Here is a 134,744-nt window from a genome sequence, read left to right as displayed (position 1 = left end):
GCAGTATTGTGATCTCCACTCACTGCAAACTCTACCTCCCAGGTTCAAGCCATTCTCCTACCTCAGCCTCCCAAGTAGCTGGGATTACAGGCATGCACCACCACGCCTGGCTAATTTTGTATTTTGTATTTTTAGTAGAGACAGGGTTTCACCATGTTGGTCAGGCTGGTCTCGAACTCCTGATCTCAAGTGATCCCCCCGCCTCGGCCTCCCAAGGTGCTGGGATTACAGGCGTGAGCCACTGCAACCGGCCTGAGCCTGACTTTCATCAGCTCCTTCGCCTTTGTACCTTCTCTGACTATTCCGATTGCCTGGGACACAAGTTTCCTACCTTTATCCTCAGCTCTCCATCCATTTCTTTTTTTTTTTTTTTGAGACAGAGTCTCGCTCTGTCGCCCAGGCTGGAGTGCAGTGGCCGGATCTCAGCTCACTGCAAGCTCCGCCTCCCGGGTTTACGCCATTCTCCTGCCTCAGCCTCCCAAGTAGCTGGGACTACAGGCGCCCACCAACTCACCCGGCTAGTTTTTTTTTTTTGTATTTTTTTTAGTAGAGACGGGGTTTCACCATGTTAGCCAGGATGGTCTCGATCTCCTGACCTCGTGATCCACCCATCTCGGCCTCCCAAAGTGCTTGGATTACAGGCTTGAGCCACCGCACCCGGCTCATCCATTTCTTTTTGTTTGTTTATTTTTTGGAGATGGAGTATTGCTCTGTCACCTAGGCTGGACGACAGAGTGATCTCGGCTCACTGCAACCTCCGCCTCCCACATTTAAGCGATTCTCGTGCCTCAGCCTCCCTAGTGGCTGGGATTACAGGCATGCGCCATTACGCCCGGCTAATTTTTCTATTTTTAGTAGAGACGGGGTTTTGCCATGTTGGCCAGGTTGGTCTCAAACACCTGACCTCATATGATCCACCCACCTCGGCCTCCCAAAGTGCTGGGATTACAGGCGTGAGCCACCACGCCCGGCCTCTCCATCCATTTCATATCTGCCTCCAGGTAAGATTCAGCCCAGAGCCGGGGCTGAGTATCAGAAGGGGCCATATTCTGGGGACTGGGAGGGGGGTGTGCCCTGAACACTCTCTGCTTGACCTGGCTCTTGGGCCTGTAGCTCACACCTGGCCGTGGTGGTGACTTGGTGCTTGGCCTGATGGCAAATGTGATCGATCTGGTTTGGCCCCTGGCTCTTGGTGCCTCCCTTGGCTTCGGCCCTGGGCTGCAGCTTGACTCCATTCTAGCTTGGCTGTGTTGGCTTGGACTGTCTGGCTTCCCTCCAAGCAGGAGGGAGTGTGGTGAAAGCAAATACAAGTCCTGATAGCTCAATGGCAGTTGCCTCAGACCCTTTTGGGAAGTCAAATGTAAACACACAAATCAATAAAAAACAAAAACATTGGTCTGCTAACAGCCATTAACCCTTTGTCCAGTGGTGGGTGAGAAATGGGTAATCTGGGTTCTGGTCCGCACTGGCTTCTGGCTTTTGGCAAGGCCTTGAGTGGGCACCCCAGCTCTCTGGGTCTCACATGGAAAAACGGGCTAAAAAGAAATCCAAGGCCAGGCACAGTAACTCACGCCTATAATCACAACACGTTGGGGCCGGACGCCGTGGCTCACGCCTAAAATCCCAGCACTTTAAGAGGCTGAGGCGGGCAGATCACGAGGTCAGGAGATCAAGACCATTCTGGCTAACACGGTGAAACCCCGTCTCTATTACAAAAAATTAGCCAGGTGTGGTGGCAGGTGTCTGTAGTCCCAGCTAATCAGGAGGCTGAGGCAGGAGAATGGCGTGAGCCCGGGAGGCGGAGCTTGCAGTGAGCCAAGATAGGGCCACTGCACTCCAGTTGGGGTGAGAGAGCGAGACTCCGCCTCAAAAACAAAACAAGGCCGGGCGCGGTGGCTCAAGCCTGTAATCCCAGCACTTTGGGAGGCTGAGACAGGCGGATCACGAGGTCAGGAGATCGAGACCATCCTGGCTAACACGGTGAAACCCCGTCTCTACTAAAAAAATACAAAAAACTAGCCGAGCGAGGTGGCGGGCGCCTGTAGTCCCAGCTACTCGGGAGGCTGAGGCAGGAGAATGACGTAACCCGGGAGGCAGAGCTTGCAGTGAGCTGAGATCCGGCCACTGCACTCCAGCCTGGGCGACAGAGCGAGACTCCGTCTCAAAAAAAAAAAAAAAGCAAAAACAAAACAAAACAAAACAAAACAAAATAAAAACAACATGTTGGGAGGCCGAGGCAGGAAGATTGCTTAAAGCCCAGGCATTCAAGACCAGCTATCTGGGCAACATAGCCAGAACATGTTTCTACAAACAATTTAAAAATTAGCCCGACGCAGTGGCCTGACCCTGTAGTCCCAGCTACTTAGCAGGCTGAGGTGGGAGGATCCTGTGATCTCATGACTGCACTCTAGTCCCAGCAACAGAGCAAGACTTTGTCTCAAAAAAAAAGAAAAAGAAATGAAGGAAGGAAGGAAGGAGAGAGAAAGGAAGGAAGGACGAAAGGGAGAGGCTGGGTGCGGTGGCTCACACCTGTAATCCCAGCACTGGGAGGCCAAGGTGGGTAGATCACCTGAGGTCAGGAGTTTGAGATGAACATGACCAACATGGAGAAACCCCATCTCTACTAAATATACAAAAATTAGCTGGGCATGGTCACGCATGCCTGTAATCCCAGCTACTCAGGAGGCTGAGGTAGGAGGATCGCTGGAACCTGGGAGGCAGAGGTTGCAGTGAGCCGAGATCTAGCCATTGCACTCCAGCCTAGGCGACAGAGGGAGATTCTAAAATATATATATATAAAATATATCATATGTATGTCACATATACAATATGTCACATATATGTCATATAAAACATATTATATGACATATATACTATATAACATATAGTATATGATATATATGTCATATATCTGTCATATATTATATATTTATGTCATATATACAATATATATGACAAAACCAAATGCATACATGCAGCTATGAAAGAAACAAGCTCTGAGATATATTGTTAAGCAAATAAAGCAAGAATACAAAGATACATGTAAACATACACTCACAGAGCTCGTATTTGCACGGCCTATGTTTCCGGAAGAAGACAGAAACTGGCCTCTGTGGAAGGGAAATTGGGTATGTGGGGTCTGGTGAGAGAGAATTTTCACCAGACACTCTTATTCCCATATGTATGTCTCATCCATTGTAAATAAACAAATAATTAATGTTTTGCAAAGAAGAAGGGAATTATCAACAATTTTCAAAATGTGTGTTTTCAAAACTAACTTCAATCTAAATCTAATTGAAACCTAGGCTGGGCATGGTGGCTTACGCCTATAGTCCCAGCACTTTAGGAGGCAGAGGTGGGAGGATCACTTGAGCCCAGGAGTTCAAAACCAGGCTGGACAACACAGCGAGACCTTATTCTCCACAAAAATCATTTTTGGAACCTGGGAGGCAGAGGTTGCAGTGAGCCGAGATCGTGCCACAGCACTTCAGCCTGGGCAACAGAGCAAGACTCTGTCTCAAAAAAAATAAAAAAGAAAAGAAATCTGGCTGGGCCTAGGCCAAGCTAACTGTGGGAGGAATTTAGTTTATAGTTTAACGTTGAACAAGGATGACAGCAGTCCCTTCCCAGAACTGACCCCTCTGGGGACTAAAGCCACCTTTGTAAGACTAATGAAAGGCCACAATGATAGGATTATGGGAGAGGCATGAATTCTGCTAAATGTAGGCATAGTTAAATGATAACCAGCCATTCTTCTATAATTCCTTGATGTTCAGGAGTCATGTAGCCAGAGGTCACAAGATTTGTAACTTCCCTAGTTGTTTCTATAGATAACATCACTATTATCAAAACCTAAGATTGGTCTTTTTCAGATATTTTTCAGACATTTGCATGTGGACAGACCAACGGAAGCCACCTGGATTGTGACTTATACCAAGGAGCCAACTCAGCCCATCCAGATGAGATGGGATAGTTTCCTTGACCCACCTCATAGGCAGGAACTGGAGTGGCTCCTTTAACTCAGGCTGCCGCTGGTCACTCCTCGTGGGAGGGGAGCACGTGAGCAAGTGAGTGCGGTAACTGGAACGAACAAATGCTGGAACCAGCCAGTCACTCCTTTCTGGTGGGAGCAGGCTCTGTACAGCCCCACAGCAGCATCCAAGAGTTGTTACAACCAATGCTTTTTCAGCTCTGCCATCCAGGGACAGCCAAATACCAACCAGCTTGGTGGAGGGTCAAGGTGGCAGCCGCTGCCCGCTCAGCACTCAGGTTCTGTCCATCCAGCAGCCAGGAAGAATCAGGCCACTTCCTGAAGTTAGCCGCATCTATCTGTAGTCTCCGGTGCTCGGATGCCGCTCTGCTCGCCACTCAGCTGCTTGTATCCTCAATACTTAGTTGTTTGTGTTGCTCTGCCAGCTGAAGTCTCTTATGGGCACAGGATAGGGGCGGAGCAGGCCAAAAAGGCAACATTTGGGTGGGAAAATAGGGTCAGCTGTTTTCACTTAGGGCTAGAGTTCCAGGCTTAAGGGTGGGGTTTATCTGGGAGCCCAGCCCTTCTGTATCACTGTGACCCCCACCCAAAAACTGACTCAATGTGAAGACAGTTTGGATACTTTTATTATTTCATACCCAACCAGCAGCGCCCATTCCCTAGCTCCCAACACCACATTATTCTTAAAAACCCTAACTGCCAACTTCTTGGGGAGGTGGATTTGAGAAAAATCTCCTGCCCTTCCACTTGGCTGCCTCATGATAAACTCTCTACTGCAACACCACTGTCTCAGTGAATTGACTTAATCTGTGCAGCAAACAAGAAGAATCTGTTAGGCTGTAACACTGAGACAAGTAGGACTGAAGCCTCCACGTCTGGCCTTGTCTGTGGCTGAATTGTTAGGCTTTTCAGTTGAAATCAACAAAAAGCATCCCTAGACTTAAACAGAAAAGGAGGTTATTGAAAGGCCACAGGTGCCTCCCAGAACTATCAGGAAGGCAGGATAACCAGGCTCAGGAAACAAGCTGGGTTAAGGCAACTGCAGCATGAACAGGGGCCAAAGCTCACTGTAGAGCTGGTCTGGTGAGGACATAGCCCCTTCAGGCCCTGCAGGACAAACACTCATGCCAGGACAGCCAGCACCACTGGCCCTGCATGCTGGAGTCCGCTGCCACCCCTAGGATTGAGGATCTTCTTGTTATTTCCTTGTTGGCCTCACTTGTCCCCAAATCGAAGTCTGAGGGGGCTTGGTTCCCCAGTTTATCCTTGGTCACAGGCTCCCCATCAGCTGCAAGGAATGCTGGGAAAGTACAGTTCTGGCTTTGGGGCCCCTGCAGAGAGTGGAAGCCTCTACCTTCTGGAAACATGCATATGACAGTCTAGGGACCAAAGGAAACTTCCCCTTTGCCCTCTGAAGGTTTACTGAAAAATCAACTCACAAAAGGTAGATTAATTGGAGAAAAGGCATATAAATGTTATTAAAGTGTACATGGGGAAGGACCACAGAGTGATTGCCCACCTCCCAGGGTGGTTGTGAAGCTTACATACCGTACTGGCAAAACAGGTTATGGGAGGGGGGAGAAGAGGAGTTCTGTTGAGGGGACTACTAGGAAGAATGAATGGATCGGGGAACAGAGATGAACTTGTACATTATTTTGTGAAAGAGTTTGTTCCCGTTAGGTTACATTCTTGGTTTACAGAGAAGGGAAGAAAAAAACAATTGTTCCTTCTGGTGGGTCTGGATTTTAGGCAGATAAAGGAACTCCACTTTGGGAGAGATGGTGGCGAGCGGGGAAAGTCAGAGAGAGCTTGAGTTCTGTGTGTCAAAGCACCATATGTTGGTCTGAGTGCACTGGTGTTTATAACTAATCGATCACAACCAGTTACAGATTCATTTGTACCTTCTCCACTCCCACTGCTTCACTGACCAGCCTTAAAAAATAAAAAATAGGCCGGGCGCTGTGGCTCATGCCTGTAATCCCAGCACTTTGTGGGGCCGAGGCGGGTGGATCACCCAAGGTCAGGAGTTCGAGAGACCAGCCTGACCAACCTGGAGAGACCCCGTCTCTACTAAAATTACAAAATTAGCCGGGCGTGGTGGCACATGCCTGTAATCCCAACACTTTGAGAGGCCAAGGAGGTTGGATCGCTTGAGCTCAGGAGTTCAAGACCAGCCTCAGCAACATGGCGAAATCCAGTCTCTACAACAAATACAAAAATTAGCTGGGCATGGTGACACATGCCTGTGATCCCAGCTACTTAGGAGCTTGGGAGGTAGAGGTTGCAGTGAGGCAAGATCGCACCACTGCAGTCTAGCCTGGGCGACAGAGCGAGACCTTGTCTCAAAAAAAGAAATTTAAAAAGCCATTTAAAGTAATTGTCCTAAGAGGATACTGCAAATTAAGAAACATTTATTCAAGAAGACTGAATAAAGGCCAGGTGTGGTGGCTCACGCCTGTAATCCCAGCACTTTGGGAGGCCGAGGTGGGTGGATCACCTGAAGTCAGGAGTTCGAGACCAGCCTGGTCAATATGGTGAAACCCCGTCTCTCCAAACACACAAAAAGTAGCCGGGCATAATGGTGGACGATGCCTGTAATCATAGCTACTCAGGAAGCTGAGGCAGGAGAATTGCTTGAACTCAGGAGGCAGAGGTTGCAGTGAGCAGAGATTGCACCATTGCTCTCTAGCCTGGGTGACAAAGTAAGACTCCGTCTAAAAAATTAATTAATTAATTAAGAATAAAAATAAATTTTAAATACATTTTAAAAAATTTAAAAAGCACCACATGCTGGGGTGTTGGCATCAACAATAGGAAACTCCCTAGATATTTGGATCAGATTCAGGGCAGCCAGATGACACCGGTACCCACACTAGTGGCAGCTTTGTATTTGGGCTTCTGGTGGATGCCAAGGCTTGTTTGCACTTTGTATGTTTGTTTGTTTGTTTTTTGAGACAGAGTTTTATTCTGTTGCCCAGGCTGGAGTGTAGTGGTATGATCACAGCTCACTGCAGCCTTAGACACTCAGGCTAAGCAATCCTCCGACCTCAGCCTCCCGAATAGCTGAGATTATAGGCATGCACCACCATGCCTAGCTAACTTCACTTTTTTTTTTTTTTTTTTTCCTGAGATGGAGTCTGGCTCTGTCACCTAGGCTGGAGTGCAGTGGTGCCATCTTGGCTCACTGCAACCTCTGCCTCTTGGGTTCAGGCCATTCTCCTGCCTCAGCCTCCCGAGTAGCTGGGATTACAGGTGCATGTCACCACACCCAGCTATTTTTTTTTTTTTTTTTTTGAGACAGAGTTTCACTTTTGTTGCCCAGGCTGGAGTGCAATGGCGTGATCTTGTCTCACTGCAACCTCTGCCTCCTGGGTTCAAGTGATTCTCCTGCCTCAGCCTCTTGAGTAGCTGGGATTACAGGCGCCCACCACCACGCCTGGCTAATTTATGTATTTTTAGTAGAGACAGGGTTTTGCCATGTTGGCCAGGCTAGTCTCGAACTACTGACCTTAGGTTATCTGCCTGCCTCAGCCTCCAAAGTGCTGGGATTACAGGTGTCAGCCATTGCATGCGGCCTGATTTTTGTATTTTTAGTAAAGACAGGGTTTAGCCATGTTGGCCAGGCTGGTCTCAAACTCCTGACCTCAAGTGATCTGCCCACCTTGGCCTCCCAAACTGCTGGGACTATAGGCGTGAGCCACCGAGCCGGCCCTAGGCCATCTTAATTACAATAGTTTGAAAATAAATCTTGGCCGGGTGTGGTGGTTCACGCCTGTAATCCCAGCAGTTTGGCAGGCCGAGGTGGGCGGATCACCTCAGGTCAGGAGTTCAAGACCAGCCTGTCCAACATGGTGAAACCCTGTCTCTACTAAAAATACAAAAAATTAGCCGGGCGGGGTGGCAGGCGCCTGTATTCCCCGATACTCGGGAGGCTGAGGTAGGAGAATCGCTTGAACCCAGGAGGCGGAGGTTTCAGTGAGCCGAGATCACGCCACTGCACTCCAGCCTGGGCAACAAGAGCGAAACTCTGTCTCAAAAAAAAAAAAAAAATATATATATATATATATATATGAAAATAAATCTTGAGGCCGGGAATGGTAGCTCACTCCTGTAATCCCAGCACTTCGGGAGGTTGAGGAAGGAGGATGACTGAGTCCAGGAGTTTGAGACCAAACTGGGCAACATAACAAAATATCAGTCTACCAAAAAAAAAAAAAAAATTGCCGGATATAGTGGTGCCAGCTACTCAGGGACTGAAGCAGGAGGAATGCTTGAGCCCAGGGGGTTGAAGCTGCAGTGAGCTATGATTGTGCCAGTGAACTCTAGCCTGGGCAACAGAGCAAGACCCACTCAATAAATAAATAAATAAATAAATAAATAAAATAAAGCGACATTTGATAGGGCAGTTTTCCCTTTTCCCTTTCTCACTCCCCTCTGCCTCTGCAGAAGTGTCTTGGCTATTCATGGCCCTTTACTCCTCATTACAAATTTCAGAGTTGGCATATCAAGGTCTTGGTGAAAACACCCAGATTATAGAGACAGAAAGAAAATTGGTGGTTGTTGGGGGCTGGGAAAAGGGAAATGGGAAGTGACTGCTTTGGGGTACAGGGTTTTCTTTTGAGGCATGAAAATGATTGGAACTAGAGGTGATGATTGCACAGCATTGTGAATATACTAGATGCCACCAAACTCTTCACTTTAAAACGGTTGATTTTGGCCGAACACGGTGGCTCATGCCTGTAATCCCAGCACTTTGGGAGGCCGAGGAGGGTGGATCACCTGAGGTCAGAAGTTTGAGACCAGGCCTGGCTAACATGGCGAAAACTCATCTCTACTAAAAATGCAAAAATTAGCCGGGTGTGGTGGCAGGCGCCTGTAGTCCCAGCTACGCGGGAGGCTGAGGCAGGAGAATCTCTTGAACCCGGGAGGCAGAGGTTGCAGTGAGCCGAGATCACGCCATTGCACTTCAGCCTGGGCAACAGAGCGAGACTCCATCTCAAAATAAATAAATAAATAAATAAATAAATAAATAAATAAATAACGTCAGGCTACGAAGGCATCACCAATAAGGCAATAGTTAGGCCAGGCGCGGTGGCTCACGCCTGTAATCCCAGCACTTTGGGAGGCTGAGGCGGATGAATCATGAGGTCAGGAGATTGAGACCATCCTGGCTAACACGTTGAAACCCCGTCTCTACTAAAAAAAACATACAAAAGGCCGGGCGCGGTGGCTCAAGCCTGTAATCCCAGCACTTTGGGAGGCCGAGACGGGCGGATCACGAGGTCAGGAGATCGAGACCATCCTGGCTAACACGGTGAAACCCCGTCTCTACTAAAAATACAAAAAAACTAGCCGGGCGAGGTGGCGGGCGTCTGTAGTCCCAGCTACTTGGGAGGCTGAGGCAGGAGAATGGCGTGAACCCGGGAGGTGGAGCTTGCAGTGAGCTGAGATCCGGCCACTGCACTCCAGCCTGGGTGACAGCCTGGGAGACTCCGTCTCAAAAACAAAACAAAACAAAACAAAAAAAACAAAAAAAAACCATACAAAAAATTAGACAGGCGTGGTGGCACGCGCCTATAGTCCCAGCTACTCGGGAGGCTGAGGCAAGAGAATTGCTTGAACCTGGGACGGGGAGGTTACAGTGAGCCGAGATCACGCCACTGCACTCCAGCCTAGGTGACAGAGCGAGACTCTGTATCAAAAAAAACAAAAGGCTGGGCGCGATGGCTCACGCTTGTAATTCCAGTACTTTGTGAGGCTGAGGCGGGGGGATCACGAGGTCAGGAGATCGAGACCATCTTGGCTAACACAGTAAAACCCCATCTCTACTAAAAATACAAAACATTAGCCGGGTGTGGTGGCGGGCGTCTGTAGTCCCAGCTACTCGGGAGGCTGAGGCAGGAGAATGGCGTGGACCCTGGAGGCGGAGCTTGCACTGAGCCAGATCGCACCACTGCACTTCAGCCTGGGTGACAGAGTGAGACTCCGTCTAAAAAAGAAAGAAAGAAAGAAAAAAATAAAGAAAGAAAGAAAAACTGAATAAAATTTGTTAAGAACAATGAGAGGCTGAAACTTGCTCCATAAGTTACTCTCTATCCACACCCCACACTCCCACTAAGCTCTGTCTGATGGAAGTGCCAGTCTGCACAGGTATAAGCAAAAAGATAGGGCTGCCTCTCCCCTCAACTCCCAATCAGGGGATACAGTGGACAGAGGCTTCACCCCACCTATGGTGGGCCAAGAATACTGGAACCCTGATTGTCCTTGCCCTAGCTCACTCACTGGGCAGAGGCTCTATGCCAAGGAAGGCAAGCTGAGAAGATTGGTTACCACCCCGCCCAACATCCAGAGTAGTGGCTCAGAAATTTTGCCTAGGGGGAGAGGCAGTCCATAAGAACGTGAAGATCTGACAGTGTCTACAAACAAACTGACTTTATTTGAAATAGAGTGGACGGAAGATCAAGTCTATGGATGCATGCTAAAATAATGGAGATTTTGGTGATAAGCAGATAAGAGAAGGCTGGTACAATTGACCCTTGAACAACATGGATTTGAACTGCACAAGTCCACTTATATGTGGATTTTTTTAATTTTTGAGACAGAGTCTCACTGTGTCGCCCAGGCTAGAGTGCAGTGGCACAATCTTGGCTCACTGCAACCTCCACCTCCTGAGTTCAAGCGATTCTCCTGCCTCAGCCTCCTGAGTAGCTGGGATTACAGGTGCGCACCACCATGCCCAGCTAATTTTTTTTTTTTGTACTTTTAGTAGAGACGGGGCTTCACCGTGTTGGCCATGGTGGTCTCGATGTTCTGACCTCATGATCTGCCCATCTTGGCCTCCCAAAGTGCTGGGATTACAGGTGTAAACCACTGCGCCCAGCTATATGTGGATTTTCTTCTGCCTCTGCCACCCTAAGACAGCAAGATCAACCCTTCTTCTTCCTCCTCTTCCTCCTCAGCCTACTCAACGTGAATATATGGATGAAGACCTTTGTGATGATCCACTTCCACTTGATGAATGGTAAATATATTTTCACTTTCTTATGATACCAGAAGGCTGGAGGAGATCCCCAAATGCTGGTGGGACCTTGACCCCAGCCAGTGCCCAGGCTTTTGACATCATTGAATTCAAGGATGAGCTGGAAAATAGTGAAAGTGCGGAGATGTACATGCTCAAGAAAGGGGAATACAGGTGTACTCACACAGTCTTGAGTAAACGAGTTGGGGACTGCTACCTTTATGGATTTCTTTAATCAAGGGGTACAATATTCATGAATTTTCAAAAAAAGGTGGAGATTTCTCAGAAATGTGATGCTACCCATTTTTACACCAAATATGGGTGTTCTCAAAACTGTTCCAGCGCTGGTGGGTGTGTGTTTAGTACGTTAATGAGCATATAATGAGGTCCTAGGTGAAACCTAGGTTGAACCCAGCACCATGTTGGGTCCAGTCTGTCTTAGCCAGCTTGGCCCACACCCTGTTTTTTAGGTTCTTATCAGCCCATAGCCCCTAGTCATCTGAAAATGCTGCCTAGAATTTTTTTTTTTTTTTTTTTTTTGAGATGGAGTCTCACTCTGTTGCTCAGGCTGGAGTGCAGTGGCGCAATCTCAGCTCACTGCAACCTCCACCTCCCAGGTTCAAGCAATTCCCTGCCTCAGCCTCCCAAGTAGCTGGGATTACAGGCTCCCACCACCGCATCTGGCAATTTTTTTTTTTTTTTTTTTAAAGTAGAGACAGGGTTTCAACATCTTGGCCAGGCTGGTCTTGAACTCCTGACCCCGTGATCCATCCACCTTGGACTCCCAAAGTGCTGGGATTACAGTGTGAGCCACCATGCCCAGCCTGCCTGAAATTTTTGTTCTCCTGTGACCACCTTGTATTATTCCTGTCTCTTATATTTTTCTTGTTTTATTTATACACACACACATACACACACACGCACCTGCACACACACGTATATATGTTTCTGTTTATTTGTTTCAAGAGACAGGGTCTCACTATGTTACCAAAGCTGGTCTCAAACTTCTGGGCTCAAGCAATCCTCCTGCCTTAGCCTCTTGAGTAGCTGGGATTATAAGCACATACTATTGTTCCCAGACCAAACTGAGGGTTGGGCTGCTATTTCTCGCGGCCCAGTAATGAGATGCAGATGAACTGGGGAGGAAGACAGTTTTTATTTGTGCAACCTGTTACAGGGAGAAGGCCTGGAAATGATCACCAGACAAACTCAAAATTACAAAATTTTCCAGAGCTTATATACCTTCTGACCTATATGTCTACGCGTAAGTGTGCATTCATCTAAAGACATACGTGATTAACTTCCTTATGTATATATTTTTGAGACAGAGTTTCACTGTGTTGCCCAGGCTGGAGTGCAGTGGCATGATCTCAGCTCACTGCAACCTTCACCTCCTGGGTTCAAGTGATTCTCCTGCCTCAGCCTCCTGAGTAGCTGGGACTGCAGGCATGCGCCACCATGCCCGGCTAAATTTTTTTTTTTTTTTTGTATTTTTAATAGAGACAGGGTTTCGCCATGTTAGTCAGGCTGGTCTCAAACTCCTGACCTCAAATGATTCGCCCATCTCGGCCTCCCAAAGTGCTGGGATTACACGCATGAGCCACCGTGCCGAGCCGGTTAACTTCTTTGAATCTGTAACTAAGGTCTGAGTCCTGAAGACACGCCTCTGGAGCCTCAGTAGATTTACTTAATCTAAATGGGTCCAGGTGCTGGGGCGATTACCCTTATCTTGTTTCCTGCTAAATCACGGAGGTTTGGGGTGTTCCTTCAGACCCCCTGTAAACTTTTTTGTGGAGGCCTGGAGAGTTTCTTCAGATCCACAATAAAATTTATTGAATCCTAAATGGGTCCTATTAAGAATTCCTTCGTGATTTTGTCATGCTTTAAGACCCAGGAAAGGCCTGGGCAAAACTCTTGGTGGGCTTTTGTTACATTCCAGCCTTTGTATAAAGGCACTGGCTTTTAATATTTAACTTAACCACTCAATCAGTACTGAACCAGTTGTTATGGAGGCCCGCATTAGTGAGACCTGGCCTGCCACAGTACCACCACGCCCAGCCCTTATGATTTTATCTGTCACACAGGCTGCAGCTTAGTGGCACCAACATATCCTACTGCAGCCTTGAACTCCTGGACTCAAGTGGTCCTCCTGCTTCAGCCTCCAGAGTAGCTGGGACTACAGGCACATGACGCCATGCCTGGCAAATTTTTAAATTATTTGTAGAGATGGGGTCTTGCTATGTTGCCTAGGCTGGTCTCTAACTCCTGGGCTTGACCGATCCTCGAACCTTGACTTCCCAGTGTTGGGATTACAGGCATGAACCGCCATGTCCACCCCATGATTTTCTTAATAGCATTTTCTTTTCTCTAGCTTAATTTTAAGAATATAGCATATATATAAAACATAAAAAATACATGTTAGTCTGCAATGTGATTGGTAAGGCTTCCAGTCAATAGGAAGCTATTAGTAGTTAAGTTTTTGGGGAGTCAAAAAACTTTTTTCTCTTTCTTTCTTTCTTTCTTTCTTTCTTTCTTTCTTTCTTTCTTTCTTTCTTTCTTTCTTTCTTTTCTTTCTTTCTTTCTTTTTTTTTTATTGAGACAGGGTCTCATCGGGCACGGTGGCTCACACCTGTAATCCCAGTACTTTGGGAGGCCAAGGCAGGTGGATCACCTGAAGTCAGGAGTTTGAGACCAGTCTGACCAACATGGAGAAACCCCACCTCTATTAAAAGTACGAAATTAGCCGGGCATGGTGGTGCATGCCTGTAATTCCAGCTACTCGGGAGGCTGAGGCAGGAGAATCACTTGAACCCAGGAGGCCGAGGTTGCCGTGAGCCGAGATCGTGCCATTGCACTCCAGCCTGGGCAATAAGAGTGAAACTCCATCTCAAAGAAAAAAAAAAAAAAGAAGACAAGGACTCTCTCTGTCACCCAGGCTGGAGTGCAGCAATGTGAACATGGCTCACTGCAGCCTTGACCACCTTGGCTCAAGCAATCTTCCTGCCTCAGCCTCCTGAGTAGTTGGGACCACAGGTGCATGCCACCATGCTGAGCTAATTTTGTATTTTTATAGAGACGGAGTCATGCCTTGTTGCCCAGGCTAGACTCAAACTCCTGAGATCAGGCAATACGCCTGCCTCAACCTCCCAAAGTGCTAGGATTATAGGCACAGGCCACTACGCACACCGTTTTTCTTTCTTTCTTTGTTTTTTGTTTGCTTTTTTTTTTTTTTTTGAGAAGGGGTCTTGCTCTGTTGCCCAGGCTGGAGTGCAGTGGTGCAATCTTGGCTCACTATAACCTCCACCTCCCGGGTTCGAGCAGTTCTCCTGCTTTAGCCTCCCGAGTAAGTGGGACTACAGGCACACACCACCATGCCTGGCTAATTTTTGTATTTTTAGTAGAGACAGGGTTTCACTATGTTGGCCAGGCTGGTCTCGAACTCCTAACCTCATGATCCACCCACCTCGGCCCCCCAAAGTGCTGGGATTACAAGCATGAGCCCAGTTCTTTGTTTTTTCATTCTGTTTTTGTTTTGTTTTGTTTTGTTTGCAGGTGGGGAGAGGGAGTCAAAAAGTATACATGGGCTTTGATTGTGCAGAGGGGTCAGTGTCTGTAACGTTTAGAGACACTGGTTCTTCAAGGGTCAACTCTAGTTTGTCTTAAGAGCAACAAGTTAAGCCATAAGCCAGCTAGTTCACCAGAGAGAACCAAGGGGGAAAGATCCTAAGAAGAGCAGTCTTGGGGTCAGAACAAACCTCAAAGATTGGCCTCAGAAACCATCCCTGCCAGAATTTAATTGAATCAGACTATGGAGGAATTTATGCCCCAGGATATTGTCAAAAATAACAGAGCAATCAGCTTGCAATTAGTGGAGCTTAACAGCTGGGTGTGGGGAAAGAGACGAAGAGAGCCCTGCTAAAACCACTATTCTCTTACTGTGACTATAGGTACACTCAAGGCTACATCCTCTGAAGAATGACACCAAAGACTTCACAATATGGGGGAAATAGACTTCACTTATATAATCTAGCCAAGTCACTAAACAAACAAGCAAATAACAACAGAAACAAGCCCTACCCAGAGGAAAGAGAATTAGAGTTGCTAATATAATATTATTATTGTTATTATTTTGAGACAAAGTCTCACTCTGTTACCCAAGCTGGAGTGCAGTGATGTGATCTCAGCTCACTGCAACCTCCACCTCCCAGGTTTCAGTGATTCTCCTGCCTCAGCCTCCCAAGTAGCTGGGATTACAGGTGCGCACCACCACGCCCGGATAATTTTTGTGTTTTTAGTAGCGATGAGGTTTCCCCATGTTGGCCAGGCTGGTCTTTAACTCCTGACCTCAGGTGATCCGTCCACCGTGGCCTCCCAAAGTGCTGGGATTATAGGCGTGAGCCACTGTGCCCAGCCTAATATATTATTTTAAATGTCCAGTTTTTGACCAAAAAAATTATAAGATTTGCAAAGAAAAAAGAAAGTGTGACCCATACACAGGAGCAAAAAAATAGGCAACAAATACTGCCTGTGAGAGAGCCCAGATATTTGATTTAATGGAAAAGATTTCAAAGCACTTATTATAAATATGTTCAAGGAACTAAGGAAACCATGCTTCAAGAAGTAATGAAGACCAGGCATGGTGGCTCATGCCTATATTCCCAGCACTTTGGGAGACTGACGCAGGCAGATCACCTGAGGTCAGGAGTTTGAGACCAGCCTGGCCAACATGGCAAAACCCCATCTCTACTAAAATACAAAAATTATCCAGGCATGGTGGTGCATGCTTGTAATCCCAGCTACTAGAGAGGTTGAGGTGGGAGGACTGCTTGAACCCAGAAGATGGAGGTTGCAGTGAGCTGAGATCACACCACTGCACTCCAGCCTGGGCGACAGAGTGAGACTCTGTCTCAAAAAAACAAAAAGAAAAACAAAAAACCCCAGAAATTCTATGTGTGAACATATTGACTAAATTCAAAAGGGTATTATATGGTTTTTCTGTAAATTGAGCATTGAAATAAAAGCACAACAAGGTACTCTTAGGGCACTAATCTTGCTCTTTAACAACATTTGTAAAAGGTTATAAAAGGTGTTTGCTTTTTTAAATTTCTGAGTCATTTTGGCAAAATAAATAACTTGTGGTAATTTGGAATTCTATTTCATAACATCAAGTGTTTAAATCTCTAACACATTTAACAGGCTTCCCAAAATTAAACTTCAGTTACAAAATTGCCTTTCCTGATGCCTGGCTTTTGAATGCTACAGAGAGCACCTGGAGTATCCAAAAGAGAGGTAAACAGAATTATTTGACATGTTTAGTTACATGGGATTGCCAAAATGGTGTTCAATCTTCTTTAGGTTATATTCTGGTGAGTAATACTAATGTATGTTCCAAAATTGTGTGGGATTTCTAAAATTCTAATGTCTAAAGCATATGCTATCAGTCATAATTAAGGTTGTTATGTGAAGTTATTGTAAATATAACAGAGATAATCAAACTTCTTTGTCAATTGTGTTTCTAACTGTAACTACCCTGGACATTTTGTTATTCACAGACAATTGTCTTGTTTTGATCCTTTTCATAAGATGGTTTAAATTAAGCTATAGGACTCTGCAGCCATAAAAAAGAATGGATTCATGTCCTTTGCAGGGACATGGATGAAGCTGGAAACCATCATTGTCAACAAACTAACACAGGAACAGAAAACCAAACACCACATGTTCTCACTCGTAAGTGAGAGTGGAACAATGAGAACACATGGACACAGGGAGGGAGGGGAACATCACACACTAAGTCCTGTCAGGGGGTGGAGGACAAGGAGAGGGAGAGCATTAGGACAAATACCTAATGCATGCAGGTCTTAAAACCTAGATGATGGGCTGGGCACGGTGGCTCACGCCTGTAATCCCAGCACTTTGGGAGGCCAAGGCGGGCGGATCACGAGGTCAGGAGATCGAGACCACCCTGGCTAACATGGTGAAACCCCATCTCTACTAAAAATACAAAAAATTAGCAGGGTGTGGTGGCAGGCGCCTGTAGTCCCACCTACTGGGGAGGCTGAGGAAGGAGAATGGTGTGAACCCAGGAGGCAGAGCTTGCAGTGAGCTGAGACCGTGCCAGTGCACTCCAGTCTGGGCCACAAAGCGAGACTCCGTCTCAAATTAAAAAAAAAAAAAAAAATTGAGTAGGATATACTCCTGTGAACAAAATTTGGAGCATGTTTGTTTCTCTCTGCCTGGTTCCTCTAGAATTTAGAAACTATCTGTGGGCCGGGCGCGGTGGCTCAAGCCTGTAATCCCAGCACTTTGGGAGGCCGAGACGGGCGGATCACGAGGTCGGGAGATCGAGACCATCCTGGCTAACACGGTGAAACCCCGTCTCTACTGAAAAAATACAAAAAACTAGCCGGGCGAGGTGGCGGGCGCCTGTAGTCCCAGCTACTCGGGAGGCTGAGGCAGGAGAATGGCGGGAACCCAGGAGGCGGAGCTTGCAGTGAGCTGAGATCCGGCCACTGCACTCCAGCCTGGGAGACAGAGCGAGACTCCATCTCAAAAAAAAAAAAAAAACAAAAAAAAGAAACTATCTGTGAGTATTTGTAACCTATGACAATATAGTTGTTTGCATCAGTGCAATAGGAATCCATTTTCTTTTGCAACAGGATGCAATTGGAGAAACTGGTTGTTTCACCAAGGCTTTAACTGGAATGGTATGCTTCCCTTTAAGGAGTCAATCTCAACTTGCTTGAGGCACCGCACCTAGCTGTTCTTTTTTTTTTTTTTTGAGACGGAGTTGTGCTCTGTCACCCAGACGGGAGTGCAGTGGCGCGATCTCGGCTCACTGCAACCTCTGCCTCCCTGGTTCAAGCAATTCTCCTGCTGGGATTACAGGCATGCGCCACTATGCCCAGTTAATTTTTGTATTTTTAGTAGAGACGAGGTTTCTCCATGTTGACCAGGCTGGTCTTGAATTCCTGAACTCAGGTGATCCACTGGTCTCGACCTCCCAAAATGCTGGGATTACAGGCGTGAGCCACCGCTCCCAGCCAAGGCCTCAGGATTTTTGAGCTACCCTTAACCCCACCTTATTTTGCCTTGATACAAGTTTTCTAATGACCTGGTTTGTCTCTTCTCGGCTTCAGGCCATCAAACTCCAAATGTTCATGGAACCGGAGCCTCAGATGATGGTGGCTACTTTTGCTAGGGACCCTCAGATAGGCCTCTGAGGGAGCCATCTTCCCCAAACAGCGCCCCCTGTCAGCAGGAAGTAGTTAAGATCGGTCTTGGTCTTTATCCTTGTTCTAACAGCAGTCAGATGGACTTCTTTAGAGCGGGGAACAACAATGATAGATGCAGGAGGCAGATGAGGGGGTGGGTCCCCAGACAATCTCCCACCGGCCTAGGTACTGGAAGAATGTGATGGAGCCATGGAAGTTCACACCGTTTGCATCCGGGAGGAGCCTGGCCTCCAGTTCCTGTGTGGTGGCCTGGGATTAAATCTGTAAAGTGGGGGCCTCCTAGCAGGACCGCCTCTTACTTTGCTGAGAGTTTGTCTTTCTTTTTTTTCCTTTTCACCCCATAAACCCTGCTCTACCCACTGTTCAATGTGTCCGTGTGCGTAAATTTTCCTGGTCGTGTGATAAGAACCTGTTTTTTCTGCAACAATATCACCTAACAGAAGAATTACAGTCTAAAGAGAGATCATAATATTATGCAATCCAAAGAATAGAAATAAAAATAATGAAGAAAAGGCCAGGCGTGGTGGTTCACGCCTGTAATCCCAGCACTTTGGGAAGTCGAGATGGGCGGATCACCTGAGGTCAGGAGTTCGAGACCAGCCTGACCATTATGATGAAACCCCATCTCTACTAAAATACAAAAAAAAAAAAAAAAAATGAGCTGGGCATGGTGGCATGCCTGGTGGCATCTGTAATCCCAGCTACACAGGAGGCTGAGACAGGAGAATTGCTTGAACCCAGGAGGCAAAGGTTGCAGTGAGCCGAGATGGCGCCACTGCACTCCAGCCTGGGCAACAGAGTTTTCTGAGGCTGAGGCAGGAGAATCACTTGAACCCAGGAGGTGGAGGCTGCAGTAAGCCAAGATCACGCCACCGTACTCCAGCCTGGGCAACAGAGCAAGACTCCATCTCAAAACAAAACAAAACAAACAAAAAAAGCCGGGTGTGGTGGTGCATGCCTGTACTCCCCAGCTACTTGGGAGGCTGAGACAGGAGAATCGATTTAACCGAGGAGGCAAAGGTTGAGGTGAGCCGAGACTGTGCCGTTGCATTCCTTGGTGACAGGAGCGAAACTCCACCCCCCAAAAATAATAATAATAAAAAAGGAAAACAAAAATGAACAACCTAGCTGGGCACAGTGACACATGCCTGTAATTCCAGCACTTTGGGAGGCCAAGGAGGGAGGATTGCTTGAGTTCAGGAGTTCAAGACCAGCCTGGGCAACATAGTGACACCTTGTCTCTACAAAAAATGAAATCAGCCAGACGTGGTGACTCACACCTGTAGTTCTGCCTACTCAGGAGCCTGAGTGGGAGGATCGCTTGAGCCTGGGAGGTTGAGGCTGCAGTGAGCTGAGATTGCACCACTGCACTCCAGCCTGGGCAACAGAGTGAAAACCTGTCTCAAAAAAATTATATATATATTCTTAGGATGAATGAAAAAATGGAGAGAGGGAGAGAAAGAGAAAAAGAGAAGATACATACATACAGCTGATTCTTATTGTTTGTGGATTTAATATTTGCAAATTCACCTACTTCCTAAAATTTATTTATAACTTTAAAATCAGTATTTGTGGCCATTTGCAGACATGAGCAAACTGGTGAAAAATTTGAGTCACCCAACGCACATGCTCACCACTGAGGATAGACAAGGCTCTGTTGAGAGCTCTACCTTCTAGTTTTCTAGTTTTCTATTTTCTTCTAGTTTTCTATTTTCAATCTACTTAATGACATGTTTTTCATAGTTTTAAAGTTTTTGTTGATGATTTTGCTGATTAAAATGTGCCCCCCAGAACAGGTGCAGTGGCTCACACCTGTAATCCCAGCACTTTGGGAGGCCAAGGTGGGTGGACCACCTGAGGTCAGGAGTTCAAGACCAGCCTGACCAACACGGTGAAACCCTGTCTCTACAAAAAACAAACAAACAAAAAAACAACAACAAAAAAAACGAAATTAGCTGGGTGTGGTGGTGCATGCCTGTAATCCCAGCTAGTCCGGAGGCTGAGGCAGGAGACCTGCTTGAACCCAGGAGGCGGAGGTCACAGTGAGCCAAGATCACGCCATCGCACTCCAGCCTGGGCAACAAAAGTGAAACTCCATCTCAAAAAAAAAAGAATGAGAGAAAAATTTGCAAAGATGATTAAGAGCCTCAAAAATCTGTGGGGGGGAAAATCAAAAAGCCTAGTAGGCATGCTACTGAATTCTCAGAAGGAAAGAATAGGACAGAAAAACATATTTGAAAGAATGTCTAAAAACTTCCCAAATACGCTAAAAGACAATTCTACAGAATCAAAACATCTCAGGGAAACCCAAACAGGATAACTGAGAAAACTATGCCTGGGCACACGGTGATGGTTAATGTTATGCGTCAACTTGACTGAGTTAAGGAACGCCCCGAGAGCTGGAAAAACATTGTTTCTGGGTGTGTCGGTGAGAGTGTTTCTTGAAGAGATCGGCATTTGAATCGGTAGACTGAGTAAGGTTCTCTTGCACCAGTGTAGTTGGGCATTGTCCAATCAAGTGAAGGTTTGGAAAGAACAAAAAGATAAGAGGAAGGGTGAGTCCTCTCCTTGAGTTCAGACATCCAACTTCTCCTGCCTTTGGACCTAGGAGCTCCTGATTCTTGGGTCTTTAGACTCTAGGACTTACACCAGCACCACCACTGCCACTGCCACCACTACCACCACCACCCCACCTCCAGTTCTCAGGCCTTTGGACTCAGACTGAATTACACCACCAGCTTCCTGGTTCTCCAGATTACAGATGGCAGATTGTGAAACTTCTTGGTCCCTGTAATCGTTTGAGCCAATTCCCATGACAAAACCCCTCATTTTTGCTGTGGGGAAGCTCAATAAATAGAAAAAACAAAAACATATGTATATATATAATCACATATAGAAGTAATGTGATTATTAGCACAGAAGAGACATATCTATCTCCCCCAGGGGTTCTGCTGGAGAACTCCAATACACACACCAAAGCCAAACTGTCAAAAACCAAAGAACCAGAGATAAAAAGAAAATCTTGAAAGGATTGAGAGAAAAATAACAGGAAATAATGATCCCAAAGACTGTGAACTTCTCACTAGAAACTGTGAGGGCCGGAAGATAGGACATCTTAAGGACTTCCCTTTCAGAAGCCCCTCTCCCACAAGGGAGAGAGCTGTTCTCCTTTCTCTATCTTTTGAGTACTAAACCTCTGCTCCTAAACCAAAAAAAAAAAAAGGGCTAAAAGAAAAAAATAAACCTGTCACACCAGAAGCCTATCTCCAGCGAACATATTCTTTAGGAATGAAGGCAAAATAGACATTTCCCGACAAAAAGAAAACTAAGATCATTTGTCACCAGCAATGCTGCTCTGTAAGAAATACTAAAAGTTCTTTAGGCGGAAGGGGAATGATGTCACGGGGAACTCACTTTCAGGAATGAGAGCAAAGGCTAAATAGGCCAAGCGCAGCGGCTCACGCCTGTAATCCCAGAACTTTGGGAGGCCGAGGTGGGCGGTTCACCTGAAATCAGGAGTTTGAGACCAGCCTGGCCAACAGGGTGAAATCTCATCTCTATTAAAAATACAAAAAGTAGCTGGGCATGGTGGTGGGCGCCTGTAATCCCAGGTACTTGGGAGGCTGAGGTAGAATTGCTTGAACCTGGGAGGCAGAGGTTGCAGTGAGCCGAGACTGTGCCACTGCACTCCAGCCTGGGTGACAGAGCGAGACTGTCTCAAAAATAAATAAAATAAAAATACCTAAAATAAACCAGAAATGACTTGCAGAGGATGTAGAACATTGATACCCACATTAAGGTGCTAATGAAAGGGGAAAAAATGGCCAGCTAAAACCAACATATTACCCCCAAATCCTTTAACTTCAGCTTCTGTATTACAGCATCTATATCATCTTTTCATTCTTGGTTTGAGGCCGAAATAAAAGTACATTTTTGTTCATTTGTTAGTGACTCAAGAAAAATGTAGGAAAAAAATACAAAAGAAAGTATGCCTCCTAGTGGTGGGATTAAGGGTGATCATTTCTCTCCCTCTGCATTATACGTTTCTACACTTTCCAAATTATTTATGACGATCAGTAAAACAGGTTAAAAAGCTGTTATGGCTAGTATCACCTTAATGCAGGACAAGAGATGCATCTGTTGTGACTACAACAAACTCAGCACAGAGCAGGGGCTGTGCGCGGGCTCAGTGACTGGAAGGTCCCCTCCCGCTAACAGATCAGCAGCAGCCCAGGCAGGAGGCAGGAGGCAGGAAGCAGAAGGCAAGAGGCAGGGCCTGTGGGTCCCCTGAATCCCAATGAAGCACTCCATGGTCACATTTTTGGTCAAAATTAGTAAACTTTATTTAAACTTCAAAAAAATAAAATAACAGACAAAAGGCAGCTTTAGCTTTGTTCTTCTCGAGGATCAGCTGTAACCACTCAGAGCAGGAACTACCCCTAAGTTAAAATGCCCTTTACCCGCCCCCACATCAAGTCACAGGCAAGGAAGGATCTTCAATTTGGGGACAGGCAAGGGGTGGGTGGGGTAGGAATGAGAACACCACTGGGCCAGTGGGTTCTGACAGCATGAGTGGAGAACGAGACAAGAATCTGCATCAGAAACGGGATCCAGAAGTTCACCAAGAGCTCTGCCACAAGGCGTTTATGTACAAGGGAGCTGGGCTGGGGGTGACACCCCACGAGGGAAGCAAGAACTGCACAGCAGCATGGGCAAGCTGCCCTGGACCCTAGCCCGCTGCCGCGCCCCACGAGCCCTCAGTTCTCCTCATCGCTGTCATCCGGGCTGATGGCCGGGCTGGTGAGGCTGTAGGTGGGGCTGGTGGGCGAGTAACCAGGGGAAGTGGGAGAGTAAGTCGAACCTTTGGGAGAGGTGGGCGAGTAGGTGGGGCTGGTGGGTGAGTACTTGGGAGAAGTGGGCGAGTAAGTGGGACTAGTAGGTGAGTACTTGGGAGAGGTTGGGGTGTAGACTGGAGAGGTTGGGGAATAAGTAGGGGATGTTGGGGAGTATTTTGGGGTGGTGGGTGAATAGGTGGGACTGGTAGGAGAGTACTTGGGAGAGGTGGGTGAATATTTGGGACTGGTAGGTGAGTACTTGGGGGAGGTTGGGGTATACTCTGGGGAGCTGGGACTGTAGGAAGGACTGGTTGGGGTGTACTTGGGTGAGGTTGGGCTGTAGCTGGGCGAGCTGGGGCTGTAGCTGGGTGAGCTTGGGGTATAGGTTGGAGACTGTGGTGTGTATCGTGGGCTGGAAGGGGAGTAACTTGGTGAGGTCGGGGAATAACTGGGTGATGTTGGAGAGTAGCTTGGAGAGGTTGGGCTGTAGTTAGGGCTGGTAGGCGTGTAGTTGGGACTAGTAGGTGAATAGCTGGGTGATGTTGGGCTGTAGCTGGGTGACGTTGGGGTATAATTGGGACTGGTTGGAGAATAGTTCGGGCTGGTGGGTGAGTAACTTGGGGAAGTGGGTGAGTAGCTGGGGGAGGTGGGTGAATAGCTTGGAGAGGTTGGTGAGTAGCTGGGGGAAGTGGGAGAATAGCTGGGTGAAGTTGGCGAGTAGCTGGGAGATGTCGGCGAGTAGCTGGGAGATGTCGGCGAGTAGCTGGGAGAGGTGGGCGAGTAGCTAGGGGAAGTGGGCGAGTAGCTGGGAGAGGTGGGTGAGTAGCTGGGAGAGGTGGGTGAGTAGCTGGGAGAGGTGGGTGAGTAGCTGGGAGAGGTGGGCGAGTAGCTGGGAGAGGTCGGTGAGTAGCTGGGTGATGTGGGACTATAGTTGGGACTGGTTGGAGAATATGATGGAGAGGTAGGGGAGTAGGAGGGTGAAGTGGGGGAATAAGAGGGACTCTGGGGTGTGTAGCCCCCAGGAGAGCGGGGCTCATAGGCAGGTGACGTTGGCGAGTAGCTGGGAGACATGGCACCACCTGTGGGGAAACAGCCAACAAAGGAGATGAGTAATGGACAGACTCACCCAGAACTGAGGAGGAAACAAACCTGGCCCGACAGATGGCGACAGCTCACCTGGTGAAGGGATGTAAGGGCTTGAGGGACCCGGGGACCCCGGGGAGCCGGGTGTGGGAGACCAGGCAGGGGAGTAACCTGGGCTGAAGCCACTGGCATCTGATGCAGCACTGGGAGAGAAGCCAGCTGCCCCTGGGGTCATTCCACTCCCTATAGAGTGAGAAAAGCAAGTTAAGGCCAGAGCTGAAGATCAAATGCCCCCAATTCTTCCTGCCCACCTTTCAATAGCCCTCTGCGGCCTTCAAGAGTTCCAACAATGGCTGCTGTTCATGATCCCAGCTCACCCACCTCTGAACCACCTGGAGGGCCCTCTTCCTGGATCAGGTTACTCACCAACACTGGGGGACCAGGCGCCGTAGGCAGGGGTTGCACCCTGGTTCCAAGGCGTCATGGCAGGAGAGATTCCACCCATGGGACTGGGTGCTGAGCCAAAGAACATGCCGGTGGCTGCAAAGAGGCACACAGGAAATCGTGAGGAGCAAGAACAGCAACAACAGACTAGTGACACCCTCCCACCCACGGCCTGCCCCACCGCCTCGCCAATGCAGGCAGGTACTGGGCAGCTAGGGCCTCATACTCACGTCCAGCAGCCCCCAGGCCGGGGATATTGGTGGGGATCTCCATGCCATACTTGCACTTCTCTGCATCAAGCAGTAGGTCAAAGCAGCCAGTGCCGGCTGGAGCCAGCTGGCCCAGCATGATATTCTCAGAGACCCCCTTCATGGGGTCGCTCTCGCCATGTGCGGCTGCTTCCATAAGCACATCCACCTGAACAGAGCAGACAGGCCCCATGAGACCCCACCACACACAGCACCTGGCTGTCCCATCACCACAGCCCAGCCGCCCAAAGTGGGCGCCCTTCTTCCCACACTGCTCCCTCCTTCTGCCCTATTCATAAATTCCACTGTTACCGTTTCCTCAAAGGAACACTTCATGAGTGGTCCTGTGTCCTGGCGGTTGACTCCGTGTCGGGTGATGGCCATCAAATGGCCACGACAGGTCATGGTATCACACAAGAGAGCCAAGTGTCGGTAATTGACATAGGAGCCATCAAACGAGATGACATGGTACAGCTCCCGCTCCAGGGCCTTCCGCACAGCTTCAATGCCCAGCACCTGGCACAGGGGAGGGAAGCAGACGGGAGGGTCAGGACTGAGCAACTCTGCTCTCTTTCCTGCTTCTGCCACCACCCAGATCCAGGGAGGGGGTCAGGAGCCAGGACATCCCACACTCAGAAATGGATTCAGGCAGAAAAAGTCTGAGCCTGAGGAAATCCTGTGAGTGGACAGCACAGAATGAGGGGCCTGAGAGCCAGAGATCCACGAAAGGCCGCTGGGCAGCACACTAGGGCTCACCGTGAAGATCTCCACGATGTCATTGGACGTGGTGCGCACGGGGTCCACATCCTTCTCACTCAGCACCCGCATCAAGCTCACGCCGTCCGTCTCCAGGATCCACTCCTGCAGGGCCTTGAATTCCCCGTCCTCTGTGATGATGATTTTCTTCTTGTTGTCTGTCTGTGGCAAGTGCATGTACACCTGTGGGAAAGACAGCGTGCTCAGGGTGGGCAGGGCGGGGAATCGGGGAGCGGGAGGAGGAAGGCGGTGGCGGAGGGGACGGCTGACCTTGCTGATCTGCTCGATGCCCTGCAGGGTCATATCTGTCAGCATGTTGGACTCAATGCAGCGCAGGAAGACATCATCATCCATCTTATCCACCACCTCTTCCTCCTGCAGCGAGAATGAGGTCAGCACTCGGCATCCTCTGGTCTCTTCCCCGGCTCTCACCTCCAACTACAGCCTCCTTGAGGGCCTAACAAGTCAGTCACCAGGCTCTGCCCCTCACACTTCCAGTGGGACAGTTTTTCTTTTTGAGACGGAATTTCGTTGTTATCAGCCTGGGCTGGAGTGCAATGGCATGATCTCGGCTCACTGCAACCTCTACCCCCCAGGTTCCAGCAACTCTCCAGTGAGACTTTTTATCCTGATTTTACAATATTAAAAGCAGCCTAAGGAAAGGTACCCAAATCCCACCAACCTATCACAACTTCCACTCTGGTGCAGTCCTGCCTAGCGAGAGGCGGGCTCCATCAAAGTGTCATGTCCTCCAACCACTGTACCCAAACACACACCATTCCCTGCTCCAGCACTTAACCGCATGTTCACCTAGGCTGCCGCTGGCATGACAGTGATCTCTTTTAATGGCCATATATTGTATTCCATCAAGACCTATCAATGCTTTTATAACTGTTTTCTGACAGCAGGTTCAGTGTGAGTTCTTCAGTTTTTTTTGTTTTTTTTGAGATGGAGTCTCACTCTTGTTGCCCAGGCTGGAGTGCAATGGCGCCATCTTGCCTCACTGCAACCTCCACCTCCCAGGTTCAAGCGGTTCTCCTGCCTCAGCCTCCCGAGTAACTGAGATTACAGGCATGCACCACCATGCCCGGCTAATTTTGTATTTTCAGTAGAGACGGGGTTTCTCCATGTTGGTCAAGCTGGTGTCCAACTCCTGACCTCAGGTAATCTGCCCGCCTCGGCCTCCCAAAGTGCTGGGATTACAAGTCTGAGCCACCACGCCCGGCCTGAGTTCTTCAGTTTTTATTACTAAAGCATCAGGCACCAACATGTGCTAAACAAATATCGCAGGAGCCATGCCCAGGAGTGAAGTCAGTGATCCAGCCTTTTCATGGGTCTTGTTATGCCTGTCACACGACTTCCCCTAGGACAGAGCAATTCCTACTATGCAACCTGCCCCCAAGTCTGGCCCCTGCCTCAGGGCTGGGGTTTGTATTCCCTAAGCAAAGCAAGCTGCAGGAGGCTCGGGGGAGGAAAGCCAGGGGACAGGGCAACAGGGAGGCACTCCTATCTCCTATTTCAACACCAGCTGTTTTATCTACTCAGCCGGTGCTGTGGGTTTTGAAAATCGTTGCTCAGGGCCGGGGGCGGTGGCTCAAGCCTGTAATCCCAGCACTTTGGGAGGCCGAGATGGGCGGATCACGAGGTCAGGAGATCGAGACCATCCTGGCGAACACGGTGAAACCCCGTCTCTACTAAAAAATACAAAAAACTAGCCGGGCGCGGTGGCGGGCGCCTGTAGTCCCAGCTACTCAGGAGGCTGAGGCAGGAGAATGGCGTGAACCCGGGAGGCGGAGCTTGCAGTGAGTTGAGATCCGGCCACTGCACTCCAGCCTGGGCGGCAGAGCGAGACTCCGTCTCAAAAAAAAAAAAAAAAAAAAAGAAAATCGTTGCTCATCACTATTCCCTATCCCGAAATTAGGTGGGTACGACCCACCCCTCAATGTTTATTGTTTGAGACGGAGTTTCACTCTTGTTGCCCACGTTGGAGTGCAATGGCATGATCTTGGCTCACCGCACCTCCGCCTCCTGGGTTCAAGCCATTCTCCTGCCTCAGTCTCCCGAGTAGCTGGGATTACAGGCACGCACCACCATGGCTGGCTAATTTTGTATTTTTAGTAACACGAGATGGGGTTTCTCCGTGTTGGTCAGGCTGACCTCAGGTGATCCACCCACCTCAGCCTCCCACAGTACTGGGATTACAGGCCCGGGGCCCCGCGCCCAGCCCCCCTCAGTGCTGGGATTACAGGCCTGGCCCCCGCGCCCGGCCCCCCTCAGTGCTGACTGCATCTTTTCTTTGGTCCCTAACATGATTCATGAGTTCTACACATGACACATCAACTTCTTCCTAGATCCCCTATTACCTCCTGCATCTTGTTCTCATCGCTGTTCATGATGCGAATACGGAGCACCAGCTTCTCTGCGTTGTCATCGTTAAAGATGCAGTTCAAGTCATCACCAAAACCTGGTGGGGCGAGGAGCCATGAGAAAGGCTGCAGCTAACAGGACTGGCCCCAGGCACTGTCCATTCGCAGCTCCCTCTGAGCAAGGCTCTTTTGGCTCCCCACTCCTCCTCACAGAAACTTCCTTTTTCATAGAAGCCCTCGGAAAGGGGAAGGGGGAACACTGAGAAGAGAAAGGGAGTGCAGAGGGGACCTGGAGAGTTGGAGGATGCCTTGGATGGGCGGAACTGGTACGTGGACGGAGTGAGGGTGGGTAGCTCTTTAGGGGCTCAAGTGCAGTGAACACGACAGGTGATGGCACAGACAGTGGGGCTCCTGAGCCAGGCCTGCCCTCCTAGGCTTACCAGCATTGATCTTTTCAGCAATCTGCTCCATGGTCAGCTTCCGATCAGTCATGTGCTTCCGATCCAGCTCCACCCGCAACAGCCAGGGGGAGATTCGGGCCACATCAAAGTCAGGCATTTCATAGTAGACATTCACCCACTCTTGGTCCTCTGCCACCACCGTGCTCTGGGGGTTGGGGTCATAGTAGATGGCTGTGTTGGCAGTCACCTTCCTCAACGTTGTATGCTCCAGGCGGCATAGAATATCCTGGGAACAGAGAGAAGTCCATGACACAGAGAACCGAGTAGCTCTAAAGGCTTTTTTTTTTTTTTTTTTGAGACGGAGTATCACTCTGTCCCCTAGGCTGGAGTGCAGTGGCGCGATCTCCACTCACTGCAAGCTCCGCCCCTCTGGGTTCACGCCATTCTCCTGCCTCAGCCTCCTGAGTAGCTGGGACTACAGGCGCCCGCCATCGCGCCCGGCTAATTTTTTGTATTTTTAGTAGAGACGGGGTTTCACTGTGTTAGCCAGGATAGTCTTGATCTCCTGACCTCGTGATCCGCCCGTCTCAGCCTCCCAAAGTGCTGGGATTACAGGCGTGAGCCACCGTGCCCGGCCTCTAAAGGCCTCTTCTAACTCTCCTTATCAAGGGAATCCAAAACCCTTTATTCAACGGGAAGAGTTCTTCTTTTGTTTTTTTTTTTTTGAGATGGAGTCTCGCTCTTGTCCAAGCTGGAGGGCAGTGGCACAATCTCAGCTCACTGCAACCTCTGCCTCCCAGGTTCAAGCGATCCTCCTGCCTCCGCCCCTACTAGTAGCTGGGATTACAGGCACGCGCCACCATGCCCAGCTAATTTTTGTATTTTTAGTAGAGACGGGGTTTCACCATGTTGGCCAGGTTGGTCTTCAACTCCTGACCTCAGGTGATCCACCCGCTTTGGCCTCCCAAAGTGCTGGGATTACAGGCGTGAGCCACCGCGCCCAGTTGAGTTGTTCTTTTCTTCCTGCCAAGAAGCCCAGCACCCCTGGATCCCTACCTTGGCTCTCTCAGCATCTCGAGCAGACTGGCCCAACAAGAAGACGGTAAGTGAAGGGGTCTTTGGCTTCTTGGAAATGTTGATGAGCTCCTTAAGTCGGGGCACACCCAGTGTCACATTCTTGGCAGACACACCAGCATAGTGGAAGGTATTCAAGGTCATCTGGGTGGCAGGTTCTCCAAGGGACTGTGCAGCCAGAGCTCCCACCATTTCCCCAGGATGGGCCTAAGGAAAAGAGGAAAAGCTAGCATCAGACAAAGCCAACGCCTCTCTTTCGGTTAATGAGAGCAGGATGCGGATCCGCATCTGGCTTATCACAGTCAGGGCCAGAACTGTAACCTTAAAGGACATGGGTAGATGAGTTTGGAAAAGGCAGACAAACTCTAAAAGAAAAAAAAAAAACTCCTATTTGATCATCCCCTTCCTCACACAAGAGCTTCCATTTATAGGACACCATTTGGCACCTGGTATGCAGCACATCCAAAGAAAGCTACTATACCATCTGAGATCCAAATTTCTTTCTTTTTTTTTTTTTTCTGAGATGGAATCTCACCCTGTCGCCCAGGATGGAGTGCAATGGCGCAATCTTGGCCCACTGCAACTTCTGCCTCCCTGCAACTTCTGCCTCCCAGGTTCAAGCAATTCTCCTGCCTCAGCCTCCCAAGTAGCTGGTATTACAGGTGTGTGCCACCACACCCAGCTAATATTTTTTTGTATCTTTAGTAGAGACGGGGTTTCACCATGTTGGTCAGGCTGGTCTCAAACTCCCAACCTCAAGTGATCCACCCGCCTCGGCCTCCCAAAGTGCTAGGATTACAGGTGTGGGCCTCTGCACCTGGCCAAGATTCAAACTTCTAAACCTACATTAAAATTACTGGGTAAATATTCATTCTATAACAGCTAAATAGGAAGCTCCCCATATGTGTTATGAGATAGTCACATATGAAATTAAACTGTAATCACACAGCATCTAACTTTTTCAGACTAACTTCTTCCACTAAGTAAATATACATTTAAAGTTCATCACTGGTAGAGACAGGATTTCGTTAATGTTGCCCAGGCTGGTCTCCAACTCCTGGGCTCTGGTGAACCTCCTGCCTTGGCCTCCCAAAGTGTTAAGATTATAGTTACGAGCCACCGCATCTGGCTTATCACTGTCTTTCTGTGGCTTGACAGCTCATTACTTTTTTTTTTTCCTTAGAGTCTCACTGTCACCCAGGCTGAAGTACAGTAGCATGATCTCAGCTCACTAATACAGCCTCAACCTCCTGGCCTCAGGTGATCCTCCCACCTCAGCCTCCCAAGTAGCTGTTATTACAGGGGCACTCCACCACACCCGGCTAAATTTTTTTGTAGATGGGGTTTTGCCATGTGCCCAAGGGTGGTCTTGAACTTCTGGGCTCAAGCAATCTTCCTACCTCAGCCTCCCAAAGAGCTAGGATTACAGACATCAGCCACTGTGCTTGGCTGTTACTTTTTTTTTGAGACGGTCTCCCTCTGTTGCCCAGGCTGGAGTACAGTGATGCAATCTCACTCAGCTCACTGCAACCTCTGCTGCCCAGGTTCAAGTGATCCTCCTGCCTTAACCTCCCAAGTAGCTGGGATAACAAGCGTGTGCCACCACACCTGGCTAATTTTCCTATTTTTGGTAGAGATGAGGTTTCACCATGTTGGGCAGGCTGTTCTGGAACTCCTGACCTCAAGTGATCTGCCTGCCTCGGCCTCCCAAAGTGCTGGGATTACAGGCGTGAGCCACCACGCCCAGCCTGTTCATTACTTTTTATTGCTGAATGATGTTCCCTCGAATGGATATGCGATCTACCACATTTTGCTTATACATTCATCAGTGGACACTTAAGTTGTTTTCACTGCTTAACTACAGTAACACTGATATGAACATTTGTGTATAAATGTTTGCGTGGCCATATGCTTTCTGTTCTCGTGTGTGTGTGTGTGTGTGTATGCTTTCTGTTCTCTTGAGAGTGTGTGTGTGTGTGTGTGTGTGTGTGTGTGTGTGTGTGTGTGTGTAGATCTAGGAATGAAACTGCTGGGCCATATGGTAACTCTATGTTTAACTTCCTAAAGCAGTTGTACCTTTTCTACTAGCAATGTATGAGGATTCTAATTTTTCCACATCATTGTCAACACTTGTTATTATCTGTGTTTGGATTACAGTCACACTAGTGGACATGAAGTGGCACATCGCTCTGGTTTCATGTGCATTATCCCTGATGGCTAATGATGTTGAGGATCTTTTCATGCACTTACTGATCATTTACATAAGTAGTACTCTTCTTCGGGGAAACATGTTTTTAAATTTTATTATTTTTTATATATATATGTATATATATATATATATATATTTTTTGAGACGGAGTCTTGCTCTGTCACCCAGGCTGGAGTGCAGTGGCCGAATCTCAGCTCACTGCAAGCTCCTCCTCCCGGGTTCACGCCATTCTCCTGCCTCAGCCTCCCGAGTAGCTGGGACTACAGGTACCCGCTACTTCGCCCGGCTAGTTTTTTGTATTGTTTAGTAGAGACGGGGTTTCACCGTATTAGCCAGGATGGTCTCGATCTCCTGACCTCATGATCCGCCCGTCTCGGCCTCCCAAAGTGCTGGGATTACAGGCTATTATGTTATTTTTTGAGACAGAGTCTCACTCTGTCGCCCAGGCTGGAGTGCAGTGGCGCGGTCTTGGCTCACTGCAACCTCCGCCTCCCAGGTTCACACCATTCTCCTGCCTCAGCCTCCCGAGTAGCTGGGACTACAGGCACCTGCCACGACGCCCGGCTAATTTTTTGTATTTTTTTTTAGTAGAGACGGGGTTTCACCATGTTAGTCAGGATGGTCTCTTATCTCCTGACCTCATGGATCCACCCCCTTTTGGCCCCCCAAGCTGGGGTTACAGGCATGAGCCACCGTGCCTGGCCTTTTATTATTATTTTTGAGATGGAGTCTCACTCTTGTTGCCCAGGCTGGAGTGCAATGGCACGATCTTGGCTGACTGCAACCTCCACCTCCCGGGTTCAAGTGATTGTCCTGCCTCAGCCTCCCGAGTAACTCGGATTACAGGCATGCGCCACCAAGCCCGGCTAATTTTGTATTTTTAGTAGAGATGGTGTTTCTCCATGTTGGTCAGGCTGGTCTCAAACTCCCGACCTCAGGTGATCCGCCCGCCTCAGCCTCCCAAAGTACTGGGATTATAGGCGTGAGCCACCGCACCCACCCAGGAAACAAGTATTGAAATCCATTGAGACTTTTTATTGACCTGCTATATTGTCCTTTACATATTCTATATGTATGGCCCTTATCAGATGACTTCCAAATATTTTCTCCCATTCTCTGTGTTATCTTTTTACTTTCTTGATAGTGTACTATGAACCATGAAGTTTTATATTTTGATGAAGTCCAATTCATCTATTTTTTCCTTTGGATGCTTATGCTTTTGGTATCATACCTAAGAATTCACTGCCTAAGCCAGTCATGAAGACTTATTCAAGTTTCCTTCTAAGAGTATTTTTATAGTGTCAGCTCTTGAATTTAGGCGTTTTGAGATAGTTTTTGTACATGGTATGAGGTAGGAATCCAACTTCATTCTTCTGCATGTGGGTATCTAGTTGCCCTAGCAGTATTTGCTAACAAGAGTATTCTTACCCCATTTAATTAAATTGGGACTCTTGCAAAAAATCAAGTGACCATAAATGTGAGGGTTTATTTCTGGACTCTCAATTCTACTCTATCAGTCTTTATATGTATCTTTATGATAGAAGCACACTGTCTTGCTTACTGTAGCTTTGTAGTAAGTTTTGAAATCAGGGAATGTGAGTTGTCCAACTTTTGTTACTTTTAAATATTGTCTTGGCTATACTATATCCTTTGCATTTCCATATGAATTTTAACATCAAGTTATAAATGTCTGTGAAAAAAACCAGTTGGAATTTTGATAGGGATTATATTGGATCTATACAGCTCACTTTGGGAAGTAGTGCTATTCAACAATATTAAGTCTTCCAATCCATGAACACGAGAGGTCTTTCATTTAGGGGTTTAAAAAAAAAAAAAAAAAAAAAAAACAAAAACAGAGTCTCACTCTTGTTGCCCAGGCTAGAGTACAATGGCGCAATCTCGGGTCACTGCAACCTCCACCCCCAGGTTCAGGTGATTCTCCTGTCTCACCTCCCGAGCAGCTGGGATTACAGGCATATGCCACCACACCCAGCTAATTTTGTATTTTTAGTAAAGGTGGGGTTTCTTCCTGTTGGTCAGGCTGTTCTCGAACTCCTGACCTCAGGTGATCTGCCCACCTCAGTCTCCCAAAGTGCTGGGATTACAGGAGTAGGCCACAGCACCCAGCTTCATTTAGGTCTTTTTAAATTTCTTTCAGCCATGTTCTATGGTGTTCCCTAATACATTTTTAATTATTTAATTTATAAAAATTGACTTACAGTAAACAGGTTCAGAGGTACACCTATGACAGTGCTTTATCCTATTATCCTATAAAATCCTTAAAGCCAGTGAAAGCATATTCCACTATCTATAAATCTTTTTTTCTATTTACTCCTTTTTTTTTTTTTGAGACAGAGTCTCGCTCTCTTGCCCAGGCTGGAGTGCAAAGGTGTAATCTCGGCTCACCGCAACCTCCGCCTCCCGGGTTCAAGCGATTCTCCTGCTTCAGCCTCCCAAGTAGCTGGGATTACAGGCGCGCACCACCACACCTGGCTAATTTTTGTATTTCACCATGTTGGTTAGGCTGGTCTAGAACTCCTGACCCACCCACCCACCTCGGCCTCCCAAAGTGCTGGGATTATGGGCGTAAGCCATTACACCCAGCCCTAATTCCCTATCTTTATCTAAATTAGACTCTGCACACAGCAGGGAGTGCAGGGAAGAAGAAGAAAAAAAGAATTCTATGTCATATCCTAGTCATGCCACTTACTTCCTATATGACCATCATACAATCCAGTCTCTCTCTCCAAGCCTGAGTTTTTTTGTTTTTTTTTTTTGACGGAGTCTCGCTTTGTCACCAGGATGGAGTGCAGTGGCATGATCTCAGCTCACTGCAACCTCCGCCTCCAAGGGTTCAAGTGATTCTCCTGCCTCAGCCTCCAGAGAGTAGCTGGGACTACAGGCGCACGCCACCACACCCAGCTAATTTTTGTATTTTTAGTAGAGACGGGGTTTCACCATGTTGGCCAGGATGGTCTCCATCTCTTGACTTTGTGATCCGACTGCCTCGGCCTCCCAAAGTGCTGGGATTACAGGCATGGGCCACTGCGCCCAGCCCAAACCTCAGTTTTTCTCTGCAACGTGGGACTAACAAACCCTCCCACGCTAGGAGTGTTTTAAAGCCATGATGGTACAAAGGGATAATGGCCCAAACACAGGACTTGGTAAGGTACACAGTAGTCTCTCCATGAATGACAACTATTATTAGGTGATTGTGGACAGAAGTGGGCTCTTCTCGGAAACCACAGAAGTCAACAGGTAAAAGGAGGAAAACAACACTCACAATAGCTTGGTTGAACTTGGACTCAATCTCCCCAAGCAGCCAGTCGAAGGCCTCCCCACTGAGCCGAAACTCCTCCGCCATGCGGCGGGAACACAACGTGGACCGCAGGTGGATGTTGAAGAGCAGCGTGGCATTTTCCTGGGCCTGCCGACTTAGTGGGTCATCCCCATTCACAATCACCAGCTTCTTGCTCAATTCCTTGACTCCTGGGGACCAATTAGAGGTGAGGAGATCATCAGACCAGGGCCCAGCAGTCTCCTATCCCCTAGCCTGGCTGGGAGACCCCTAAGCAGGTACTCACCCTCCACCACTTTGATGGGGTGCAGGTCGGAGGGAAGGCGTGGGTTGATGTGGAAGATTTTCTGAGCGTTCCAGATCATCCGCAGCAGGTTACAGGGGAGGACAACCTGAGGGAGGAGGATATGGAGGGAGGGTTGTGTCTGGGGACAGCCATCCAGAGAGGCACATCTCTAGTGTTAGCACTTCCCAGCCACACACACCTTGCTGTCTCCAGTTGGGAAGATGACCCTGAGCACCTCCCGATCCTCCCGCATCCGCTCAAATTCCCGCTCCAACTCGTTCTGTATGTGTGCGTTGCTCAGCACGTCCTTCACCAGGTCCTCCTGCAGAGTGCGCCGCAGGGCCCTCTCATTGGTATAATCAAAGCGGAACCTGGAAGTGGAAGGGGTAGCCAGTGGGCAGGTAGGCTCTGGGACCTTGGTCCCCACAAAATGCGCTCTAAGGTTCCCAAACGTGCACAGCCGACCAGGTACAGTGGTTTGGAGGCAAGAATCTTGGACAGAGAAAAATTCAGGCCCAAGGACTGCCAGTGGGACCTGAGTACAGGCCCACCCCTCTGCATCTGCTTTATAATATCAGCAGGGACAAAATGGGGACTGATCTTAAATCCACCTCCATCCACCTCCTCCCCCGTGTCACACAGCTGTTTCAGATAGGTGGGAAAAGGACGTTGAAAGGTAAGCTCTAGTGCAAGACACATACCAGGCTATCTCTCTGGAATAGGTATAGGAATCCTACTACTCAGGCCCTGAGCCCCAGGGGCGAGAACCACCCGCCTGCCCGCCTCCTCACTTCTTCTCAAAAGCCTTGTTGGAAGGTTTCAGCGTAGCCAGGTTCTGGAACTCAACGCTCTCGCCTGCCAGGCCGTCTTCGCCGTAGCGCAGCTGCACCACCTGGTTGATGGAGTTCCTCACAGTCGCGTCGTACTTCACCATCACTGACTCCATGGACTTGATCAGTCGCCGCTGGATGTATCCTGGAGGGAAGTAATCAGTTGTAGGACCCAAGGCAAAAAGGGGATGACAAAGCCCAAAGACCCAGGCTGGGGCCGTAACCTAACTGACTCTCAAAAGAGTCAGCTAGTATTCCCTTTGTCTAGGACCTTTGAATGAAAACTCAGTGTCTACCACTAGATGGACAAAAAGCCCAGCAGGCACCACCCCAATGGGACAGGCCAGCAGAGCCCTGGAAAGCTCTATCCCTGCACTGCGGAATGCTGCACAGCAATCCAAACAAGGGTGTTTGCCTACTCTTGAGTCTCTATTCTTTCCACAAGGGCCAGAATTATACCCTGGGAATAGGAGCCTGAGCATTTCCACTCCCCACCTGTCAGGGGTTTCTCAGCCTGCAGCAGTCCCTGGTAACAGCCCAAGGAAGACCCCTAAGGAAAGCCTCACCAGTCTCAGCAGTCTTGACAGCCGTGTCAATGAGCCCCTCACGACCCCCCATGGCGTGGAAAAAGAACTCGGTGGGGGTGAGGCCGGCTAGGTAGGAGTTCTCCACAAAGCCACGGCTCTCGGGCCCGTAGTCATCCTTGATGAAGTGAGGCAGAGTCCGGTGCTTGAAGCCAAATGGAATCCGTTTGCCCTCCACGTTCTGCTGCCCGACGACAGCAATGACCTGGGAAACAGAAAGGTGGGGTGTACTGAATTCCCTCTGCCTTAAGAATAACAGTTCCCAAGATTTCTTCCCAACTCCCATGATCCTCCTGACCCTAATACATGCAAACACCTTCCTTCCTCCTCCCAAACTTCAGTGTGGCCCCGTATGTGGAAAGACAAGGCTCCTCACCTGGGAGATGTTAATCTTGGAACCTTTAGCTCCAGACACGACCATAGACTTGAAGTTGTTGTATTCAGACAGGGATTTCTGAGCAGAGGAGCCAGTCTTGTCTCGGGCATCATTAAGAATGCGGTTCACCTGATTCTCAAAGGTCTGCCGCAGAGTGTTCCCTGGGGTGGGCTCCAGCTCGTTGTTGTGTGCCTTCTCGATGACCTGGAGGCAGAGCTCTTGGTGAGACATCAATCCCTACTCCCCGCCCCTTCCCTCTAACTTTACACTCCCTTTGCTCTTGATGATGCTAACTTCAAAGTCCCTGGAAACCCCTTATTCCATCTCTGGTGGCCTTCCCTCTCACCTCTATTACATCCTGCTTGGCCTTCTTAATAGTGTTCTGAATGTCCTGGTAAGTCTTAGAATCAGCAATGGAGTCCCCAATGCCAATGGTATGACCTAGAGACAGGGAAAGGCATCAGCAAACCCCTTTGGACCTCTAAGAAACATGGAATGGAATTATAGCCAACAGTAGAAGCAGGGGGCACCAAATCCAAGGAGGAAAGAAAGGGATGGAAGGACAGTAAGAAGTTAGAGAATTCACAGAAAGGTCCTGGTACCACGCCTCCATGCTCACCCTCGATGAGGAGCCAGTTGTTAATGACGGTCTGAATGTTGGAGTAGAAGAGGCGAGTGATGTCATGGCCCATCTCTAGGTAGGATATGTGGACCAGGGAACCAGCTGACGTGCCCAGAGACTTCTTACACAGGATGCCCATGATCAGCTCCCCGTTCTCCACCACCACCTAAGGACAAAGCACCCACTCAGGTCCCCCGCTCTGGTGCTGGCTCCTATGTCCAGATTCTGTCCCCACATAACCACAAGCCAGGCCCTACCTTAGTGTCCCCAGGAGAGATGTGCTTGTAAGGGCCACTGTCTTCATCATCGGGGTGGGTGCTGTGGGTACGGATACAATTGATGTGACCAGGTATGATGAGGGAGAAGATCTGCTTGCCTGTCCACAGGGGCCGGGGCTTCAGGATGGCCGGCTGCGGCACCTTCCCGTCCCACGTTGACAGGAACATCAGGAGGTTCATCACTTCACCCTGTGAGACAAAGTAACGTAGACAGGAAGTCAGACTGCAGGCCCCACATCTCAGGGATGAGAGAGAAATGTTGGGGAGGTTTCCCTGCCCAAGGGAGAAAGCCAGATTTTAGAGGCAAAGATGACAGGAGAAGTTTTTTCCAAACTTTTATTTTTGAGACAGGGTCTTGCGCTGTTACCCAGGCTGGAGGGCAATGGTGCGATCAGGGCTCACTGCAACCTCCGCCTCCTGGGGTCACGCAATTCTCCTGCCACAGCCTCTCAAGTAGCTGGGGTTACAGGCACCTGCCACCACGTCTGGCTAATTTTTGTATTGTTGGTAGAGATGGGGTTTCTCCATGTTGGTCAGGGCTGTCTCCAACCTCTGGCCTCAAATGATGTGCCTTGCCTTGGCCTCCCAAAGTGCTAGAATTACAAGTGTGAGTCACCATGCCCAGTCGCAAAAACTTTTAGTTAAAAATTCGTTGTAATAGCGAAATTTTTGTTTTTGTTCTTTAATAAGCATAAATTTATTTTAATAATTAGAAAATAAGTGAAGGTTAAAATACAAAAATAAAATTTTAACCAGGTCCTACTTATTTTTCTGTTTACCTTTCCTTTACAGACAATACCAGGTATTACATGAAATTTTAAGGAATTAGCCGGGCGCAGTGGCTCACGCCCGTAATCCCAGCACTTTGGGAGGCCGAGGCAGGCAGATCACGATGTCAGGAGATCGAGACCATCCTGGCTAACACGGTGAAACACCGTCTCCACTAAAAAATACAGAAAATTAGCCGGGCGTGGTGGCAAGCACCTGTAGTCCCAGCTACTCAGGAGGCTGAGGCAGGAGAATGGCAGGAACCCAGGAGATGGAGCCTGCAGTGAGCTGAGAACGCGCCACTGCACTCCAGCCTGGGCAACAGAGCAAGACTGTCTCAACAAAAAAAAAAAAAAGAAAAAAAAGAAAGAAATTTTAAGGAATTAGCCGGGCGCGGTGGCTCAAGCCTGTAATCCCAGCACTTTGGGAGGCCGAGACGGGCGGATCACGACGTCAGGAGATCGAGACCATCCTGGCTAACACGGTGAAACCCCGTCTCTACTAAAAAATACAAAAAACTAGCCGGGCGCGGTGGCGGGCGCCTGTAGTCCCAACTACTGGGAGGCTGAGGCAGGAGAATGGCGTGAACCCGGGAGGCGGAGCGTGCAGTGAGCTGAGATCCGGCCACTGCACTCCAGCCTGGGCGGCAGAGCGAGACTCCGTCTCAAAAAAAAAAAAAAAAAAAAAAAAAAAAAAAAAAATTTTAAGGAATTAAATGAGGAATTAATGCCTTACACCTTTCTGGCCTCTGAGTTTTCCTAACCCCCTTTTGGTTCGCCCACCAGAAAAGGCAATCTCACAGACCACTGCTGGGTAAGTCAGGAAAAAACACACAGCTCTTCCTCCCAGCCTCCACCTTGCATCCAGGAGCCCCACCGCCCACGTGAGCCAGGTTTCCATTTGGACACACACCCGCTCCAGGAAGACGTCTCTCTTGGTGAATTTGCGCACTGCTGTGAGTGTGTCCTGCACGATACCCATGACAGGCCGGTTGCTCTGGGGGGTGACAATCATGCGAGGAACCATGGCCAGCTCCTGGATCTCTGCCCGCGTCTCCAGAGACTGCGGCAGGTGCAAGTTCATCTCATCCCCATCAAAGTCTGCATTGTATGGAGTTGTCACACTACAGTGAAAGAGAAAAGTCAGGGTTGGGAAGATGTCTGCAGCGAAACCTCGAGGAGCCACCTGGCCTGGCACCCGCCACTGGCCTCCCCCCAGTTCCAACCTGCTTCCCTCAGCCAGGGACTGACCTCAGATTCAAGCGAAAGGTAGACCAGGGGAGGATGCGGACCCGATGCCCCATCATGGACATTTTGTGCAGAGTTGGCTGCCGGTTGAAGATAACAATGTCCCCATCACACATGTGCCGTTCCACCTAGGGAGGTGAGGTAAGGAAAAGGTCTCAGTGAAGGAGGTATCTAAGAATGAAAGGACAATGGACCTAAAATCCTTTGCAGGTCGGGCGCGGTGGCTCACGCCTATAATCCAAGCACTCTGGGAAGCTGAGGCGGGCACGTCATTTGTTTGAGACCAGCCTGGTCAACACGGTGACACCCCGTCTCCACTAAAAATACAAAAATTAGCTGGGCGTGGTGGCGCGTGCCTGTAATCCCAGTTACTCGGGAGGCTGGGGCAGGAGAATCGCTTGAGCCTGGGAGGTGGAGGTTGCAGTGAGCCAAGATCATAGCACTGCACTCTGCACTCCAACCTGGGTGATAGAGCAATACTGTCTTCTTCTTAAATAAATAAAGTCCTTTGCAAACTGAGAGATGATACCACGGTGCTAATTCACTTGAAACACTTAATAACACTCCTCTGGACAAGGCCCTGGGCCAAACACCAGGTTATCAGGGATGAATGATACACAGCATCCATCAATCTCAAGGAACTCAGTCGGGGAAAAAAAAGAGACATTTCGAACATAAAGCCTTCTGCACTGCTGCTCCACAGATCCCTCTTCCTTGCCATGTGCATGCTGCCCCTGGGTTTATGCCACCCCCACCCTGAATGCCAGAGGCCAGCAGCTCCCTGTACACCTAGGCAGCAGTAGCCTTTAACAAGACAGTCAAGTCTGGATCCCAATGAACAAGACAGACTCAGATGGCCTATCCCAGCCTGCCCCATTTCAGAAAGCTTTCTGTTCAGGTGGCTGAGAGAGGCCCTGGCCTGCTACGTGCCTTATAGCCGGTCTGCAGGTGAAGGTCACTGGGCTTGGGGTGGAAACGCAAGTCAATGCGATCGCCATTGTCTCGGATGATGTACTTGGCCCCCGGGTACTGGCTGTTCCCCCTGCGCACTAGTTCTTGAAGTCTAGGAAGGTAAGAGGTGCAATGAACTCAATGCTTCCTAAAAAGCCCCTGCAGCCACCCTCACCCCAGAGCCCTGAGTGGAAGTTAAACTTCAGAACTTCAACTCCTCCTCGCTCCAAGCCCACACCCAAGGTAGGATGAGCAGACTCTCGAAGCCTTGCCACTGAGGCCATGTCTTCCCTAGCCATTCTGGGAAGGGCTTTCCAACGGAGACACACCTGTCAATGTTGAAAGGGGTGACAATCTCCGCAAAGGTCATATTGGCGGCAATGGAGCGGGGCACGCCGACCTGGTCAATGGAGAGGTTGGGGTCGGGGGTGATGACAGTGCGGGCCGAGAAGTCCACTCGTTTGCCCATCAGGTTCCCTCGCACCCGGCCTTCCTTGCCCTTCAACCGCTGTTTCAAGGACTTGAGGGGACGCCCAGACTTCTGCATGGCCTGTGAGGAAAAAACACAGGGTGGGGGCAACCCAGAAAGTCAGCACTGGGCCCTCTTCCAGAGCTCTGAGGCCTCATGCTAGCCCCCACCCTGGCTCCAATCCACAGAGGGGTGGGGAGCATGCTGACTCACACGGGGCAAGCCAGGCAGCTCATTGTCCACCATGGTGGCCACATGGAACTGGAGGAGCTTCACATCCTCTGCGATGACATGGGCCGCTGCGCCGTTCTGCTCATTGCGCCGCAGCTGATTGTTGATCTTCACAATGTCAGCCAGTTTGTGAGTCAGGTCATCCTGAGGCAGGAAGTCAGAATCATCATGGTCCAGCCACCACTGCCAGCGCTTGGCAGGCACGTGCCAGGCACACAGCACAGCTCTCATCCTCATACGCCCCAGGAGGCAGGACTGCCCACTATCATTTATAGACTCAGAAACACCTTTGTGGCCTTTAACCACGTGAAGGGACTCATTAAAGGCCATACAGCTAGTAAGTGGCAGGGGATTTTCAAACCCAGGTCCATCCATCCATCCCCCAGGCACACCCCAGCCTCACCTACAGCGCTTCCTCCCTTTAGACACCTCACCCTCCAGCTAACAGGCAGAGCCCTGGAGCCACTGACCTGGTTACGAGCAGAGCCCTGCATCACAACAGCAGGCCGCACGGAGAGTGGGGGCACAGGCAGCACTGTGACAATCATCCACTCTGGTCGTGCATAGCGGGGCTCCATGCCCAGCACAAAACACTCCTCATCTGAGATGCGTTTGAAGATCTCATGCACTCGCTCTGGACTCAGCAGGATCTTCTTCTCCTGAGAGTCCTCATTAACATGCTTCCATTCCGCATACAGCTCTAGGCCGGAACGCCGGATCCTGGGCTGGTACCGCCCACAGCCACCATGGCCCTTCCGAGGAAAGACAGGGACCATCAGAGTCCAGAGCTTGGGTCATTTCCCTCCACACCAGGCCAACCCCTCCTGTTCCGCCGCGTCCTTCCCTTCGTTTCCTCCCTCCAGGCCTCTGACCCCTCCTTCCCAAAAGTCTCTGCCAGTCCCAGTCACCTTTTCTTTGGTCAGATCCTCGTCACCCTCAGGTTGTTCCACACCAAACTTGTTATCCATCTCCTCCCCACCCTCGCAGATGTTTTTGCCCTTGCAAAGGTCGTAGACATGTGTGAGCCGCTTCTTGGGCTGTCCCTTGGACTTAGACAGGATGTCCTTGATCTTTGGGTTGTTCTGGGGACAGGGCAGAGCAGGGTCAGTTGAAGCTGTCCCCCTACCAAGCACCCCCCCACCCAGACCAGAGCCTGTTCCCCACTCACAGAGTCCACAAGCAGTTTGGAGCAGAAGAAGCAGACACAGCGCAAAACCTTCATCGTCTTCACCAGGAAGCCCACGTGAAACACAGGCTTGGCCAGTTCAATGTGGCCAAAGTGGCCAGGACACTCTGTCATGTTTCCTGTGGGACATACACCCAGTGCTTTCCTCCCAGCTCCCACTCATCTCAGAGGCCTCCAGGTGTTGACCCTAGTTTTCTTTGAGGACCCAACCCACCTCCCTTTGGGATCCCACCCAGTCCCCAGCACTGACCTGCGCATGTCTGGCAGCGGCCAGTCCGCTCAATCACCCCCTGCCTCGGGTCCATCAGCCCCCCAAGCTTGGGGCGGCCTCCCTCAGTCGTCTCTGGGTATTTGATGCCACCCTCCGTCACAGACATTCGCTTCTGCAAACAAAGAAAGGCCAACAACTGAAGAGCGTTCCTAGTTTCTAGCCTTTGTGGCTGGGGAGCTCTGGACTAAGGTCTGGGAAAACCTTGAACTACTTACAGAAGAACTAAGTTCAGCCTGGAGTGAGGGGAATGGGGGATTGGTGTGTATACACTTCTGAAAAGGCCAAAGTTGAATATTCCAAGTCAGAGGCTTATTCTAGTCACTGAGGCGGGAAAAGCACTCACACTGGATAATGGTCGACCCAGGGTTCCATACAAATCACCTGCCACTAGGACATGAACCCCAGACTTCAATCTGGGTTGAATTCTAGGTCTCTGACATTCACAGGATTTAGCCACAAAAAGAAATAAAAGTTGTTTCAGGAAAAACAAAAAAACAAAACAATGCTTTATTTGTTCCTCCCAAGCAGAAATCAAGCTCATGAATCTGAGATCCCGGCAGGAGCCTCTCTGTACCTGTATCCTTGCCATGACAGCTCAGGTGTTCTGCACCGACACATGCCCCACCAACTCAAGCCCCTGGTAAGAAATGAGGCACTCAGAGATGCAGTCCTGTCTCTTTACCCTCATCTTCTTCATGCCCTCCTTCTCAAGGCCTGACCTGCTTGAACCTTTTCGTGTCCAGATGGAGATTTTATTTCTTGTTTTGTTTTGTTTTGAGATGCAGTCTCGCTCTGTCGCCAGGCTGGAGTGCAGTGCCTCAATCTCTGCTCACTGCAACCTCCGACTCCGGGGTTCAAGCAACTCTCCTGCCTCAGCCTCCCAAGTAGCTGGGACTACAGGTGAGCGCCACCACATCCAGCCAATTTTTGTATTTTTAGCAGAGATAGGGTTTCACCAGGTTGGCCAGGATGGTCTCTTGACTTTGTGATCCGCCTGCTTCCGCCTCCCAAAGTGCTAGGATTACAGGCGTGAGCCACCATGCCTGGCCGGAGATTTTATTAAAAGACTGCAGAAACAGGTGCTAGGAAGACAGGTTGGTGGAAATGATTTGAAGCAAAAGTGAATAGCTGGAATCCCAAGAAAGGTAGAGCCAGGACTTGATGGGGACATTTCAGTAGAGGAAACAGAAGAACTCAGAAGCAGATACGCTGCGTGTGGCAGCTCACACCCATAATCCCAGCCCTCTGGGAGGCTGAGACGGGTGGATCACCTGAGGTCAGGAGTTCAAGACCAGCCTGGCCAACATGGTGAAACCCCATCTCTACTAAAAATACAAAAAAATTAGCTGGGCGTGGTGGTGGGCACCCGTAATCCCAGCTACTCGGGAGGCTAAGGCAGGAGAATCGCTTGAACCTGGGAGGCGGAGGTTACAGTGAGCCGAGATCATGCCACTGCACTCCAGCCTGGGTGACAGAGCAAAACTCTGTCTCAAACAAACAAACAAAAAACGGTGTAATGCTATCGCACACTTACACTTAGTAAACTACAGCATAGTAGAAACATAACTTATATGCACAGGGCAACCAAAAAACTTCATGTGACTTGCTTCATTGCGGTGGGCTGGAACCAAACTCACAGTATCTCCAACGTATGCTTGGATACTCATTCTCAACTCTCTAACTCCAGCCAGGCCTCACTTTTCTTCTGGACTTTGGGTTCACATATTTAACTACCTACTGAACTCCCTGCAAACATTCCACCAAAAATCAAATTAAACATGTCTAAAAGCAAACTCCCTTTTCCACGAAAGCCTCTCTTTTAGTCTCCACCCCAGATTCAGAAACCTATGCTTACTTTTCCTTACCTTCAAGCATAAAACAGTTCAAAGAACATGGACTTAGCTCTCAGGGACCCTTGATTTGGAATTCTGACTCTACTACTTATTAACTATGTAACCATTAAGGACTTAATTAGCTAGCTTAAGTCCAGGATGTAATTGGTGCTTTTTGAATGGACATTATTATTATTATTTAATCATTCACCAGGTACTGGTCACTTTTACCTCCTTTATTTATTTATTTATTTATTTATTTGAGAAGTCTCGCTCTGTCATCCAGGTTGGAGTACAGTGGCGGGATCTTAGCTGGGATTACACGCATATGCCACCATGCCTGGCCTCCTAAGTGTTTCTTGAATCTTGCCTCTCTTCTCCATCCCCACCACCACTACCCTAGTTCAGGCCCTTCCTTTGTAGTCTACAACAGAGCGTTCGTATAGGTCACCAGGCCTGTCTCTCTCCAGTCCTTCTACACGACAACTGGGGTGCTCATTCTAAAATGAAAATGTGTGCCAAAAATAAATAAAATAAAAATAAATAATAAAATAAAATAAAAATGTAATCATGCATACCCTTTTTTCCTCAGACTGACATCCAAACTCAGGAGGACAGCTTACCAAAGGATTTTATGATGTTCTCAACCTTCATTTCCCTGGTGCTCCACACCTTCCTGTTCACTCCTCAGTACCAATCCCTTGGAGTTCCCTATCACCCAGCACAACCTGTGCTGCACTCCTCTAGGTTTGTTTTTGTTTTTTTTGTTTTTTTTTTTTTTTTTTACAGAGTCTCGCTCTGTCGCCCAGGCTAGAGAGTAGTAGTGCGATCTCGGCTCACTGCAAACTCCGCCTCCTGGGTTCACGCCATTCTCCTGCCTCAGCCTCCTAAGTAACTGGGACTACAGGTGCCCGCCACCATGCCCAGCTAATTTTTTGTATTTTTTAGTAGAGACAGGGTTTCACCGTGTTAGCCAGGATGGTCTTGATCCCCTGACCTCATGATCCGCCCGCCTCAGCCTCCCAAAGTGCTGGGATTACAGGTGTGAGCCACCACGCCTGGCCTCCTCTGGGGTTTTCATATGCTAGCGCCTCTGCTTGGAATGCTTTTCCCACTGCAAAACTCCTATTTCAAGACTTGGCTCAGGCACTGCCTTCCTCCAGGAAGCCTTTTCACAGCCTCCCCAAAATAGACAGGCACCCCTCCTCTGTGCTTCCACAGCCCCTCTGTCACTGCACATACAACAATGCAATAAAATGACCTATAGGTGTCTGTCTTTCCTGTAACTATAAGCACCTCTCCGGCAGGCAGAATCCCTCAACCATCCTGAATCCCATGTGCCTGCCTGAAACGTGGCAGGCTCCTGATAAATGTCTGTTAAACTGACCTGCTGCTTACGACTCTCCACTGCAGGGAGGTACCCTCAAAAAACCTGGAAAAAGAGAGAGTACCTTCTGACAGTCAAACCAGTAATCCCCTCATAATAGATCTGATTGGCCACTGCTGGGTAGAAACCAAAATGCTCTACAGATGCAAAGCTGAAGAAGTTCTGAACACCTCTCAGCCTCAGACAGGTTCAAAACTCTCATCAACATGACCTGACGAAATCTCAGGGAGACAGTCCTCGAGTATGACTACATTTGCAAAGCTGGAACCTCATCAGCTGCTTTGTGTCTGGTGAGAAACATGAAGGGGATTGTTCACCTTGAATGAGAGACCAAAAGAAAAAAAAAAAAAAAAAAAGGCAGTACAAATCTGGCCTCCAGAACAGACACTGCAGAGGGGCCTAGGAGAGATCCCGCTCAACATTTTCAACCTCTGTCTGCTCAAAGTCTAGGCCGACCAAGCCAACCACCCTTCTAATAACTAATTCTGCTTCCAGGCTTTCTGAGACTGGGTCAGAGGGTGACAGCAGACACGCATATCCTGGTTAATGAGAAGAGCTATCCTTCCACCACCAAGTTCATGAACTCTCATTTATTTATTTATTTATTTATTTATTTTTGAGAGAGGGTCTTGCTCTGTCACCCCGGCTGGAGTGCAGTGGCGCAATCTTGGCTCACTGAAACTTCTGACTCTCAGGTTAAGTGATTCTTGTGCCTCAGCCTCCCAAGTAGCTGGGATTACAGGTGCCCACCACCACGCCTGGCTAATTTTTGTATTTTTAGTAGAGATAGGGTTTCACCATGTTGGCCAGGATAGTCTCAAACTCCTGGCCTCAAGTGATCCACTCACCTTAGCCTCCCAAAGTGCTGGGATTACAGGTGTGAGCCACTGCACCTAGTCTCAAACTGTCATTTTAAATTATATATTTATATAATTTAAATTATATTTTAAATTATAACTGCTTTAGCCCCAAACCCTTCAGCCAACACTGGTTCTCACTGCCTACAGGATAAAGGTTAAACACTTGAGGGGGTGGCCAGTCAGGCTGGGTTCTCTTTGGGTTCTGCCCCTGAGGTCACAGAACAAAAGGGCTGTCATTGAATCTCAGTAAATACTCATTCTCTTTCCTCTGCCTTTAGCAAAGCTAACAAGGTCCTTATTATAACTTGGCTTCAAGTCTCTTTTACAGCTTTACTTGGTACCACATTCTCCTACCCACCTCTCACATTTATGTTCTAAATACAATAGATTTCTCAAAATTCCTTTTGCTCCACATGCCCCCTTGGGAGTAAACTTCCATTTATTCTTTAAGACCCAGTTCAGAGGTCACCTCCTTATGAGTCTTCTCTAATTCTTCCTAGCCTTATGCACACCCCAGCAAGGTTCTCAGCCCAATTTTAATTACTTGGTGACACATCTGTCTCTCCCATTGGACTGTAATCCTTGAGGGCAAGGGTCATGTTTTCTTTTCATATCCTCAGCACCTAGCACAGTAACCAACATACGGTGAGGGCTCAGCAACTATTTGCTGCATACATAGGAAATCCCTCACAAGAAATAATTTGAACACAGGGATCATCTTCTGACTCATCAATGTAGCCCACACTCTACCTAAAAGAATACATTACTGGCCAGGCGCAGTGGCTCAAGCCTATAATCCCAGCACTGTGGGAGGCCAACGCAGGCAGATCACCGCAGGTCAGGAGTTTGAGACCAGCCTGGCCAACATGGTAAAACCCTGTCTCTAATAAAAATACAAAAATCAGGCCAGGTCCAGTGGCTTACGCCTGTAATCCCAGCACTTTGGGAGGCCAAGGCAGGTGGATCACGAGGTCAGGAGTTCAAGACCAGTCTGGACAACACGGTAAAATTCCGTTTCTACTAAAAATACAAAAAAAAAAAAAAAAAAATTAGCTGGGTGTGGTGGCACACTCCTGTAGTCCCTGCTACTCGGGAGGCTGAGGCAGAAGAATCGTTTGAGTCTGAGAGGCAGAGGTTGCAGTGTGCAGAGACGGTGCCACTGTACTCCAGCCTGGGCAATAGAGCTACACTCCATATCAAAAAAAAAAAAAAAAAGGAAAAAGAATACTGCTTTAAATCCTTATTTAAATAAGTCAGAATATAAATAAGTTATGCATTCCATGGTAGACAGCTGTTTTTATTTATTTTATTTATTTATTTTTTTGAGATGGAGTCTGGCTCTGTCACCCAGGCTGGAGTGCAGTGATGCGATCTTGGCTCACTGCAAGCTCCGCCTCCTGGGTTCACGACTTTCTCCTGCATCAGCCTCCTGAGTAGCTGGGGCTACAGGCACTCGCCACAGCACCTGGCTAATTTTTTGTATTTTTTAGTAGAGCCGGGGTTTCACCGTATTAGCCAGAATGGTCTCTATCTCCTGACCTTGTGATCCGCCCGCCTCAGCCTCCCAAAGTGCTGGGATTACAGGCGTGAGCCACCACGCCTGGCCAGACAGTTGTTTTTAATAAATAGGGGTCACTACTGCGAATGAAATCCAGCACCATCTTTTCCCAAAATTTTGTGCACATGCTATACAAAGCTCTAGTACCTCCTTGCAACCTTACCCTCACCTAGCAACATCTAAATCCATCTTCTAATAGCAAGGACAACAGCTCTATCTAGGCCGGGCGCGGTGGCTCAAGCCTGTAATCCCAGCACTTTGGGAGGCCGAGGCGGGCGGATCACAAGGTCAGGAGATCGAGACCACAGTGAAACCCCGTCTCTACTAAAAATACAAAAAATTAGCCGGGCGCGGTGGCGGGCGCCTGTAGTCCCAGCTACTCAGGAGGCTGAGGCAGGAGAATGGCGGGAACCCGGGAGGCGGAGCTTGCAGTGAGCTGAGATCGCGCCACTGCACTCCAGCCTGGGCAACAGCGTGAGACTCCATCTCAAAAAAAAAAAAAAAAAAAAAAAAACAGCTCTATCTCAAAGCCAATTCAAAGAGCCCTCTGTACCTCCACATACTCTGACCCCCAAGACTTCTGTAAAATATTTTAGCCTAAAATACCACCTATTTCACAACAGGAGGCCCCTCACTCACCCTCACCCATCCTTCTACCCAAAAGTGAACCATCTGTTGGTCCCTCAAAATACAGACATCGTATGAACCAGACATACAGAGCACTACCAAAGCCCAACAATCCTACACCCCAGAAATGACTCTGGTAGACCTTTGTCAACAGTGTCTCATACTTTTGTTATTATTCAATCTCGGGTCAGTACAACCTCTGCCTACCAGGTTTAAGTGGTTCATATGCCTCAGCCTCCCAAGTAGCTGGGATTACAGGTGCCCGCCACTACACCCAGAGAATTTTTGTTATTTTTAGTAGAGATGGGGTTTCACTATGCTGGACAGGATGGTCTTGAACTCCTGACCCTCAGGGATCTGCCCACCTTGGCCTCCCGAAGATTACAGGTGTGAGCCACTGTGCTCAGTTCATTTGTTATTATTATTTTTTAATTGAGATAGGGTCTTGCTCTGTTGTCCAGGCTGGTCTTGAACTCCAGGCCTCAAGTGATCCTCCTGCCTCAGGCTCCCAAAGTGCTAGGATTACAGGCATGAGTCACAGCACCCATTTTTTGTCCATGCTTTAAAAAAATGTAAATATGTTCCCATTTTAACATAAGGCCTTGACTCTGCACACTCTTGAGTAACTTTTTCATTTATCCACAGATTCCCTAACATTATCAGCCCACAGTGCCCTTCCATTTCAGTAACTCTCACAGCACTCACTAGGTCAAACGAGAGCCACGGCCGAGCGTGCTGGCTCACACCTGTAATCCCAGCACTTTGGGAGGCCAAGATGGGCAGATCACTTGAGGTCAGAAGTTTGAGACTGGTCTGGTCAATGTGGCGAAATCCTATCTCTACCAAAAATACAAAAATTGCCGGGTGTGGTGGCGAGTGCCTGTGATCCCAGCTGCTTGAGAGGCTGAGGCAGGAGAATAGCTTGAACCCAGGAGGCAGAGGTTATAGTGAGCTGAGATCTCACCTCTGCACTCCAGCCTAGGCAACAGAGAAAGACTCCGTCTCAAAGAAAAGACAGTGACTTATTAAGCACCTAGGCGCAAACAACTTAAGCATTTATGTCCTAGAAACTTAATTAGCCACAAAAAATTAGCCAGGCGTGGTGACAGGCGCCTGTAGTCCCAAGTACTCAGGAGGCTGAAGCAGGAGAATGGCATGAAAGCAGGAGGCGGAGCTTGCAGTGAGCCGAGATCACGCCACTGCACTCCAGCCTGGGCGACAGAGCCAGACTCCATCTCAAAAACAAACAAACAAACAAACAAACAAAAAAAGAAACTTAACTAGACATTTGAAAAAATACTGGCCGGGCACGGTGGCTCAAGCCTGTAATCCCAGCACTTTGGGAGGCCGAGACGGGTGGATCACGAGGTCAGGAGATCGAGACCATCCTGGCTAACACGGTGAAACCCCGTCTCTACTAAGAAATACAAAAAGGCCGGGCGCGGTGGCTCAAGCCTGTAATCCCAGCACTTTGGGAGGCCGAGACGGGCGGATCACGAGGTCAGGAGATCGAGACCATCCTGGCGAACACGGTGAAACCCTGTCTCTACTAAAAAAATACAAAAAACTAGCCGGGCGAGGTGGCGGGCGCCTGTAGTCCCAGCTACACAGGAGGCTGAGGCAGGAGAATGGCGTAAACCCGGGAGGCGGAGCTTGCAGTGAGCTGAGATCCGGCCACTGCGCTCCAGCCCCGGTGACAGAGCGAGACTCCGTCTCAAAAAAAAAAAAAAAAAAAAAATACAAAAAAAAACTAGCCGGGCGAGGTGGCGGGCGCCTGTAGTCCCAGCTACTTGGGAGGCTGAGGCCGGAGAATGGCGTGAACCCGGGAGGCGGAGCTCACAGTGAGCTGAGATCCGGCCACTGCACTCCAGCCTGGGCTACAGAGTGAGACTCTGTCTCAAAAAAAAAAAAAAAAAAAAAAAAGAAAAAATACACATAAGTTGAAAATACTATTTTAATATATTAAAACAAAATAACATTCTTCTTTCTTTCCCAAATAACCATCTCACTCACTTATGGCGACCGTTAGGCAGTGCACCTCTCAAACCTTGGAAATCAGACTAAACAGCACCACCTTTATTTCTTCTACAAACTGATTTTTGCCTGTACTTAGCAACTGCTAAAAACCCAGCTTCACAAAAATATGACATCATAGAAAGGGATTTGGCACCATCTAATGTTGAAATGGAACTACCAGGAACTAGGAGTTCCAGGGTATCTGACAAATGTACCTGTGCTTCTCTTGGAAACTTAAAATACCTCACTGTACCCACTGTGAACGTGTGCCACAGTGTCTCAGGGCAACAGCACTGTGTGGGATCCTATTGGGAAGTTCTTCTCTTACATGGTAATAATACACCCTAAGTTATTCACCAAGATTCCTATTAGTAAATACTGATTTATAATCGTCACTTTCAAACAATGTTGCAATAAAAGTCCTTCTACATTATCTACGCATATTTGTCCCATTATTTCATTCACTTGTTTATTCAACTCATTTTTATTACATGTCTATCATGTGCCAGGCACTACTTGAGATACTGAGGGAACATGAATAACACAGACAAGGTCCCTCATGAAATCCATTCTCTAGCAAGGAAGCAAAAGACAGAAAAACTAATCCTTTCTGGAGTGACAGGCTGTGAAGGAAAATATAGCAGAGAATGATCAGAGAAAGCAAGGGCAGGACAGGGGATGCTATTTAAACAGAGTGGTCAGGGAAGCGCTCCTAAAGATATGACATCAGCCAGGCGCAGTGGCTCATGCTTGGAATCCCAGCACTTTGGGAGGCCAAGCAAGGGGATCGCTTGAGCCCAGTTCACCAGCCTGGGTAACACAGTGAGAACCCATCTCTACAACAAATTTAAAAATTAGACAGGCATGGGGGTACAAGCCTATAGTCCCAGCTACTGAGATGGGGCTTGGGGGTCTGAGGTGGGAGCATCTTTTTTTTTTTTTTTTTTGAGACCAAGTCTCACTCTGTCGCCCAGGCTGGAGTGCAATGGCACGGCCTCGGCTCACTGCAACCTCCACCTCCCAGGTTAAAGCGATTCTCCTGCCTCAGCCTCCTGAGTAGCTGGGATTACAGGGGTGTGCCAACACACCCAGCTAATTTTTGTATTTTTAGTAAAGACAGAGTTTCACTATTTTGGCCAGGCTGGTCTCAAACTCCTGACCTCGTGATCTGCCCACCTCGGCCTCCCAAAGTGCTGGGATCACAGACGTGAGCCACTGTACCTGGCCTGGGAGCATCTATTGAGCCCAAGAGGCTGCAGTGAGCTGTGATCGAGCCACTGCACTGCAGCCTGGGGGACAGAGGGAGACCCTGTGTCAAAAAAAAAAAAAAAAAATTCAATTTCAACAGAGAACAGATATAAAGGAACAGGCATGCAGAGAAGCGGTCTGAGCAATGTTGTTCCAAGCAGGAGGAATAGTGAATAATAAAGTCCTTGAGGTGGGAATAAGCTTGCAGTGTTAAGAGGAGCAAGCAGTCAGCATGGTTCAAGAAAAGCAAAGAAGAGACTAGTAATGAGATGGAGAGGCAAGCAGGAGCCAGATAAAACAGCACTTTATAGGTCAGAATAAGGAGTCCTGAAACCTCTGGAGAGGATTCCATGCAGGGAAGGGAAGGGATGAAGAGCTCTCTCTAGCCTGCTCTAGCTGTTCTTGGAAACTGTAGGAAGACCAACTAGGGCTACTATAGCACTCCACAGGAAAGATGACAGTAAGGTGGAATATGGTGGGACACGGTGGTGGTGATGGTCATAAATGGCTGGATTCCAGGCATACTTTGAAAAGTAGAACTGACACTCTGGCAGATGGACTAAGTGGAGATTGTGAGAAAGAGAATCAAAGATGGCTTTTAGGTTTTTGGCCTGAGCAAATGGATGGAGAAACATTTACTAAACCATGCAAAACTGGGAAAGGGAGAATTAAGCTTTTTTAAACTAAGGATGAATTTTTGTAAGTGGTAATGCTTGATCAAATGATTCACATATTAAAAGTTGATAAAATTGTCAGACCAGAGGCCAGGCATGGTGGCTCATGCCTGTAATCCCAGCACTTTGGGAGGCCAAGGTAGGCGGGTCCCCTGAGGTCAGGAGTTCAAGACCAGCCTGGGTAACATGATTTCCCACTCCAGAGTTACCGATGTTAAAGGCAATCAGACGAATCCTAGGGAGTCTTTACAAGTTTGGTTAAGAAGCCAAACCCCGGATAGCTACTAAATACAAAAATACTAAATACAAAATACAAAATACTAAATACAAAATACAAAAAATAGACAGACGTTGTGGCACACACCTGTAATCCCAGCTAATCGGGAGGCTGAGGCAGGAGGCTCTCTTGAACCCGGGAGGTGGAGGTTGCAGTGAGCCAAGATTGTGCCACTGCACTCCAGCCTGGGTGACAAGAGTGAAATTCCGTCTCAAAAAAAAACAAAAGGCCGGGCGCGGTGGCTCAAGCCTGTAATCCCAGCACTTTGGGAGGCCGAGACGGGCGGATCACGAGGTCAGGAGATCGAGACCATCCTGGCTAACACGGTGAAACCCCGTCTCTACTAAAAAATACAAAAAAAAAAACTAGCTGGGCGAGGTGGCGGGCGCCTGTAGTCCCAGCTACTCGGGAGGCTGAGGCAGGAGAATGGCGTAAACCCAGGAGGCGGAGCTTGCAGTGAGCTGAGATCTGGCCACTGCACTCCAGCCTGGGCGACAGAGCCAGACTCCATCTCAAAAAAACAAAACAAAACAAAAAACCAAAAAAACCAAAAAAACCAAAAAAACCTGTCAGACCATCCTCCAAAAAGGTTTTACCAATCTATCTTTCTACCAAAAATGTATAAGCATGTCTATTTCCCAATATTTTTGCAGCAGGGAAAAAAAGTTGGATAAGAGAAATAATTTTATTTTAATCTGGATCTTTTTAATTAGAAAGCCAACTCTTTGTTGGCCATTTGCACTACTTCTGTGAACTGCCTATTCATCTCCTTTACCCATTTTTCTAGTAGATAGGTACTTTACTGATTTGTAAGTGTTCCTTGTACATCGATAAATTTAACCTTGTCTGCATAATTGCAAGTATTGTTTCCTGATCTGTTTTTCAGCTTTGCCACAGTGCCTCTGCAAACAGAAGTGGCTCTTATTTTTACGTAGTGAAATCTGCCTTGGTCTTCCTTATATATAACGTTTAGCTCATTTTAGGCATTCCATAAAACTTACCTGTAATTAACTACTATTAAAGACTTCTGTCTCTGGTATGAGCCCTGCAAAAGCCTTCTATTTTTTTCTAGTATTTTATGGGTTTTTTTAGATTTAAGTCTTAACTTCATCTGGAACTGATTCTGTGGTATGGTGTGAGGTCAGGACGTTCTGACTCCTCACATAGCTGAATTTTCTTCCAGCAAAATGGTCTCTATCCACAAACAGCCACTTAACTCCATTCTTTCCAGCCAGTGGGCTCCCTCTACTTAGCTCCACAAGGGAAGAAGTCCAAGTCACCAATAGCTCTCCCCTAGGACTGCCCTCCTCTCTCTGGTCTCTCCTCCTCCCGCATCAGTTCTTCATAGAGCAACTACAGCAGTATTTTTTCCAATGCGAGTTTGCTGTCACTCTCCTGTTTATAACTGTCCAAGGACTACCTACTGAAAATAGAATTAAGTCCTGACTCCTTAACATAATATACAATATCCCATGCTTCTCCAGCCAATTTCTGTAACACTCTTCTTCTCTCATCCACTAAACCTCAGCCACACCGGCCGCCTTTCACCCTCTAGGACAAGCCCAAGTTCATTTCTCCCTCAGGCCCTTTGCACTTGCTATTTCCTCTGCCGGAAAAGCTCTCGCCATAGAAACTACGGCTTCGATGACTGGCTGCCTCTCATCATTCGGGTAAAGTCTTCTCAGACAGGCCTTCCCAGACCCTAACACCATCCCATCAAAAGTAGCCCCACCTCGGCTGGGCGCGGTGGCTCACGCCTGTAATCCCAGCACTTTGAGAGGCCGAGGTGGGTGGTTCACCTGAAGTCAGGAGTTCAGCCACTGCACTCCGGCCTGGGAAACAAGAGCGAAACTCCGTCTCAAAAAGACAAAAAACCAAAAACCAAAAAAAAAAGGGGGGGGGATCACCTGAGGGCAGGCGTTCGAGACCAGCCTGGCCAACATGGCGAAACCCCTCCTCTACTAAAAATACAACAATTAACGGGGCATGGTGGCGCATGCCTGTAATCCCAGCTAGTCAGGAGGCTGAGGCAGGAGAACCGCTTGAACCCGGGAGGCGGAGGTTGCAGTGAGCCGAGATCCTGCCACTGCACTCCAGCCTGGGCGACAGAGCAAGACCCAGTCTCAAAAAAATAAAATAAGATAAAAACAAAAAAATAAAGTAGCCCCAGCTCAGTGACCCTCCGTGGCATTACCCCGTTTCACTCTACTCGAGACAATTGCCATTAACTGAATTATCTTGTTCATTTATTGTATTCGTGTTTACCGCCTGCCCTTTCCCACAGACAGTGCTCTTTAAGGTCCTGGTCTGTCGTGTTCACCTCTGTAACCCCAGAGTCTCTTCTGTCTACAATACAGCAGGCACTCAATTAATATTTGTATTACAGAAGAGGAGGAAGCTACCTGGGGTTTGGCTTCTTAACCAAACTTGTAAACACTCCCTAGGATTCGTCTGATCGCCTTTAACGTCGGTAACTCTGGAGTGGGAAATCAGTCACCCTTCTCTCTCTCCTTCTTACCCTCCAGCCAGCCCCGTCTCGGACAAAGCGCTAAGTTTGCTCAACTCTTTGCAAAATACAACTCTGGGAGGCCCGAGACTGGCGCCTGCACAGCCTTGGCGCTGCTGAGCCATGCTCCTGGCCCGTCACCCATAGGCAGCGAGAAAGCGCCAAGTTTCCGCAGCCCCCGTCCGGCCCCGCCCGCCAGGGAAGGAGGGAGGAAGGGGAGGGCAGAGCCTCTTACCAGTTCATCCGGACTCAAGACTCCGAACTGGACTCTCTTGATGGTGCGCAGCGGGCATGCGCTGTCCCCCGAAGGGGGGCCACCCCCGTGCATGGCGGAGGCAGGCGCGTTGCGCAGGCGCAAACCTCACTACAAAAAGCCTGCGCCGCCTCCGCCTAGGTGCTCAGACCTCGTCAGGGCGGCCACCGGGAAGGACCTCCCCGAGTTGGGAGGAAAAAGCCGGAGGAGGGGAAGGTGGGGGAGGGAAGGAGGCGGGGAAATAAGGAGCGAAAGGAGCCCTTCTTTCCCTTACCGGAAATTGTTCAGCTCCCAAAAAGGAAAAAAAAAGAAGGGGAAAAGGAAAAGGTTTTTGGGGGAGGAAGAAGAAAAAGGGTAACGAATAAATAAGTAACCGGGCTCCTGAACGGCAGAGGTTACGGCAGTTTGTCTCTCCCCCTTCCGGGAGCCGCCTTCTTCTCCAACCGTCCCGGCCGCGCTCTCGGCGCTTCTGAGCAGCGAACTCGCCGAACGACGCCTCTTATAGATTCGCCCTCGCGTCCCCGCCCCTTCCTTTCCCGCCCTCCCTTGCGCTACGGGGCCGCCTGCGCAGGCCCGCACGGGGTGCGAGCCAGAGTCGTAGGTCCTCCCCCCGCTCGCTGATTGGGCGACATTTTGAAGTGACTGGGAGAGAGGAATTTTTTTCTTTAATCCCACCGCCTCTCCTCGCTGCTCCCTTCTGCACTGAGATTTAAGGTTTGAAGACTCGAGGGTAAAATTGGGCCGCTTTCATTCTAGTTTGGACAACGGTTTCATCTTCAGCAAAAGCCTCTCATTCGTAGCACCCCCCCAGCTGGAAAATGGTCTGCTCTGCGAATCGGTAATGGAGGCGGGGTGGGGCGGGTCCTCCCGAGTGGGCTCCCGGGGGAGGGCGGTTGCTCATGAATATGCAGTTCTCTTGCTGAATATGCATGAACAAGCCAAGATGGCGGGACCAGTGGCTTGTCCGGAAGTAGCCGATGTTGGTCAAACGGCCCCCAGAGACGGGTGGGCATCTCCTGGCCTCTAGTGCCGCGCCGTACCGAGCCATGGTCCTAGATCCATGGCCTGAGCCGCTCGAAGAGACTTCAGCTCGGAGGCCTGCTCTGGAAGGAGCCTGGCCACTGTCCGGGAGAGATCACGGGACCGTGACAATCCGAGAAAAGCAGATTAGCCATGGGGCGGGCCACGAAAGTCCTGAGGGATTTGGGGTCAAGGCATCTGAACATTAGGAAATCCTTCACACTGTAAAATATTTCAGGAATAAAATGGAGGGCGGGGATCCCAAGGGATTCTCCAATGAGAACGGTCGTAGGACTTCCACTCTCCCTCCAAAGCAGAGACGACACCACTGCACAGCCACATTCAGAGTAATCCTTGTTTGATGTCAATGTCACGTCACCACCCCAAGGGGGGGGCACAAGCACGAGAAAAGGAAACCTTCGCCGTGAGGGGAGGGGTGGGGAGGCACGCTCCCCTCCCCCAGCGCAGCTGCTGGCTCTGTCTTTGCCGGAACACTCCAGCCCCAATGCTCTTCTCTTTGCTGCTGAGTGAAGTCCTCCCCGTGGCCCACGGCCTGCCTGCCGTGGATCTGCTCCTCAGACTTTACCCCTTAGTTATGCCCTGATTCCCAGGACCCAGCCTGGACTCCGCATCTCTTGGTCCCAGGCTGGCTCCAGGTCTTCCAGGTAGTCACTCTCCACCAAGTCCCCAAGTCACCCTTGACTCTGAGAGGTACCCTCTCCCACACCAGTTCTTTTCCAGTCACTTGTCCTCCCATGTTCGTCTTCAGTCTTTGCCTCTATTTACCCCTGCCCCTCCCAACCCCCGGGCTCCCAAGTTCTATCTCACTCCTCCACCTTCCCTTCCCTCTCACAGCTGAGGTTCCGGGCTGTGATGATGGCAATGCTGCCCAGCACAACCCCTGCCCCCATGATGTCAGAAGGTGCCACAGTCTCATAGAGCATATAATACTGCAGTATAAGGGCCACCACCACCTCAGAATGCAGGACAGCGCACACCAGGGCAGGGTGGGCCTTGGTGACCGCATAGCTCACACATGTGAAGGAGACCAAGGCGAGGATCCCCACTGCCCCCACACAACTCCAGCTCAGAAGGTCACTGGGCAGGACGGGGGTCTGCAGCACAAAGAGGCCTGGCACAGAGCCCAGCAGCCCCACCAAGCCAAATAGGAAGGCCACTGTTGGGAGGCAGGAGGGAAAGTGCAGAGAACGATAGACCAGAAGCCCCAGGGACAGCGTCAGGCCTCCCAGGAAAGCCAGCACATAACCCAGGGCAGTGTAGAGACCCGTGGTCCCCTCCTGCAGTGTCCCTAGTCCAGGTCCCACAATGATGATTAGTCCTAGAATGCTGCCCAACAGTCCACACCAGTCGTAGCCACTGAGACCCTGGCTCTCAAGGCAGAGGGCGAGGAGGGCGGAGCAGACGGTGGAAGAACCTTTGCGAACAGTGGCAGCGTTGCCAGCGGGCACCACCTGAACCGCACTGTAGGCACATCCAATGCTGAGGACGTTGAGCAGGGCATGGAGGCAGGCCCGGCCTCGGATGTCAGGAGGTCCCAGAAGTGGGTCGCCACGCAGTTTAAGTAGCAGGGCAATAGGGAGGTGAAAGAGACACCGACAGACGAGCAGCTCCAGCGAGGGCAGGTTGGAAGCCTGGTAAGCCATACGAGAAAGGGGGCCCACGAAGCCAGCAGGCAGGCCCCCACCCAACAGGGCCACCAGCAGACCCTTGGTGGCATCAGAGGGCTGGCAGCGCTGGTGCGAGGGGAGGCTGGGTGGAGTGGAGGGCGGCGATGGCTGCGTGAAGTCGGGCAGGTTGAAGTAGGGGTGACTGCCAGCCTGTTAGGGAGAAAGGAGCTCAGGGTAGACAGTAGCCACAGCCCGGGTGACCTGGGGCAGGGCAGATGCGAGGATGGGGTCTGGGAGGAACTCTTGGGAGCTAGAAAGGGCCTAAAAGATGGGTGAGATGGTATAATGTGGGTCTGCAGCAGGAAGCAAGGAGTGAGCAGTCCTGGAGTATCATTTCCTAGGTAAGATGTTCCTGGGAGGAGAAAAAGGAACCAGGATGCCCTCTTGGATTGAGGAAGGGGAGGAAGCCTCAGATGCTATGCATCTGTGTGATGCCACAAGTTCCAGAGACACCTGGGTACACCATTATGAATTCTATTTGTGGGTATCTCTGAGACAGCTAAGTTTTAGGAAAGGAGGGGAAATGGAGCAACCAGGAGCTACAGGGAGGGAGTATTGGGCCCCTGGCCCCCACACTCACCATCTTTCCTTGGACTTTCTCCTCTCTCCTCCTGGCTCAGGGAGCCTGGGCCCCTCAGAGCTCCAGCCATTGTGACCTGGTTGGAGTGGGGGTGGGGTTCTTCCCTGGAACCCTCCTGAGGTGGTAGTGCGCCTATTTTCCCACTGAGTCTAACTCTGCTTCTTTTCTTTCTTTTTATGTTTGAAATGAAGTTTCCACTCTTGTTGTCCAGGCTGGAGTGCAATGGTGTGATCTCATCTCACTGCAACCTCCACCTCTCAGATTCAAGCGATTCTCCTGCCTCAGCCTCCCAAGTAGCTGGGATTACAAGCGTGCGCCACCACACCTGGCTAATTTTTCTTTTTTTTTTTTTTTGAGATGGAGTTTCACTCTTGATGCCCAGGCTGGGGTGCAGTGGTGCGATCTCAGCTCACCGCAGCTTCCGCCTCCCAGGTTCAAGCAATTCTACTTCATCCTCCCAAGTAGCTGGGATTACAGGCATGCACCACCACACCCAGCTAATTTTTTATTTTTAGTAGAGATGTTGTTTCTCCATGTTGGCCAGGCTGGTCTTGAACTCCTGACATCAAGTGATCCACCCCACCTCAGCCTCCCGAAGTGATGGGATTACAGGCATGACCCACCCTGCCCAGCCCAGGCTGGAGTGCAGTGGCACCATCTAGCCATCTCGGCTCACTGCAAGCTCCGCCTCCCGGGTTCACGCCATTCTCCTGCCTCAGCCTCCCAAGTAGCTGGGATTACAGGCGCCCGCCACCACACCCGGCTAATTTTTTTTGTGTTTTTAGTAGAGACGGGTTTCACCGTGTTAGCCAGGATGGTCTCGATTTCCTGACCTCATGATCCGTCCGCCTCTGCCTCCCAAAGTGCTGGGATTACAGGCGTGAGCCACCGCACCCGGCCTCAGAGAAGTTTTAAGGCAAGGAGCTCTGAAGCCTGGCTCCTCTATCTCCTTAGTTTTTAATTTTCCAGCACCAGGGAGGAGTTCTTGGGATTGTCCCTGTGGAGTTTCAGGAATGTGTTTTTTTCTGTGTGTGCTTCCACCTGGTGTTTTGTTGATGCTGTCCCCAGAGGCCGACAACAAGGCTTCTGCATTTATGTTCAAGGATACAGGTGTGGATCTATCTGCTGGTGGGGACAAAGTACCCAGCCAGCTTCGTGTGTTCATTTGCGCTGGTGGTCGTTAATGTGTGCCCCGTGTGCATGGCCAGGGCCTTCCTTTTCCGCGGCCTGCTGAGCGTTCCTGCGCATTCCTGGAGAGGGTGTGTGTGTGTCCAGGGCTGGCCCTCTTTGAGTGTGCTGACCCTGAGTCTGTGGGTCCCACTGGGCCTGATTATGAGTCTGCCATGTCATGTCTGCACCCTGAGAGCCTGTGTGTTAAATGCTTTCAGGCAGTGTGCACCGCTGAGTGAAGGGCGTGCAGGGGGAAGGGCGGAGGGAGCCCTTTCCCTGGGGGGTCGGTGGTCTTGCGCCCCTGCCGGGGTGCTGCAATCCGGCCCGCGCCCGGCTCGGTGTCCACCCGCCCGGTGGCCCAGCGCGGCGCGGTGTCCTGCCGCGGGGATCAGTCCCGGGGAAGGCCGTCGGGCGCTCGGAGCTTTGTGTCGGTGTCGGCTGCGCTGCGCCGGCCTCCTCTCGGCGGCGACGGCGGCGGCGCTGGGGGGGGACTGTTTCCGGGGGTGGGGGTGGGGGTAGGACCGGGGCGGGGGGAGCCGATGATGTCAGCGGCGGCGGCGGCGGCGGCGGCGGCAGCGGGGCCGGGCCGGGGCCAGGCGCTGGGGGGGCCGGGGCCGGAGCCGGAGCCGGAGCGGGAGCTGGAGGCGGGCGAAACCGGAGCGGCCGGGGGCGGCCACGGTGATGAGCCGGGCCTGGCGGACGCGGCGCCATCACAGTCAGGTGGGCCCCGGGGCGAACTGGGCAGGGCCAGGGCGGACCGGAGCCAACTGCCGGGCCCCCTCTCCGCTGCCCGGCGCCGCGGAGCCCCGGCCGCGCCCCGCGCCCAGACCGCTCTCCTTTGGGGTTGACCTGGGGGCGCAGGGGTCGGGGGCTGAGCCTGGCCCCGCCCCCGGGCGCACACGACGCTGGGGGGCGACTAAGGGGGCCCTGGTATGGCGTCCGAGCGAGCGGCGGCCGGGGGACGCGATCGCCTGGGGCCGTGGAAGGGGCGGCGCTCACTCCCCCTTTGAAGGGTTAATTCTGCAGCCTAATGTCCCCCTCCCCCCGTGGGGCAGGTTGGGGGTGGGGTGGGGCGGGTGTGAGCCCGGGCAAGCGCTGCAAGCTGCTGGGAGGGCGATGGCGTAGGAGCCAGGCAGAGAGGGGGAGGGGTGGGCCGCCGAGCGCCCCAGAGTTGGGGTGTGCGGGGTGCGCAGGGCGAGCTGGGGCCCCGGAACCACCGCGCCGTCGGGGCAGGGTTGTGGCTGTGAGTCTTGGAGATCGTGTGTCTCGTGCTGTGTGGTGGGGCAAGGTAAACCTCTCCTGGGCACCACCGTTTGCTGGCAGCCAGGGGTCTGGGTAGGGCCCTCCCTGGGCCACGGAGGTAGAAAGCCAGAAGGGGTGTCCAGTGTTGTGGGGCAGAGTTACAAGACGAGCCCTGTGGCTCTGGGTGACAGATGGGCATTCTGAGCAGGGCACAGCATGCTGGTGCAGAGTTTGTTCGATGTGGGGCTCTGTGTTTTCTACAGCATGTGTTTTCTCGCATGTGCGTCTTGTGCTGCACCTATGACCTGTTTATGAACTGTTTTCTGCAGAGCTGGCATGCTGTATGTGTTGCGGAGGGTGCCAGGATGCAGTGTATGTGCCCTTTTGGAGGGGGCGGTTGTGGGCCTTTTAGTCAGAAGGCGTCACGTCTGGGTCCCATTTCTGTTGCTCTGCTGAGGTGTGGTCCAGTGGTAAAGAGGGCGATGGATGGGTTTGCGTGTCCGTCATGAGCGCGTTGCATGGGGGCTGCGCGTCTAGAACTCAGATCCGGAAGATCTGGAGTGAGGAACCCCAGGGTGTGTCTCGGGCCTGTGGGTCAGCTGGCATTGGTGTGAGGGGTTCGGGGTGGAATGCGCCACTTGTGTTTGTGGGATCATGGGCAGCCAAGCAAGGGGAAGGTTCTGCGTTTGCAACATTCTCCACAGGATTCTTTTGTGACGTTGTTTGTAGGAGCCTGTCCGGGCTGCTGGGCTGGGAGGCAAGCTGGTCAGAAAACACATGTGGGGAGGGAGGTGGCGTGACAAGGGTAGTGTGGGCCTCAGACCCAAGAGGCCAGCCGCAAGCAGGCTGTGTATGCGTGCCTGCCGTCTGTGTGCTTAAGTGGTGGTGGGGCTGCGGAGGGGATTTGGTATGAGGAAGGCGGGAGATAAATGCAGGGTAGCGCATGGCGGCCGGCGGGAGGCATGGGTGTTGTCAGGCGGCCCAGCTAATCTTTGCAGGGTCTGTTTGCCCCTCATCAGCCTGCCCAGCATGTCAGGGTCACCCGGAGGAGAGGCTGGGCGGCCACAAGGGAAGTAAGCTTAGACAGAGCGGCTCCTTGGCCATGTTTATGTAAAGGCTGGGTGTGACTCTTGTCACTAAAATGGAAAAAAGAAACGTGAAGTTTTCAGCCTCCTCCTGCTTCACCCTCTCCCTCTCTCTGCCCCCCTTGTGGGTATCTCTGACGCACACTGGGCCCCACTCCTGCGACGGTGGAAGGGCCTCGGAACGGAATTCGCTCACTAGGCAGATTCCTCAGAACAGGTTTTCCTCACCTTTGGGGCCTGGGCCCTTCTAGGGGTGTGTGTGCGAGTGCATTCCAAGCCTGCACACCACTGTCTACTGTGCCTGGCCCCACTGGAAGGATGTGTGTATGTAGGGGAAGGGAGGGTGCTGTGGACAGGCCCTCCGGCATGGGGGGCTGGGAGGGGGTGGCCGCCTGGGGGAGCCTGCACAACAGGTGCACAGTGACAGCCTGGTGAAGAGAAAGGAGCCATGGCCCAGGGCTGAGGAGCTCTGGCGTCTTTACCGTTCCCTCACTGGCACTTGATCTGAAGGAAGCTCAGTTCCTCATCTGCGGAATGGGGCTGATTGCCTGCCCTGCATATCTTCCGAAAGCACATGGGAAACGGACCTGAAAGTGGCTGCAGTCTGGGGGCTGGCACAGCCCCTGTCAGCCCTCCGTCAGGACTGGGAATTCCCTTCTCGGGGCTTGGCTGATAATAATGGCAGCACACACTTGCTTAGCACTGACCGTGCACCAGCCACTGTCTTCAGGGCGCTTACGTGTGGCCACTCAGTCCTCCGACCAACACCATGAAGTAGGCACTGTAATTACCTCCCTTTTTCAAGTGAGGCAGCTGAGGGCCAGAGAAGTTAAGTAATTTGTCCCAAGTCACTTAGCTAGTGAGAGGTGAAGCTGTATTTGAACCTGGGCAATCAGGTTGCAGATCTTGTGCTCTTAACTACTGTACTCTGCTACCTTCTGGAACATTCAGTGGATGGTCCTTTCTGTGCAATTGCCTCCAACACTCTTCTCCCCAGTTACTGCAAAACTTAGCATCTGTGCAGCAGTCCATTTCAGAAGACCCAGATGCTCAGGGAGCCCCAGCTGAGGACATGAGAACCTGAGTCTCTGCTGCTGCATAAGGTGGATGGTGGCCATAGGGGCACAAAAGGTTGATGAGTCAGAGGAAGGAGAGATTGTCCTCATCTTGTCAGTCAGGGAGGGCCAAGAAGGAGGTGGCCTTGGAGTTAGATCTTAATGTTTTGGAGGGATTTTGACAAGCTTGGGGAAAGAGCATTTCTGACAGGACAAGCCAGCACAAGCAAAGGTGTGCAGGTGTGGGTCATGTAGAAGCTGGAGGGCACACTGGGTGTCTGGGGTTTCATTCATTTGTTTAGAGGTGAGGTCTCACTATGTTGCCCAGGCTGGACTCAAACTCCTGGGCTCAGGCAATCCTCTAGCCTCAGCCTGCTGAGTAGCTGGGACTATGGGTACGTGCCACCACGCCCGGCTCACACTGATTAGTGTGTGTTTGAAGAGGATAACACAAGGCAAGATTAAAAAGGAAGATTGGAGCTAGACTAGAGCCCTTGACTGCCTGGTAGAAGAATCTGAATTTTATTCTAGAGTCAGTGGGGACCAGTGGAGGTTTTGAGCCCAGGAGTGATATTCCTGAACTGTGGTTAGGGACGTTGACCCTCGGTGGGAGGAGGGCTGGGTGGAGGAAGGTAAGCCTGGAGGCCAGGGGATAGCTGGGAGGCTATAGCCTTGGACCATGTGAATGTTAACAAGGACCTGAGCTATCGAAGGGAAGATTTCCAGAGCCATTCCCAAGCTCCGCCGCGGTTTCAGCCACACTTGATGACTGCTGGATGTGGGAGCGAGGGAAAGGGTGGAGTCAGACATGACACATTTAGCACTTAGCACGTGAGACCTTGTGCGGTGGTTTATGTAACCAGCTGGCGGGCCATAGGCCCCTTCAGGGCCAGGTCTAGCAGTATGGCAGAGGGAAAGATTGAGCATCTGGGGTCAGCCGGGCCTGGATTCGAATCTTGACTGCTATTTACAAGCTGTGCGATCTCGAGCAAGGTATATCCCTCTCTGAGCCTTGGTTTCCTCTTCTGTAAAATTAGAATAATATGACCGGGCGTGGTGGCACATGCATGTAATCCCAGCACTTTGGGAAGCCAAGGCAGGGGGATCACCTGAGGTCAAGAGTTCAAGACCAGCCTGGCCAACATGGAGAACCCCTGTCTCTACTAAAAATAGAAAAACTAGCTGGGCATGGAATCCCAGCTACTCTGGAGGCTGAGGTGGAGAATTGCTTAAACCTGGGAGACGGAGGTTGCAGTGAGCCGAGATCATGCCACTGCACTCTAACCTGGGCAACGGGATAATATAAATACCTACTGGGGGTGGCTGTACTGAGAATATCATTAAATGAGGCAGTGTGTGTGAGGTCCCAAGAAGAGTATGGGGCAAATTGTGAGGACTCCAGAGTGGTCAACTTATTTATGGTTTTTAAAATTTTTTTTTTTTTATTGAGACGGAATTTCGCTCTTGTTGCCCAGGCTGGAGTGTAATGGCATGATCTCGGCTCACTGCAACCTCCGCCTTCCAGGTTCAGGTGATTCTCCTGCTTCAGCCTCCCAGGTAGCTGAGATTACAAGCGTCCAATACCACGCCCAGCTAATTTTTTATTTTTGGTAGAGACCGAGTTTCACCATGTTGGCCAGGCTGGTGGTCAGTCCCTGATCTCAGGTGATCCACCTGCCTTGGCCTCCCAAAGTGCTGGGATTACAGGCGTGACCTGGCCATATCCGGCCTATTTTTTTTTTTTTTTTTTTTTTTTTGAGGCAGAGTCTCACTCTGTCACCCAGGCTGGAATGCAGTGGCGCAATCTCTGGCTCACTGCAACCACCACCTCCCCAGCTCAAGCAATTCTCCTGCCTCAGCCACCTGAGTAGCTGGGATTACAGGCGTGTACCACCACACCCGGCTAATTTTTGTATTTTTAGTACAGACAGGGTTTCATCATGTTGGCCAGGCTGGTCTGGAACTCCTGACCTCAAGTGATCTGCCCGCTTCAGCCTCCCAAAGTACTGGGATTACAGGCGTGCGCCACTGTGCCCGGCCCAGAAGTGGTCAAGTTCATAATGGTCATCCCTATCTCTGGGCCAACTTAGTCCGTCATGGATAATGGCTTCGTTCCTGGAGGATGGACTTTGAGGACAGGTTCATTCATTTACCTGTTTTTTTGTTTTGTTTTTAACCACCCATTATGTGCTAGGCCCTATTCTAAGGACTTGAGATACTGCAGTGAACAAAGCAGACAAAATTCCCTACCCCTGGCTGGGTGCTGTGGCTCACACCTGTAATTCCAACACTTTGGGTGTCCAAGGCGGTGAATTGCTTGATCCCAGGAGTTCAAGACCAACCTAGGAAACATGGTGAAACACTATCTCTACTAAAAATATAAAAAATTCACTGGGTGGTGCTACTTGAGAGGCTGAAATTTGAGAATCACCTGAGCCTGGGGGAGTTCGAGGCTGCAGGGAGCTGTGGTAACACCACTGTACTCCAGCCTGGGTAACAAAGCAAGACGTCATGTCAAAAAAAAAAAAAAAAAAAAAAAAAGGCTGACCACGGTGACTCACACCTGTAATTCCAGCACTTTGGGAGGCCGAGGCAGGTGGATCACCTGAGGTCAGGAGTTCGAGACCAGCCTGGCTAACATGGTATTTGTCTCTACTAAAAATACGAAAATTAGCCGGGTGTGGTAGCATATGCCTAGAGTTCCAGGTTTTTGGGAGGCTGAGGTAGGACAATTGCTTGAACCCAGGAGGCGGAGGTTGCAGTGAGCCGAGAGAAATCACGCCACTGCACTCCAGCTTGGGCAACAGAGCGAGACGCCATCTCAAAAACAAAACAAAACCCCAAAAAGTCCTACCTTTTACCCCTTGGAGCTTACATTCCGGAGATAAATAAGAAATAGGAGCTGGGCGCAGTGGCTCTCCACTATAATCCCAGCACTTTGGGAGGCTGAGCTGGGCGGATTGCTTGAGCCCAGGAATTCAAGACCAGCCCTGGGGAACATGGTGAAACCTCATCTCTACAAAAAATACAAAAAGTAGCTGGGCATGGTGGCAGGTACCTGTAGTCCCAGCTACTCAGAAGGCTGAGAGGTAAAGGATCACTGGACCCCAGGAGGTCAAGGCTGCAGTGAGCCTCAATCCCACCACTGTACTCCAGCCTGGGCAACAGAGCAAGATCCAGTCTCAAAAAAAGATAAACAGTTGACCGGGCTCTGTAATCCCAGCACTTTGGGAGGCCAAGGCAGACAGATCACCTGAGGTCAGGAGTTCAAGACCAGTCAGGCCAACATGGTGAAACCCCATCTCTACTAAAAATACAAAAATTAGCCGGGCCTGGCTGGGCACGGTGGCTCACGCCTGTAATCCCAGCCCTTTGGGAGGCCGAAGCGGAAGGATCACAAGGTCAGGAGATCTAGACCATCCTGGCTAACACAGTGAAACCCTGTCTCTACTAAAAATACAAAAAAAAAATTAGCTGGGAGTGGTGGCGGGCGCCTGTAGTCCCAGTTACTCAGTTGGCTGAAGCAGAATGGCGTGAACCCAGGAGGTACAGCTTGCGGTGAGCTGAGATCGTGCCACTGCACTCCAGCCTGGGTGACAGAGCAAGACTCCGTCTCAAAAAAAAAAAAAAAAAACGTGGTGGCGGGCACCTGTAGTCCCAGTGACTCGGGAGGTTGAAGCAGGAGAATCGCTTGAACCCGGGAAGCGGAGGTTGCAGTGAGCCGAGATCGTGCCACTGCACTCCAGCCTGGGCAACAGAGCTAGACTGTGTCCCCCCTGAAAAAAAAAAGGGAGAGAAACAGTTGGGCCAGTTTCAGTGGCTCATGCATGTCATCCCAGCACTTTGGGAGGCTGAGGCAGAAGGATCACTTGAGCCCAGGAGTTCAAGAAAAGCCTGGCCAACATAGGGAGATCCAGTCTCTACTAAAAATAAAAAATAAATTAACTGCGCATTGTGGTGTGCACCTGTGGTGCCAGCTACTAGGGACACTGAGGTGGGCGGTCACGAGAGCCTGGGAGGTTGAGGCTGCAATGAACCGTGATTGTGCCACTGCGCTCCAACGTGGACAACGGAGTGAGACCTCGTCTCAAAAAAATAAATAAATAAAAGAATGGCCAGGTGCAGTGGCTCATGCCTGTAATCCTAGCACTTGGAGAGGCAGAAGAGGCGGGCAGATCACTTGAGGTCAGGAGTTCAAAACCAGCCTGACCAACATGGTGAAATCCCACCTCTACTAAAAATACGAAAAAATTAGGCAGGCTGGGCGCAGTGGCTCACGCCTGTAATCCCAGAACTCTGGGAGGCCAAGGCAGGTGGATCACGAGGTCAGGAGTTCAAGACCAGCCTGGCCAAGATGGTGAAACCCCATCTCTACTAAAAATATAAAAATTAGCCGGGTATGGTGGTGGGTGCCTGTAATCCTAGCTACTCAGAAGCTGAGGCAAAGAATTGGTTGAACTGGGGAGGCAGAGGCTGCAGTGAGCGGAGATTGTGCCGCTGCACTCCAGCCTGGGCGACAGAGTGAGACTGTGTCTCAAAAAAAAAAAGAAGAAAAAAAAATTAGCCAGGTATGGTGTTGGGCGCCTGTAATCCCAGCTACTCGGGAGACTGAGGCAGGAGAATTGCTGGAACCTGGGAGGAGGAGGTTGCAGTGAGCCCAGATCACACCACTGCACTCCAGCCTGGGTGACAGAACTGGACTCTGTCTCAAAAAAAAAAAAAAAAAAAAAAAGGGTTACTAAGTGCTAAGGAGTAAAATAAAGTAGGGTAGGGAGATAGGAAGTTTTAGGAAGTGGGGAGTGGCCGGGGAAGGCCTCAGTGGAAGGTGGCTTCTAAGTCAAGGCTTAAAGGAACTTGGGCTTCACTGCATGAGGTTATCTGGAGGAAAGAACATTCCAGCCAGAGGGAACCACAAGACGTAGGGCGTGTCTGGTGTCCATGCTCAGATCCCCACCTCAGTGGCACCTCTGAGGTCACACAGGCATTGAAGAGTAGAAATGGTAAGAACAAACAAAAAACTTGAAAACCACAGAGCCACCAAACCTACCATGAAGCCCAATTTATGCCTTTTTTTCTTCACCGCTTCTCTCCACCATTTTCCAGGACTGAGTTCTACGAACTAGATATTGCCACTTGTTGGCTCACTTAATTTTTATAACAACCCCACAAGGTAGGAACTATTAATCGTCCCCACCGTACGGACAAGGAAACAGATACAGAGAGGTTAAGTAACCTGCCTGGGGTCACATAGCTGGTCTTCTCCACTTCCTATAAGGCCTTGCAGGGCAGTAGCCAGTCACAGGGCAGTTGAACTTAAGCTTCGTCCAAACGCTGGGTTGGCTAGCAACAAAATCTGAGGCAGATAACCCCATCACTACCTTCCCTCTACCTCAAAGGGAGGAGTTTAGAGTATTTGATTTCTCTAAGCCTGTTGCCTCACTGTGGCCATTTTGAGTGTTGAAATGAGATGATACAGATAAAATGCTTAGCATTATACTTTGCACATGGTAAGTATTTCAAGCCTGGGCAACACGGCAAGACCCCATCTCTACAAAAGTAAATAAATAAATTAGCCAGGCATTATGTCATATGCCTATGGTCCCAGATACTCAGGAGGCTGAGGCAGGAGGATCATTTTATTCCAGGAGGTTGAGGCTGCAGTGAGCCATGTTCACACCACTGCACTCCAGCTTGGGCAACAGAATAAGACCCTGTCTAAAATAAAAAAAAAAAAAAAAAAAAAAAAATTCACAAATGGCAGCTACAGAGACCATGATGACGATGATTGTGTGTGATCCCTAAGGGCCAGTCCAGCATTGGGTGTCTCTGGTTCTTAGAAGCCCTGACAGGTCTCGTCCAAGTACGGTGGCAGTTAGCACACAGTCACACATGCATAGGCACCAAGTCCACCAATATGGTTGTGCAGGTTGGCAGGCCCAGCCAATGCGGTGAATGGGGACTGGAGGCAAACCTTGACTTTGCTCACCTACACAGGGCTGCTGCCTCCTGGAAGAAAGAACCTTGCTTCTAATTTTCAGAAAGGCACCCAGGTAGGCTATTTGAGCCCTGGTGGGTGCCATAAACACGTCCTTCATTAATGTAAGGTGAAGTCGTGAAGTCATCAGGAACATAGGCTTTGGAGCCAAACTTCCTGGGATCAGATCCCAGCCCTGCTACTAGCTGCTCCTATGTCCTCGGGCCAGCTACCTAGCATCTGTAAGCCATAATCTGACATTTATTTTATTTGTTTATTTATTTTGAGATGAAGTTTCATTCTTGTTGCCCAAGCTGGAGTGCAATGGCGCGATCTCGGCTCACTGCAACCTTTGCCTCCTGGGTTCAAGTGATTCTCCTGCCTCAGCCTCCTGAGTAGCTGGGATTACAGGTGCCTGCCTCCATGCCCTGCTAATTTTTTATATTTTAAGTAGAGATGGGGTTTCACCATGTTGGCCAGGCTGGTCTCGAGCTTCTGAACTTCAGGTGATCCACCCACCTAGGCCTCCCAAAGTGCTGGGATTCCAGGCATGAGCCACCACGCCCAGCCTATTTTATTTTTTTGAGACAGGGTGTGGTTCTGTCACTCAGGCTGGAGTACAGTGGCACAATCATAGCTCACTGCAGCTTTGAACTGCTGGGCTTAAGGGATGCTCCCACCTCAGCCTTCTGAGTAGCTGGGACTGCAGGTGCACGCCACCACACTTGGCTACTTTTTGTATTTTTTGTAGAGACCAGGTTTTTCCATCTTGCCCAAGCTGGTCTCGAACTCCTGAGCTCAAGAGATCCACCTGCCTCAGCCTTCCAAAGTGCTGAGATTACAAGTGTGAGCCACTGCACATAGTCTGTCATTTTATTTATTTATTTATTTATTGAGACAAAGTCTCGCTCTGTCACCAGACTGGAATGCAGTGACTCAATCTCGGCTCACTGCAACCTCCGCCTCCTGGATTCAAGTGATTCTCCTGTCTCAGCCTCCCGAGTAGCTGGGACTACAGGTGCCCGCCACCGTGTCTGGCTAATTTTTGTATTTTTAGTGGAGATGGGGTTTCACCATGTTGGCCAGGATGGTCTCAATCTCTTGACCTCGTGATCCACCCGCCTCGGCCTCCGAAACTGCTAGGATTACAGGCGTGAGCCACCGTGCCCGGCCTATTTTTTATTTATTTTTATTTTTATTTTTTGAGACAGTCTCACTCTGTCACCCAGGCTGGATCAATCTCCATCCAGAGCTATCTCGGCTCACTGCAGCCTCTACTTCCTGGGTTCAAGCGATTCTCCTGCCTCAGCCTCCCAAGTATCTGGGATTACAGGCACCCACCACCATGCCTGGCTAATTTTTTTTATTTTTATTTTTAGTAGAGATGGGGTTTCTCCACATTGGCCAGGCTGGTCTGGAACTCCTGACCTCAGATTATCCACCGACCTCGGCCTCCCAAAGTATTGGGATTACAGGTGTGAGCCACAGTGTCTGGCCTTAAGGAGGGATAGTGGCCGGGTGTGGTGGCTCATGCCCGTAATCCCAACACTTTGGGAGGCCTAGGCGAGCGGGTCACAAGATCAGGAGATCGAGATTACCCTGGCTAACAGGGTGAAACCCCATCTCTACTAAAAATACAAAAAATTAGCCAGGTGTGGCGGTGGGTGCCTGTAATCCCAGCTACTCAGGAGGCTGAGGCTGGAGAATCACTTGAACCCGGGAGGCAGAGTTTGCAGTGAGCTGAGATTGCGTTACTGCATTCCAGCCTAGGTGCAGAGCGAGATTCCATCTCAAAATAAATAAATAAATACAAATTTAAAAAGCGGGAAAGCTAACTGCTACCTTTCAGGGTAGTAATAAGGAACAAATGAGGACTTGGGGTCCCAGTGGGCCAGTGGTTATCATGGAAGTGAGTAGCAGGCCTGAGCACCAGCCCACGAATGCAGTGAGGCCCCTTCCTCAGGATGCCTGACCTATCTGAAATTCACCAATTGACAGGGTAACACTTGACCTAGAACCTGATCGGTCCCTGGCAGACAGGGTTGTTAAAACTTTGGAATATCATCACTGTTTACCATCTTCCTTCTTCCCATCCAGGAAAGGTGTCAGGAAAATATTTTGGGGAATGCGAAATGGGGTATATGTGGGGAAAAGGCCTTTGAGTCCAGATAGTATGAGTGATAAATGGGAAAGAATATTTTTCAGGGGATGGGAATTGTATGAGGAACTCTTGATTCCGAACGCCTCTGAAGACACGTGTGGCCCATGGGATATGGAAGGACACCCTCAAAGATGGGTGACGGCTCCCAGGCTTTGTGGAGGGCAGAGGAGAGGGTCCGGAGAGCTCTGCTCTCAATTCTGCAGGCCTGGATCTCTAAATAGGTGCCACCTGTCATTATCAACGCTGTGTGACTCCGGATAAGTCTGGCTTTCAAACTCAAACCTTCAACTGAAAAGAGTCCTCGAGGCCCTGATGGTGCCTGCAGGAGAAAGTGGCCGTGCGGTACTTTCTGTGCTGCTGACTGCCTGAGCTTGCCTTTGAGTTGCCTGCTCTTCCCTTTGTTTTTTGGGGTTTTTTTGTTTGTTTGTTTGTTTTTGAGATGGAGTTTCGCTCTGTGGCCCATGCTGGAGTGCAGTGGCGTGACCTCGTCTCACTGCAACCTCTACTTCCTGGGTTCAAGCGATTCTCCTGCCTCAGCCTCCCAAGCAGCTGGGATTACAGGCGTGCGCCACCACGCCTGGCTAATTTTTTGTATTTTTAGTGGAGATGGGGTTTCACCATGTTAGCCAGGGGTTTCATCGTGTTAGCCAGGATGGTCTCGATCTCCTGAACTCGTGATCTGCCCACCTCTACCTCCCAAAGTGCTGGGATTACAGGCATGAGCCACCGCACCCGGCCTTGATTATGCTGCTTTTTCAGCCCAAATCCCTAGGGTATCAGGTCTCTGAGGGAGGTGTGGGACCAGGCCTCCTGGTCTTGTGGCCTTTCCAGTGCCCTCCAGAGACTGGAGCAAACTGGCAGTTGTGTAGGGGTCAGTGGGCTTCAATGGTTGCCTGGCAGCTGGGCCAGAAACCCCCTCTAAGATTTATGGGGCTGGGAGGATATGAGGAGGTCCTCTCCTCATTTGAATATCTGCCAGTTTAGGTCCCATTTTTAAAAACTCACAAATTATTTTGATATGTAAATGAGACCATTGTGATGAATGACAACATGCAAAATCTTTGACTTTCTCTGAGCCTTGGAGATTGGGCCAAAGGGACTTGAGAGTGCTGTGACAGGCTTCCCTGAACCTATGGGCTGGACCTGTGCTACTATATTGTTTGGAGGTGAATTGAGAATATGCAAATTATCTTGTCACTGTACTTCTCTGGGCCTGCAGAACAAGGCTCTGTAATAATCTGCGTGGCCTCCCAGGTTTGACCGGACGCAGCTAAACAAATAACCTGGCAGAGGCTCCGGGGAGGGGTCCGGGCTCACCCGGATGTCCTCTCTGGCCACAGTCCTGCACCTCTCCCTACTTCCTGGGGGCCTTTCCTCCCACTTCCCTCCCTGATGACCCTCTCCTGCTCCTCCTCTAGGTTCCCCTGACATGGTTTCTGTTTCTCCACAGAAGGAAGAGGCCCAGCAGAAGGGACTCGCTGAGCCACCCCCCGCCCCACTCCATGTTGGCTGTGCTCTCAGGTGAGAAGGTACCCAGAGGTCTACAGTGAGGGAAAAGTAGACGCAAGGCAGCAGGCCAGCAGGGGCGGCCATTTTGTCTAGGCTGGGGAGTTCTGTGAAATGGCTATCAGGAGTTGTAGCGCTTCCTCCTCCTTCCCATGAGAGAGGTTTCCCTCGCTTACCTCTCTAGTCTGTGACTCCAGAGGTCATGACCCCTTGACCTTCACCATGACCTGAGGTATCTCTGGCCTCTTCCAGCCACAGAAGTGAGTTAGACATACTGGTCTTGGATGCTGGCCAGACTTGGGTGGCTAAGGGCCAAGTCCTGGCTTCTGTGGCCTGAAGTGATCAGCCTTCCACTGGCTTCTGACCAGCAGCTCCTAACCCGCTCTTTGCCTGGCCTTAGAAGCCTCTGCCCTCTGCCCAGCCTCCGAGACTCTACCTGGCCTCTTCTCCCACTGTCTAGGCTGGCACCATGCCCCCCCCTGCAGAGGTGACGGACCCGTCTCATGCCCCCGCCGTCCTGCGCCAGCTCAATGAACAGCGGCTCCGTGGCCTCTTCTGTGACGTCACCCTCATAGCCGGAGACACCAAGTTCCCTGCTCACCGCAGCGTCCTGGCTGCTTCGAGTCCCTTCTTCAGAGAGGCCCTGCTCACTTCAGCTCCACTGCCCCTCCCACCAGCTACAGGGGGCTCCGCACCCAACCCTGCCACCACCACAGCTGCCTCTTCCTCCTCCTCGTCTTCCTCGTCGTCTTCCTCTTCCTCCTCCTCTGCTTCCTCTTCTTCCTCCTCTTCCTCTTCCTCTCCCCCTCCAGCCTCTCCCCCTGCTTCTTCCCCGCCCCGGGTCCTGGAGTTGCCAGGGGTCCCAGCAGCTGCGTTTTCTGATGTCCTCAACTTCATCTATAGCGCCCGGCTCGCACTGCCTGGTGGTGGAGGGGACGGTGCAGCTGTAGCAGAGATTGGAGCTTTGGGGCGCCGTCTGGGCATCTCCCGTCTTCAGGGCCTAGGGGAGGGAGGTGATGCCTGGGTACCTCCTACCCCAGCCCCCATGGCCACCTCGCAGCCTGAAGAGGACAGCTTCGGGCCCCGGCCCAGGCCAGCTGGGGAGTGGGAGGGTGACAGGGCTGAGGCCCAGGCCCCTGACTTGCAGTGCTCCCTACCCCGGCGGCCCCTCCCCTGCCCCCAATGTGGAAAAAGCTTCATCCATCCCAAACGGCTGCAGACCCATGAGGCCCAGTGCCGACGAGGGGCTAGCACTCGGGGGTCTACAGGGCTGGGAGCCGGGGGCGCTGGCCCTGGTGGTCCTGCAGGGGTGGACGCCTCAGCCCTGCCTCCACCGGCGGGCTTCCGAGGAGGCCCCGAGCACGTGGTGAAGGTGGTGGGAGGCCACGTGTTGTATGTGTGCGCAGCTTGTGAGCGTTCCTATGTGACCCTGTCCAGTCTGAAGAGACACAGCAATGTACACTCGTGGCGGAGGAAGTACCCCTGCCGCTATTGCGAGAAAGTGTTCGCCCTGGCGGAGTACCGCACGAAGCATGAGGTGTGGCACACGGGGGAGCGCAGGTGAGTGGTCCAGGCTGGCGGGGGGAGCGGCTGGAGGCCAGCACTCAGAGATCACAGGGACAAGGGCAGCAATGGGTGGGGCTTGGGGCCTAGAAAGTTATCCTGAGACTAGGCTAGCTGCAGTAATCCCAGCACTTTGTGGAGCTGAGGTGGGAGGATCGCTTGAGGCCAGGAGTTTGAGACAAGCCTGGACAACATAGAGACCCCATCTCTACAATTTTTTTTTCTTTTATTTTCTTTTTTTTTTTTTCTGAGACAGAGTCTCCCTCTGTAGCCCAGGCTGGAGTGCAGTGGTGCCATGTCGGCTCACTGCCACCTCTGCCTCTCAGGTCCCAGTTTAAGCAATTCTGCCTCAGCCTCCCGAGTAGCTGGGATTACAGGCATGCGTCACCATGCCCAGATAATTTTTGTTTATTGTATTTTTAGTAGAGTTGGGGTTTCACCATGTTGGTCAGGATGGTCTTGAACTCCTGACCTCGTGATCTGCCTGCCTTGGCCTCCCAAAGTTCTGGGATACAGGCGTGAGCCACCACACCTGGCTTTTTTTTATTTTTATTTTTTAAGACTGAGTCTCGCTCTGTCCCCCAGGCTGGAGTGCAGTGGTTCAATCTCAGCTCACTGCAACCTCTGCCTCCTGGGTTCAAGTGATTCTCCTGCCTCAGCTTCGTGAGTATCTGGGATTACAGGTGCGCACCACCATGCCCAGCTAATTTTTGTATTTTTAGTAGAGACAAGGTTTCACCATGTTGGCCAGGCTGTTCTCGAACTCCTGACCTCAGGTGATCCACCAACCTCGGCCTCCCAAAGTGCTGGGAGTACAGGGATGAGCCACTGCACCCAGCCTCTACAAACAATTTGAAAAGAAAAAAAAAAGCCATCCTGAGGCCCCTGCTCACCACCACTCACCTGTCTGCCTCCCTCCAGCCTGAGTTCCTTCAGCTGAGGTTTTTTTTTTTCTTTTCTTTTTCTGAGATGGAGTCTTGCTCTGTTGCCCAGGCAAGAGTGCAGTGGAGCAATCTTGGCTCACTGCAACCTCGCCTCCAGAGTTCATCAGCTGAGGTTTATTAAGTGTCTTTGTTCCATGTCCTGGCTTGCTGCCGTGGGGAAGGGCTAGAGGGAAAGAGAAAGCTCCCCTCACCGGAAAGGACTGCGGCGGAACAGGCATGTCCAGGAATCATTACACTATTCTGAGCAGGGCCTTGTGTTTCCACGCGGTGTCCCTGTTCGTAAGTCGTTTCCCCATTCTGTCATCTGGGCTTGAGAAGAAGGCTCTGTGAGTTAGGCTGGGTCCCAAGTGGAACAGCCGAGGCCTAGAGTCTCACAGCCGGTGGGGGCACTGAGCTCAGATGGGCACCCCGCACTGAGGCTGGCTGGGTGAGGGAGGCAGCACAAGGCTGCGGGAGTCACAGATTTGAGTGCAGGGTGCAGGAGGACCTGGGAGGCTTCAGGGCCCTTGACTCAAGTGGCTGTGTTCCTGCCCTATTCCCTGCTGTGCTGACCCAGGTACCAGTGCATCTTCTGTTGGGAGACCTTTGTCACTTATTATAACCTGAAGACCCACCAGCGAGCCTTCCATGGCATTAGCCCGGGCCTCCTCGCCAGTGAGAAGACACCCAATGGAGGCTACAAGCCCAAGCTCAATACACTCAAGCTCTACCGCCTGCTCCCCATGCGGGCAGCCAAGCGGCCCTACAAGACCTACAGCCAGGGAGCCCCGGAGGCCCCTCTTTCTCCAAGCCTCAACACACCGGCCCCTGTGGCAATGCCAGCCAGCCCGCCGCCTGGGCCCCCACCTGCCCCAGAGCCTGGCCCTCCACCCTCTGTCATCACTTTTGCCCACCCAGCCCCCTCTGTCATTGTCCATGGGGGCAGTAGCAGTGGTGGAGGGGGGAGTGGGACGGCCAGCACAGGAGGGTCCCAAGCCGCCTCGGTTATCACTTACACTGCTCCCCCGAGGCCACCCAAGAAACGAGAATACCCACCTCCTCCCCCTGAGCCTGCAGCCACACCCACCAGCCCAGCCACAGCAGCCAGCCCAGCCACCGCTGCAGGGCCAGCCACGGCCACCGCCACGGAGGAGGCCAAGGGCCGGAATCCACGGGCCGGAAGGACTCTGACTTACACAGCCAAGCCAGTGGGCGGGATTGGTGGAGGTGGGGGTGCCCCCGCAGGGGCTGGCCGGGGCCCCTCTCAGCTGCAGGCTCCACCTCCACTGTGTCAGATCACTGTGCGAATCGGGGAGGAGGCCATTGTCAAGCGCCGCATCTCAGAGACTGATCTGCGTCCTGGGGAGCTGAGCGGAGAGGAGATGGAGGAGACTGAAGATGATGAAGAGGAGGAGGACGAAGAGGAGGAGGAGGATGAGGAGGAATCAAAGGCTGGTGGGGAGGACCAGCTCTGGAGGCCCTACTACTCCTACAAGCCTAAGCGCAAGGCTGGAGCTGCTGGAGGTGCCAGTGTGGGGGGTAGTGGGCCGCCCCGAGGCCGCCGGCCACCACGCTGGAGGCAGAAGCTAGAACGGAGGAGCTGGGAGGAAACCCCAGCAGCCGAGAGCCCAGCGGGACGTGCCCGCACAGAGCGGAGGCACCGCTGTGGGGACTGTGCCCAGACCTTTGCCACCCTGAGAAAGCTGCGAAAGCACCAAGAGGCCCACGGTGGGGGCTCCCACAGCTCCCGGGCCGGACGGAGGCCCTCCACCCGCTTTACCTGCCCCCACTGCGCCAAGGTGTGCAAGACCGCAGCTGCCCTGAGCCGCCACGGGCAGAGGCATGCTGCTGAGCGGCCCGGGGGCACCCCAACACCTGTCATTGCCTATTCCAAGGGCAGCGCTGGCACCCGGCCCGGGGATGTCAAGGAGGAAGCCCCCCAAGAGATGCAAGTCTCCTCATCCAGCGGTGAGGCAGGTGGCGGGAGCACTGCTGCTGAGGAAGCTTCCGAGACCGCCTCACTCCAGGACCCTGTCATCTCAGGGGGTGAGGAGCCCCCAGTGGTGGCAGGCGGGGGCAGCTATGCATACCCACCTGTGCAGGAATTTCCACTGGCCCTGATTGGGGGCGGCCGGGAACCTGGTGGTGGCAGGGGAAAATCTGGGAGTGAAGGGCCAGTGGGAGCTGGTGAGGGGGACCGGATGGAAGGGATAGGGGCTGCCAAAGTCACTTTCTACCCTGAGCCCTACCCGCTCGTCTACGGCCCCCAGCTCCTTGCCGCTTACCCTTACAACTTCAGTAACTTGGCCGCTCTCCCAGTTGCTCTCAACATGGTCCTACCTGATGAGAAGGGTGGGGGGGCCCTTCCCTTCCTACCAGGGGTCTTTGGCTACGCAGTGAATCCTCAAGCAGCACCCCCTACCCCGCCAACACCACCTCCCCCAACTCTTCCTCCACCAGTTCCCCCTAAGGGAGAAGGGGAAAGGGCAGGGGTTGAGAGAACCCAGAAGGGTGATGTGGGGTGAACCTTGGGGCTCAATCCCCCTTTCACCAGATGCCACCCTCCCTGAACCCCCCACCACTACCAGCTCCCTGGCCTCCCTGCCCCTTGGGAGCCCCTCCACACTCTTGTGCAGGGACTTGGGGGCCCCTGGAGCTCAGGGGTCAGGCTGCTTTGTGTGAGATTGTAGTTTTCCCATCTCCTGGGAAGGGATCTTTCGAGGTTCCCCTCTCAATCTTCCTCCAGGGAATGGCCTCCATGAGGGGCAGGGCCAGCTTCCATCCCTTCTCCAGCCCTTGGGGCAACTGAGCAATATACTTAACCTGAATCTCTACTCACGGCCCCCACCAGCTCTGAATGTCTAACCTGCTCCCCTGATTCGTAAACCTAGGGGGAAACCATCTCTCTCTCCTAATGACCCCCCCTTGTTCTGAAGCTTTCTCTAAGCCCTTCCCAGATGCTTCCTAGCACATTCCATTCTTTGTGGCCCAGGGCCTGGACCAGACCATTGTGATACCTGACCCCACCCGCCTGGGAGTGTGGCTTTGGGTTCCATCCTTCCCAAGCGTGGGTCTCTACGTCCCTGTTTCCCTTGCATCAAGACGCCTTCCTCGGCTTCCATGCCTTTGGATCTTCCATGTTCCTCCCCATATTCCTGGACTTCGGAGATGGCCTCTCCCAAGCCAGGTAAAGGAGGTTTGGGGGAGGGCTGCCCTTCTGTTCCGTGGCTGAGCACTTTCCCAGTCCAGGGCAGGGAAGTATTGGCCCCATCTTGACCCCCAAATCCAGTGAGCTCCAGATTCTTCCAAGGCAAAAGAGGTGAGCAGATCATACCTCTTTCTGCCTCTACATATGGCCTATTCTGGGCTAAACCAGATTTGGGGGCCAGGAGGGAAGAACTCCAAATGGGATGGAGAAGGGAATCTACTTTCTCCCTGTTTTTTTTCCTGATGGTTTCTCCCAGACTAGACCAAATAGCCAGAAAAATGATAGGGGTGGGATGGGTGGGTAAGCCCAGGATTTGCACATGACCTTCCATCCTTACCTGTATTCCCATCTCCCCAGTATCACTCCCCTCACCAATCACTCCAGATGGTTTTGGGGGAACCATTCTCTTCTGGTGGGCTTTGGGGTATCCCCACCAGCTTTCCCTTCAAAATAGCACCTTACACCCCATCTTTGACTCAGTTCCCCTCACCCAAAGATCCCAGCCTAGGGATGGGGTACAGGGACTTTAAATAGTCCCTAATCCCTAATTTGCACTAGTTAACCCTGGTCAGGGGTCCCTGTATTTCCTTCCAGTGGGGGAGATGAAGAAATGTTTGCTCCTAATTCTCTTTGAAAACTGGGCCTCCCTGCTCTGTGATTGGATAAACATTTCCCATCCCACCCACCTCCCCCCAGAAAATAGCTCACAAGGGGAGAGCCAGTTTGGGGGAGCAAATTTGACAAATGGGAATTAGAGGAGTGCAGTTTTAAAAGGAAAAGTTGCTGTCATCAAAATGCCAGCCTTTTCCCCAGCTACTGTTTTTGGGGCCAAGATGGCTGCCCTAGCAGCAATCACTGCCAAGGGCAAGATCATGGCTTTTGGAGGGAGGTGAGTTTAGGGAGGGCCAGGACCATCCTCCTACCCCTCATACCCTCCCAGCATATACAAAGGGGGAGGTTTTAGACAGGCTCCCTGAATGTTCACCACAGAGGAGTCACTCCTTCATTCCTCCTCTGTCTCTTTGCACTTTTCTTGGTCTTGGCCACAGCCTGAGTGATGAATTTCCTACTGAATGTACCAAGTTCCAATTTTTAAGGGGGGGAAGTTTCAAATGGGGAAAAATGCAAAAAAAAAAAAAAAAAAAAATCACTAAAATTTCCCACAAATCTTGTTTCTGGCACTTTAGAAAAACTGCAAAAAAATACGTAATAAAGAATACATATATATATATCTACACACAAATTATATATCTATCTATCTATACAGCGGAACCACAAGAGAGACTGAGGAAGGCCTGGAGGCAAGGGCAGAGGTTATGACAGTGCCCCTATATCCTTAACCCGTACTCCTCTGAGGCAAACAGGCATGGGAAAATGGAAGGGTTGAGGATGGACCGGAGAATTGGAACTTCAGAATAGGTCAAAATTCCAAAACCATGGACATTTTTTTGGGAGAATTGAGATTGTAGACATTTATTTTTTTTAAAATATGATTAAGGAAAATAGCTTCCAGAATGTGGTGGTTCTGGGCAACAAATGAGATTGTGGCGACGTGGAGATTAAAATATATGTATTTGAACTGGGGAATTTGAATATTGTGAGTTTCAGATGTTGGAAATTTGGGATTTTGCAGTTTTGTCTTTTGAAAATGATCGAGTCTTGTTAGTTCGTGCCCTCTTTCCCCATGTTCCCTGGGAAGAAGGGTGGTGGCAGAGTGGGAAGGCCACTGGTTCTGTGCCACAGCACGCAAGATTTAGAATTCTACAGACTCTAGCTCTATACGTAGTGAGGACCCAGATTTAGAGAAACTGACCAATATTTATCTCCGCATTTGTGTGTGTGTCCAACTCTGTAGGCCAATAAACCAACAAGACAAATGAACTGTGCTCCACAGTGGGATGCCAGGTGCAATTATTTGCGTGGCTGGTGGGTCTGGGGAAAAGGAACATGCTAACTTTGTCCCACAGGGATCCCTGCGAGTTGTGGCCCAGTGCTCTCTCTTTGGACAACAACTTCCAGCAATTGAGTAGTTGAGTGAGGGCTTGTTGACTGTCAGCTCAAGCTGACTTTGGCCCAACCTCCAGCCAGAAATGTTAACAGTCTAGTTCATACAACCTGCTGAGCGCAAGATCTCTATGTCCAAAATGGCCCTGAATTAAACCAGGTCTAACCTTCCTTCCAAATTGAAAGAAGACTGAGGCACAAAATGTGTGATGCCCCTAAGAGACACAACCTTTCTTTTTCCGCTTGTAGCTGCCCCGCTCCAACTCCTTGCCCCCTATATCTTTTCTAGTGTTATGGAAGAATGGGCAGCTAAACTAAGTGACGTGGGTCAGGCGTATAGGGGCTTTGAGGAACTGTGGTATGAATAACTTGACCAGACAGAGTGGGCGGCCACTAAGCTCTAGCCAAGTTGTTGCCAACAGGGGAATCAGGCCTGGTGTTACTGTATTTATTTATTTATTTTTGAGACAGAGTCTTGCTCTGTTGGCCAGGCTGGAGTGCAGTGGCGCAATCTCGGTTCACTGCAACCTCCAACTCCCGGGTTCAAGCGATTCTCCTGCCTCAGGCTCCTGAGTAGCTGGGATTACAGGTGCATGCCACCAAGTCCAGCTGATTTTTGTATTTTTAGTAGGGACGAGGTTTCAGTATGTTGGTCAGGCTGGTCTCGAACTCCTGACTTCATGATCCGCCCGCCTCAGCCTCCCAAAGTGCTGGGATTACAGGAGTGAGCCACCGTGCCTGGCCTACTATAGTTTTTAAAATTATTTTTGGGGCCAGGCGCGGTGGCTCACACCTGTAATCCCAGCACTTTGGGAGGCCGAGGTGGGCGGATCACAAGGTCAGGAGATCGAGACCACGGTGAAACCCCGTCTCTACTGAAAATACAAAAAATTAGCCGGGCGCGGTGGTGGGTGCCTGTAGTCCCACCTACTCGGGAGGCTGAGGCAGGAGAATGGCGTGAACCCGGGAGGCGGAGCTTGCAGTGAGCCAAGATCGCGCCACTGCACTCCAGCCTGGGCGACAGAGCGAGACTCCATCTCAAAAAAAAAAAAAAAAAAAAAGATTAAAAATAAATAAATAAATAAATAAATTATTTTTGGGCCTGGGTGTGATGGCTCACACCTGTAATCCCAGCATTTTGGGAGGCCGAGGCAGGTGGATCACTTGAGCTCCAGACCAGCCTGGGCAACATAGTGAGATCCTGTCTCTATAGTTTTTTTTTCATAAAAAAAACTATCTTCAAGAGAAGACAGGAAGTCAAATTTCTCATGAAATAGCCACATTTTAAAAGCTGCCGGGCGTGGTGGTTCACACTTTTAATCCCAGCACTTTGGGAGGCTGAGGCAGGCAGATCACCTGAGGTTGGGAGTTCCAGACCAGCCTGACCAACATGGAGAAACCCTGTGTCTACTAAAAATACAAAATTAGCTGGGCGTGGTGGCGCATGCCTGTAATCCCAGCTACTCGAAGGCTGGGGCAGGAGAATTGCTTGAACCCGGGCGGGGGCGGAGGTTGGAGGTTGCAGTGAGCGGAGGTCGCGCCATTGCACTCCAGCCTGGGCAATGAGCGAAACTCCATCTCCAATAAATAAATAAATAAATAAATGGTGGTGAACTAGTGGCTGGGCGTGGTGGCTCACGCTTGTAATCCCAGCACTTTGGGAGGCCAAGGCGGGCAGATCATGAGGTCAGGAGTTCGAGACCAGCCTGGCCAACATAGTGAAACCCCATCTCTACTAAAAATACAAAAATTAGCTGGGCATGGTGGTATGTGTCTGTAGTCCCAGGTACACGGGAGGCTGAGCCAGAAGAATCACTTGAACCCAGGAGGCGGAGGTTGTGGTGAGCTGAGATCACACCACTGCACTCAGCCTGGGCAACAGAGCGAGACTCTGTCTCAAAAAAATAAATAAAATTAGTGAACTAGTGCAAATGTAAAACTCTGCAGGCCAAACAAAAAACACACCGTTGCAACCTCTGATACACACCGCATAGTACTTTTTTCCCATGTTCTCATGTGATCCCCAGACAGTCCTATAGGGCACATGCTATCACTAGTTTCACTTTACAGATGTGGAAACAAGTACAGAGCAGTCTAGTGGCTTGTGTGAGCACCAAGGCTGGAACTTGAATGAAGGTCTTGAAAATGCTGCTTTTTCTCATTACCAATGCATGCTTGTAGAAATAACTTTTTTTTTTATCCTAAAGATAGTACACATTACAAAACATAATAAATTACAAAAAGTTAAAAAGAAAATGACCACAAGACCTGACATGCAAACAATAAGCTACTTTATTTCTATTTTTATTTTTTTAGAGACAGAGTCTCACTATGTTGCCCAGGCTGGTCTCAAACTGTGGGGTTCAAGTAATCCTCCCACCTCAGCCTCCCAAGTCACTGGGATTACTGGCCTGAGCGACCATGCCCAGCTTATAAACATTATTAATTGCTGTATTTACTTCCAGAAATTTATTTCCCCTATTCAACAAATGTTAAGCACTTACTATAGGTCAGGACCTGTGCATGGCACTGGGGATGTTACAGTGAACAAGACACATTTCTTGACCTCATAAGGCTTACAATCTAGTTCCTGTTCTTTGTTCTATTTCACTGGCAACCTAGGTGTTGATACCCAAAAGAGCTTCTTCAAGATCCCAAAGAGGAAATCAGATGATAGTGCATTTCAGGTGGGTCCAAGACACCTGCCTACCCAGCCCTCAGTCCAATGCAGTCCCCAGAAACGAAATAAGAGGCCCGGATTCCTAGTGAAGGAGTTAAGAGGCAGAGAAGGATATGGCTTGACAGTATCACCAAACTCTCACTTCAACTGGTAGAGGGCCTGGGTCTCGACCCTCCAGTCTTCAAGGAAAGGGGTCTGGAGGGGGCAAGTGGTACGTGGCGTCCAGGAAAATGACTAGGGTTCCAACGCTGGTGAAGATGATGAAAGTCCACAGGAAGAGGCGGTCCACTACCATGGCCACAAACTGCCAGTCCTCCTTCAGCTGTGGGTAGGCAAAGGAAACTTCCTGAGCTCTGGGCCCAGACCCCCAGGGAAACCCTCCCATTTCCCCAACCTGTACCCGCCTGGGTCCTCCTACCACCGGTTTGAGGCAAGAGCCAGCAGCGCAATAGGAGAGCAAGACTGCAGGCAATGCATGGGCATAAAGAACCAGTAGGTAAGCAGGGGGTGGGACCAAATTAGGAAGATGTCCAATCAGAAACGAAAGCAAGGCCGGGCGCGGTGGCTCACACCTGTAATCCCAGCACTTTCGGAGGCCTAGGCGGGCGGATCCTGAGGTCAGGAGATGGAGACCATCCTGGCTAATACAGTGAAACCCCGCCTCTACTAAAAATAGCAAAAAAACCACCCCAAAACAAACAAACAAACAAACAAAAAAAACCAGCCAGGCGTGGTGGCGGGCGCCTGTAGTCCCAGCTACTCGGGAGGCTGAAGCAGGAGAATGGCGTGAACCCGGCAGGAGGAGCTTGCGGTAAGCCGAGATCGCACCACTGCACTCCAGCCTGGATGACAGAGCGAGACTGTCTAAAAAAAATAAATAAATAAATTAGCCGGGCGTGGTGGCGCGCGCCTGTGTCCCAGCTATTCGGGAGGCTGAGGCAGGACAATCCGCTTGAATCCGAAAGGCGGAGGTTGCAGTGAGCCGAGACCACGCCACTGCACTCCAGTCTGGGCGACAGAGTGAGAGTGTCTCAAAAAAAAAAAAACAAAAAACGAAAGAAACGAAAGCGAGTGCTGGTGCGGAATTTGGGGGGTGGGGCCAAGGTCGCCTACGCCTGGCCTTGTTCCACTCCCGTTGGACATACCGCATCGTGGTCCTCCTGTTCCTGCAGCTGTCGAGCGATGTAGCTGATAGAGGAGACGACCTCCCGTAACTCCGGAGGCAGGGCCACAGCCCGGTTTGGACCATCGATAAATCGCCGCAGATCAGGGGCAGACAGTTCAGGCTGGAACCTGGAAGAGGAGTGACTGGCCACGCCCAGACGCAAAGACAGCCAATGCCAGCGACCCAGGCCCCGCTCCAGCTGCCTCCAACAACTTGCCAGTTCTCAAAACCCGAGAGTGCCCTTCACGCTCTCCCCGACAGCAGTGATCTCTCTAACCTTGTACAACTTCTTCCACCGCCTCTGTTTTAGTTCCCACCTCCCCTCAATGTGAGCAGCAGGGGTACTACAACTCCCATGATGCTCAACCACAGCATCTTCCGGGAGCATGGGCCGCTTCTTCCGCACATTCTTCTGGGAACTGTAGTTCTCCCTCTCCCTTTTATGTGGGTAATGGGCGTGGTCCTACCTGTTGGGTTTGGGGAAGAGAAAATCACTTGGCGGCTTCCGGATGAAATATTCATCTGTTCCCCGACCCCAGCCACTTCCTGGAGAAGAACAGTGAGGGGGCTCCGGCATCAGTTCTCTCTCGGGCTTGGGCCTTTTTAAACCCAGGTACGGCGGCAGTTTGTGAATGAAGATCTGCAGAGTAGAAGAGGCGTATTGGTGGGGGCTTTCATGCTTTCAGACCAGAAGGGAAACAGCCAACCACCCCACTCCACATGCCCATTCCCGCGCGTATGTGCGTGCACATTCTTCCACAAACGAGCTACGCCAGGAAATGCAGCCACACAGACCTAAGAGCTCTTTAGTGGGTTGGCCCAGTCGCGGTGGCTCTCGCCTGCAATCCCAGCACTTTGGGACGCTGAGGCGGGAGGATCACCTGAGGTCAGGAGTTCGAGACCAGCCTGGCCAACATGGTGCCACCCTCTCTCTACTAAAAATACAAAAATTAGCTTGGCGTGGTGGCGGGTGCCTATAATTCCAGCTACTCGTGAAGCTCAGAAGCTCAGGCAGGAGAATCGCTTGAACCTGGGAGATGAAGGTTGCAGTGAGCTGAGATTGTGCCATTGCGTTCCAGCCTGGGCAACAACAGCAAAACTCCATCTCAAAAAAAAAAAAAAAAAAAGCCGGGCGCGGTGGCTCAAGCCTGTAATCCCAGCACTTTGGGAGGCCGAGACGGGCGGATCACGAGGTCAGGAGATCGAGACCATCCTGGCTAACACGGTGAAACCCCGTCTCTACTAAAAAATACAAAAAACTAGCCGGGCGAGGTGGCGGGCGCCTGTAGTCCCAGCTACTCGGGAGGCTGAGGCAGGAGAATGACGTAAACCCGGGAGGCGGAGCTTGCAGTGAGCTGAGATCCGGCCACTGCACTCCAGCCTGGGCGACAGAGCGAGACTCCCTCTCAAAAAAAAAAAAAAAAAAAAAACCTCTTCAGTGGATTGGGAGGTATCCCAACTGGAAAGAGTGGGCTTCCAATCTGATAGTACCTAACCCTAAGAATATTTCCCTGGGACCCGAGATGAGCAGTACTGATGAAGAGAGGAAGGGATCTGTGAAATGATAATGATAGGGGCCAGCTTAACTGCAACATTTCAACACCTAACAGGCTTGGGCACTTCAACACTCTACCACATAGCTGTAGTTTTCCCTATGGTCTGTAAAAGGAAAGTTGGGGTTGGAGGAGGAGATCTTTCTCACCTGACGGACCCAAAGGGGCATTTGGTGGGTGTGGGGTGAGCGGTGGTGCAGGTTGAGAACCACGACACTAAGGATGACTGAGAAGGTGACGAGGACCATGGTAAACATGAGGTACTTGATAATAATGGGTACCGATAGGGAGGTCTCAGGTACTTTGTCGGCCAGTAGCAGCAGGAACACAGTAAGGGTCAGCAGGGCAAAGATTGAGAGCCCCATCTTCTCTCCTTGGAGGGCAGAGAGAAAGAGAGAAGGATTAGACTTTGCCAGAAGGAAAGCTCTATGGCATAATCAGTGACCATGTTTCCAGGCCATTCAAAGACAGGTTTCTGCAGCCAGGCACAGTGGTTCACACCTGTAGTCCTGGCACTTTGGGAGGCCAAGGTGGGAGGAGGGATTGCTTGAGCCCAGGAGTTTCAGACCAGCCTGAGCAACATAGGGAGACCTCATCTCTGCAAAAACAAATTTGAGTCTGGGTCTTGCTCTGTCACCCAGGCTGGAGTGCAGTGGCCTGATAATGGCTCATCAAAACCTCCACCTCCCAGGCTCAAGTGGTCTTCCCACCTCAGCCTCCTGAGTAGCTGGGACTACAGGTGCATGCCACCATGCCCAGCTAATTTTTGTACTTTTTGTAGAGACAGGATTTCACCATGTTGCCCAGGCTGGTCTCGAACTCCTGAGCTCAAGTGACCCACCCACCTTGGCCTCCCAAAGTGTTGGGATTACAGACGTGAGCCACTGTGCCCAGTCTCTACAAAAAGAAAAAAAAAAAAATTAGTCAGGCACAATGGCACATGCTTGTGGTCCCAACTGTTTGGGAGGCTGAGTTGGGAGGACTGTTTGAGCATGGAAGATGGAGGTTGCAGTGAGCTGTGATTGCACCACTGCATTCCAGCCTGAGCAACAGAGCAAAACTCCGTCTGAAAAAAAAAAAAAGAAAGAAACAAGCTTTTGAAAGGGCCATCTGCATGCAAATCATTCCTACATTTGTATGTCCACCCTGGACTTCTCCCCTGAATGCCAGATATATATCCATCTGCCTACTCAACCTCTCTTGGATACTTGGATGTCTAATAAATATTTCAAGCTTAACATGTCCAAAACTGAGCCGGGCGCAGTGGCTCACACCTGTAAGCCCAGCGCTTTGGGAGTCCGAAGCGGTTGGATCACCTGAGGTCAGGGGTTCGAGACCAGCCTGGCCAACATAGTGAAACCCTGTCTCTACTAAAAATACAAAAAATACAAAAAATCAGCTGGGCGTAGTCGTGGGCACCTGTAATCCCAGCTACTAGGGAGGGTGAGGCAGGAGAATCACTTGAACCTGGCAGGCAGAGGTTGCAGTGAGTCGAGATTGTACCATTGCACTCCAGCCTGGGCATCAAGAGTGAAACTCCGTCTCAAAAAACAAAACTAAAAACAAAATAAAACAAAATGACCAAAACTAAATTCTCTTACTACCAAAGCTACTCCTCCCATAGTCTTCCCTATCTATTTTTAGACAGAGTCTCACTCTGTCACCCAGGCTGGAGTGCAGTGGCGTGATCGCGGCTCACTGCAACCTCTGCCTCTTGGGTTCAAACAATTCTCCTGTCTCAGCCTCCCGAGTAGCTGGTATTACAGGTGCATGCCACCACGCCTGCCTAATTTTTTGTATTTTTAGTAGAGACAGTTTCACCATGTTGGCCAAGTTGGTCTCGAACTCCTGACCTTAAGGGATCTGCCCGCCTAAGCCTCCCAAAGTGCTGGGATTACAGGCGTGAACCACCGCGCCTGGCCTATACCTACTTTTAATTGCATGCAGATTAAGCAATGGATTAGGCAGAACTTTCTAGGGAAAGGGTAGTAACTTCTGTGTCATCGGGTGATTGCCATGGAAAGGGGTGGTAACTCCCAGGTGTTCCCATGGCAATGGTAAACTGACATGGCACACTTGTGGGTATGTCTTATGGAAAGCTGCATCTTCCCTGTTCCTGTTCTAGCTAGTCCTCAGTTTGATCTGGAGTCGAGTCCCACCTCCTACATCACCACCTTGCTCCAAAGCACATTACCTTAGGTCTGAATATTGTAAAGCCCTCCTAACTGATCTCTTTGCTTCATCCTTTTCTCCCATGCTGACTGTTCTCAACCGAGCAGCCCGACTGATTTTGTTAAAATATAAATCAAGATGGCCGGGCGCGGTGGCTCAAGCCTGTAATCCCAGCACTTTGGGAGGCTGAGACGGGCGGATCACGAGGTCAGGAGATCGAGACCATCCTGGCTAACACGGTGAAACCCCGTCTCTACTAAAAAATACAAAAAACTAGCCGGGCGAGGTGGCGGGCGCCTGTAGTCCCAGCTACTCGGGAGGCTGAGGCAGGAGAATGGTCTAAACCCGGGAGGTGGAGCTTGCAGTGAGCTGAGATCCGGCCACTGCACCCCAGCCTGGGCGACAGAGCAAGACTCTGTCTCAAAAAAAAAAAAAAAAAAAAATATATATATATATATATAAATCAAGCTGGACGTGGTGGTTCACGCCTGTAATCCTAGCACTTGGAGAGACCGAGGCGGGCAGATCACCTGAGGTCAGAAGTTCGAGACCAGTCCAGTCAACATGGCAAAACCCCATCTCTACTTAAAGTACAAAAATTTAGCAGGGCATGGTGGTGTGTGACTGGAATCCCAGCTACTCAGGAGGCTGAGGCAGAAGAATCACTTGAACCCAGGAGGCGGAGGCTGCAGCGAGCCGAGATCACGCCACTGCACTCCAGACTGGGCAACAAATCGGGACTACGTCTAAAAAAAGAAAGAAAGAAATATAATCAGATCATATTATTCCTCTTTCCAGAATCTTCCATTGGCTCCCCATCTCCTGCATGAAAGCAAAGGCCTTATTATGGTCTATAGGTCCTTCCCATGAGCTCCTGGACTTCATCTCCTACTGCTTTCCCCTCTGCTTACTTCATTCAGTTCCACTGGCCTCCTCTCTGTTTCTTGAGTACTCCTGACCTCAAGTGATCCGCCAGCCCCAGCCTCCCAAAGTGCTGGGATTACAGGTGTGAGCCACTGCGCCCGGCCCACTCTCCTTCTTTAGACAAAGGATTTGATGGCAGAGAGGAGGAAAACATGTTTTGAATACTAGAGTTAAGGATATCAGGTCTCTGAATCAGACTGCCACTGACCCAGGTTGGAACTGCAACATTTTCCCTCTCTAACTGTGTAATGATTTCAGGCAAATGACTTAAACTCTTTCAGCCTCTTTATCCTCCACTGTAAAATGAGAATGACAATCCGTTACTTACCTCACAGGATTGTTGTAAAGATTAGAATTAGTACATGTACCATATTAAATGAATTACCTTATAGCAAGTGTTCAAAAAAGAAAAACAAAAAACAACCCAAAACACAATGCTTACATAGAACTTACTGGGTGCCAGGCATAGTTCTACTAACTCAGTCAATCCTCAAATAATTCTATGCAGTAGGGACAATGGTTGGCCCACTTCCAGATCAGGAAACTGAGACACAGAGAGATTAAGGAATTTGGCCAGGTGTGGTGGCTCACGCCTATATCCCAGTACTTTGGGAGGCCGAGGCAGGTGGATCACCTGAGGTCAGGAGTTCGAGACAAGCCTGGCCAATATGGTGAAACCCTGTCTCTACTAAAACTACAAAAATTAGGCGGGCATGGTGGTGGGCACCTGTAATCCCAGCGACTCAGGAGGCTGAAGCAGGAGAATCGCTTGAACCCAGGAGGTGGAGGTTGTAGTGAGCCAAGATCATGCCACTGCACTCCAGCCTGGGCAACAGGGCGAAACTCTGTCTCAAAAAAAAAAAACAGATTAAGGAATTTGCCAAAAGTTATCCTATTATGCTGCCTCCTAAAGAAACGTTGGCTATTACTATTATATATTTCCCAGGGAGATAGGAGGTTAAAGGACTAGTGGGAGCCGGGCACGGTGGCTCATGCCTATAAGCCCAGTACATTGGGAGGCTGAGGAGGACAGATCGCTTGAGTTCAGGAGTTGCAGACCAGGCTGGGCAACATGGTGAAACCCCTTCTCTACCAAAAATACAAAAAAATCAGCTGGGTATGATTGTGGGTGCCTGTGGTCTCAGCTACACAGGAGGCTGAGGTGGGAGGATTGTTTGAGCCCAAACCTGGGCAACAGAGCAAGACCCTGTCTCAAAAAAAAAAAAAAAAAAAAAAAAAAAAAGGTCAAGCGCACGCCTATAATCCCAGCACTTTGGGAGGCCGAGGCGGGTGGATCATGAGGTCAAGAGATTGAGACCATCCTGGCTAACATGATGAAACCCCGTCTCTACTAAAAATACAAAAAATTAGCCAGGCGTGGTGGCGGGTGCCTGTAGTCCCAGCTACTCGGGAGGCTGAGGCAGAAGAATGGCGTGAACCTGGGAGGCGGAGCTTCCAGTGAGCCAAGATGGCGCCACTGCATTCCAGCCTGGGCGACAGAGCGAGACTCCATCTCAAAAAAAAGCGAAAAAAAAATAAAGGAGTATTGGGGTTCTGACAGTGGGCAGGGGATGTTAGGAATAGGAAAAGGCAATGGGAGAGTTATCTAAGCCTGGAGGTTTGTGGTTCAGAGGAGTAAAAGCTTTATGGATTAGAGGCTAGGACTCCTATTGGGAAAGAGTCCCAGTTTCACTGAGCGGAGGAAAGGTGGCAGTCAATGGGAGGCAGAGCCTGGGTGGGATTGCTGAAGCCCAATCTATGATGCTTTGGATTGGCAGGAAAATCCTGCCTGGATTAAGGGTGACAAGGAAGAAGCTGAGCCAATGACAAAAGGGTGGGAGCCCCTTCCCCCATTACCTGCATCTGGTGGCAGGTAGAAGACGAAGATGGCCAGAAGAGTGATGAGGATGCATGGGGCGATGACGTTGACCAGGTAGAAGAGAGGCTTCCGGCGGATGATGAGGTAGAAGACGACTTCCTGGCGCTGTCCTTCCCTCCCTTCCCTAGGATCACCTGGAGGCTGGATTAGCCGAGAGGGCTTGTGGATAATCTCCCACTGGCCATTCTCTGGGGAGGAGGAGAAGGAGGGGGACACAGATATGGGAGCTGTCCTCGTTAGTGCCAAGTATGGCTTGCTCTGCCACAGCCTAGATCTGAGAGGGTTGACTTGATGAGACTAGCTGTGGACACTGGGCTGAGTAGCCCATCTCAAATAAACTTGGGCAAGTCTCAATTTCCATGTTTTTATTTATTTATTTTGAGACGGAGTTTCGCTCTTGTTGCCCAGGTTGGAGTGCAGTGACGCAATCTTGGCTCACTGCAACCTCCGCCTCCCAGGTTCAAGTGATTCTCCTGCCTCAGCCTCCCAAGTAGCTGGGATTACAGGCGTCCGCCACCACACCCGGCTAATTTTTTGTATTTTTAGTAGAGGCGGGGTTTCACCATATTGACCAGGGTTGTCTCGAACTCCTGACCTCAGGTGATCCGCCCACCTTAGCCTCCCAAAATACTGAGATTAAGACGTGAGCCACTGTGCCAAGCCTATTTTGTTTTTTAAATTTTTTTTTTTTTTTTTGAGATGGAGTCTCTCTCTGTTGCCCAGGCTGGAGTGCAGTGGCACCATCTTGGCTCACTGCAAGCTCCACCTCCCAGATTCACGCCATTCTCCTGCCTCAGCCTCCCGAGTAGGGTGCCCACCACCACACTCGGCTAATTTTTTGTATTTTTAGTAGAGATGGGGTTTCACCATGTTAGCCAGGATGGTCTCAATCTCTTGACCTCATGATCCACCCGCCTCGGCCTCCCAAAGTGCTGGGATTACAGGCGCGAGCCACCACACCCTGCCTTTTAAATTTTTTTTTATTTTTTGAGACGGAGTCTCGCTCTGTCGCCCAGGCTGGAGTGCAGTGGCCGGATCTCAGCTCACTGCAAGCTCCGCCTCCCGGGTTCACGCCATTCTTCTGCCTCAGCCTCCCGAGTAGCTGGGACTACAGGCGCCCGCCACCTCGCCCGGCTAGTTTTTTGTATTTTTTAGTAGAGACGGGGTTTCACCGTGTTAGCCAGGATGGTCTCGATCTCCTGACCTCGTGATCCGCCCGTCTCAGCCTCCCAAAGTGCTGAGATTACAGGCTTGAGCCACCGCGCCCGGCCCACACCCTGCCTTTTAAAAATATTTTTGAGATGAATTTCACTCTGTCACCCAAGCTGGAGTGTGCTGGTGCCATCTCGGCTCACTGCAGCCTCCGCCTCCCCAGTTCAAGCGATTCTCCTGCCTCAGCCTCCCGAGTAACTGGGATTACAGGCATCCGCCACCATGCACGGCTAATTTTTTGTGTTTTTAGTAGAGACCGGGTTTCACCATGTTAGTCAGGGTGGTCTCGAACTCCAGACCTCAAATGATCCGCCTGCCTCGGCTTCCCGAAGTACTGGGATTACAGGCGTGAGTCATTGCCCCCGGCAATTCCCATACTTTTAAAATGTAGATAGCCATACCCATCCTGCTGACCCCACAGGGCTGTATTGGTCATCCCTGACAGGATATTTATGAGCCTCTTAGAAGCTGGAAATCATAGAGCCCATGGATGTAGGAGCCATGCCCACTCACCAATGAAAGTCCCTTCATGAATGTGGATTTCCTGCTGCTCTTGCCCGTCAGGACCCAGGCCTGTCTGCAGGCTGACCTCCGAGCTGTCGTAGCTGTAGGAACTGAACACCATAGTACAGTTCTGCCAGTCGAAGGGGAAGTAGGTGACCTGGATGGAGGGGAGAGTCACTAGAGCTGCCAGAGAATCAGTCAGCGCTGATGGAGTTTGGGAGGCTTTTGGGGAGGGCACAGGGAAGGGGAATCACGGAGGAATTGGAGGGTTATGAAGGGAAGCCATGGAGAAAATGGGGGTGGGGAGAGAGGTCACTGAGTAAGACTAGAAGCCAAAGAAAGTGTACAGAACACTCAATGGAAAATCAGGAGGGTAGACAAGAGGTGAAGGTCATGGGGATTAGATAATGGGGGAAGAATGAAGGATGGGAGTCGCTGGAGAGCCAGGATGTCTATGGAAAGGGAGGGTTTCTAAGAGCTCCTTCAGCTTCCAATGTAGAGCCGGGAAACCTGGATGCTGCAGCTGCTGCGATAGATGCCCGGGGGTTGCCAACGCACGGAGCCGTCGGAGGACGCCACGACGTTAATGTCCAGAGCCACGTCAAAATTCCCATCATTGCTGCAGAGAAGGGATCTCATCTGCAATCAGGCCCCGCGCCCGGAGGCCCCGCCCCGCGAGGCCCCGCGCCACCTCCCGGGCTTTGGAAGGTCTCCTACTTGTTCAGTAGCACCACGTCAGGGAGCCACACGGATTCCGCCGTGATGCGGAGCAAATCGATGCCGTCGTGCTCCGCAGGGTCCCAGCTCAGCCTGTAGTCAGTCCACTCCTAGTGAAGCAGAAGCTGAGGGGCTGTCCCGGGTTGGAGGCCGGGAGGGGACGAGGGATTTCCAAAGCAAGCCCAGGAAGGGAGTGCAAGGAAGGGGAGCAGGGCAGGCATAAACTGTGGGTCAAGGGGCCGGGGTTCTGGCTCTGGCTCCGCCTTCACTCGCTGGGATCCACATCAGCTAATTTCCCTTCCCCCGCACCGGGTTTCAATTTTTTACTCTGTAAAAATGAGGAGGCTGCACTAGTTAGCCTCTAAAACAGTGGTTTTCGAACTGCAGTTCGCAATCCTTTAGTGGATGGGGAATCAAATTAGTGGCCCCAAACCAGTGTTTCAAAAATTAGAATGGGCCAGGTGCAGTGGCTCATGCCTGTAATCTCAGCACTTGGGGAGATTCCCCCCCGAGGCTAGTGGATAGCTCAGGCTCCCACGTTCAAGACCAGCCTGTGCAACATAGGGAGACCACGTCACATACACACACACACACGCACATACACACACACAATTAGAATAAAAAACGCATGGGGTGCAACTCCTGTAGTAAAGTTAGGTGTTGTTTCCTCGAACTTTGGCTTCAGTTGTACACGTGTTATCTAAAGTCGTGATGTAAAAAATATTCTTACTGGGCTGGATATTCAAGAAAATTGTCAAGGCAGCGGGAGGCCCTTTCCCACCCTGCGGGGTCTCCATACCAGGTCTAAGTACACTTTTGTGCTCATCTCTTCATCCTTCTCGTTCTAGAAAGGAAAAATTTAAGGGGTAAAGGTGAAGTAGGGTGGAGAGAAATGAGGGGGCTGGAAGGCCAACCTCTCCTGGGAACCCCACCCCCTTTTTCTGAGCCCCATCCTCCTGAGTCCAAGTCCACATCCCAGAAGGAGCGTTAGTTTAAGACCTGCCTGTATCTCAGAAACACCCTTTCCAGCCGTCTACACTCCCAGCCTATCAACCTACCAGATTCGCTCCTGCCTAGCCCTCCGCCTTGCTCTGTCCCGGGCCCTGCCCTCAGCTCATAATCCACCCAGCCATGAATCTCCACCTGCTGCCATTTATTGACCCCTGAGCACCAAGCACCCTGGGCACTCAGGACCCATATGGCCCTACCTCGAGGTCCATCCCCCAGCCCCTGCCTCGTCCCCAGCTCCACTTTAAGGTCCGGTCACAGGTCCGTCCATCACCCTACCTGGCTCTACTCCAGGCCCGTCCACCAGCCACGGCCAGAGCTTGTCCATTTGTCTGATTTCGACCCAGTCTTCACTGAAGGCTGGTCCCTCTCAGCCTGGTCTCGTCCCAGGCCCCGCCCCCAGTTTGTCCCCGGTCCGGCCTTTCCTAAAGTCACGCCCCGCGGCTGGTCGGCTGGCCTGACCTCTTCCCCCACCCCCGCCGTGCGCCCTCACCAGGCTGATGAGTTGTGCCAGGATGAGACCAACGCTGACCCTGACATGGTCTCCCACCTCCCGCGCTGGCCGCACGGAGCTATCATAGCCAGAGAAAAGTTTCTCCCGGAGTCGGCCCTCTGCCTCCGAGCCGCGGACGCCTGGGGAAGGAGAGACTAAGTGCAGCCCTGGTGTCTGGCCACAACCGCTGGACCTGTCACTGCTCCTTCAGGGCCTACACTTACCTGGGGCGAGCGGCGCTCCCAGCGCCCCCAGCAGCATCAGCAGAGCCCCTGGGGTCATAGCCTGGCGGCTCGCTCAGTGACTTCGCTCCGAGAGCCACTGGGACCGCCAGCACAGGGGAAGTGACGAGGAGCCCGGGAATGTGCACCTGTTGCTGGGGGCAGCCGCCAGCCCACCCGCCCCGCCCCTGGGACTTGATCCTGCCTCGAGCAACTGCCAAGCCCGCCACCAACAGATGACAGACAGCACTTTAGTTGTATACATCGTCTTTAATTGAGAAAGCGTGGAGTGGAGACCCGATCCCCTGGGAGCAGTCCCAGGAGTTGGGTGGAGCCTGAGCGGGGTTTGTGTGGGTGAGGGGACATCTACTCCTCTTGCAACAAGCCGGAAGTAGAACAGCCTAAGGAAAAGTGACCTGCCTTGGAGCCCTAGTCCCTCCCTTAGGGCCCCCTCAGCCTACCCTATCCAAATCTGAGGCTATGGGAGTCTCCCTCCTAGTTCACTAGCAGGTTCCCAGTTTTTTCCAGGCTGCCCCTAGCGCTCCATGTTTTTCTGAAAAAATCTAGACGGGCCCTTTTTGGGTATCTAAAGCTCAGCTAAGGTTCTAAGCTGTAAGGTAAAGCAAGTTCTATCCCATTAGAAGCTGTCGGGGCATATGAGGTCTGGAGTGCAAGAGGCCTTCACCCTCCTTGGCCTGACCTATAGGGGAGAAGGGTGAGACTTATTGCTGAATTGGGGTCTCCTCACTGGGAGGGTCGAGGCTGTATCCATTTGTCCTTCTTATTCAGGACACATTACTTTAAGGACCTCAGCTTTAAAGGGGGCCTGGAAGGAATTCCTGCTGAGGTAGCTAAGTGTTCGTATCCACCCCACACAGATGCAGGTTCAATCATGTCATCATTTTGACCCCTCCCCCATCCCAGCTTCCCTACTACGAGCCAGGGATCTTTCCAAAATTCCTCAGCCCTTCTCCAGACTCTGTCTCCCTGGCACGACCTCAGCTGGGTTGAAGTAGCTAGAAATTGCATGTAAAAATAAGCTTAGCATTCTATATGGAAGAATCATATTTTTAGAGAATTATCTAGGAAAAACAAGAAGTGGTTCTTGATTCATCCAGAACTGTTTTTATGAATCATAGCTGGGTCTTTTCCAGAACTCATCCGTAATAGGTATCACTCAAGAAGGGGGGAGGGTGGGGCTAGAACTTACTGAGAGCAATAATACGGCTATACAGGCCCCAGCTCCATCCTGGGTAAAAGGGCTGAGAGTCATGTTCTGTGTCCTAGATCTGGGATTCAGGAGGAAGTATGGCTCCATAAAGCTCTAGAATTGGGTGTCTCTGGGATAAGAAGGTTAAACCCGTGGTCATCTGAGACTGGTTCCAGTTCAGGCCAAGGCCAACAGCTAGACAAGGCTCAAATCTAGCCTCTTTCTACTTGGAAACCAGGGATCCATCTGAGTCACGGACAGAAGCCTGATGGATCCAGAGCAAAGGCTGGCAGCATGCCTGGGTTCCAGCACAGAGCCCTGGTGCAGAAGTGGCCCTGGCTAGGGTGTCCAGTGTTCCAGAATGTGTCCAGACCAAGGCAGAATGTAGAGTAGGGAAAGAAGGACACATGAATCCTGAGCTTCAGTAAATCTAGAAATGGCTCAGTGGCAACGAAAATGGGCACGGGACTCCAGGAACTGGCTGAGCCGGGGTGGGAAATGTTTATGCCCTGGCTGTCCATTTGGGAACTCCCAGTGCCATCTCAGGAAAAGGCATGGGGTTGTGTGAGTGTGGAAAGAAAGAAGTGATCAGCCAGGACCATCTTCAGACATCCCCCTCTCTGACTCCCTCCTAGGCCCAAGGATCTAAGGGTCGCAGCAGCCTCGGAAGTCACAGCCAGCCCCTAGGCTCCCTCACGGTAGAGCACCTGGTGGGACCTGGCTGCTCAGGGCATGTGTGTGGCAGCAAGGGTGACAGCAGGACTGGGAGACAGGTTGTGGTGGTGGCTGGCTCACTGGGAGTGCAGGGAACCTCCAGTCCAGGGACTACATTTCAGGGGGCAGGGGGACTGGAAGGGGAGGCCTCAGGGACACTGTGGAGAGAAGGCTCCCGGTACATGGCCACTGTGAAGGGGAGAAAAAGAGGAGCAGGGAAGGAGAGTTAGGCACAGAGGGACCAGGCAGAATCAGTGCTCTGAAAGGGCTCCCTTCCCGTACATTCACCCTCCCAGAACCCCAACCCACAGGAGGAGAGCACCCCAAACCCCCAAAGGGCAAAGCTTTCCTGGCTTGATCTGTCATAACAGGGTCCTCTTATCACTTGTAGCCTGAGCTGTCGGCCCCTAAATGTCCATATCAAGGTCAATACCCTCTCCTGTGGTCCTCATTTTCTTGAGTCTATACCCACCCTCCATGAGCTTAGGCAGAAAGTGGGCGGCTGCCTTGGTCTTCTTAACTCGGTTTCCCTTCATGACCTGGCCCTCCTTGTCCAGGCCGAGGTACCAGGCCCGGCCAGAACGACGCTGGCGGTAGAGAGCAGAGGCGTACAGGACGTAGTAATTCTCAAAGACACACTCCTTAAAGCGACACTCAGCTGTGAAATGCGGCTAAGGAGACAAAGACCCAGAAAGGCACACAAAGACAGAGAGATAAAAAGACACATCACTGGGCAGGAGGGAGCTCATGGAAAGCACAAGCCAGGATAGATAGATATAATCCATATGCTTTTTGGGGGAGGGGGAGGGCAACTTCTGAGTCCTTGTAGGACCTGGGAGCAAAGGGAGGACAAGGAAGAGGCCTGGTGGGCCCTTGAGGGCTAAGAACTAGGCTCTGGGCCAAGCGCAGTGGCTCATGCCTGTAATCCCAACACTTTGGCAGGCTGAGGCGGGTGGATCAGCTGAGGTCAGGAGTTCGAGACCAGCCTGGCCAATATAGCAAGACCCTGTTACTATTTAAAAAAAAAAAAAAAGAACTAGACTTTTAGGGGTCTTGGAATAAGATTCCTTCTCTCCACTGTATTCCCAATTTCTCACTATCCCCTATCCTGGATGACTCTAGGGAAGTGAGTAATGACAAAATCTGGAGGAGATGGGATGAGTAGGGGCCCTAAAAGGCAGAAAGAGTTGGACATTCAAAGAGCCTGGGGCTGTGTTGGGGGTGTGCAAGGAGTGGGCATTGGAGAGACCCTAGAGGAGTTGGTCCGGAATGGGCAGTGATGACAGGCCATCAGCAAAAGCTGGAGGGAGGAGTCCCGGGCAAAATGTCTGTAGTTGAGGAAGACTGTCATTCCCTCAAGGGATAAATTGAGGAAGGGGAGTTCCCGGTATTCCCCAGCCACTCAGCCTCATTGTCTCACCGAACTATAGAGCAGTCCCTCAGCATTCATGGCCATGTAGTGACCCAGCTTGGCGCTCTGGATGGTGACCACACGGAGGCCTACAGGGATCAGGTTGAAGTGGGCTGGGGGTGGAGAGAGGGAACATCAATACCCAGGCCTCTGACCCTCACCTGGGCTCCCCTCATCCCAGCTCCGCATTTTCCCTTAGGGGTCAGGAAGACGGACCAATGGCAACAGAAGCTGAAGAGGGAATAGGATTGTCATCTGCTGTCCCCATTCTCCCCCTTCCCACCCGGCGGCCAGCTTCCCCTCTCACTGAAGGAGCTGGTATCCTCTGGGGTGCCCTGGATACTTCCGTCGGGATTCGCCTGGAGGTAGAAACCCTGGCGGCAGAACAGTTTGGTGACGATGCCTTTGAGCTGAGGCTCTGGAGAGAGAGACATTCATCTTTGAAAATGACATCTCTGTTCCCAGAAACATTCCTACACCTGGCAGGATCAGAGGATGAAAGGAGAATGACAGGAAGGAAGAGGGTCCCAGGGCCCCAGCTCTCTGACCCTCCAAGCACGCTCTCTCCCACCTCCCTTTCACTCCTGGGAAAGCTGATGTGGGTCCCTTCTGCTTCCTATAACCAGGAGCTTTCAGTGTAATTTATTGAAATTTATTTAAATGGCTTAATTCCTACCCTACAGCTTAACCAGAAGCGGGGAGGAGTGGGGGAGGAGGGAGGGGAGAGATATATCAAAAGGCAGGGACAGAGGGAGACCAGCAGGGGTACTGAAGGGGCAGTGTGTTTGCGAAGGTGGGGGACAGTGGCAGCAGCAAATTGACCACAGGGTAGGGGCTCTCCCTCAGGGGTGGGGGTGGGACTGGGCCTGACGCTGACTCAGCACCTGCTGCGGCTGCCGCTAGCTTGGCGAGAGCCTTGCCTTGGCCCGGTGCCGGTCTGTCTGACACTGACCCGTCTGTCTGTCTGTCTGTCTGCTGGCTCGCGGGGGCCCAGCTCTCCCTGAGGCTCAGCCTCTCCCCTTCGGCCAGGTAACCCGCCTGGGGTAAGGGGGACATCACCAAGGATATGGGGGGTGGGAGCTGAGGAGATGGAAAGGCAGGCTGAGTCACGTGGGGGCCCGGTCCCACTCAGAGGGTGGGCTGCGGATTGTACCACTATGGGCAGCCGGTGGCGCGGGGAGGAGGGCGCGAGGGGGCTACCCTTAAGGGAGTTGGGAGCGGGCGGGAGCAGGGCCAGAGGGACTCCCTGACTGTCGCACCTGGACGGGGACCACACTCTAACTCTCAGAACTCTCCTCCCCCATCGCTTGCTCTCTGCCGACTTCCCTGTCCCCCCTTGTAGGTGGTACGACCCCCAAGAGTCTGCGCCGATCTCTAGCCGTGAACTGTGTCTGAGTTCCTCCCAGCGTAGGGTCCCCTGAGCCTACGGGACCCGATTTCGGAGTGGCGCGGGGGTTATGGGAGGGGGTGCCCAGCTCCGTTCTTGAAGCGCAGGTCACGGGAGGAGGGCGCATAGAGGGCTGGCTGGCGAGGTAGCTGCAAGGACACCCGAGGGAGAGCTGGGGAGATTGGCTCGGAGCCAGAAGAGCTCGACCAGGAGGAACCGAGCCCAGGCGTGGAGGAGCGGGAGAACCGGGGCGGGCAGGGGCTGGGGGGGCGTGCTGCTGGAGCTGCAGAAACCCTTGGGGTGACCCAGGCATCTGGAAACCCCCAGGCCTCTCCGCTCCAGATTGAAAGAATCGCGAGAACCGGCACGTAGGCGGAGGACGATGGGGGTGGGGACTGCTGTGTTGGGGAGGGGGGACAAGCAGGAACTGCGAGGCTTTCGGGGATACAGACTTAGCCCCTCAAGCCTTCCCCTTGACCTCGAAAATAAGGAGACTCCGGGTTATGGACTAAAGAGAAGGGAAACTGAGGCACAGTCTGGCAGGGACTTTGTAGTCCTGGCCCACCCCCTTCCACTTTCGAGGAGCCCCTCAGCCGGGCCCTATCCTTCAGAGTCCCTGGCCTCAATCTCCCAGGCAGAGAAACCTCTGGCCGGGAGACCCAGCCCCAGCCGCACTCACCCGGGCCGCGGTCCGGCCGCGCGGGCCGCCCCCCGCACAGTCGCACCTTGGACAGCAGGATGAGGAGCTGCTTCTGGCAAAGGGACTTGGTGCCGCGGGGACACACCCGCCGCTGTGCCGACACCGGCCGGCTGCCCCCGGGCTCGCGGACCTCCCGCTTCTGCCGGATCAGGCTACTGGCCAGCGCCGCCATGGCGCCCCGGGAGGAGACACCCCCAAACCGGCCAGCGCCAGGAGCGCGCTGGGCTCCAGCCCGCTCACTAGGGCATGCTCTTGACGCTCAGGCCCCGACTCGCTGCCCCACCCACAGGACCTGAGGATAAGCCCCAGAACCCCCCACCCCACGTACACCCCTCCACAGCAGCCAGTTGCCACCCGTGGGCCCAGTGCTGGCTCCACCGGATCCAGCAGCCTATGTACTCCTCAGTGGATCCCACCCTCGAGTTTTGCCTCCTACTGAAAACGTCCCCTTTCCCTCCTCTCTAGTGTCTGTCCCCACTTCACCTATCCCAAAACCAAGACCCCCCAAATTTCCAAGACGTGGTTAAAATATCTCCAGGCACCTTTCCACTGTATTTGGGGGCACACTTCTACCAAATCCACTCTTGTAATCTACAGGGTGTGAGACTTTAGCTTTGGGGATATTCGCTCATCCCACCCCTACTGGGGCACTGCCAATGTCAGGAAGGAACCCAACCTTGGTGTTTTTTCCTTTGCTACACTCTAAATGGAGGGGATCCCCCACTTTTTTCACTGAAATCTCCCCAAAATATGTCTCAGAGTATCCAGGTTGCCCAGATTCAGTAAGACGGGGCTCCCAGACCCTCTGGCTGGATAACAGCTTTTTCACCAAGTCACCCCCATGTCTAGTAGCATAGAATTCTAGCGGCCAAGACCGTTTCTTCACCTTCACACCCTCCGCTCCTTTTGAAGTCACCTCCAAATCCACCCTTCCTAGTGGATACACCACGTAGTTGTCTGGAGGGCCTTCCGCCACCTCAAAATGAGGAGCATCCGTGTTTGCTTTTTTTTTCTCCCCTGGCTGCCCCTTAAATTTTCTTGGGGACAGCTGGTGCTGTTTAGATCCCACGCCCTCCAATCTAACCAGCCCCCCGAGTGAGGAGTGCACCCACGTTGTCACCAGTCCCCAAATGTGAACAGGCCCCCTACAAGTCAGAGCGGATCACAGCTTCCTGCGACAGGGCTTCCTCGTCCTCCCCGGGATTGCCTATAGCACCCCCTCTTCCTTTCCCCGACGCCCCTCAACCTGTCCTGTCCTGTTGATCCGGCGACGGGTGGCGCTGGCTTCGGCTCCAGGCTCCTCCCTCCCTGTCCCCCGCAAACGGAGCTTCCCCCCACGCCCGGCTAGGCGTCCCGGACCCTGGGGAAGGAGTGAGGGTGTCTCTGCAGAGCTCCCCGGTCCGGCGAAGTCAGAGCACTGGGCCGGTGGCTGGACCAGGCAGAGCGGCGGCAGCGGCGGCAGCGGCAGCGGCTGTGGGAAGCTGAGGCGGCGGCGGCGGCGACAGCAGTTCCCCCTCCTCGGAGAGCCGGCCCGGGGGCGGGGCAGGGGGCGGAGACGCTGGGAAATAGGAGGGTGAAGCCGGGCAGGAGGAACCCCGGGGTTCCTTGGAGGTAGAGAGCGCGGACTGTGTCTTACAAGCAGGCAAAGCCGAGGCAAGGCCGCACGTCTCAGCCTTCAGAGAAGGAGGGACAAGAAGGCCTCCCGAACGCACCTCTGGATAGGAAGGAGAGGTTGGGCCCAAGGGAGATGGAATGGCGGACGCTGGGAGAATGGAAAGGGACCCTACTGGCCGGGATGTTAGCGAGGACAGAACAGCACGAGGAAAGTGGGGGAAGAACTGGAGAGATGGAGGAGGGGTAGTGGTGAGATCCAGCCTCGGGCGAAATCCGGCCTCCTTCATATCTCTGCCTTTGTGTGTGAGCCAAATTGATCAGACCCTGGTCTCCATAACTCCTTTCCGCGTTTGGTCAGCAAACATGTTTCTCCCATTTCTATTGACCCTTAAGAGAAATGACCAAAAGAACTGGGGACAGACGGTTTCTGGAAGCTGCCCCTGGGCGGAGTGCTGGCCACAGAAGTGTAGAGTAGCCAGGCTGGAATGGGGCAACTTGTGCCGGGGCAGGCGGGTGGTCCTAGAGGAGGAACCAACAGGGAGGCCTTCCAGAAGGGGGGCTTCAGGCCCAGGGCACACAGTCAGTCCCCCAGGCGAGGGGCGAGCTGTGCCCCCCACGTCTCGCTCGCCCACAGAGGCACTTTCCACTGGTAGGAACAGCATCTTTAATGGGCCCCGCCCCCCACGCCGGCCAAACCGCCCCCTTTGCGGGCCACCTTGGCCTCCTCCACCGCGGCACGGAGGGCCCGGGCAGGGTCCCCGCGGAGCCGGACCAATTCTCCGAGCAGCGCAGCGGAGCCGTCCCCGGTACGGAGCTCTCGGCCGTTCAGAAAATAGTGAGGCAAAGTCCCAGCCTCGAGCACTCGGCCCAGCTCGTCTAGCAGCCCGAGGCAGCAGGCGCCCGCATTTTCTGGCCGCGCCAGGTAGAGCGCGGGCAGCCGCTCGCACGCCCAGTACAGCAGCGTCCGCAGGAGGTAGGGCGCCGCTGCCCGGGTCCCGGCCACCAGCGGGCGCAGTAGCGCCTGGGCCGCCGCGTGCGCCTGTAGCAGCGGCGCTGGTATGCGCGCTTTGAGCGCCAGCTCCTGGCGGGCGAAACAGAGCTGCCAGGCGGAGGCGCACGGTCGCTCGGTGCCGCCACCGGGCACCAGGTAGAAGGAAGCTGACTCAGAGGCCAGAGGACCAGCCCATGAGTGGCTCCGAGCCCCCTCGGGCCAGCCGGCCACGGATACCACTGGGATCAGGTCGAAGAGCAGGAGGCGGCGAGGGGGATCAGGAGTAGCCAGAAGGACGGTGGTGAAACCCGCGTGGCGAGCTGCGTGCACCAGACGCGGAGCACCCGGGACAGGGATCAGAGACTCGGCGACGGCCGCCAGCGTAGCAAAGAACCAGGTAGCCACCTGGGAGGGACATAATGTGGGCCACGCTTCCCGAGCCTCCGACGGCTTTGGGACTGGGCTTTCGACGTCTGCCTTGGTGACGTCACTACTCAGTGTTTTCAAAGGCGCGCTAGAGCCAAGGTCGACGACGTCATACTGAGGCAACTCGGACGATGAAACGTCACTAGGTGATTTTTCCAAAGACACTGGCGCCTCGTGCTCAGTGACGTAGCTGTGCGGCTGGTCTACAGAGCTTTGCCAGTCCTTGGAACTTTCTTCGATCTCCGTTCGGTGGATCGAATCACGTGCTCCTGGGACTGGAGGTCCTAAGCAATCCTGCCACATCTCCCGGATAGGGGTTCCGCACACCAGCTCTGGGAGGCAGACCTGTGCGTAACAGGATTCCAGGTCCAGTTGCAGTTCAGTGCCGTCCAGTGAAAACATGGGCACTAGGAGTGTGAAGCCGGCATCGTAGTGAGGTCCTCGGGCGTAGGGACCCAGGGGTGCATGCCCCAGATCCAGGGAGCCCTCGCGAATCCCACCACGAAGCAGCAAGAGCTCTGCCTGGGGAGGAAAGCGAGGGTCCCGGCGGTGAACTAGACCTAAAAAATGGAACGGATCGTGAGGGTGTCGCCCAAAGCCGGGGCGGGGGCGGGGGCGTAGTGAGGCTGAGAGCTGTGAGCTCCCAAAGGCAAGTAGGGTTACTTACCAAGCAAAGAGAAGACAAAGTCCTTGGCCCGGAGGAGATCGGCTCCGGGCTTGGGCCCGTCACTCCAGCTCTCCTGCACACCCAGCTCCTGGATCAGCTGCGTCAATTCCTGCAGCTGTGCCCCGGAGCAGAAGTCGATGTCCGTGAGCGGCCGAGCTGGGGCCGGGGGCGGCGGGCCCCACCAGGGGGCACTCCCCCAGACCGCGGAAGCCATGCGGTTCTATCGTTTCGGGCTAGGGAAAGCACGGAAGGGAGGTGGCCTAGACGGGCCTTTCCTTTGCTGCCAAAAAGTCGTCCCCGTTCTTCCCTCTTTCTGAAGCAGAGCGAGTGCCCCAGACACAAGCTACAAATGGGTCTGTAGATGATGGATTCTAAATTTAGTCCTCAAAATGAACAAATAAATACCTCCTCTATCCTGGCCCTTTTCTCATATGCAGTTCCCCGCCCGCATGAACTGGTTCACCGAACTCAGCAGGTAGAAAGTAACTGTTGCGCCTCCCACGGAATGCAGTAGCCAGGCTCCGCCGCCGCCCCTTGTCTACCTCCCTTTACCTCTTTTGGAAGAGGCTTATTGGTCAGCGGCTTCCCCCTTATGGGAAGCAGTAAGGGTGGGGAGGAGAAATAGATTCAACAGGTTACTTCTTCCTGATGCCCACGTGGCCACGCCCCTACATTTTCGGCCACGCCCCTTTCTGGAGGCTGTCGGGGTGGTTTCTGCCAGGTCGGGTCGCCAGTCAGAGCTCAGTCACTCCTTTAGCCCTGCTGAGATCCCGTGTTATCCTGGGAGTTGTAGTTTCCCGCTCTACTAGGGCGTAGGAGCCACGCCCCCACATCCTTTCCTGTTGGGCTGAAGTAGTGCCTGATGGAAGTTGTAGTTCCTTTGGAGATAGATTATTCTGTCTCTTTTCATGCCCATGTCAACCCCACTCAAACATTCCTTGGGGTTTGAGACCGGTAATAGGATGGCTCTGAGTCGCAAACAATAATGAAGGATGGGCCGGGTGTGGTGGTTCACACCTGTAATCCCAGCACTTTGGCAGACTGAGGCAGGTGGATCACCTGAGGTCAGGAGTTCAAGGCCAGCCTGGCCAACGTGGCGAAACTCTGTCTCTACTAAAAATACAAAAAAGCCGGGCGTGGTGGTGGATGCCTGTAATCCCAGCTACTCGGGAGGCTGAGGCCGGAGAATCACTTGAACCCAGGAGGCAGAGGGTGCAGTGAGCTGAGATCGTGCCATTGCACTCCGGCCTGGGTGATAAGAGCAAAACTCCATCTCAAAAAAAAAAAAGTAATGAAGGACATACCCTAGGGCCTGGGGAGAGATAGGGACCCCTGCATCCCTGTGTGACACAGGAACCCTGGTCACTTAGATCTACTAGAGTTCTTCCATGTAATTATAACTTCCTCATTTTGGGGATGAGGAGAGTACCGCCTAGAAAGGTTGCACAGCTGAGCCAGGGAGGTGCTGGAAAGGGGTTCCCTGACTGGGGGGGGTGGGGGGTGCATCTTGGAATCCCAAAGGTGGTAGTGTTAGGCAGGAGCACACAGATCGTGACCCAGAAATGGACGTTTGACTCATAGAAGAGACATACATGTTAGTGATGCCCACCTCAGGTCACTGCTACCTGAGTCATGGCAGGGATCTCAAAGTCTTGTTTTGTTTTGTTTTTGAGACAGAGTCTCACACTGTCACCCAGACTGGAGTGCTGTGGCGTGATCTCCACTCACTGCAACCTCTGCCTCCCGGGTTCAAGCGATTCTCCTGCCTCAGCTTCCTGAGTAGCTGGGACTACAGGTGCCTGCCACCACACCTGGCTAATTTTTTGTATTTTTAGTAGAGACAGAGTTTCACCATGTTGGCCAGGCTGGTCTTGAACTCCTGACCTCAGATGATCCTCCCGCCTCAGCCTCCCAAAGTGCTAGGATTACAGGCATGAGCCACCGTGCCCAGCCTGGGCCACGACTTCTTACATTCCTTCTGCCCTTGGTCGGTCTCCAGGATGGGATAGGCCTAAGTCCATGGATAAGAAAATTAAGGAGGAGGGACACCTAGGAAAATTAGAGGCCTGTAAAAGAAGAGATTCCCCAACTCTAGAGATCAGTTTGGGAAGCCCAGACCTCAGGGGTTCCTAGCCACTGACAGAGAGCTTTTCTCCCTCAGCAACCAGAGCTGGGGTCCCTGGGAGAACTGAGAGCAGCAAAGCAGCCCAGAACTGCGCAAGTAGATTCCCATACACACACATCTGGTTGTGACCCAAGAGGCCAGATCAGGAGAACTGGAGACTGGGCTTTTTCTCACAGTCTGGAGTAACCAGGCATTAGACATCCCTGCATCTCACCTCCTCCCCAGAGGGTGGCTTCTGAGGCACTCTAAAAAGAACTAAGTTCTCTGGACTCTGTGGAAGCTTTGAAGATATTAAGAATGGGTGACAAGGAATAGTTCCTCTAGACTCTAAAGCATGGCTCTCCAATATAATTTTCTGTGATGATGGCAAAGTCCTCAGTTGGTCCTGTCTGATACAGTAGCCACCAGCCACCTGTGGCTGTTGAGTACTTGAAACATAGATAATGTGGCCGGGCGCGGTGGCTCACACCTGTAATCCCAGCACTTTGGGAGGCCGAGGCGGGCAGATCACTTGAGGTCAGGAGTTTGAGACCAGCCTGGCCAACATGGTGAAACCCCATCTCTACTAAAAATACAAAAATTAGCCGGGTGTGGTGGTGCACACATGTAATCCCAGCTACTCAGGAGGCCGAGGCAGGAGAATCACTTGCTTGAACCTGGGAGGTGGAGGTTGCAGTGAGCCGAGATCACGCCACTGCACTCCAGTCTGGGTGACAGAGCAAGACTCTGTCTCAAAAAAAAAAGAAAAAAAAAGGAAATGTAAATTAAAATTAAACGAAATTTAAAAATCTGTTGTGCAGAAACATCTACTTTTTTTTTTTTTCTTTTTTTTTTTTTGAGACAGAGTCTTGCTGTGTCACGGAGGCTGGAGTGCAATGGCACGATCTCGGCTCACCACAACCTCCGCCTCCCAGGTTCAAGCGATTCTCCCTGCCTCGGCCTCCCGAGTAGCTGGGATTACATGCGTGCACCACCACGCCCGGCTAATTTTTGTATTTTTGATAGAGACGGGGTTTCACCATGTTGGCCAAGCTGGTCTCGAACTCCTGACCTTGTGATCCGCCCACCTCGGCCTCCCAAAGTGCTAGGATTACAGGTGTGAGCCACTGCACCAGGCCTAATATATATTTTAATAGCCACATTTGGCTAAAGGCTAGTGTATGGGACAGAGCAGCTCTAGGGCCTTGAGGATAATGGGCTTAGCTATGCAGCTACGGAGGAGAAACAGGGACCTGTCCTCATCAGCTCTGTGAGTGGCCAGCATCAGGGATGGGCTGGGGTGGATGTCCTCAAACAAACACAGAACATTTCTGTCGCCTCTTTATTCCTGATGCACTTTTGTCCCCTCTTTGTCCAAGGTTCTCATCACATTCTGATATCCCCACTCCTTGATGGTTTCCCCTGAGTTGCTGGGTGCCTCTTGACGAAGGCGCCTAGGAGACAGAGCTTCACACTTGTCATTGCCCACTGCCAACTGTCTCTGACGGGCATCAAAAACCACATGCCCTGCCCGGGTGCCTGGTCCAGGGCAGTGGGACTTCCAGTTGATTTGGGAAGGCATAGACATCTGACGATAGTTCTGGTAGCCTGAAGGAACTGTATCCACAGGGCGGTACACCCTGTGCTGGCTGCCTGCCTGCCGGGAGGATGACTGCAGCTCAATTAATACAGGTACCTCTGAGAAGGTCTGCAGGTCACTGGAGACCACTTGGACCTTGGAAGAGAAGGAGTTCTGATTGAGTTGGACAGGAGCCCAGAGGACGTGCCGCTGTGCGTCCTCCTTCTGAGCAGCCTTCTCAGGCACAAATGACTTCATCGGGGACAGTGTGGACTTTGGGGTCTGAAGTGGGGATAAAAGCTGGACAGAATCAGAACCTAGGGCAGGGCTTGGGTTCTTGTGGAGGCCAGGATCTGGGATGAGGCATGAGTTCTTGTAGGGGCCAGATTCCTGGGTAAGGCCTGAAATCTTGGGGAGGCCAGAGTCTTGGACAAGGGCTGGGTCTTTATGAGGGCCAGGATCTTGATTAATTCCTGGGCACTTGTGGAGATTAGAGTTTTGTCTATGTTCTGAGCTCCTGTAAACTCCAACATCTTGGGGAGGGCTAAATCTTCTTTCATCTTTAGTGGCTTGGGTAAGGCTTGGGAGGTTGGAATCTTGAGTAAGGCCTTTAACTTTGTGGCCACCCCAATCTTGGATAAGTCCTGGATTCTTGTAGTCTCCTGAGTCTTGGGTAAGGCCTGAGCACTTTGGGAGGCCAGAGGTTTGGACAAGGCCTGGGCTCTTGCGGAGACAAGATTCCTGGATAACTCCTGAGCTCTTGTTGACTTCAGAGTCTTGGGCAACATATGGACCCTTCCGTGATCCAGAATCTTCAGTAAGGCCTAGGGTACTACAGACTCCTGAATCTTGGACATTGCTTGTATCCTTGTGACCTCCAGAATCTTTAGAAGAGCCTAGGTTCTTTTGGTGATCAGTTGCTTGGGAGAGATCTTGATTTTTATAGACCACAGTCTCTTGGTTTGGTTCAGAATTCCTATAGACTCCAGAGTCTTGTGTAAAGCCTGAACTCCTCTGAAGATCAGAAGTTTGGGTAAATGGTGTTTTCTTGTGGAGGCCAGGGTGTTGGGTGAGACATGGGCTCCTAAGGATACCCCCTTCTTGAGTCAGACCTGTGTTCTTTTGGGGGTGGGTATCTTGAGTAATGCCTGAATTCTTGTGGAGGCCAAAGTCTTGAGAAGGGCTTGGATTCTGGCATAGATAAGAATCTTGGAGAAGGCCTGGGAAATCATGTAGGCCTTGATTTTGAGCAAGACCTGGGTTCTTGTGGAGGCCTGGATCTGGGGTAAGGCCTGGGTTCTTGTGGAGGTCTGGGTTTTGGGCAAGGTCCAGATTCCTGGGAACTCTGGAGTCTTTTGAAGGGCACGGGGTCCTTTGAAGGCCAGAATGTTGGGTAAGGCCTAGACTCTCACGACATTCAGGGCATTGGGGTTGGATCAGGGGTTGGGAAATGGTGGCGAACAGGGAAGGGATGGGGAAGTGGGAAGTGGGGATGGACTGAGGAGACTTGGAGGTTGCAAGAACAGTAGGGGTTTGTATTAAGGTGGAGGGCCTCTGATGGTTGGTGGGTTGAGGAGGAACAAAGGATCTGGGAGGAACGAGAGGCAGGGAAAGAGTGCACGGTGGAGAAAGGGTGCATACTGAGCTCTGGGCAGTGGTTGTAGAATGAAAGCAAGGCTTGACACATGCAGTATCCCGGGAGTAGACAAGGAATTTGGGGTAGACTGGAGCCTGGGAGTCTGTCTTCTTCTCAGAACTGCAAGGATGGAAGCTGCAGTAAGGGGAATTCTTGGTCTGGGGGAACTTATCTTTGGCGTCATCTGAGATCTTCCATTCCATATTCCCTAACTCCAGGTAGCCCAGTATGGATCCTGCAGGAAGCTTGGCACTATCCCCACTGCGTTGCTTTGTTTGCTCAGATATACCAGAACTCCCCAGGTCCTGACCCTCCTGGGGCCTGAAGAGGGTAGCCAAGTCTTTTCTTGAATACTCAGGGTTCTGGGGGCTGGACATATGGAAGAAGTTCTGCTTTGCCCTGCGGGCATCATAGACCACATGGCCAGTGGAGAGGTCATGGCTGAAGGCAGGTCGGGGAGAGGGTATAGGAGTTATGATAGGGGCAGGGGTGGTGGCAGGGACAGGATCAGGGACAGGAGTGGTAGTCAGGGCCATGACCAGTGCTGGGGCAGGGGCAGGGGCAGAGGCTGGGACAGGGGCTGGTGTAGGAGCTAGGACAGGAGTACTGTGTGGGGCAAGAGTTCCGGGAGGAGCTGGGGCAGAGGTTGGGACAGGAACCGAGCTACAGACTAGATGAGAGTGGTCTGGGATATACGCTGGGGCATGGGCTGAGGTGTACTCAGGGGCATGGGCCTGGGGGTGGGCTGGGGCAGGCATAGGAGCCTGGGCTGGGGAGTGGGCTGGGGCAAGGGATGAGGTGTGCTCAAGGGCATGGGCCTGGGGGTGGGCTGGGGCATGCATAGGAGCCTGGGCTGGGGAGTGGGCTGGGGCAAGGGATGAGGTGTGCTCAAGGGCATGGGCCTGGGGGTGGGCTGGGGCACGCATAGGAGCCTGGGCTGGGGCATGGGCTGAGGTGTGTTCAGGACTGTGGGCCTGGGAGTGAGTATGCTCAGGGGTGTGGAGCGGAGCGTGGGTTTGGGCCTGGGCTGATGTATGGGCTTCAGTGTGAGCTGAGGCCTGGGCTGGGGTAGGGGCCGAGGTGTGGGCTTGGATGTGGGCTGGAGTCTGAGCTGGGGTAGGGGCCGAGGTGTGGGCTTGGATGTGGGCTGGAGTCTGAGCTGGGGTAGGGGCCGAGGTGTGGGCTTGGGCCTGGGCTGAGGTGTCCTGGGCCTGGGAGTGGGTGCCCTCGGGGGTGCAGGCTTTGGAGTGGGTCCAGGAGTGGGCAGGGGTGTGCACAGAGGTGTGGGCCGTGGCATGGATCCAGGAGTGGGTGAGGGTGTGCACAGGAGTGTGGGTTGGGGAGTGGACCTGGGCCTGAGGTGGAGCCTGGGCTGGGGCACAGTCTGGGGTCTTAGCCTGGCTGTCCTGGGGCAGGCGGCATGGACCCACGTCCAACTTGCTCATCTTTGGGAACTGGGAAGACGTCTGTGGCGTGGAGAGCGAGGAGGCTTGAGCCTTTAAGGCTGTGACCTGAGGGGCCTCCCCCACTCCCATCATCTCCTCCTTGTACAGTCCCCATGGAGACTCCCTGGGAACCCTGGCACGTCCACATTTAGGTGGCATCCAGCAGCATGCAGAAACCTTCTCATCATTCGTGTCTGGCATCCAGGAGTCAAGATGGTTAACGTGCCTGGGCAGGAAGCCTGGGCGATGACGGACGCGGGAAGAGACTTTTGAGCACAGGTTCTTGGGATCCACGGAGGAGCGAATACATACGGGATGGCTGCCGCTGCGTTGCTTGTCTGCAGGGAGAGGTAGGATGGGACAATGCTCTGGTTCCCTAGGGACTGAGAACTGGGCCAGGGATAGGAGAAAGGGGACAGGCCCATATCCCTGGGAGCCCACACAGGGGCCCACTCACCTTTGGGAAAAAAATGATGGAACAGAATCCGCAAGGAGCTCTTCAGATGCTTCCAGAGCTGAGGGGAGCGGGAGGGCGGGTGAGTCCGGAAGCAGAGTGAGCCCCTAGGTCCAACTCTTGTCTGGCCACACCCCAACAGCCCTCCCACCTCAGCCCCTTCAAGACCCCAGGGCTCCCCCAACCCTGCTACCCAGATCCTGCCCTGACCAGAGTCACCACATTGATCCACACGTTGAGCAAGATGAAGCTGCCCAGAAGAAGAAGAATCGAGTCTCCTAAGTCTTGGCACTTCCTGGGGTTGTTGCCAGAGCACACCTGGGCCCCATGATAGGCTCGCTCACCCATGGCCTGGGGTCCCAGGACTGCCTGGGCCCCCGGTCCTCACACAGTCACTAGGAGGAAGACTCCTGTTGTTGGGGAGGGGGTGGACTGAGTCATAATGAGGCAGGTGGTCAGGATCACAATGAGGAAGGTCGAGGAAGAGGAGGGCCCAGGGTGGAACTCTCTGGTAACCAGGTTTGGGTAACCAGGTATGGACAGTCAAACAGGGTCTGGAGGCCAGTGACCCTCTCCTGTTTCTCCATCGTTCCCTACTGCTGGGTGACTCACTCACTCACTCACTCATTCCATCACTCCCTCCCTCCCTTCTTTTCTTTTTTTTTTTTTTTTTTTGAGATGGAGTCTCGATCTGTCGTCCAGGCTGGAGTGCAGTGGTGCGATTTCGGCTCACTGCAATCTCCACTTTCCAGGTTCAAGCGATTCTCTGGCTCAGCCTCCTGAGTGGCTATAGCTGGGACTACAGGCATGCACCACGACATCCGGCTAATTTTTGTATTTTTCGTAGAAATGGGTTTCTTTCTTTCTTTTTTTTTTGAGGTGGAGTCTCACTCTGTCACCCAGGCTGGAGTGCAGTGGCGTGATCTCGGCTCACTGCAAGCTCCACCTCCTGGGTTGATGTCATTCTCCTGCCTCAGCCTCCTGAGTAGCTGCGACTACAGGCGCCCGCCACCACGCCTGGCTAATTTTTTTGTATTTTTTAGTAGAGACGGGGTTTCACTGTGTTAGCCAGGATGGTCTCGATCTCCTGACCTCGTGATCTGCCCGCCTCAGCCTCCCAGAGTGCTGGGATTACAAGCGTGAGTCACTGCGCCTGGCTGAGATGGGGTTTCTTTCTTTTTTTTTTGAAATGGATTCTCTCTCTGTCACCCAGGTTGGAGTGCAGTGGTGTGACCTCAGTTCACTGCAACCTCTGCCTCCTGGGCAAGCGATTCTCTTGCCTCAGCCTCCCGAGTAGCTGTGACTACAGGTGCGTGCCACCACACTAGGCTAATTTTTTGTATTTTTTTAGTAGAGATGGGGTTTCACCGTGTTAGCCAGGATGGTCTCAATCTCCTGACCTCATAATCTGCCCGTCTCAGCCTCCCAAAGTGCTGGGATTATAGGCATGCACCACTGCACCCAACCAAGACGGGGTTTCATCATGTTGGCCAGGCTGGTCCCGAACTCCTGGCCTCAAGTGATCTGCCTCCTCGGCCTTCCAAAGTGCTGTACAGGTGTAAGCCATTGTGTCCGGCCACTCCTGCAGTTTCATTTCAGAATCCTGAACCCTTCACCCCTTGACTACACCAGAGACTGGGAAGACCTCCGCCTCAGAGCCCTGGGGGAGGCCTGGCTGGAATCCAGAGCCTCGGCCTGGTCCTGTACTATGAGCTAAGTAAATCCCAAAGAGCCCCACCTGAGACATTGACTTCAGAATCCAGACCTGATCCTTTCTGGGAACAGGGAGAATAGAGAGCCCGGGTGGTTGTCGTCAGCCAGTGCAGGATCTATGTAGTGCATGGTGCGGACCAGGAGGGCCTGCTGGCAGCCGCATGGCCACTAAACCAAGGGGTGCCTCGCACCAAGAAGGGGACACTGGTTTCTCATTTCAGGAAGCCAAGGGCAGGGACCCAGGCTGGCCGAAGGAGTGGCACTCCTACGCAACAGACCACCACAGTGTTTCTTGGACTCTGTTTCCCTTTATTCTTCTCTCTCCATGCCCTGCCCCGCGCCCCATATCCCCCTGCTGGTCAGTTGAGTTTCCCGGTCTGGCTCCTGTGCAGAGAGGGCCTTGAGGAGGTGGTGGAAGCCGGTGGCAGTGAGCTGGACCTGGCTCCGCTCTCCTGCACCTGCCGCTTCAGCTCCAGGCTGTCGTACACCTGATAGTTGGCATTGCCCCCTGGATTCCGGCTGAGTGGGACGAACATGGTCGGGGGTGGGGCAGGATCTGCAACCTGGACTTTGGGCCGGGGCTTGGAGGAATGAGGAACCCGTACTGAGCCTGGGGCTGGGGTTCGTTGGTGGGAGGCCTCGCCCAACACCGTGAGGGAGGCAGAGGTAGTCAGAGGACGCCGGGCGGGCAGAGCCTCAGCCCAGTCGGCTGCCCAGCGCTGCACTTCATGGGGGTCCCGGGAGCTGTAGCCCAAGGGTTCCGTGGATGGCTGGGGGCTGCGGTGGGACTGGCCGTGAGTGTGACCAAGCAGACTCCGCCGGTGGGACTGTGGGGAGTGGTGCTCCCGGCAGCCCTGGGCCTCGGGCCGGGCGTTCCGGGACACCAAGTTAGGGGGGCGCTCAAAGCCCTCCATGCCACGCCGCCGCTGATCCCAGGAGTCATACAGTGTCCGGCCCACTGAGGGGTAAGGGCTGTGCCCCCTGGGGACCCAAGCGGGGTTAGGGGGCAGCCGGCGGGGAGGTGGTGGAGACGAGACCCACTGCTCAGCCTCCACATTGCCCCACAGTCGGGACTGGGAACCGTGGGGCCCATAGGACTGCAGCCTCAGCTCAGACTTGGCCTCTACACGCTTGGGCATGCAGCGCAGCTCAGGTGACAGGTAGAGAGAGGGTGGTGGCAGACTGGCCAGGATACCACCCTGGTGGCCCCACAGTCCTACATTGGAGGGCAGACCGGCTCTCTGATAAAACCCACCCCAGCCGCGACGTGGGTACTTGGGATACGGGAAGGGCAGGTTGTCCTGCTCCTCCAGGTAGGAATCCAGGTCCTCCTGATCAAAGAAGGGCACTCGGCGTCGTCGTGACATCTTTTGGCTGCGATGTGGGTGATGGAAGACTGAGCGGCTACGGGGGATTTGTCTGTAGTTCTGCGACTGCTGCTGGTGGTTGCAGCAGCGACGGCGACCATGGCGGGCGTGGGGGCGGCGGCGGCGGCGGCGGTGATGATGAAGACAGCAAAGACTGCTGCTGTGATGGCTGGAGAAACGGTGGCAGGAGAAAGAGGAGTACCGTGTGGGTCGGGCCATCTTCACCTGCACAGGGTCCAGGATGCAGTGGATGTGGACGTCCTGAGCCTTGTCTGGGGGACCACTGGGGGGACTTTCGCTGGCCTGAATTTCATCTGGGGAAGGCAAGAATCTATGAAGTCAGGGCAATTGTCAGAAGAGCTCAAGGTTGGGAACACTGGGGCCTGGGTTGCTAGGGCCATTGTCAAGGGCGGGGATGGGGGTCCCCTACCTCTCCAGCAGCCACACTTACTTTTCCGAGTAGTCCAATCAATCATCTTGTCTAAGGCGTTCTGGAGTCCGTGCCACATCTGGGGCAGAGTGGCAGAGAGTGAAGGCCAGGCCCTCCACGCCCAGCACCACCACCCCTGCCCCTGCCCCAGTCTAGACCGCACCTGCAGGTGGAGATGTAGGCTGCAGCTGGCTCCCACCCTCAGCCCTCTTCACCCCCAGAGATGGTCCACAATCATCACTGACCATAGTTGTCACGTTGATGCCAATGTTGACAAGAACGATGAGGCCCAGCAGCAGGAATAAGATGTCCTCGGCATCGTGGGGGCTTTCTTGGTATTGATTGCAACATCCCAGGGTGTTATGCCATAGCTGGTTTTCCATGGAGGGGGGGGTCCTAGGGCCACCTGGGCCACCCCCCTCCACCCCCACCCCCAGCCCCAACCCACACTGCACTCATGCCAATCCCCGGAGATCCCTTACAAGCTGGTAAGGGAGCCAGGTCACAATGAGGCGAGCTAGCGAGAGTCACAATGTAGAGGTGGCAGCTTTTATCCATTCTGCTGGTCCCTTCTACCACCATCTCCAGCCGTGGCTCCTACTTGGTAGAGCCCGGTCCCCAGATATCCCAGATCTTAGTCTGTTCCTCTGTCTCCATGAGGCTTGCTTAACCCCACACCTGGTTCCTGAGCTGAAGACAAGGTAGTTAGAGAATGACAGTCATCACAGGGGTTGAAGCGTGCATAAGATATGTCCTGTTTCATTGTTCTTTTGAGACATTATGGCAACTTACATAGCCTGTTGGTGTGCCTTCCCCCATGGTTACTTTGGGGCCAGCAGCTAGGGTGACTAGATGGGCGGGTGACACTAAGAGTCCCCTCAGGCATCACCCTGCTGTACTAGTCCCTCCCTACTCTGTCCATTTCCCTGTCAAAATTCCTCTAGCTCCCATCTCTGCCCAACTCTTCCTGGCCAGAGACTCCAGCCCTAGGTGTTGGTGGTCCGTGAGCCCACCAGCCCCTTCGTCACACTGACGTCTGCCTCACTGAGGTTGCTGCCTCTGCCAGGAACCAACCCCAGCCGTGGTTTCTCCATCCTAACCACCTGCACTCCCACCAACCCACCCTTACATGGTGAAAAATAGTTAAGCTACTACCTTAGGAAAACCCGGGCTGGGCACAGTGGCTCATGCCTGTAATCCCAGCACTTTGGGAGGCCGAGGCGGGTGGATCACCTGAGGTCAGGAGTTCCAAACTGGCCAACATAGTGAAACCCCGTCTCTATTAAAAACACAAAAATTAGCTGGGCGTGGTGGTGCATGTCTGTAGTCCCAGCTACTCGGGAGGCTGAGGCAGGAGAATCACTTGAACCCAGGAGGTGGAGGCTGCAGCAAACTGAGATCTCGCCATTGCACTCCAGCCTGGGTGGCACATCGAAACTCTGTCTCCCGAAAGAAAGAAAGAAAGAGAGAGAGAGAGAGAAAACCCGCCATGGCTCACACCTGTAATCCCAGGCAGGTGGATCACCTGAGGTCAGGAGTTGGAGACCAGCCTGGCCAACATGGAGAAACCTCTACTAAAAATACAAAAATTAGCTGGGCGTGGTGACGGGTGCCTGTAATCCCAGCTACTTGGGAGGCTGAGTCAGGAGAATCATTTGAACCTGGGAGGTGGAGGTTGCAGGGAGCCGAGATTGTGCCATTGCACTCCAGCCTGGGTGACAGAGCTTGACAGTCTCAAAACAAACAAACAACCCAACAACAACAACAACAAACACATGCAATAAACAAAGCACAAAATAGATGTAATTGTTAATATGCCAAAAAGAGTGTTTGACTTAAAACAGGTGCATCACTGGGGTCTGTGGCACCCTGGAGACTGCAAGCCATTTGTTCACACAGTGAACCACTCAGCAGAAAGAAAGGCCAGTGAGCATTTCCCATCCAGCCTCCAAACACATAGTAGATGTTCAATATATATCCACTGAATGCAATCCATTGAAAATGATCAGTAACATTAGTTGAATGAGAGAAGCAGGGCCATTTGCAAACGGTCCATCTGCTCACATTCCAGGAATCTGTCTAGAGTGGAAGGTGAAGTCCAGTTCCCTCAGCCCGGGCTCATGCACCTGGTTGCTTGTTCCCAAGTGGTGTGTGTGTGCATGTGCTTGTGATCACAGTTGTCTAGGAGAAGGGCAGGGCCTGAGTTTGAGTTTCTGAGTTCACACGGCGAACTGGGGAAGGTGGGAGATTCTGGTGGGTCACGCTGGCTCTGCAGCAATGGGATGGAGCATCTGAAGCCATGAGCTTGATCCTCAGTGTCTGTGTAACCATGTGCAAGACGCTTAGCTTCTTTGAACTTAGTCTCCTCACTGGTGACATAGTGAATTAATCAAAGGAGTGAGGTCACAGAGGGCTGTGATGTTACAGTGAGGTATCTCTTGAGGGAGTCCCCAATACTTCTTTTATTATTTTGAGATGGAGTCTTGCTCTGTCACTCAGGTTGGAGTGCAGTGGTGCCATCTCAGCTCACTGCAAGCTCCACCTCCCGGGTTCACGCCATTCTCTTGCCTCAGCCTCCCTAGTAGCTGGGACTACAGGCGCCTGCCACTGTGCCCGGCTAATTTTTTTTTTTTTTTTTGTATTCTTTAGTAGAGACAGGGTTTCACCATGTTAGCCAGGATGGTCTTGATCTCCAGACCTCATGATCCACCTGCCTCGGCTTCCCAAAGTGCTGGGATTACAGGTGTTAGCCACCGCGCCCAGCCAAGGGTCCTCCCAATATTTCATCCTCTGCTCCAGTCCTTCTTGAGTATAGGATCTTCAGGGTAAATAGGGAACTGTGAGGGACTAGACGCCCTCTCAGCCATCCCTCCCTAAATAAATAGGGCTTACGTGGGAACCAGGCCTCACCTGTGGCTGCAGCCTAACCCTGGGCTCTGGCAGGCACCAGCCTTCTAAGGAGCTAGGGCCATGGAGATGGAGATGTCTCCTGTAGCACAGGACTGCACTACAGGCCCTGGAGTAGAATTTAGGGGCTTCTCCGTGCACTAAAGAAAACAAGGTATTAACGGGGCATGGTGGTGCCTGTTGTCCCAGCTACTCAGGAGGCTGAGGCAGGAAGATTGCTTGAACTCAGGAGGTTGAGTCTCCAGTGAGCCATGATTGCACCACAGCCTGGGTGACAGAGCAAGACCCTGTCTCAGAAGAGGGGTAGGAAACAGGCCTGGCACAGTGGCTCACGCCTGTAATCCCAGCACTTTCAGAGGTTGAGGTAGGCGAATCAATTGAGCCCACGAGTTTGAGACCAGCCTAGGCAAAGCAGTGAAACCCAATCTCTACAAAAACTAGTGGCGCAGCCAGGGAGGGGTGGCCTACACCTATTATCCCAGCGCTTTGGGAGGCCGAGGAAGGCAGATCACCTGAGGTCAGGAGTTCAAGACCAGCCTGGCCACCACATGATGAAACCCCATTTGCACTAAAAATACAAAAATTAACCGGGCGTGGTGGTTCACTCCTGTATTCCTAGCTACTTGGGAGGCTGAAGGCAGGAGAATTGGTTGAACCTGGGAGGCAGAGGTTGCAGTGAGCCAAGATTATGTCATTGCAGTCCAGCCTGGGTGACAAGAATAGGACTCTGTCTTAAAAACAAAAACAACCACACACACACAAAAAAACCAACCAAACAAAAAACAACAACAAAAACAAACAACTAGTGGCCCATGCCTGTAGTCCTAGCTACTCAGGAGGCTGAGGTGGGAGGCAGTTGGGACTGCAGTGAGCTGTGATTGCACCACTGCACTCCAGCCTGGGCAACAGAGCAAGACCCTGTCTCAAAAAAAAAAAAAAAAAAGAAAGAAAAGGAAAGAAAACAAGGTAGAGGCAGGTGAGAGCCTTGGAACCCAGAGGGCCTGGGAAAGGCTGAGGACAGGGATAGGCCTTTGAGGCAAAAGGTTGATGAGGGTCCTTAGGGCTCAGGGCCCTGTGGCCAGGGACAGCATTCTCTTCACAGCCACAGCTTCTAGGTGTTGTGTGGGCCCTGGCACCCCAACACCACCACAGATCACCTCCTCTCTCCTTTTTATTTTTTTCCAGTCACCTCCCAGTCAGGGAACGGTACACCCAATTCTTGCTTGTCCCCTCGGCAGTGCTGGATCCGGAGGCCAGAGGGTAGCAGCGGGACAGGGCCTCCACCTCCCGGGTCAGCTCCCGTAGCCGCCGCCTCACGTCCCGGGCATCATACACTATTCGGCCTGAGGAGCGGCACCGGGAAAATTCAGGGACGACTGCTGGGCCCAGGATGGGAGCTGGGACAGGCTGGTACTGAGCCGCCTCTGCCTCTGGCACCGCCCCCTCCCCACTGTTCTTGTGGCTAGGAGCCTCAGGGCTGGGAGGTGGGGGGTTCACAGAATACACATAGGCCCTTAGGCCCAGCTGGGACCGCATGTCTGTTTTGAGGGGCCTTTCCTCTATGGTAGGCTGGAAGCGGATGGTCTGGGGAGGGGGCTCCTGGGGGTCCTGAGTCCAGGGAACCCAGGTCCCCTGAGTGCATTGGAAGCCTTCCCAGTCCTCAGGGCCATCCCAGTGGTAGGAGCATATGGCTGGGTACTGATAGGGCTTCTCGTCATCAGTGTCAGGAGCCCAAGCTACTGGGCAGTGAGCACAGTGTGTGGGAGAGCCTCGACGGCGATGGCGGCGAGCTGGGGGCGGGGTCACAGTCATCTTCACGGGGTCCATGGTGCACCGAAGATGGACTGCAGGGGAACTCTGCTTCTTAGAGGGCTGGGTCTGCTTCCCGAGTGAGGATGACTTAGGAGCTTCTGTGGATGGGGAGAGGTGAGACTAGTGGGGAGGCCAGCTCCTACAGGCATGGAGAGGCAGGGCCCAGGGAGGGCAGCCGCACAGCTATGGTGTCTGAGAGGGGCGAGCAAGAAGGGAAGGGGCTAATTTAGGGCTGAGGCTAGAGCGCCTGATTTCTGCCCCTCCTGTGCCCCAGTCCCCACACCTGCTTACCTTTCTCACAAATGGTATCATGGAACACTTGGTATAAGACGCCACGGAATCGGCTCCAGAGCTAGGTGGGGGAAGACACAGTGATCCCAGGCAGGCCCTGGCCGGCAGGCCTGCCCCCACCATCCCACCAGCTCCCTCCCACCCGGCCCCACCCTGACCAGGGTCACTATATTGATGCTAATGTTAATGCAGATGATGAGGCCCAGCAGCAACAGGACAGAGTTGCCCAGGTCCTGGCAGCTGTTGGTGTTGCAGTTGTGATACGAGGCCCAATCGGGCCTCGGCCGCTCAGCCATGGCCATGGGGTCCCTAGGACCACCAGGGCCCTTACGCCCCCAGCCCACTGTGCCCACAGTGTCCACTGACTGCCTGCCTGTCCCTGAGGGTCTTGGGAGTGAACGGGTCACAATGGTGCCAGGCCACTCCCCTACAGTGTGCCAAGGGACTACCCTGAGTCCTGGACCTGTGGCTGACCCTCTTGCCTGAGCCCAGGCCTTGGCAGAGAACATACCTCTCACCTCACATGCCTCTGCTGAGTTAGCTGCCTACACCGGCCCACTGGGCCTCCGGCCTGTTTGACATCTGCCCCCATCAGCCCTTGTCCTTCCATTACAGAACGACACCAGGCTCCAGTCTCGGCATAGACACGGGTCCTGACGTTCATTTGCCAGACATATTACCGTGGCAACCAGACCCCAGCACCCACTCCCCCTTCCTCTCAGACCTCAGAGCTGGTCACTGAAAAGAAGGGCTGGGGGTCAGGACCCCTCCTCCCTCGTCATTTCCCCAGGGCTTGTTTCTTCAGAGACTGCCCTCCCCACAACAGAGCAGGCACAACCAACAGTTAAACTTTTATATTTACAATATTCTCTTCATCTTTTGCCAGGTTTAAAAATGTGTACAGAGCCGCAAAGGGTTGGGGTAGGGATAAGGGATTGTCGGGACTGTTTTGGGGAGAGGAGCTGGGCATTGGAGTCCGTGGCTGAATCATGGGGTCCCCCAGCCCCCCTCCCATGCCCCAATTCGGGGGGCATCTGTCTACAGGGTTCAGGGCCCAGGTCTCTAGCATTTGGAGGGCATGGCTGTTTGGAGAGGAGCTAGACCAGGCAGGGGAAAGGATCAGAAAAGAACTAATTTTCCATGGATGGAGGTAGGAGGAGAAGGGATAGTCAGGAGGCAAAGTTCTGGGGACTCAAGACCAGGGATTCTGGATTTGGGTGTCAGTGGAAGACAGCACCCCAGCCCCTATTCAAGTTTGGCACTAACACCCCACAAAATGCCAGCAGATGAGGACTCTCCCCTCATCCACTGTGTCCCTTAAGCCCTTCCAGACATCATTCTTTTCCCAGAGGCCCTCTGGGGAGTCACCTCACACATTTCAAATTCTTCCTGCTGGTGTCTGCCCAAGCCCCATCCCCACTGCCCCCTCCATCTGTTCCTCAGCACCGCTGACCTCATTCTCCCCAACCTGTCCGGTGAGACCTTCCTCCCCGCTGCTTCCCCTCCACCCTTCAAGACTCCTTTCTTTCAGCCAAGGAGGGGGCACGGGTCAGAGAAGGGTGGAGAGCTGAGGAGAGGGCTGGTCTGACACTGAGGTGGGGACAGCTTCAAAGAGAGTGACGGAGGTGAAGGGGAACGGGGAACTGAGGCAGGGCAGGGGAGACATGGTGAGGAGAAGGGGCACAGGCGGGAGCCCCCTCACGTGCCACATCCCTCACCCTGTATCCTGCTTGCCCTTAGTTTCCCCTGCCCTGCCTGGGACTGGGAAATTCTTGGCACATTTTGGGGGTCTTTCCGCTCAAATCCACCTACACAGTTTGGCACGGATGAGCAACGCTCTGAGGCCTGAGGAAAAGGCTGTCCTCGGACCCCATTGAGGGCTTTGGTCAAACATGCATGGCCTCTGCGGTCGGTATGTTGCCACGCCCCCTACCCCCAGCTCGGGAGCAAGGGCTGGGCCTCCTCCAGGTTTGTTCACCCTCCTCAGCTCCTGCCAACTAGAAGTCTGTGCTCACCTGCCATGTGAGGAGAAACTGAGTGCTGGGCCTGAGGCCTGGGGGAGGCAGGGAAGTGCTGGGAAGAGAGGGGCCGGCTGCCACATGCAAGAACATGTTTCCACTCAGAGAAATGCGTCCTGGACCACGGGAAAAGAAGATTCCAGGCAACACCGGGATGCGTGGACTCCTCCCTCCCCCGGCAGGAAATCTGTGTCTGTCCTCTCTGGAAGGTGAGGGCCTCCCTGGCAGAACGTGCTTCATCTGACTTGTGCCAAGGCGGGTGCGGGGGGAACATGCTTCGCCGGGGTGGGGGCAGGGGAGGCAGGGGCGAGGGGACTGTGATTTCCTCGCTGCTTCCCAGGCTCCATCCTCTGTGGTCTGGTGGCCAAGGGTCACTGTTTGTGAACACACCACTTCCAGGGTCTCCAGGGGGAGGGAGAGGGGAGGAGGTGGGAGAAGGGATGAGGGAACAGGATTCTGGGGTACAAATCCCCACAGAAATTCTTTGAGGGGGCCAACATGTGTCCAGGGCGGCAAAAAAAACCTCACCCTGCACATGGGAAAACACACCCCGTTGTGAGAAAGCACACCTCCACGCGGGAAAATACCACATTCCACACCCCGAAGACGGGTGTCCCAGTGGAGGGGAGAAAACGCCCCCCAGTTGTTCAAAGGCCCAGGTCCAGAGAAGAGACGGGGCTTCTCTGCGTGGGAGAGACACGCACCCCAGGGAGGAATCCCATGTCCACCTCAGTGCTGCTGGATGGCGTGACGACTCCACAGGAGAAAAGCCAGTTGCCAAGTTCTCCTCCCTGCCTTCGGAGTGGCCGGGCCAGGGAGGGCCGGGGAGGAGGGCCTCCCCACGCCGCCCCCTATACCCGAGTGGTGGAGTGGGGGTGGGGTAGCGTGTTGTTGTGGCTGGTAGCAGTGGGAGGGGGCGGGGGGAAGGGCCCGAAGGGATGAAGGGAGGGGGGCGGTGGGGGTGGCGGTGGCCCCAGGCCACTGGGCAGCAGGGTCAGGGCCCCGGGGGCCAATAGAGGCACATCGTCCGGTGCCCGGCGCAGGGCCAGGGTGTAGTCGGGCGGGCAGGCAGGGCGCAGAGCCTCTGCAGGGTCCGCCCCGACGCCACCACCCCGCTTCAGCTGCAGTGACACCAGCTCCTCCTCTGGTGGCAGCTCACGGCCCGCAGCGGGGAGCAAGGGGCCCCCACCGGGCACGCCAGAGCCTGAGCCGCCAGGTGGGCTAAGCCGCCTGCACCGCAGCTCCTGCCGCCGGTCCCGCTTGTAGTAGAGGGCAGCAAAGGCCAGGATGTTGAGGAAGAGGAGGGAGGCACCCACGGCCACGGTGACGCTCAACTCCGTGGAGTAGTCCCGCGAGTCCCCGGGGAAGCGGTCATAGGCCCTCGGGCCGGGCTCGGGCTCAGGCTCGGGAGGCAGGGTGGCGGGCGGCGGGGGCCGACGTGTGCCCGGGGCGCCAGCAGGGGGACGAGGCGGCCAGCGTGTGGCGTAGGGAGGCAGGCGCGTGGTGGTGGTGAAGAGCTCCGTGTGCAGGTTGTGCAGGTGGGGCACGAGCTCCAGCCAGAAGGCCACCTTGTTGGCGCGGTAGTTGTCACGTACACGTGGCTTCAGGCCTATGTGCAGATACTGCTTCTCCTTGCTGTTGAATTTGCTCCATACCACCTCCTCGAAGCGATTGGGCTTAGTGTGAATGAACTTGGTATCCTGCGGCACTGGCTGGTTGGGGTCCCTGTGGGCACAGGAGGGCAGGGAAAGGAGGAGTGAGGGCAAGGCTCTGAAGGAGGGTGGGTGGCAGTGGGAAGGGAGCCAGACAGAGATGCAGAGAGACAGGGGGACAGCAAGAAAGCCAGAGAGAAAGTCACAGAGGCAGAGAGACGTAGATGGAGATGAAGAGACAGAGAAACTGCAGGAGACAACGCCAGAGAGACAAATAGGGATGGAGACAGCCAGCCAGAGACAGCCAGCAATGTGGGCAGAGGGGGAGGGACAGACACAGAGATAGTCCCGGAGAAGCAGAAGCTGAGCCTGAATGAAACAGAGACAGGGTCAAAGACGTGGGAGGGACAGCCAGAGACAGAGACACAGCGAGGCCCAAATCAGCCGGCAGCCGGAGACAGCGAAAAGTAAACAGACGTAAGAGAGCAGCAGAGGGAAGGGGAGAAGAGCTGTCAGTGGATTTCCAGAGAGAGACAGAGAGAGAAGTGAAGAGACAGACACAAACTCTTGCACACACGCAGACACACACACCTGAGCAGTCAGCCAGAGGTGCAGAGCTCTAGGGAGGTTGGGCAGGGGGGATCAGGCAAGGAGGGAGAGATGGACGCCAAGCCAAAACCACCGAATGGGCCCCCTACTCCCCAGAAAGAACAGGGGCCTCTCTGTCTGATACTGCTGAGTCTCCAACACTCAACTCAGTGCCTAGCACAGAGGTGTCTGGGTTGCTTTCACTCGATCAAGAGAGCGGGCCAGAGTGAGTGCCTTAACAGAGGAATGGTGGCCACGTGAAGGAAGGAGGGCCCGCCAAGCCCCACCCAGCCCCACCCAGCCCCTCTGGCCCTCACCCAGTCTTGGCAAAGTTGGTCCAGTAGGTCATGACCACGGCACTGAGCATGACGTCATTCTTGGAGAAGTTGCAGGGGAAGAGGTCGGTGGCACCCACCATGGGCACGCCAAAGACATAGGGCAGTTCATCCCCGTGAGCCGCATCTGCCCACTCAGGCCGGCCCTCCGCCTGGCAGTGGTGGTAGAAGGTGTAAAAGTAGACAGGAGACTGGTAGTCAGCGTGCAGCTTGGCGGTGGCCACAGCTGGTGCCACCCATTGGTGGTCAGTAAAGAGCGCCAGCAGGGTTTTGCGGCGCATTTCGCCATTGTCCCGGTCGGCCCAGTCTGTGTACATAAACTTGATGGTCTCCCGAAGCACATCCTTGCCTTCCGGGTAGCCATACAGGTTGTCCACAAAGTTGGAGACAGTGAAGTCGAAGGCGCTGGCAGACACCCCGTCCTCGCTCTCTGCAGAGTCCTCCACGAACTTGAGGCCCTCTCCCTGGTTGACGCCGATGAGCATGTCATAGTTGAGGAATTCCCCCTGCTGCATGAGGATCTCAGGGTCATCAGGGACCACGTCGCCATCCACCACGGGCCCAAAAGCGATGTGGTAGCTGGGGAGAAGCGGTCAGGGTCTCACCACCTGCTCACTGGCCTCCTCTTGGCCCGTGGCCTGCTAAGCCCACATACAGATGCTTCCCTCTACTTGCAAGACCCTTCTTCCCTACTTGAAATCCTCCAATGGGTCCTTTGGGGGATCTGGCCTCTCCGAAGTCTTCCCAAAGCACTTCACGGCACCCTGTGCTCACCTGCTCTGTCTGAGCACCTCCACTGAAGGAAGGCTTGAGAGAGGAGGCCGCCTACTGGGCGCCTGAAGCCCATTTCTCCTTGCCAAAGGGGATGCCCACAGGCACTTCTCACCTCAGCCTCCTTGGAACCAGCAAGGAGAGTGAAGGCCTGGACCCAGCCCTCTCCCATCCCATACCGGGCAGGCTGCACGTCCTGGTCCACCAGCTCCCGGGAGGGCTTCCGGCGTAGACACTCCACAGCTTCAGCGCTGTCCTCTCGGTCACAGCCCACCTTGGCTGCCAGCAGCCGCGTGTACTTGAGCGGCTGGTAGTTGACAGACCAGCTGGAAATGGCGGTGCCACTCTGGGCGATGGCCTTCTGGAACAGCCCTGGTGGGACAGGCAGACCTCAGGCCAGGTTGTGAGGACTAGCCTGAAGGAGAAGGGGGAGCTGGCAGGGTCGGGAAGGGTGGGACAGGCTGGGACACTGCTGGTACCTTCTGAATGGTGGGAGAGGATCAGAAGGTTGACGCAGGAGGCCCCTGCCCCAGACCCAAAGATGGTGATACGCTCGGGGTCGCCCCCAAAGTGGGCAATGTTTTCACTGAGCCAGCGCAGGGCCTGGATCTGGTCCAGGAGCCCATAGTTGCCTTTTGCAGCCTGGTCCCCGGTGCTGAGAAAACCTGGGAGTAGAGAAGAAGAGGGGCTCCCTGGAGGTGCCACAGCGCCCCTGCCCTCTTTCTGGGCAGCTCAGTCCAGCCCAGAAGCCATTCTACTGGATGTGGACGAACCCTGCCCACCAGGCACACCTCCCAGACTCCCCCGATCCCCGGAGTTGGCTGCCCACCCTCACCGAGCACCCCAAGACGGTAGTTGAGCGTGGCTACAATGACGTTGCCGTAGGCGGCCAGGACTGAGCCATCGAACATGTTTCCGGTCCCCTCCATGTAGGAGCCGCCGTGGAGAAACAGCATCACAGGCTTCTTCCCAGGGTCACGGATATCTGCGTGGGGAGGGGGTGGGCAGGCGGGCCAGGGGGTCAGGGACAAGGACACAGTCAGACCGGAAGCAGCACCGCCCGGCTCCCAGGCCTGCTGAGGACTGGCCTGGAGCTCAGGGGACATGTCACTCCCATCCCTGGGGGGCAAGACCGGATTCCCCTCCTCCCTCCCCAGCTAGCCCTGGCAGACAGTCCCTCCCCACCCTCTGCCAGCCTTCCCCGAGGCACTTCTCCAATGCAGACCTTCCAAGAAACCCCATAGAGGCTGGGGGTGGGCAGTGGCCCTCCTTAGGGCATCTGCTGGATCCAGGGAACCCCCAATGCCCCCCCACATAGGACATCTCCTTCCTGTCCCTGGGACGAGCAAGCTCCCGAGGCTAGAACTGGAGCTGGAGCTGCTGGGAGGGTCCTGGCATCTCCTCTGACTCAGGCCTTGGGCCTCCACTCCACATGGTACCCTGGTCGGTGGGTGAGGGGTGTCAGGCCTAGGGTCCCTGGTCTGTGGGTGAGGGGTACTGGGCCCAGGGTCCCTGGGGCTTGGTCTCCTCCCCGCCCTAATTCCTTTCTAGGTCACCTCCCCAGTCACCATGGCAACCCCCAGCCTAATTACTGTGGCAGGAGGAGGAAGAGCCTGCTTAATGAAGCCAGGGTGCAGCTGAGTCTTGGATACCCCCAAACTGGCCTGAGCCCTGGGTTCTGCACTGGACTCCTTCCCGCCATACCCCCAGAGGATCCCCTGATCACTGCCACATGTGATCAGGTCCTTGGGTCGCTCCAGATTGGACTGAAGGGTGACTAATTCCAGAGGAGGTGGGAGTCTGAGAGTGCTTGCCAGGGTCCCCGAGGCTACAGTACCCTCCTCTGCCCCTGAGGCTCCCCATGATTCAGCCATAGTGCTAGGGCTGGGGTCACCCCGGCCCACAGGTCCTCCTCGTTCTTGACACCAGCCCTCCCTGCTAGCCTGGACACTCAGCAAACCAAAGCCAGGCCTGGGCCTCCACAGCTGGTCCCAGTGCCTCTGCCCACTTCCCTCATCCTGCTAGAAACATCCCTCCTGCCAGAAGGTCAACCTGCAGGTCACTAAGACATTCTCCTTGACCTCACAGACAGCTTCCTGCCTCCCATCCCTAAGACCCCCTCTGCAGCCCCCATGCTCCTGACTGCTTCCACCAGAGCTCCCAGGTGGGCAGCACCCTCGCTGTGTTCTCCCCAAATCCTGTCCTCGCCTTTGCTCCTGAACCACAAGTGACCTCCCAGCAGTTTCAGGCTGGAATCTCCTTCCTTCCAAGGTCCTGTCCTAATTGTCCTCAGTTCTCCCATCCTCACCCCACCCCTCTCCCAGTGTGGGGGGAGGAGGGGTCAGAAAGGGAAGGAGCAGGAAGAGGGGCTGGGGCAACAAGAATTCAAAACCAACAACAAAAACAGGATCAAGAAAGAAGAAAGAAAGAAAGAAAAAAAAAAAACAACCAAAAAGCAAGAAGCTCTCGGGGCAGATTCAACAAGAAAAGAAAAAACAAAAAGATCCATTTTGGAAAAAAAGAAAAAAAGAAAAAAATTCTTTGCAATTTTTTTTTTCAAAATTTTGTGGTGAAACTTCAAGATATTGGGCCCTGCTTTCAAAAATTGTCAAATTCTTTCATTCACTTCAAATGTTTGCGTTTTCTGTGTCTGACAGGCTTTTGGAAATTGCAACAGGCTTCTGATGTTTCAATGGTGTCATCAATTTGCCAACTTTTAAATTTTTTTTGAACTGTTGTTTTGCTCCAATTTCAAATTGTTTTTTTCAAATGTTACGTTTCACAAGTTTCAAAACCGTCCAGATTTCTTTCAAATTCTAAACATTTTATCCAAATCTTTTGAATTTTTTTTTCTGACATTCCAATTTCTTTTTGTTTTTCAGCTTATTTTCACCATGTTTATCTTTTCTGGCAGGTTTTCTAGTGGGTCCAACATTGTTCAAATTTCGTTTGAAGTTTTCGTAATTCTTTTTTCCAATTATTAAAAATTTTTCTTTTCTTTTTCATTTTAGTTGGGAGAACGACTGAGGGGCCTTGAGGGCTGTGGGGACATTTAGTGAGGGGCAGGGCCATGAACTTCCTCTTATAAGCAACCACATGCAGCAGCGGGATTTTTAAATCTACCTGTGTCTGGCGGATTGAGCGTCGCCTCGTCACGTTTTTTTGTGAGCGGACCTAAGACCGGGAACACAAAACAGAGAAAAAAGGACAATTTTGTGGGGAAAGATGGGGGTCGGGGGGAGGTGGTGGATGGGGAGGGGAGGAGAGAAAGCAGAAAAGGGGAGGGTGGGGGAGGCAGAAAAAATAAGCCAAAAAAAGCAAAATTTGTTTGCAAGAAAAAGAAACCAAGAAAAGAGAAAAACGTTTCTACAACCCAATTTTGTTCCCCTCCCCGGAAAAAGTCATGCCCCAAAGAAAAGGCTGGTTTTGGGGGGGTGGGGTGCCTGAGTGGGCTGAGGCCTGTCTTAAGACATATCCACTTGGCTGGAAAGGTTTTGGCTTGTCGATGTGTTTGCTAATGGCTGGAAACGAAACAGTGTTAGAGGTGGGGTGGGAGGGGAGAGGAAGCCCACCCAGAGCCGCTGGGAGACCAAGGCCAGCTTGCCACCCAGGCCACCTCTCAGAAGGCCCCGTTCAGGGCCAGCGAAGCACCTGCCTGCCCCCACAAGGCTGTAGGGAGGAGAGACTGCAGCAGAAAAGGCTCTGCTTCCCTCTGGACCACTCTGCAGGGCAGCGGGCAGGACAGGGTTGGGGGGCAGCCTGCCCCACAGCTCAGCCCCAGAAGCCTTCCGCTCCCCACTGTGGGGCTATGGGAAGGTCAGCTGGGGCTGCCTGCCCGCTACCCAGCCTCACCGCCAGTACTTCTCATCTATCCGTACTCACAGGCCTGGCTTCTCACCCCAGTCCCCAGTATGGGCAAAGCAGGGAAGGGGGTCATCAGGTCTTGCCCTCCGCTCCAGCTCAACCCTCCGCACTCCCCACAACCTCGTCCCTCACCCAGGCTTCCTCTCCTCCCCGCAAAATGGTGACTTTCCCACCAGGGCCACCAGCCACCACCTCCCCTGCCCCTGCTCCACTGCCAAAAAGCACCCCCTTCCCCAACGGCCGAGTGGGTGGTTCAGTTCACAAACAGGGAACTAGAAACACAGTGCCCTGAGCCAGCCTGGCACACAGGTGCCAGCAGGTACTGGGAGCACCAGGTTCACCCAGTGTCAGGGCTTCCTCCAGATTACGGGATTGGTCAGGGGCGAGCTGGAGCCCAGAGGCCTGGGGGTTCCCCAAGGCTGATTGGTTTTTCCTCTGTGACACAGGGACTGGTACATGGGTCAAAGCCGAGGATGGGTCAAGGCCAAGGCAAGCTCTGGAAGGCGTCTCCTAAGTGGCAGTCATCGCCCCATGGGGACCCGCTGGGAACAGGACCTCTTCTTTGTGAGAGGATGGGGTGGGGACCAAGTCAGCAGGGCATGTGTGCACATGAGTCTATGAAGCGCGTGTGTGAGCGCGCCTGAGTCAACCTCTTCCTCCCAGAGCTGGTGTGAAGATTCAGTGAGATCACCTGAATGTGTCAGGCCCCAAGCAGGTCTGCAATAAGCAGTGGCTAAAAATACAGAAGGTGTGGGCAAGGGTGGTGTGGAGGCAGGGGCGGACAACTGTGTAGAGGTGTTGGGGTGGACAGTCCATTGGTGGCAAGTTCAGGGTGGATGTTTCACATGGGGGGTGACGAGACAGCACCCATGAGGGGGCTCTGGGGTGTGCAGAGCCTGTGTGAGAGTGGGGAGTGCTGGGATGGGCAGCCCACGTGGAGGTGCTGAGGTGAAGGACTCACAATGGGGCAGGCGCTGGGATGGCAGGGGAGTGTGGCGTGCACGGCTCTCCTGTGGAGGGTGTTGTACTGGGGGGCAGATGGGGCATGTACTGGGATAAATGGCTTATGGGGAACTAGGGTGCTTCAAATTCGAATAGGATTAGAGTAGATGACGCTCTGTGCATTGTGTGTATGGGTTGTTGGGAGCAGTGGTTTATACGGCGATGGGTATGGCTAGGATGGGGGATACAGGGTGAATGGTCCATTTGGGAGGTATTGGGACAGACATGGGTGGGTGGAGGTGCATGAGATGTTCCATGCTTGGCAGGAGTGGATTGTGGGTGCAGGGGGCATGGTGTTGGAGTACTTGTTCAGTGAGTAGGATGCAGGGTTGCCGGATATGTTTTCACCACCTGAGGTCGGGTGCGGATGATCCCTAGGTAGGAGTGGGGTAAACAATGATTGAGGAGTGTTGGGGGTGTTGGGGACTATGGTGTGAGGGGCCTGCTGAATACACAGCCCAGGCGTGCAGGGTTACTGGGGTATAAGGTGTACATGTGGATGTTCTTAAGGCACATGATCTGTATCCAGGGATGCTGAGGAGCACGGGTGTGTGTGGGTGACACGGTACGCAGTTTCAGAGATGTGCTGGGGGTGTGTGTGATATGAAAGTATTGGGAATTGTGACTGTGGGGTGCTGGAGCACAAGGTCAGTGTATAAGTTGGTTGGGTGATGATTTAAGTGTGGAGTAGCTGGGATCTGCAGTCTGTTTCGGGACTTGAGCACGTGCCGTGGAGGTGCTGGGTGTGTACAGGGTACATTAGGGGCTCCTGGGTACCAGGCCTATGTGTAAGGTTGCTGGAAACATGGCCTGTGGGAAGCGTGGTGGCAGCGGATGGTCTCTATGCAGATGCTGCCATGTTTTGGAGCAGTGAGATGGGTGTCAGAAGAGCCATGGGGCAGGGGGGCAGGGCGGTGTTTGTGAAGCTGGTCTGCTGTGATGGCTGGAATCCACCTATTGCACCCTGTTCAGACTGCGGAAGGTGTTCTGATTAGTCTTGGAGTGCTGAGCATGGAGGGTGGAGAGCTGCACAGAGGGAGTGTGCCAGGGGCTATGAGCAGTCCTGTAGTGAACAAGAGTTCATTAAGAACAGAAGTTTGAGAGCCCCAGGGAAGATGGGTGGGCTGTGCTGTGAGCGGAGGGGCCCTTGACAAGGAGCTTCCCTGATCCTTCAGGGGAGTACAGGGCTCAAGGGAGAAGAGAAGGACATCGGTACCACTGCCAAGGCGCTCAGCTCAGGCAAGGGGCTCTGGACATGATGTGATAGGTGGAAGGCAGCCCTCGCTGGCCAGGGGGAGAGGCAGAGCCTGCGTCGTCCTGAAGTGCAGATGTAGCTAACCTGGGTATTCTGCCAGGAACAAGCTCAGGTCTGGCAGCGGGAGGTGGGGCAAGGTTGGAGTGGGTGTCTGAGCAGAGGGTGGATCACCTGATTCCCCCTCCGTGTCCAGGTTGAGATTAGCTGGCAGACTGTGCCTCTTTGGGGAGAGAGTGGGTGAGCCTAGACCAGTGCCTGCTATCCCTACCATGACCCCCTGTGGGTCTTATGGGGCAGCTGTCTGCAGGGTGTGTGCCTGGGACTGCCTGGAGGCACCCTTACAATCCTCAGGGGGCACGTAGAGGCTGCAGGGACACTCCGTCCCTCACTGCCCCCACAAAGGCCCAGCTCTGAGCCCGAGAGCGGTGCCAGTGCCTGAGGGTCTGCATGTGCGTTTGTGGGCTGTGTCCACGGGGTGCCCGGCTTTGTGCCCGCGCCCTTACCGTCCTCGGTGGGCACGTAGAGGTTGAGGTACAGGCAGTCCTCGCTCTGGTTCTGCACGTAGGTGGCGGCCGCCTCCAAGTTGTCGGTGAACCACACAGGCAGCATGATGGCGGGCAGCGCCCCGTGCAGGTTCTGCGGGCAGGCGGGCGGCAGGGTGGTGGCGTTGCGCACGCCGGGCCACGAGGCGGGCGCCTCAGGCGGCTGGAAGCGGCGGGCGCCCAGGGGCGGTGTGGCGTAGGGCACGCCCAAGAACTGCACGACGGGGCCCAGGATCTCGTTGTTGAGCTCGCGCCGCACACCGCGCACTCGCCCGTAGGCCGTGTTCACCACCGGGAAGCGCTCCTCCCCGAGGCTGCCGAGGCCCAGGCCGGGGCCGCCCGGGGCGCCGCCGCCGCCGGGACCCCCTCCCCCCCGTTGAGCCCCCGCCAGCCCCACCAGACACAGCGCCAGGAGCCACATGCTGATCGGGGGACCCCCCCTCCCTCCCCGGGACCCCCCCCCTCGGAGAGAGAGAGAAGGGGGGGGAGAGGGAGGGAGGCCCCCCTCGCCCCAGGAGGGAGGAGGGGGTGGGGGAAAGGAGGGAGGAGGGGGGTGGGGAGGGACCTGGGTTAGACTGGACAGAGAAGGGGTCTGTTCCTCTCCATGGAGGGGGCACGGGGTGGGGAAGGGGAAGGAGGTGGGAGAAGGTGAAGGCAGGCCCGACCTGCGGGAGGTGGAGCGAGAAGGGCAGGGCGGCAGGAGACAGACAGACACAGACAGACAGACACAGACGGACAGACAGAAACAGAGGTGGCCGAGGGGAAGGGAAATTGGATGGGGCAGACAGAAAGGAACGGGGAAACAGAAGAGAGAAGTGGTTAGTGACCTGGAATTCAGACCAAGTTGCCCCCTTCTCCCACCCACAGGCCCCCTGACACCTCCCCACTCCCACCCAGCAGCCCTTCTCCCCTCAGCAGGCGCCAAGGCTGGGGGTGGGGCCCAGAGGTGGTTCAAGTCCAGGGCCCAGCCAGAGGAGAGGCGGGTCAGCTCGCCAGACCCAGCATGCACCCTTCCAGCTGATGTATCCCTCCCAGGCAGGCTCTTCTCAGGGACTCAGGAGTCCCAGATCCCACCTCCCTGGGAGGGAATGAGGTAGACAAGGAAGAGAAAATAAAAATACCAAGTCATTAATTAGCAGGAAGTGGCAGGTTTGTTTATACGTGTTAATTACTCCTGAGCTGTAATTTCATGGTGCTGAACCCCCACCCCAGGCCAGACTCAGGCCTTTCTTGGGACTGCACAAACCCAGCACCTTATCCCCATTTCAACACACCATTCGTTAAGGATTTGTGCTGCCCAGGATCCCTCTCTCCCCAGACTCTCTCCATTTCTTCCCTCAGAAGTTGGGGTACCTTGAGACTGGGGTTAGAGTAGGGAGGGGACGCTGGAGGGGCAAATCCAGGGACAGATGCGTGATCCTGCAGCCGGTTGCCGGGTGACGGGATGCTGCCCCGCAATGTTACCTCGGCAACGGGCTGCAGCTTTAACCCTGGAGGGGGGGTCTGGAGGAAGACTGGAAGGGGCTGGCTTGGTTTGGGGGTCCATTCAGGGCATGAAGGGGAGGGCAGAGGCATAAGTCAGAATGCAAGAGTTCCCCCCAACCTTAGCATAGAGGAAGAAGTACATATGTTGAGAGGAAGGGGAGATTGGGGGCACTAAGAACGCTAAAAGCCCTGCCTGTTGGCCAATCAGAGCCTAGCATTAGTGACCAGGCCTCTGGCTGGGGAGAGGCGGTGCTGAGGTGGGCTCCAGAAGACATCACAGGAGCCTACTGACTGCCCCCTCCAGCAATTTCAAGCAACCTTGGACCCCACCACCTCTTCATCTTTGCAAGCCATTGTGACCCATGTCCTGGGGGC

At 52.6% G+C, this 134,744-nt stretch overlaps 10 protein-coding genes across 14 annotated transcripts; 1 reads left to right on the top strand and 9 right to left on the bottom strand.

Annotated features, from left to right (window-relative positions):
• Window positions 1-22,559: 22,559 nt before the first annotated feature.
• On the bottom strand, window positions 22,560-56,767 carry POLR2A (RNA polymerase II subunit A). Its single transcript, XM_045375437.2, has 29 exons — window positions 56,275-56,767; window positions 43,034-43,166; window positions 42,766-42,902; window positions 42,506-42,679; window positions 42,068-42,349; window positions 41,580-41,741; window positions 41,227-41,447; window positions 40,877-41,009; window positions 39,950-40,074; window positions 39,612-39,822; window positions 37,911-38,120; window positions 37,651-37,819; window positions 37,378-37,472; window positions 37,032-37,235; window positions 36,638-36,860; window positions 36,033-36,216; window positions 35,441-35,612; window positions 35,242-35,347; window positions 34,941-35,146; window positions 29,431-29,655; window positions 28,414-28,660; window positions 27,971-28,071; window positions 25,878-25,982; window positions 25,608-25,790; window positions 25,164-25,367; window positions 24,834-25,020; window positions 24,586-24,699; window positions 24,253-24,402; window positions 22,560-24,155 (listed from the first exon to the last, which is right to left on the bottom strand). Exons 1-29 carry the CDS (start codon window positions 56,365-56,367, stop codon window positions 22,999-23,001), a joined length of 5,913 nt encoding a protein of 1,970 aa, XP_045231372.1. The 5' UTR covers window positions 56,368-56,767; the 3' UTR covers window positions 22,560-22,998.
• Window positions 56,768-56,959: 192 nt separating this feature from the next.
• On the top strand, window positions 56,960-81,360 carry ZBTB4 (zinc finger and BTB domain containing 4). 3 transcript variants are annotated; one of them, XM_065532672.1, is made up of 4 exons: window positions 56,960-57,130; window positions 73,718-73,788; window positions 74,234-75,333; window positions 76,837-81,360. In XM_065532672.1, exons 3-4 carry the CDS (start codon window positions 74,243-74,245, stop codon window positions 78,782-78,784), a joined length of 3,039 nt encoding a protein of 1,012 aa, XP_065388744.1. In that variant the 5' UTR covers window positions 56,960-57,130; window positions 73,718-73,788; window positions 74,234-74,242; the 3' UTR covers window positions 78,785-81,360. The 3 variants fall into 3 exon arrangements, with proteins under 3 accessions (XP_065388744.1, XP_045231373.2, XP_015293070.3); XM_045375438.3 differs by lacking the exon at window positions 56,960-57,130 and adding an exon at window positions 61,299-61,470; XM_015437584.3 differs by lacking the exon at window positions 56,960-57,130 and adding an exon at window positions 61,831-62,038.
• On the bottom strand, window positions 57,645-61,211 carry SLC35G6 (solute carrier family 35 member G6). Its single transcript, XM_065532673.2, has 2 exons — window positions 59,581-61,211; window positions 57,645-59,150 (listed from the first exon to the last, which is right to left on the bottom strand). Exons 1-2 carry the CDS (start codon window positions 59,581-59,583, stop codon window positions 58,137-58,139), a joined length of 1,017 nt encoding a protein of 338 aa, XP_065388745.1. The 5' UTR covers window positions 59,584-61,211; the 3' UTR covers window positions 57,645-58,136.
• A 2,385-nt stretch (window positions 81,361-83,745) lies between the features above and the next one.
• Window positions 83,746-96,098, bottom strand: CHRNB1 (cholinergic receptor nicotinic beta 1 subunit). 2 transcript variants are annotated; one of them, XM_015437583.4, is made up of 11 exons: window positions 96,003-96,098; window positions 95,565-95,918; window positions 95,077-95,121; window positions 94,278-94,387; window positions 94,071-94,179; window positions 93,570-93,717; window positions 91,823-92,032; window positions 87,019-87,242; window positions 85,784-85,956; window positions 85,297-85,444; window positions 83,746-84,473 (listed from the first exon to the last, which is right to left on the bottom strand). In XM_015437583.4, the coding sequence occupies exons 3-11, from the start codon at window positions 95,101-95,103 to the stop codon at window positions 84,333-84,335; spliced, it is 1,290 nt and encodes a 429-aa protein (XP_015293069.1). In that variant the 5' UTR covers window positions 95,104-95,121; window positions 95,565-95,918; window positions 96,003-96,098; the 3' UTR covers window positions 83,746-84,332. The 2 variants fall into 2 exon arrangements, with proteins under 2 accessions (XP_015293069.1, XP_005582811.2); XM_005582754.4 differs by having other exon boundaries at window positions 95,779-95,918.
• Window positions 96,099-96,249: 151 nt separating this feature from the next.
• Window positions 96,250-102,941, bottom strand: FGF11 (fibroblast growth factor 11). Its single transcript, XM_005582752.5, has 5 exons — window positions 101,401-102,941; window positions 99,642-99,752; window positions 99,344-99,447; window positions 98,396-98,594; window positions 96,250-98,112 (listed from the first exon to the last, which is right to left on the bottom strand). The coding sequence occupies exons 1-5, from the start codon at window positions 101,591-101,593 to the stop codon at window positions 98,042-98,044; spliced, it is 678 nt and encodes a 225-aa protein (XP_005582809.1). The 5' UTR covers window positions 101,594-102,941; the 3' UTR covers window positions 96,250-98,041.
• A 741-nt stretch (window positions 102,942-103,682) lies between these two features.
• Window positions 103,683-105,788, bottom strand: TMEM102 (transmembrane protein 102). The gene is made up of 2 exons (XM_005582751.5): window positions 105,120-105,788; window positions 103,683-105,012 (listed from the first exon to the last, which is right to left on the bottom strand). Exons 1-2 carry the CDS (start codon window positions 105,331-105,333, stop codon window positions 103,700-103,702), a joined length of 1,527 nt encoding a protein of 508 aa, XP_005582808.3. The 5' UTR covers window positions 105,334-105,788; the 3' UTR covers window positions 103,683-103,699.
• A 2,821-nt stretch (window positions 105,789-108,609) lies between these two features.
• SPEM3 (SPEM family member 3) lies at window positions 108,610-112,935 on the bottom strand. The gene is given in 6 exon segments (XM_045375443.2): window positions 108,610-108,645; window positions 108,647-111,202; window positions 111,371-111,532; window positions 111,581-112,221; window positions 112,341-112,398; window positions 112,548-112,935. Coding segments are annotated over 6 exon segments (3,591 nt in total). The 5' UTR covers window positions 112,686-112,935.
• A 1,403-nt stretch (window positions 112,936-114,338) lies between these two features.
• Window positions 114,339-118,358, bottom strand: SPEM2 (SPEM family member 2). The gene is made up of 3 exons (XM_005582748.5): window positions 116,093-118,358; window positions 115,869-115,926; window positions 114,339-115,731 (listed from the first exon to the last, which is right to left on the bottom strand). Exons 1-3 carry the CDS (start codon window positions 116,228-116,230, stop codon window positions 114,410-114,412), a joined length of 1,518 nt encoding a protein of 505 aa, XP_005582805.3. The 5' UTR covers window positions 116,231-118,358; the 3' UTR covers window positions 114,339-114,409.
• Window positions 118,359-119,912: 1,554 nt separating this feature from the next.
• On the bottom strand, window positions 119,913-121,482 carry SPEM1 (spermatid maturation 1). The gene is made up of 3 exons (XM_005582747.5): window positions 121,016-121,482; window positions 120,858-120,918; window positions 119,913-120,664 (listed from the first exon to the last, which is right to left on the bottom strand). Exons 1-3 carry the CDS (start codon window positions 121,364-121,366, stop codon window positions 119,940-119,942), a joined length of 1,137 nt encoding a protein of 378 aa, XP_005582804.3. The 5' UTR covers window positions 121,367-121,482; the 3' UTR covers window positions 119,913-119,939.
• A 214-nt stretch (window positions 121,483-121,696) lies between these two features.
• On the bottom strand, window positions 121,697-133,483 carry NLGN2 (neuroligin 2). Of its 2 annotated transcripts, XM_005582745.4 has the most exons (7): window positions 132,846-133,483; window positions 129,345-129,395; window positions 127,057-127,206; window positions 126,701-126,886; window positions 126,401-126,593; window positions 125,433-126,029; window positions 121,697-124,600 (listed from the first exon to the last, which is right to left on the bottom strand). In XM_005582745.4, exons 1-7 carry the CDS (start codon window positions 133,303-133,305, stop codon window positions 123,727-123,729), a joined length of 2,511 nt encoding a protein of 836 aa, XP_005582802.1. In that variant the 5' UTR covers window positions 133,306-133,483; the 3' UTR covers window positions 121,697-123,726. The 2 variants fall into 2 exon arrangements, with proteins under 2 accessions (XP_005582802.1, XP_005582803.2); XM_005582746.5 differs by lacking the exon at window positions 129,345-129,395.
• Between the last annotated feature and the right edge of the window lie 1,261 nt (window positions 133,484-134,744).

The sequence above is a fragment of the Macaca fascicularis genome, chromosome 16 (assembly GCF_037993035.2).
Source record: "Macaca fascicularis isolate 582-1 chromosome 16, T2T-MFA8v1.1".
Taxonomy (NCBI): Eukaryota; Metazoa; Chordata; class Mammalia; order Primates; family Cercopithecidae; genus Macaca; species Macaca fascicularis.
The sequence above is the reverse complement of the archived record's forward strand: the minus strand, read 5'-3'. Positions and strand labels throughout refer to the sequence as shown.

Coding starts and splice junctions, on each gene's coding strand:
- NLGN2 (XM_005582745.4), bottom strand. CDS start 133,305: ATGTGGCTCCTGGCGCTGTGTCTGGTGGGGCTGGCGGGGGCTCAACGG. Junction 129,396..132,845: donor CTACGTGCCCACCGAGGACG/GTAAGGGCGCGG, acceptor TCCCGGTCTTAG/GTCCGCTCACAAAAAAACGT. Junction 126,594..126,700: donor CCTCTCCCACCATTCAGAAG/GTACCAGCAGTG, acceptor CTGTCCCACCAG/GGCTGTTCCAGAAGGCCATC.
- SPEM2 (XM_005582748.5), bottom strand. CDS start 116,230: ATGGAAAACCAGCTATGGCATAACACCCTGGGATGTTGCAATCAATAC. Junction 115,927..116,092: donor GCATCAACGTGACAACTATG/GTCAGTGATGAT, acceptor ACTCTGCCCCAG/ATGTGGCACGGACTCCAGAA. Junction 115,732..115,868: donor TGATTGGACTACTCGGAAAA/GTAAGTGTGGCT, acceptor TGCCTTCCCCAG/ATGAAATTCAGGCCAGCGAA.
- TMEM102 (XM_005582751.5), bottom strand. CDS start 105,333: ATGGCTTCCGCGGTCTGGGGGAGTGCCCCCTGGTGGGGCCCGCCGCCC. Junction 105,013..105,119: donor CTTTGTCTTCTCTTTGCTTG/GTAAGTAACCCT, acceptor TCCATTTTTTAG/GTCTAGTTCACCGCCGGGAC.
- ZBTB4 (XM_065532672.1), top strand. CDS start 74,243: ATGCCCCCCCCTGCAGAGGTGACGGACCCGTCTCATGCCCCCGCCGTC. Junction 75,334..76,836: donor TGGCACACGGGGGAGCGCAG/GTGAGTGGTCCA, acceptor GTGCTGACCCAG/GTACCAGTGCATCTTCTGTT.
- SPEM1 (XM_005582747.5), bottom strand. CDS start 121,366: ATGTTCTCTGCCAAGGCCTGGGCTCAGGCAAGAGGGTCAGCCACAGGT. Junction 120,919..121,015: donor GCATCAATATAGTGACCCTG/GTCAGGGTGGGG, acceptor TCCCCCACCTAG/CTCTGGAGCCGATTCCGTGG. Junction 120,665..120,857: donor TGATACCATTTGTGAGAAAG/GTAAGCAGGTGT, acceptor CCCCATCCACAG/AAGCTCCTAAGTCATCCTCA.
- CHRNB1 (XM_005582754.4), bottom strand. CDS start 96,060: ATGACCCCAGGGGCTCTGCTGATGCTGCTGGGGGCGCTGGGAGCGCCG. Junction 92,033..93,569: donor TCATGAAGGGACTTTCATTG/GTGAGTGGGCAT, acceptor CCTCCTCCCCAG/AGAATGGCCAGTGGGAGATT. Junction 84,474..85,296: donor AACAGGAGGACCACGATGCG/GTATGTCCAACG, acceptor GCCTACCCACAG/CTGAAGGAGGACTGGCAGTT.
- FGF11 (XM_005582752.5), bottom strand. CDS start 101,593: ATGGCGGCGCTGGCCAGTAGCCTGATCCGGCAGAAGCGGGAGGTCCGC. Junction 99,753..101,400: donor GCGGCCGGACCGCGGCCCGG/GTGAGTGCGGCT, acceptor CTCTCTCTCCAG/AGCCTCAGCTCAAAGGCATC. Junction 98,113..98,395: donor TCTGCCTAAGCTCATGGAGG/GTGGGTATAGAC, acceptor TCCCCTTCACAG/TGGCCATGTACCGGGAGCCT.
- POLR2A (XM_045375437.2), bottom strand. CDS start 56,367: ATGCACGGGGGTGGCCCCCCTTCGGGGGACAGCGCATGCCCGCTGCGC. Junction 42,680..42,765: donor CCAAACTGCTTGTGGACTCT/GTGAGTGGGGAA, acceptor CCCTGTCCCCAG/AACAACCCAAAGATCAAGGA. Junction 35,613..36,032: donor AACAAGGCTTTTGAGAAGAA/GTGAGGAGGCGG, acceptor TTCCACTTCCAG/GTTCCGCTTTGATTATACCA.